The 112,215-nt window shown below is 32.6% G+C and overlaps 12 protein-coding genes and 1 pseudogene across 16 annotated transcripts; 9 read left to right on the forward strand and 4 right to left on the reverse strand.

The window, feature by feature from the left end:
- The first annotated feature begins 3,614 nt into the window (after positions 1-3,614).
- On the forward strand, positions 3,615-44,114 carry LOC110620890 (protein SHOOT GRAVITROPISM 6). 4 transcript variants are annotated; one of them, XM_043958969.1, is made up of 51 exons: positions 3,616-3,861; positions 3,959-4,049; positions 4,123-4,177; positions 4,279-4,410; positions 5,609-5,680; positions 6,450-6,540; positions 6,645-6,740; positions 7,991-8,069; positions 8,149-8,212; positions 8,630-8,733; positions 8,933-9,038; positions 13,321-13,410; positions 13,514-13,591; positions 13,787-13,854; positions 13,934-14,033; positions 14,130-14,252; positions 15,138-15,227; positions 15,364-15,429; positions 15,642-15,740; positions 15,838-15,912; positions 16,332-16,391; positions 16,802-16,891; positions 17,074-17,195; positions 18,431-18,560; positions 18,661-18,740; positions 19,399-19,534; positions 29,335-29,416; positions 31,113-31,258; positions 31,367-31,447; positions 31,535-31,635; positions 33,569-33,807; positions 33,889-33,998; positions 34,161-34,289; positions 34,391-34,465; positions 34,553-34,686; positions 35,239-35,311; positions 35,427-35,558; positions 35,734-35,915; positions 35,991-36,113; positions 36,231-36,291; positions 36,471-36,566; positions 37,254-37,354; positions 38,578-38,683; positions 39,111-39,224; positions 39,339-39,413; positions 41,668-41,766; positions 42,366-42,437; positions 42,520-42,605; positions 42,712-42,805; positions 43,132-43,239; positions 43,314-44,114. In XM_043958969.1, exons 1-51 carry the CDS (start codon positions 3,822-3,824, stop codon positions 43,488-43,490), a joined length of 5,133 nt encoding a protein of 1,710 aa, XP_043814904.1. In that variant the 5' UTR covers positions 3,616-3,821; the 3' UTR covers positions 43,491-44,114. The 4 variants fall into 4 exon arrangements, 3 of the variants coding, with proteins under 3 accessions (XP_043814905.1, XP_043814904.1, XP_043814906.1); XM_043958970.1 differs by lacking the exon at positions 41,668-41,766 and having other exon boundaries at positions 3,615-3,861; XM_043958971.1 differs by lacking the exons at positions 3,616-3,861; positions 3,959-4,049; positions 4,123-4,177; positions 4,279-4,410; positions 5,609-5,680 and having other exon boundaries at positions 8,011-8,069.
- Positions 44,115-45,148: 1,034 nt separating this feature from the next.
- On the forward strand, positions 45,149-47,542 carry LOC110620165 (UDP-glycosyltransferase 73C3). Its single transcript, XM_021763784.2, has one exon. It carries the CDS (start codon positions 45,459-45,461, stop codon positions 46,929-46,931), a length of 1,473 nt encoding a protein of 490 aa, XP_021619476.1. The 5' UTR covers positions 45,149-45,458; the 3' UTR covers positions 46,932-47,542.
- A 580-nt stretch (positions 47,543-48,122) lies between these two features.
- LOC122721213 lies at positions 48,123-50,733 on the forward strand (annotated as a pseudogene).
- Positions 50,734-52,483: 1,750 nt separating this feature from the next.
- Positions 52,484-52,969, reverse strand: LOC122724379. Its single transcript, XM_043959111.1, has 2 exons — positions 52,835-52,969; positions 52,484-52,672 (listed from the first exon to the last, which is right to left on the reverse strand). Exons 1-2 carry the CDS (start codon positions 52,967-52,969, stop codon positions 52,484-52,486), a joined length of 324 nt encoding a protein of 107 aa, XP_043815046.1.
- A 957-nt stretch (positions 52,970-53,926) lies between these two features.
- On the reverse strand, positions 53,927-58,758 carry LOC110620891 (protein POLAR-like 1). The gene is made up of 4 exons (XM_043959112.1): positions 58,272-58,758; positions 55,142-55,572; positions 54,177-54,438; positions 53,927-54,003 (listed from the first exon to the last, which is right to left on the reverse strand). The coding sequence occupies exons 1-4, from the start codon at positions 58,684-58,686 to the stop codon at positions 53,927-53,929; spliced, it is 1,185 nt and encodes a 394-aa protein (XP_043815047.1). The 5' UTR covers positions 58,687-58,758.
- Positions 58,759-64,100: 5,342 nt separating this feature from the next.
- Positions 64,101-65,791, forward strand: LOC110620617 (UDP-glycosyltransferase 73C1). Its single transcript, XM_021764419.2, has one exon. It carries the CDS (start codon positions 64,198-64,200, stop codon positions 65,665-65,667), a length of 1,470 nt encoding a protein of 489 aa, XP_021620111.1. The 5' UTR covers positions 64,101-64,197; the 3' UTR covers positions 65,668-65,791.
- A 1,088-nt stretch (positions 65,792-66,879) lies between these two features.
- LOC110621117 (DEAD-box ATP-dependent RNA helicase 38) lies at positions 66,880-71,305 on the forward strand. Its single transcript, XM_021765194.2, has 8 exons — positions 66,880-67,272; positions 67,733-68,026; positions 68,425-68,652; positions 69,035-69,100; positions 69,307-69,711; positions 69,807-69,918; positions 70,264-70,349; positions 70,906-71,305. Exons 1-8 carry the CDS (start codon positions 67,021-67,023, stop codon positions 70,966-70,968), a joined length of 1,506 nt encoding a protein of 501 aa, XP_021620886.1. The 5' UTR covers positions 66,880-67,020; the 3' UTR covers positions 70,969-71,305.
- Positions 71,306-73,477: 2,172 nt separating this feature from the next.
- On the forward strand, positions 73,478-75,565 carry LOC110620306 (dnaJ homolog subfamily C member 28). Its single transcript, XM_021763993.2, has 3 exons — positions 73,478-73,791; positions 74,660-74,990; positions 75,307-75,565. The coding sequence occupies exons 1-3, from the start codon at positions 73,547-73,549 to the stop codon at positions 75,391-75,393; spliced, it is 663 nt and encodes a 220-aa protein (XP_021619685.1). The 5' UTR covers positions 73,478-73,546; the 3' UTR covers positions 75,394-75,565.
- Positions 75,566-76,367: 802 nt separating this feature from the next.
- On the reverse strand, positions 76,368-80,129 carry LOC110620105 (vacuolar protein-sorting-associated protein 37 homolog 1). Its single transcript, XM_021763686.2, has 7 exons — positions 79,985-80,129; positions 78,928-79,155; positions 78,002-78,089; positions 77,166-77,205; positions 77,000-77,046; positions 76,779-76,899; positions 76,368-76,659 (listed from the first exon to the last, which is right to left on the reverse strand). Exons 1-7 carry the CDS (start codon positions 79,996-79,998, stop codon positions 76,499-76,501), a joined length of 699 nt encoding a protein of 232 aa, XP_021619378.1. The 5' UTR covers positions 79,999-80,129; the 3' UTR covers positions 76,368-76,498.
- Positions 80,130-86,668: 6,539 nt separating this feature from the next.
- Positions 86,669-88,474, forward strand: LOC110620106 (protein RGF1 INDUCIBLE TRANSCRIPTION FACTOR 1). The gene is made up of 4 exons (XM_021763687.2): positions 86,669-86,882; positions 86,989-87,168; positions 87,293-87,508; positions 87,818-88,474. The coding sequence occupies exons 1-4, from the start codon at positions 86,880-86,882 to the stop codon at positions 88,016-88,018; spliced, it is 600 nt and encodes a 199-aa protein (XP_021619379.1). The 5' UTR covers positions 86,669-86,879; the 3' UTR covers positions 88,019-88,474.
- A 5,131-nt stretch (positions 88,475-93,605) lies between these two features.
- Positions 93,606-95,086, reverse strand: LOC110621660 (RING-H2 finger protein ATL1). The gene has a single exon (XM_021765929.2). It carries the CDS (start codon positions 94,748-94,750, stop codon positions 93,824-93,826), a length of 927 nt encoding a protein of 308 aa, XP_021621621.1. The 5' UTR covers positions 94,751-95,086; the 3' UTR covers positions 93,606-93,823.
- Positions 95,087-102,196: 7,110 nt separating this feature from the next.
- On the forward strand, positions 102,197-104,562 carry LOC110621684 (probable 2-oxoglutarate-dependent dioxygenase SLC1). 2 transcript variants are annotated; one of them, XM_021765964.2, is made up of 5 exons: positions 102,197-102,293; positions 102,395-102,679; positions 102,761-103,008; positions 103,227-103,584; positions 104,169-104,562. In XM_021765964.2, the coding sequence occupies exons 2-5, from the start codon at positions 102,401-102,403 to the stop codon at positions 104,418-104,420; spliced, it is 1,137 nt and encodes a 378-aa protein (XP_021621656.1). In that variant the 5' UTR covers positions 102,197-102,293; positions 102,395-102,400; the 3' UTR covers positions 104,421-104,562. The 2 variants fall into 2 exon arrangements, with proteins under 2 accessions (XP_021621656.1, XP_021621655.1); XM_021765963.2 differs by lacking the exon at positions 102,197-102,293 and having other exon boundaries at positions 102,305-102,679.
- A 2,026-nt stretch (positions 104,563-106,588) lies between these two features.
- Positions 106,589-111,533, forward strand: LOC110620012 (carotene epsilon-monooxygenase, chloroplastic). Its single transcript, XM_021763558.2, has 9 exons — positions 106,589-107,241; positions 107,409-107,705; positions 107,787-107,984; positions 108,645-108,746; positions 109,517-109,657; positions 109,851-109,958; positions 110,567-110,649; positions 110,793-110,955; positions 111,323-111,533. The coding sequence occupies exons 1-9, from the start codon at positions 106,753-106,755 to the stop codon at positions 111,386-111,388; spliced, it is 1,647 nt and encodes a 548-aa protein (XP_021619250.1). The 5' UTR covers positions 106,589-106,752; the 3' UTR covers positions 111,389-111,533.
- The last annotated feature ends 682 nt before the right edge of the window (positions 111,534-112,215 follow it).

Below are 112,215 nucleotides of genomic sequence, written 5' to 3' on the forward strand. Positions count from 1 at the left end.
TTCTCGAGGTCGGTGCCTCTTATGATTGTCCCTAATTCTTTGTTTGGTTCTGTATTTTGGTATGCATTTTGCTTAGGACTCGCCTTGCCTTAATTTGGTTTGTCTATTGAATTTACCAGTACTGAGCTCATTTTCTTGAGATCGGCATGGTGCTTTGGCGCTTTGGCGCCATTGTGTGAAATCAAAGTCTCTTTACTTTATGACTCGAGCTCCTTTGGGAGGTCGGAGTTTAGCTTTTCATTTATGGTCCCGTGCCCCCATCTTTTATGTGAGGTCGGAACTATGTTCTTATGAGTTATTTTTGCTTATGTCACCGAGAGATCTTGGGGATCTCGGCCGTTTGATGCCAGGAGATCTTGGGGATCCTGGACTTGTAGCTCCGGGAGATCTTGGGGATCCCGGTCTTCTACCTCCATGAGGTCTCTATGTCTCAGGGAGGTCTTCTGATGCCAGGAGATCTTGGAGATCCTGGTCTTGAATCCGGGAGATCTTGGGGATCCTGGTCTTGAATTCGGGAGATCTTGGGGATCCCAGTCTTCTACCTCCAGGAGGTCTCTATGTCTCAAGGAGGTCTTCTGATGCCAGGAGATCTTGGGGATCCTGGTCTTGAATCCGGAAAATCTTGGGGACTTGGGGATCCTGGTCTTGAATTCGGGAGATCTTGGGGATCCCAGTCTTCTACCTCCAGGAGGTCTCTATGTCTCAAGGAGGTCTTCTGATACCAGGAGATCTTGGGGATCCTGGTCTTGAATCCGGAAAATCTTGGGGATCCCGGTCTTCTACCTCCAGGAGGTCTCTATGTCTCAAGGAGGTCTTCTGATGCCAGGAGATCTTGGGGATCCTGATATTGAATCCGGGAGATCTTGGGAATCCTGGTCTCTACCTCCAGGAGGTCTCTATATCTCAATGAGGTCTTCTGATGCCAGGAGATCTTGGGGATCCTGGTCTTGAATCCGGGAGATCTTGGGGATCCCGGTCTTTTACCTCCAGGAGGTCTTTATGTCTCAAGGAGGTCTTCTGATGGCAGGATTTTTCTGCAAAATAAAAGCTTGCACAGAGCGTATATAACGAGGGTGCTCGTTATTAATGCAATAATATTCATCACTAAATAATATGTCGCACATGCCACTTAGTTTCATATTTCAGATGGGCGAATGCAAGTATTAGCTCTAACAACGTTAACCCATGCAATTTTAGAGATGCAATAAACAATATTTTGTATGTGTAAACCTCTCCAAGATTTTTCAATTTATAAAAGTAGTAGCATCAAGAAAGCAATCAAATGCATTCTCCACATCATTTTGGATACAATTTTCTTAACATTATTTACCATGAGAATGATGAAGAAAGGTAGAGAATGAGAATGATGAAGAAAGGTAGAGAAGCCTCTTTAAGGATTTGCTTATCCAAACTTGTCTTTTGACCTTCTCTTTTCTTTTTTCCCTTGAGCTTTTCCATTATTAAAAATTGCATATAATGTGTTTTCTATTGTTTTTACGGTAAATAAACTTCTTTTATATTCTCATCTAATGAAATAAAGAGGAGTAAATTACAGATCCACACAGACTAAATAATTTAATTTTAATTTAATTTAATTTAATTTCTTTTAATATATATATATATATATTATTTTTAAAAGATATATAATGCTTTGATAAATGGGTAAGTGAATTAGGAGAACTATCAAAACTATGCTTTAATATAAACAAATACCTCCTTCCAAAGTTGGGATAAAGGCTAGAGATGATCATATCTTCATCATTAGAAAAATCTCCATGCTTCGTTGGGTCAAAGATAGTTCTCATGATAAGATAAGGGATAAATATGCAATGAAGCAGTGGGGTCACCAGAAACAGATACTTCTTGAAGTTGAAGAGCGTGCTCAAGATTCCATAAGACATCTTCCATAGACGGTCTGTCAACGCCGAAGTCAGCTAAGCATTTCTCAGCAGTTTCGCCAAACTTCCTAAATGAATCAAGTCTTATTTTTCTGACAAGTGTAGGATCTATTATTTGCTCCAACTGTCCTTTTTTCTGCCACCTCATTGCCCATTCTGCTAAGTTCATCATTTCCCTTGGAAGGGTTGGATCTATAACAGGTCTTGCATAAAGAACTTCAAACAAAACCACCCCAAATGAATATACATCTGATTTTTCTCTCAGTTGTTGCCTTCTGAAATATTCAGGATCAAAGTACCCAAAACTCCCCTTCACTGCTGTACTCACATGGGTCTGATCTATTTCAGGTCGGCATTACGCGAACCACAGTAGAGAGCGGCGACTGGATGCAACGATCATTTTTATCCGACCTGAAATGTGAGCCCGATCTCAAACACGGCTCCGACCTCGATCACATCTAAGCTCGAGCACGGGTCTGACCTCAACGAGCAATTTATCGCCGTGGCCGTCTTCTTCCTCTCTAACTTGTTACCTGGGACTTCATAGCTGATCTGTCCATCTAACCTTTACAACATATATACTGTCGACTTCACAATTTCAACAAATATATACATCATTGATTTTTTTTTTTTATAGAAGAGATTAAAATTCTATACTCATATATAAGTATTTCGATATGAAGTTTCACCTCGTCAGATATAAAAGAAAAAGTTAGTAGTAATAAAATTCAATAAATATTAAAATAAACTATCTAAAAGACTATCAAAATATTCTTGAACCAGCTGGGTCTTTCTTTTCAGCTAGGTTATTCAGCTGGGTTATTGTAAATCTCCAACTTTTTTTTCGCATAAACTTTCATACCTTCATGTGGATCTCAATTGATGGATTTAGAAACTCCGGTGATAAAAAGATCTCCTTCGTTCCCACAGACGGCGCCACTTGATATTTCTTTTTTTTCCTCTGGGCTCCCTGATGGGTATGGTTTTCTTCTTGGTCTATCATATGGGTCCATCAAATGGGTCTCTCAATATTCTATTTGACGAATGGACCTGCAAAATAGGGAAAAATGGTCAGGGGTCTACCGGGGATGCCCCCGGTGGAGACCCTCCGACGTTCAAATCAGATTTTATGAATTAGAGTAGTATATTTAAGCAAGAGTTGTAGGGAGAAGATAAAAATGGAGTCTAGGAAGGAGAGAGAGGAAGAAGAGAGAGCCCTGAAAGAGAAGACCCCCCCATTCTATAGTGCTACCTGTCCATGTCACTCAGGCCCGTACGTACGGACGTGTCAGACCCCTTCTCCACGCCAAGCGGCCATTTAATTCTCCCTGTCACGCATGCGAACAGGGTTGGTGAGTGACTGGGCCTGCTTCCCTATTGGGCTTAGGTTCGTATCTGATTCGAATTGCCCTGGTTTGCTGGTACCGGGCTTGTGAAGTTGGGTAGTCTTTCGAGCGTATGGTCTGACGGGTTTTGGATTTGTGGCCTTCTCTTAGATCCGTCCTTATTCCTGGGTTAGGAAAGCCCTGAGGTTATCATATAGTAATATAAAACTTCATTTATTTTTTTATAAATAATTTATTTTCAAATAAAATATAAATTATAAAGAATTTAATTAATTTTTCTCTAATAAATTGGGCACTTGCTTTAGAATATTAATTTTTATTATTATAAAGCGAATTATTGTCTATTAAAAAAATGGAATTAATGTAGTCCACTATTGTCTGTGCTCTCAACGATGCTGAGACAATAAGAAGAAAGATAAACATGGCGGTCGTCCTAATAATCGGTTGCCAATTTAATTAAAAAATAATATCAATTTAATAATTCACATTTCGATCCGTCAAATTCTAAAACCCTTTTCTCCTCTTCGCTTTCTCCTTCCTCTGATATGCTATTTTGATACCTTGTTCTCGAGTATTCATGGCTTCTTCGAGCTCTGGAACCTCAATTCCTGCTCCAGGTATCGTTAATTTCACCTTTCCATGTTTAATTTGCTTATGGCTTCTCCATCTGACATCTAATTGATCGCTTTGGTATAATTGTTTGTTATGTTGCAGAGGCCATTCAGGTTCTGGTCTCTTCCCTCGCAGATGAATCCCCCATTGTCCGTGAAGCTTCCATGGCTTCTCTTAAGGATATTTCCTCCTTGTATATCTTTCTCTGTCGCTTTGTCTATATGTTTACATTTTTAATTACGAGTCTAATGAATGTGGAATTGTAGGAACCCGCTTCTGGTACTTGATTGTTGCTCGGCGGTTTCTCGAGGTGGACGTCGAGTAATACTACTACTACTACTCATCTCTATTTCGTTCTTTGTTTTTTGAACCCTGATCATGGAATATGAAATATAATTGAAACTGTTTATGATGGGTTACAGCGATTTGGAAACATGGCTGCGGTCTTTCAAGTAATGGCTTTGGGAGTTCGAGCATTGGATAAACGAGATGTTGATCCAGCTTATATGGCAAAGCTTGCAAAGATTGCTACTACCGAAATGATCTCCTCCAAGGTTCATTGCTGTTCTCTCTATTTCTCCATTGCCATTTTTTTGGTCACTGGATCAACCAGTTCGAGCACTAGTTATATTTTTGTTGGAGCAGTGTTTTAATTTGGTTATTTGCTATTAAATGGTCTAAGCTGATTTGGCCCTTCATTACTCCTCTTTATGCTATAAGTCAGCCCTTAGAACAATTTTTGATCTGGGGTATGCATCAATAATGTTGCCTTTATCGATTTATGTCTTCCAAATAATATAAGAAAGTTGTGGTTTGCTGCTTTCTGCAATTAGTTGATGGTTAAGAGGAGATAAGGAAAATTATGAATGGATAATGAACCCTTAATCATCTTTAGCAGCATGTTGCGTTGGAGGAAAAAAAAAATGTTTCTTTTATAAAACACTTTCCAGGATCTTTTTTGTTTTAATTTTTGGGAAAACTATTACTTAGTCCCTATGGTATTGCTCAATAGTTGGTTTCTTGATTTTGAAAAATGCATTAAAGTGTCTCTTATATTTTAAAAAGTCTACTAGTTAGTCCTCTTTTAATTTTAATTTTAGCCGCTAAGTATTACAAAAAAGTCTAAAATGTTCCTGACACGGGAGATTAATTAATAGACTTTTTTTAAATATGAAGGACTAACTAAATAAGTTTTTCAAAACTATAGGGACTAAATAGTAAAATACTTAAGGGTTAAAATTAATAGAAGGACTAACCAGTAGACTTTTTAGAACATCGGAGATGTTTTAATGCATTTTTCAAAACTGACTATAGGGACTAAATAGTAATTTTCCCTTAATTTTTTCATGTTGTAGTTGGATTGATGTTTCTAATGTTCTCTACATCTCTTTGATGTTAATTGTCATTATTGGTTCATGTTTTTATTTTCTCATTCTGACTTTCCGTTCTCCTTACTTCTACCTTTTCCTCATTATTAGGTGGGAATGGCCTTTTAGACTTTTTGTGTCTATAAGATTGCTATTCCTGGACTGTTGATGTTAATTTATCAGTATGTACTTTTATATGGACAACCATTAAGCCTTCACAGAGGCAACCTAATAAGGTTTAGTGAATTGATGATCTCAATTCTCAGCTACTATGTTGGCATTTTCTGGTCGATTGCTTCATTTTTTTACTTGCATGTTTCTTGTTCAATCAGTCAAATATCTTGATATACTCACATAAGTTGATTTTTAATTCCTCCTGGAGCAGGAGCTCAATGCTGACTGGCAAAGAGCTGCAGCAGCCCTACTTGTTTCAATAGGCTCACATTTGCCTGACTTGGTAAGTTTCTATATAACAAATTCGTAGGTTCATGTGAAATTATATAAACATCTCTTTTGCTTTTGAGATTGTTGGAAGACCAACAATCTTCTGCCCATTTTTTCCTTCTCTTTTATAATATGAGGAAATCCGTTTTCCCTTTTATTAAAATTAAATTGCATTGGCAAAATTGTCAAATCCAATGCTATATGTGAATGGATCAGTTTGAACATTAGGCCTAGGGAGTACAATTGTTCCTAATAAACTGTAAAGAGTTACTCTGAGCAGTGAGCAATGATTTTGGACAATGTTATCTAAATTATATTTTTTGTTTGTTCTAATTAGCAACTCAAATATTCTTATTTTCCTTTAATTTTTATTTTCTCATTTTGTTTTATATTTTTTAGGTTGGTCACATGTGTTTTTTCAATTCTTTTCTTGCCCAAGTTCTTTTGTATTTTAGGTTGGTGAATGTGGTGCATGGTGTTTCCCTATTTATGCTACTTACTATCTTAACTCGTCTTGAGTGGTTATATATCACTTGGTTGTGTCTAAAACTTCATACTGAATTCTGCCAGTTGTTGTCTTTAGTTTTATTTTGTTTTATTTATTTATTTATAATTGTTGTATGCAACATTTTGACACCTTTTTTGCCTTTGGCATGCATTCTCATGATGAATCACACATTCTTGTTGACATCAGCTAGATTTTCCTCCTCTCTCGGTCCCTCCTCAACTTTCTTGGCTTACCTGTTGTAATTTGATAATTCTTGTTCTTCTTGATTTGACAGATGATGGAAGAAATATTTCTACATTTGTCTGGACCTAGTTCAGCTTTGCCAGCTATGGTTCAAATACTTGCTGACTTTGCTTCTGCTGATGGTTAATAATTTAACTTCCATTTTGTTTGGTTTTTAAAAAGTGCTTTTGGGCCATTGCATTTGGATCCCCAAACTGAAGTGTTTGTTATACTTTATTCATTGAAGCTTTGCAATTTACTCCAAGACTGAAAGGTGTACTTTCACGAGTTTTACCCATACTTGGAAGTGTACGAGATGCTTATAGGCCGATATTTGCTAATGGTAGGGTGAACATTTTGTTTGCTATTTTATGGTAACATAGTAATTTAATCTATGAAATATGATTTCTGTTAGTTTAATCCTTAGCTTCCATCAAAACATTTAGATTCTGATTCTACAAAATTTCAAATTGATGCAGCGTGAAGCTCACAAAGATAATTTTCACATAAGAGTGAAAATTGTGAGAATTTATCTTTCTAGATTTTTTATTAATAAAAAATCTGAATTCTAAACTGAAATATATGAACTTTAGGCTTATTTATAGAGTTCTAATATCCTAATCCTAATAGAAATAGAAAACTACTTTTTGGGAACTTTGGATAAATAGGATGATCTATCTAATAGAAAAGTAAATCCTAATTAGAACAGAAAATTTAAATAACTAAATCCTAATTGTAGAAGGAAACATAAAACACTCTAATTTGGCAGGTAAACACTCTTCCAAAGCATTTAAAACTCTTCTAAAATAGGTTGGAACATTGTTGAGTCAAACCTGGAGATGTAATTAACATGTTTTTGGCTGTTAAAGTCGACCTGCTTAGCTGACCCAAGAGACATACGTCATAGGGTGTGTAGGGCTTTCTGAAGCATGCCCTAGGGTGTGTTGGACGCAGGACTGGTGCTGCTTGAAGCTCCCTGCCTTGGACGCGCCTTGGGGTGTGTTCTGGGCTTCTTGGACACACCTTGAGGCATGTGGAGGGTTGTTTTGCTGCTGATCTTGCACTTGTTATCCTCCTTTCTTCCTTGAGTTGTTTCCCTTTGTTTTGGTTCCAAAGTGTTTCATGAATGGAAGAATTGTAGATCTAATTTTGGCATAAAGCATTTTAAATATGGTTGAACTAACCTGGCAGCAAATTGTTTCAAATTAACCTCTTCCCATAAGTGAATTTATTTTATGGTTTTCTTCTGATTTTTAATCAAGAGAAGATACTTTGTAGAATGAAGATTTTTTTAATTTTCATGTTTGTTTTTTAACCATATCACCATACGAATTTTTCTGACAAATGTGTAGAGCAATTAGGTTGAAAGTTGAAATGTTAATATGATTGGGTATGCAACAATTATCAATTTATTTCAAGTGTTTGGATGTAGATTTGACTATAAAACTCTGTTGTGTTTCCCTTGGCATACTCTATAATATTCATCTTGTAAACTTTTTGGTGGTTCTCGCTATAGATTGTTTGTTGCATTTTCTTTCTGATTTTCCTCTTCTAATTTCTGAGCCACTTGATACATGCTATTTTTTTTTATAGCATTTAAATGCTGGTGTCAGGCTGCTTGGCAATATAACTTGGACTTCCCTTCACATTCTCCTCTTGATGCTGATGTTATGTAAGATCAATATCTGTTTTCTGCTACTTTACAACATATCATCACGATAATATTTCTGAAAAGATGTCATTTAGTGCAGGTCATTTCTAAATTCTGCTTTTGAGCTTTTATTGAGGGTGTGGGCAATTTCACGAGATCTTAAGGTATGCAATATAGTTCCCCATTTTTCCCATGATATATTTTCCTTTTAGATCTATTTCCCTTCTTAGCTGTAAATCCTTGTTATTTATCTTCTGCTGAATGCACCTTCATAAAAATGGAGCCCAATAGCTTTTGTGCATATCGTATTCTACATGCATTGATCATGTTTCACTCTATGATGTAGGCTGCATATCCATAGGTAGAAACACTTTAGCAGCTGAATTAGCATATTTTCTGTGTCTTAATATTCTTTTTCTTTTGGGTGTGAGTGTATGCCGGGGGTTGGTACTTGGTAGTGGTGGTTGTGTTGTGTTTTCTCTGTGAGCTATGTTTTGATTTGGTGCTTAGCATTGGACATTATTTCCTTTTCTTTTGGATTTTGTTCGTGTGATGACTCACTAGTTTCTTATTTGGAGCAGGTCCGCACTTCTTCTGTCGAAGCATTAGGTCAGATGGTTGGTCTTATCACCCGGACACAACTAAAGGCAGCGTTGCCAAGACTCATCCCTACTGTATTGGAATTGTAAGATCAATATTAATCTATTGCTATTTTAACTAGACATTTCCTTGTCGTGCCATAATTTCTTTTCTGGTTGTAATGCTTTTGTATTGCTGTTATGGAATATACTTGCAAAGATACACACATATATACTTAGATATATCCAGATGGACAGTGATAATGATGATTTTGAGCTTTTCATTTTCTTTGTCTTGCTACTTAGGTATAAAAAGGATCAAGATATTGCCCTTCTTGCGACTTCTAGTCTTCACAATCTTTTAAATGCCTCACTACTGTCTGAAACTGGTCCACCATTGCTTGATTTTGAGGTAATGTACACCTTGTTTTGCTATTGCTGCTTATTAAGTAATATATTACCACCACTCCATTTGTTGAAAATTTTGTTATGCTCAAGTTTTTTCACTTGTCAAGTAACCATCGATTTTAGTGCCTCATTAAAGATAATTTTATACACAGTCACATAAATACTGTATTGTTTAGACCACTAACTACGCGGATGAATTTTTAGGATATTCGAAGATGGAAAGGGGGACAAAAGTACTGGGGCAGTGATGTAGAACCAAAAAGGAAACATAATACATAAATTAAGGAATACTACTCTCAGGTTATTTAATTTCAATTGTTAAATAACAAAAACCATTAGAAAAATACTCAAGTTACAATAGGTATTTGATGAATTTTAGGAGGAATTTTTTATTTTATAATTGATCTTTACAAGGTTTGAGTATTTATACACAAAGAATTAACTTAAATTAGGAATATTTACAATAAGAACAAAATCTCTTAAATCAAGCTTAATTAGGATCCAAAGATTTAATTCCAACTAATTAGGAACTCTATGTTGGTTAACACTCCCCCTCAAGTTAGAGACTTGCAAATCAAGGTATGATAGGTCTTTTGTGCTGATCCCTTTAGTAAACACATTTTCATTGGAGATCACATGATCTAACCTTAAGACATTATTTATTAACTTCTCTTTAACGAAGTGTCGATCAATTTTTATGTGCTTCGTTTGGTTATATTGAACCAGATTGTGAGATATACTGATGGTAGCTTCGTTGTCGCAGTACAAGAGGTATTTGTCCCTCTCCAATAGTTTCAATTCCTCCAACAATCTCTGCAACTATAGAAGTTCACAAACACCTTGTGCCATCGTTCTATATTCCGCCTCAACAATTGATCGATCAACAACATTTTGCTTTTTGCTTCTTCGAGTGATAAGGTTTCCTCCCACAAGTGTACAATAATCGACCTTCTATCATCATCAAGGATCCAACCCAATCTGCATCTGTGAATGAATATATGCGAAGATGACCGTGTTTAGAGAATAGGAGACCTTTTCCGGAAGCAGATTTCAAGTATCGCTAAATGTGAAAAACAGCTTGTATGTGAGACTCACGAGATCATGCATAAACTGACTGACTAAGCTGACTGGATATACTATGTGTATATGTCTTGTCAAGTATGTAAAAGATAAATCAGTCTACCTATCAACCTCTAATATTTGTCCATATCAACTGATTCACCAATTCCTGCTTGTAGCTTGTAGCTTGTGGTTGCTCTCAATGGGAGTTTCTGCTGGTTTGCAATCTAACATACTAATTTCTTCTAAAACATATCAGTTTTTCTAAAAAATCCAGAATGTATTTTCTTGATAAATAAAGATTTCCTTCTTTGACCTGGCAATCTTAATTCCCAGGAAATATTGCAGTTTTTCTAGATATTTAATTTTGAACTCTTGATCCAAAAGCTTTTTCAACCAAGTCATCTACTGTCATTATTATATCATCACTAGAAGAGTAATTTTACCCTTATGATGTTTGTACCATTGTGATATATGATAAATAGAATATAGTCAGCATTGTTCTGTTGATAGCTAAAGAAAATCATAGCTCTACTGAATCGATCAAACTAAACTCTAGGTGACTTGATCAAACCAAACTCTGTTTGACTCCATCAAATCAAACTCTGGGTGACTGCTTCAACTCATACAAAGCCTTCTTTAGTCTGCACACCTTTGCTTGTATTTTTTTATCAGTAAATTCAGGAGGGATTTTCATATACACATCCTCCTCCGAATCTCTGTGGATGAATACATTTTTCACATCAAATTGTTGGAGATCCAGATCCAGTCAAGATTGACAACGCAAGATAGCAATACCTTATTGAGTTCATTTTGGCAACAGGACCAAATGTCTTTTGGTAATACACTCCATAGTTTGAATGCATCCCTTGGCCACTAGTGTAGACTTGAATTTTTTAATTGATCCATTTGCTTTGTGTTTCATAGTGAACACCCATTTGCAGCCAACAAGTTTCTTCCCAGGTGAGAGCTCCCAGGTTTCATTTTTGGCCAGTGCTTTCGTCTCTTCAATTATTGCTTCCTTCCATTTAGGATCTGCAAGAGTTTCCTTCTAATCCTGTGGAATAGACACAGAGGAAATAAATAAAGTAAAGGCTATATAAGATAGAGACAAAGAATCATAAGAGAGAGACAAAGAATCATAAGAGATAGAGAGTTAGAAATAGAGTATTTTGTGCAAGATCTAACTTTTTTTCTTTGAGTAATTGGTTTATTTAGATCATCAAAGGGTTCAAGTTTTAGGGATGACTCATCAGAGAGGAAGATTCATGACACTGAGTAGGCTGCACGATGGTTTTTTCTACTTCTATTTTGTCTCTTCTTGAGTATCTCCTTAAATCTGGTATATCCAAACATTCAATTTGGTCACCAATAGTCTCTCCCTGTGTAATAATCTCCTGATCACCAATAGTCTCTCCTGTATAGTAGTCTTTTTTAGAGTAAAACGTTATAGAGTTATAAGATTAGGAATCATCTCTTCTCTCTTATTATCCTCTCCCTAAAGAGGTGATGGGTAGTACTAAAGGAAGGTTCAGTATATCTAAATGTAACATTATACTGACAAAAGTATTTTTTAGATGAAGGATGGTAACACTTTTAACCCTTCTGTGTGGGAGAGTATCCAACAAACACACATTTAATAGTTCTTAGATCAAGCTTCCCACTTGTTTTAGCATGAATAAAATGTGCATCCAAACATCTTTGGTGGAACAATATAAGCATTTTTTCCTTGTAGGACCTCTAAAGGGTTTTTTAAAGGTAAGAGCTTTGAGAGGCATTCTATTAATAAGATAAATTGCGGCTAAAATTGCATCTCTCCAATAGGTGATCGAGCTACTTTCAACATGTGTATTTTTTCTTTCAGCAATACTATTTTGGGTACTAGTACAAGGACAACTAGTTTGATTTAGTATCCCATTAGATTTTAGATAAGCAGAAAAATAGCCATCCATGTACTCTGTACCATTATCAGTTCTCGAAACTTTTATCTTAGCATTAAATTGAAATTGAATTGAAATTGAGTACAAATCATCTTGTGAAAAGATTGAAAGCAAGAAACCACGTCACTCTTTGCCTTTATCAAATAAACCCAAGTCATGTGAGTCTAACAATCAATAAAAGTAATAAACCAACGATTACTAGATAGTGAGACCGTTTAAGTAAGTCCCCAAACTTCAGAATGGATGGTTATAAAAGGGATCGTATTCCTATTGTTACTGGATGGATAAGAGGTTCTTGCATGCTTAGCATACTCACAAATATCACAAACTAAAGAACCACATTGAACCTTGAAAAGAAAATCAGAATAAAGTTTCTCTAAAACAAAAAAGGATGGGTGTCGATGCCATTGTATGATTTTCTGATTGAAATATTGATTTTTTCCAAAAAGAGTTCAAGGTGAATTCAAACTCAGATTTCTTTCCAACATATATAAGCCATCGTGCAGTCTACTATTGCCAATCATCTTCCCCGTTTGGAGGTTCTGAATAACACAATGGTCAAGAAAAAATTCAATTTTACAGTTAAGTGCTTTGGTGAGAGCACTAACAAATAAAAGATTAACAGGAAAAGGAAAACAAGGAACATGAAGAGCAGAGGATAGCTTGATATTTGGAGTACAAATAATAGAACCGGTTCCAGATATAGGAGTGGAAGAACCATCTGTGATTCTGATAGTGCCTTTTTGTAAACATGAAAGATAATTAAGGAAGCTAGCTCAAGGGGAGGAGTGTCTATGGCCCAGAATTTTACTGGTGCGTGATATATTTATAGGAGGCCCAACATCGGATGGGGAGGCTCTGATACCATATTAAATTTGGGTCAGGCTTAACTCACCCCAAAAGCTAGCTCAAGGGGGAGGAGTGTCTATGGCCCATATAAGGGGCACATTACCCCTTTTCACAACCGATGTGGGATTCAACAATGTGTTTGAGTTAAGTTTTTATTTTGTGTTTTCATTGAAATGAAGTTATCTCCTGAAAATGATGTGCAATTTCAGTTCTTGGATATAGTGTTGAAAAGGTAAGGGTACCCTGTTCCCATATTAAAGCAAATGTGTGCAGATGAAGGAGTTAGTCCATGAGATCATCTGGTGATATCATGCTTTACTTGTTCTGTTTTGATCAATGACAGATTGTTACTGCTCTTTCCATTTGATGAATAATGTATTATTTTGTATATGAGTTGCAAATTCAACATTGAGTTCTCCTTTGTGCAATTTATTGCAGGATCTCACAGTTATTCTGTCAACACTTCTTCCAGTAGTTTGCATAAACAATGATAGAAAAGAGACTTCAGATTTTTCAGTGGGATTGAAGGTATGTATATGTTGAACATACTTTTTCCACACGATGTGAAATTTATTTTTGGCCCTTGGGTTCCATTTTTTTCCTATAACATTCTCATCTCTTTTTTTGGCAGACTTATAATGAAGTTCAGCGTTGTTTCCTAACTGTTGGCTTGGTATACCCTGATGATTTATTCACATTCCTTCTGAATGTGAGTATAATTTTTTCACTCTAAGTAGTTTAGAAAGAATTAATCATCACCCAGTCAAGACTGAAACTTAATTATTGTCTTTTTCCATTTTCAAATTTAGTGGCTTTAATGTATATATTTTTTCTCTAATAGTTCAGAAGTGGTACTAATATTTAGACAAAACGCTTGTTCTGTTTTTGTATTTTCTGCCATCAGAAATGCCGATTAAAGGAAGAGTCTTTGACTTTTGGTGCACTATGTGTTTTGAAGCATCTCTTACCGAGGTTTTTCCTCTCCTGCAATTTGAAATTTTTCCCCTTCACTTTTGCATATGACCTTACCTGTGTATGTTTTCATATGGAGGTCATCTGAAGCTTGGCATAATAAGAGGCCTTTACTAGTTGAAGCAGTAAAATCCTTGCTAGATGAGCAAAATTTAGGTGTCCGAATGGCTTTGTCAGAGGTAAATTGAAATGGATTGCTACTTATAGTTCTTCAACTGTTCATAACCACTGCTAGTTTGTCTTCCTAATTTGCAATTCTGTTGCTTTGTTGGTAGTTGATTGTAGTTATGGCCTCACACTGCTATTTGGTTGGTCCATCTGGGGAATTATTTGTTGAATACCTTGTACGCCACTGTGCTCTATCAGATTTTGAGAGAAATGGTCCAGATAATTATAAGGTAGGCTTTGGTGTAGTGTGCTTCATATGTTCTAAACTTCTAATGTAATAAAAGAATGAACAGAGGTTATAGAAATATGAAGGTGTTTTATGATATTTGGCACTGAGAATCAGCCAAGTGGATAATTTAAAGAGCATTTAACTGTGCCTAAGAGTCTGTGTGACAAGTTTGAGATACATGTCTGATGTTATTTTAGATTATGGGCAAATTGCAGAACTCACCTGGCATTTAGTAAGATAAGGTATACATTTGAGTCCTTAATTTTCTTTGGTGAAGTTTATGGTACTTGACTTTTAAATTTGCTACATTTTAGCAAGTAATTTCTGCTTCAATCCGTAATCTTTTAATCCCTTCTGGAAAAAAACAACATTTTGATCTAATTTTAAAGTTTTAGGGATTAGTTAATTATTCTATTTGAAAAATCTGGCAATTTAGGATTAAAAAACTGGGACTAAGTGTGATATGTTAATGGAAGGTGAAGAATTTTGGGAGGAATTTTCAGATTCTATTCCTATTGTATTGATCTTTACAAGATTTTGGAATTTATACACAAAGCATCAAACCTACCTAGGAATATTTACAATAAAGGCAAAGAATAAAATCTCTATAATTAAGCTTAATTAGGATCCACATAATCTTCCTAAACAATGGCTGTAATCTTCTTAATTAGGGCAGATTCCCATGTTGTTTAACAGAAGGAATGCATCATAATGTAATGAATTTAACAGTCAAGTATCATGTAATTCTCTTAAGAAAGCATGGAATCAAATGTGCATATTTTGTAAAATGTAAAAGGAGATGGGTTTGTAATCTAACCTTATAATCTTTTTAAGTAGCTTATCAATTAACACTACAATACTAGGCTAAATATATTTTCTTCCTCAGGTGAAGTTAGGGAGATTTTGCCCAATAGAATTGCGAACAATTTGTGAGAAAGGCCTTCTTCTGATAACTATTACAATTCCAGAAATGGAGGTATGTGATATTTTCTTTCCTGTATTCACTGGGTACTGTTGCGGATTTCTTTATGTGGTGCTAGAGATTGAGTTGCACTTATACGGGTCCCTTGTGCTAGATATTTATGCTTTATCCATATTTTGATTTTCTGCAGCACATTCTTTGGCCTTTTATGTTGACTATGATTATTCCACAGATTTATACTGGTGCTGTTGCTATGGTAAGTTCCCTTTAACTTTTAAGTTTTTCATCTAAAGTTCTTTTACCGTATTATGCACTGACATGGTATAAGTGCTTAAAGTTTATAATTTATTCTAATCTAATGCATGTTGCATGCCTTCATTTTGCCGCTTCCATTTAGTATTTGAATTTCGAAGTGGCATGGATTTTACAATTTTTACAGCTTTGAATACATTTAAGCTGCCATGACAGGTTTGCAGATGCATCTCAGAATTATGCAGGCATAGAGGCTCTAGCATTAGTAGCATGCTTAGCGAGTGCAAAGCTCGTGCTGATATTCCAAGTCCTGAGGTTGATCTTTGTTATGTCTATGATGTGGTTTTTTCACTTCTATTTCCAGTTATATGAACGTGAAATTGAACTGTCTTCTTGATGTATTTATATTCAGGAGTTGTTGGCCCGCTTGCTGGTGCTTTTGCATGATCCACTGGCGAGGGAGCAGCTGGCTACTCATATTTTGACAGTATGTTTTCCTCATCCTTGATTAGTCTAGATTATTATTTCAAAATTTTGTAGGCTAGGATGAAGCAAAACTGAGCGGTTGTCTATACTACTTGACTGCAATTCTAAAACAATAGATAGCAAGTTCTCTGAAATCAATAAGGTTTAGGATTGGTCCGTTGCTTTACACATCTTTCTAAATCTGTATTAGGGTTTCTGGTTTTCTTTGTAATCTTGACTTACACTGCTTATGTGTTTTTATTATTGCTGCAAAGTTGTTTACTTTTAAAAGATTAAAGGTGCAATGAAGGGGGGCTTTAGAGTTAATCATAAGGGAATTCACATTTGTTCTGTCGTTTAGACTAACAAATTTCAAATTGTTATTTATTTTTGATATTTATGGAAAAAAAACCATTTGTTGCCTTGTTTTGATGCTTGCAGGTCCTTTGTTATTTGGCACCTCTATTTCCAAAGAATATTAATTTGTTTTGGCAAGATGAGGTATGCCATTTGAAGTAATAATTGAGCTTACATTCAAAGTTACTTTTATAAGTCAATGAAATAACCTTGCGAAACAAATGACCATTTTGGATTCAAGAATAGTTTATATCTTTGCACATGAATGCCCATTGGGATTGAAGTGTGAACAGGCACAGGGCTATTTGTTGCATGAGATGGTCAAATGTAGTTACTATAATGTTCCGAAGATTTGTTTGTACATCTTGACATATGTCCTTTCTGGTTCTATAATGTTGGAAATTGGTCATATCACTTTCTGAATAGGCAAATGGTTTGCAAATTGCAACCAAACAATCATTTTCACTTGCTCCTGTATCTGCTATGCATTAAAGCACAAGTAAAAAATGATTTTCCGTAGAATCTAATTGTTTTTTCTACTTGGTAAGCTCTAGATTCCTAAAATGAAGGCATATGTTAGTGACACAGAAGACTTAAAGCAGGATCCTTCATACCAAGATACTTGGGATGACATGATAATCAATGTAAGGTTCTTTAACACAAGGCAACTCTTAAATTCCTTCCTCTCATTTTATCTGGACTGCTTTATTGCATGGAAAAGAACATGTCCTGTTGAGAATTCCTTTTACATGCTGAGAATCAAGTGCAAGACAAAATCAGAGGCTTTCTAATAATCTATTCTGCCTCTGTTCCTTTTGGGTGACAGTTCCTTTCAGAATCCTTGGATGTGATTCAAGACCCTGATTGGGTGATCTCTCTTGGAAATGCTTTTACAAATCAATATGAACTTTATACACCAGACGATGAACATGCTGCACTCCTTCACCGGTATTGATTTCTTAACTATGTTGTCTTGATTCTTTACAAGAGCAATAATGATCCCCCCTCCATGTTCTTCTTATTCTTAAATAAAATTCACTTCTATATCTTCATGGAATTTGTGAATGCTTGTCAATGTCCCTCCAATTTGAAATGCATTTTCAATAACAGTGGCAATTGTTATATTATCTTATTGTCCCTTGAAGTTCATAAATGCCAAAATCATGCTTGGTTTCCTTTGTGTTGATTGTACTTATGTTTTGCTTAGGATAGGATGTTAACCTTATCATCTTTAAAGTCCCGTTTGTTTGGAATAAGGGTAGTATGCCTCTTATTAAAACCTTGGGCACTCCTCCCTCCTCTAACCTTTTGGGGAAGTTAGGCCTAACCTATTTTCTTAAGATGGTATCACCGTATCAGAGCCTCCTATAACTATAAGTATTCTACAGTCTAGGTGTTTGGTTCTGGGCATAAGTGGGTGCATTAAATTCACACATTGGTTTGGGATGAGGGAATGTACCTTCTATAGAGAGTTGGGCAACTCCTCCCCTCTTGAGTAGGGCAGGGGAGGGGGGTGTTTAGGCCTGGCTGGCCAGCTCATTTTCTTAAGATAATCCATTCTTTTTATGTTGCTTGTACCATTTCTATTTTGAACTTGTGTCTTAGTCCAGTTTTAAAAAAAAAGGAAAAGCAATAGAAAAGAAAAAAATTGTGGCTTAGCACTCAAACCCTTATCCTAAATAGCATGGAATATTGAACACGCAAGCCCAATTTATAATGCTGACAATGATTTTAATACTTCGTAACATGCACACAATCCTTCTCAAATTCCAATAACTGAAAATAAAAATTGTTGATGTCATAAGTGCATCAATAATTTTGTTTGATATGTATGACGCAACATTTGAATACAACTCTCTTATTGTATCACGTAAATAAAAAGGCCATTCTTGGGTGGATGGTGTAGGATTAGAGGTGCTTCTCAGAAGGAAGTAATATATAAGAACTACAACATATTTTACAGTTGAAAACAAGGTAGTGTCCTTATGCATATTTCATGCTTGTCTTCTTGGCTAATCCTATTTGATTTGGGACTGTTAGATAATTTTAAAGACTTGATATTTATTGGTTCCTTCATAAATTCTCTAAAGATTGCACATTTGCACCCTTTTGGTAACTTGTTGACATCAAAATCTTGAATTGTATAGGATGTATTTACAGTTGTAACTTCTTTTGTACTGCAGGTGCCTTGGTATGCTTCTACAGAAAGTTGATAACAGGGCATATGTTCGAAATAAGATTGATTGGATGTATAAGCAGGCTAACATCGCTATTCCAACCAATAGGCTTGGTTTAGCAAAAGCCATGGGATTGGTATGTTTGATGTTAGAATTCCTGATGTTCTTCCCCAAGGCAAATAAAAAATGGCAATTTAATTTTCCATTTTAAAATTTGTGGCTTTTGTTTCTTCCAGGTTGCAGCCTCCCACTTGGACACTGTGTTGGACAAGCTTAAAGACATTCTGGCAAATGTTGGACAAAGTATTTTTCAAAGGTGAATGTTAGGCTTTAAGGATAGGCTCCCCAAACAAGATCCACCACCAGTATCAGTTATGTGATGCAGATATTAAAAAGAATCTTATCAATTTATTCTATATCTTTTGAGATGAATCCCTTTTCTTGTTCTTGATGGTTTATGCATTTCCCCTTGCGTGATATCTATGCCTCCTTTTTGATAAATCCTGACACAGTTGGGAGTTGGGACCTCTTGCTTTCTTGAATATTAAAGGTTGTTCTGTGGTTGCCAATATGGTATATAATGGTTCTTCAGAAGTTTTGACCAATAGTATGAACTAAGAAATTATAAGTCTTCAGAAATGGGCCAATTTTTTGATGTAATAATTAAGTTCTCAACTGCAAAGGCACTGGTTTGAGAACTGAGAGCAACCATTTCATGCAGAAGATGAAGGCTGTTCAGACATTTAAATCCTTAGTCCCCTTTTTGTTTTTATGTCTAATGTAATATAGAGAAATTGAATGTGACTCGATTAAATTTCTTATCCCAAATTTGATGCTTTAGATTCTTTCTTTTCCTTCTGGATAAGAGTGACTGTAAAAATTGGGGGATGAGAAACAGTCAAGCACTTGAATCTTGTTTTATCCTGTTACCTATTAGTGATGATGCTGATTGGTTTATAGCATCATTTTTGCAGATTGTTGTCTTTTTTCTCTGATAGCTATAAAACTGAAGAGTCTGATGATATACATGCTGCCTTGGCTCTGATGTATGGATATGCTGCAAGATACGCTCCATCAACAGTTATTGAAGCAAGAATAGATGCTCTTGTTGTACGGTGTTTTCTTTTTCCTTGTTTTAATTCTCTTTTCCTGCTAATATGATAATATTAAAAAATAATACTAGCATTTCAGTAGAAGGCTGGTGCCATATCTGTGCTTGAGCTGTGATTCTAAAGTAAATGTGTATCTGTTTAGCTCATACTTTAATCACATCATAAAAGATTGTTGCTAATAATGTACAAATTTTGTTGTTACTCGTATGGATTTCATCAAGTATGTCTTTCTACAACAGTTTATGTGCATCTCTCAGATACAATATGGAATTCTGTTTACTTGTTTTTTCATGCGATTCCATTTTTTTCATTATACAATAAAAAAAATTTGCAGAAATGTTTACTTGGTTTGGCTCTCCATAGGCAATATTTAATGACTTTGTACTAGATGGATAAAGAAGCCTTGGATACTAAAAAAAATTTTGGATGATGATTGCCTTTTTGTCTTTTATGCATCCTCGTCTGTTTTTATTTTTGCTTGAATATGAAACAAGGATGTATTTTTTGGGAACATTGTATTAGCTCATTGTCAAGTATGCCCTTTCCAAAATGGAATTATTTCAATCAAACATTTTAATAGAGTTTCCTTGTCATCAGAATTTTCCTTCAAATCCTCTTCTTCACTGATTTGAAGTTACGATTATAAGATATTTAGGTACTAAAAACCCTCCAAGGTGTGGTCTATAGATACACACTTGTCCTCTTTCAAATTCACTTCAGTTTTCTTTTGGCTGAAAGAGGTCCAAAATGATGTAGATTTGGCTTGAAATGTTGTAACCACGTGAAGTATCAAAATGATGTGTGTTCTTTGAAAACTTGAGGACCATAGATTGGGTTTTGAAAGGGGTAGGACAAAAGCATATAACCTCAAGGAGTTCCTACAAGAACTAGTTTTTTTGAGCTTAAGGTATATTCCTGTTGACTTATTTGCTGATCCTAACTGATTTTAGAGATATGATTTGATTTGATTAAGATTCTTAATTATCTCTATAATTATTATTTGATTATTTGCTTCCTGTTTAGATATAATTCATTGTGTATAAATAGTCATATAAACCAATTGTAAAGATTAAGAGTGAAATACAAGAATTCTTTAAATTTTTTCAAAATTCTTCATGGTATCAGAGCTTTTTCTTGATTTTAGAGTTCAAATTCAATTTTTTTCTCTTTAGGATTTCAAAACCCTAGATATACCTTTTTTTGTACTAACCCATCTAGGAGCCTTTCCTCTCACCGCCGACACCAGGACTGTCGCCGGCCGATCGCCCAGCTCCGACGCCGAAAAAGCCCGCACATGAGGCTCACGCACCTCCCCTTCCCGGCGCGTGACCAATCGCCTGACGCTGCTTCACGGCTCTAATCACTTCGGCGACAATTCCAACCATCTCTCCGGCCTTCCCGTGCCGCTACCCAGTCTTTTTGGTGAATCGATTGGGCTCTCTTGTGTGTACAACCTTGGGTACGTCCTATTCTTTTACGGTTCATAAATCTTTATCATGACAGAAGGTAAAAGGGTCTCGATTTCTAACTCTGATTACTCATCCTCTAGTGCCACATCTAACTTTGTAAAGTCAGATAATGCTTCCTCTCTTAATAATGTTCTATGAATTATCGATTCTGGTGCGAATAGACACATGACAGGCTCTTCTAAAGGCTTTCTCAATTATTTTGCTTCTCTAATCAAAGATAGTGTCAGAATTGCTGATGGCTCTTTTACTCCCATAACCGGAACAAGTTCTGTTATTTGCACATCCAATATTAAATTATCATCTGTCCTTCATGTTCCTCACTTTCCTGTCAACCTTTTATCTGTCAGTGCTATTACCAATGCCCTTAATTGTAAAATTGAATTCTTTCCTGATCATTGTGTTATTCAGGATCTTCGCACAGGAAAGAGGATTGGCAATGGTAGGCTACATGATGGCTTATATATGTTGGAGGGTGATCTAGGTTCTTCGATATCTCAAGCCTGTTTTGGAGAAAATAAGAATGTCAATAAGAAAATAATACAGTGGCACAGACGGTTAGGGCATCCATGATTTTTTGCCTTAGGAAAACTTTATCCTAATTTGTTTGCTAGAACTCAGTTTGATTCTCTATTTTGTGATGCTTGTGAATATGCTAAACACACTAGAACATCCTATCCTTTAAGTCATAATAAAGTCAAATTCCTTTTGCGATTATTCATTCTGATGTTTGGGGGCCTACTCAAACTGTCTTCTTGTCTGGTAATCGATGGTTTGTCACCTTTATTGATTGTTACACTCGAATGACTTGGGTCTATTTGATTAAAGCTAAAAGTGATGTCTTTTCTTGTTTTCAATCCTTTCATAAGATGGATTGTACTCAATTTGATACTAAGGTGAAAATTTTGAGAACTGACAATGGAAGAGAATATATGGATAGTAGCTTTTCTGCTTATTTGGAGAGTAATGGAATAGTACACCAGACTATTTGTCCTTATACTAGTGCTCAAAATGGCGTTGCTGAGAGGAAAAATAGGCATCTATTGGAGGTAGCTCGATCTCTTATGTTCACCATGAATCTACCCAAAGCATATTGGGGAGATGCGATCCTTGCATCTGCTTATCTTATCAATAGAATGCCTCTCAAGACCCTTGACTTTATGAGTACTTTGGCGGTTCTACAAGGGAAGAATTCATACGTTGTTCCACCAAAAGTATTTGGGTGTGTTTGCTTTGTCCATACTAGGACGGCAGGGAAATTGGATCCCAAGGCCCTTAAATGTGTGTTTGTTGGGTATTCTCCAACACAGAAGGGATACAAGTGTTATCATCCTCCCTCTAGGAAATTCTTAGTCAGTATGGATGTTACCTTCCGAGAAACTGAATCCTACTTCAGTACCACCCACTCACCTCTTCAGGGGGAGATTAATGAGCAAGAAGAGGTGATTTCGAATTCTGTGATTCTGAATGATATGGTTCAACTAGAAAGAACTGAACCCTACTTCAGTACCACCCTTCTCACCTCTTCAGGGGGAGAATAATGAGCAAGAAGAGGTGATTTCGAATTCTGTTATTCTGAATGATATGGTTCAACTAGAAAGTATGAGTTTTAGTAGACAGGGGGAGATGTCCAATCAGGGAGAGAGAATTGGTCGTTTGGACAAGTCAGATTTGAGAAGGTATTTAAGGAGAGACAAGGCAGAAGAAGCCATTATGCAGTCTACTCAGAGTCAATAATCTTCTCCTGGTGAGTTACCTAGTTAAGAATCTTCTTCTGGTGAGTTACCCATAACTCTTGAATACTTCAATGACTTAGATAAACCTATTGCACAAAGAAAAGGGGTCAGATCTGGTACTAAACACCCTATTTCTAACTTTGCTTTTTATGAATTCTTATCTCCTTCCTATAGAGCCTTTGCCTTGTCTATTTTCTCTATGTCTATTCCACAGGATTGGAAGAAAGCTCTTACAGATCCTAAATAGAAGAAAGCAATGATTGAAGAGATGAAAGCATTGGCTAAAAATGAGACCTGTGAGCTTGTCACTCTCCCACCTGGGAAGAAACTCGTTGGCTGTAAATGGGTGTTCACAGTGAAGCACAAAGTTGATGACACAATTGAACTGTTTAAAGCCAGATTGGTTGCTAAAGGATTTACTCAAATCTATGGAGTGGATTACCAAGAGACATTTGCCCCAGTTGCAAAAATGAACTCAATCAGAGTTCTGTTATCCTGCGCAGCCAACTTGGAATGGGACTTGTAACAGTTTGATGTGAAGAATGCTTTTCTCCATGGAGACTTAGAGTGTTATAAGTTATAGAAAGTAAATATGTTAATATAAGAAGTAAATATTGATAGATGGATCAGTTGCTTAATCTTAGGGATTGTATAATTATAGGCTTGATTTTCCTTCCTGTTTAGATACCGTCTCTCATGTATAAATAGGTTGTAATCTCTATTGTGAAATACAACAAATATTATCCTTCTACATGGTATCAGAGCCATTCTCGTAGAGATTTAATTTTTTTTTTCTCTCGTCAAGTTTAAAATTTTTTTTTAGAGACTTAGGCTCTGTTCATTTGGGTTACCCATAAAGGATAACATTTGGATCTCACCATCGCCGGAGTCGCCACACCATTCCCTTGTCAGATCTGAGGTTTGTTTGCCGTTCGGGTGTTGGGTGGAGGTGTTTTAGGTACTATTTATATTTGGGGGTACTGTTCATCGGCACTGTTCACGGTACTGTTCATCGGTATTGTTCACGGGTACTGTTCATCGGCATTGTTCACGCCAGGTACTTTTTTCTGATTCTGTGTTTCTTTTGTTGCTATCGTTTTGGGTTGGTTGTCCTTATGGTTGAAGTTAAAACCACCACCGTAACTGATGTGATTCCTATGATGACTAAAATCACGGAACACAAATTGAATGGATCTTCCGATCAGGGAATTTTGATATCTGCAGATGAGTATGCACAATTCATCCAATACCAGGCATCTTTAAAATCCTCTAATTCCTCCTCTATCACTACAATTGCCGAGTCAGGTAATTCTACTGCATGTCTTGTGTCTTCATCCTCCAAATGGGTTATTGTTTCTGGTGCTACTGATCATATGTCAGGTGCTTCTTATGTTACTCTTGATGATGGCACTAAATTTTCTGACATAGGTTCTGGTCATGTCAACTTAACCCCTTCTCTTTTTGTATCCTCTGTGTTATGTCTCCCTAAGTTCGCGTTTAATTTGCTTTCCGTGAGTAAACTCACTCGTGCATTGAATTGTTGTGTCTCATTCTTTCCTGATCACTGTGTTTTTCAGGATCTTTCGACGAAGCTGATTATTGGTAGAGGGAGTGAGTCAGAGGGTCTTTACGTCTTGGATCAGCAACTACCTTGATCTCCTCGATCTCTGGTATGCTCCACGCGTTTAACACCTTTTGATGTTCATTGTCGTTTGGGGCATCCTTCTCTCTCGGCTTTGAAGAAGTTATATCCACAGTTTCATTCTTTGTTTGTTCTAGATTGTGAGTCTTGTCAATTTGCCAAACATCATCGTTTACCTACACTGTCTCGAGTCAATAAACGGACTTCGTCCCCCCTTTGAGTTAGTCCATTCAGATGTTTGGGGTCCTTGTCCTGTTGTGTCTAAGTCTAGCTTTTAAGTATTTTGTTACTTTTGTTGATGATTTCTCTCGTACTACTTGGTTATTTTTAATGAAGAGTCGTTCAGAATTATTTTCTATTTTTTGTGCATTTTATGCTGAAATCCAAACCCAATTCAATACTTCCATTAAAGAGTATTTCTCTGGGGAATTTCAATCTTATTTGTTACAAAAAGGGATTCTTCATCAGTCCTCTTGTATTGCCACTCCTTCACAAAATGGAGTTGCTGAAAGAAAAAATCGACATCTTCTTGAAGTAGCCAGAGCCCTCTTATTCCAAATGAAGGTGCCTAAATGTTTTTGGGCTGATGCTGTATCCACTGCTTGTTTTTTGATCAATCGCATGCCTTCCTCCATCCTTCATGGTGATATCCCTTATAACATTTTGTTTCCCACTAAATCTTTGTTTCCTATTGAGCCACATATCTTTGGTTGTACTTGTTTTGTTCGTGATGTTCGTCCACAGGTTACTAAATTGTATCCCAAATCACTCAAATGTGTCTTCTTTGGCTACTCTCGACGTCAGAAAGGGTATCGTTGTTTTTCTCCTGATCTGAATCGGTATCTTGTGTCTGCGGATGTAACATTCTTTGAGTTCACTCCGTTTTTTCCGCCATCATCTGTTTATAACACCATCATCTGGATTTGCCTATTGCTCTTTTTCAAAGGTAAATGTACTTGCACTTACCCTATTTCATCTTGTGTCTCTTATGATCAATTATCCTCCTCTTCTCGTTGTTTTGTCACTGCTTTAGATTCTATTTCAATTCCCACAACTGTTATTGAGGCTTTGTCCCATCCTAGTTGGCGTGCTGCAATGGAAGAGGAAATGATGGCCCTTGACACTAATAGCACTTGGGAGTTGATGTCCTTGCCCCTTGGAAAGTGGGCTATTGGGTGCAAATGGGTGTTTGCAGTGAAAGTAAACCCTGATGGATCTATTGCTCGCCTCAAGGCCCGTTTAGTGGCCAAAGGTTATGCACAAACTTATGGAGTCGACTATTCTGATACATTCTCCCCAGTTGCCAAGCTCGCATCTGTCCGATTGTTTATTTCCTTGGCGGCTACTCATGATTGGCCTTTGCATCAACTAGATATTAAAAATACTTTTCTTCATGGTGATCTTCAGGAGGAGGTTTATATTAAGCAACCACCTGATTTTGTTGCTCAGGGGGAGTCAGGTAAGGTTTGTAGACTTCGAAAATCCCTTTATGGCTTGAAACAGAGTCCTCGGGCATGGTTTGGCAGGTTTAGTGAGGTGGTCCAACAGTTTGGAATGAAGATGAGTAAGTGTGATCACTCAGTGTTTTATAGAAATTCTGATAGTGGAGTAATTCTGCTTGTAGTATATGTGGATGATATCGTTATTACAGGAAGTGACATTGCTGGCATCACATCCCTAAAAGAATTTCTTAAAACACAGTTTCATACAAAGGATTTGGCTACCTTGAAATATTTCTTGGGAATCGAAGTCATGCAGTATAAGAAATGCATCTTCTTATCTCAAAGAAAATATGTTCTTGATTTGTTGGCAGAAATAAGAAAATTGAGTGCTAAGCCTTGTAGTGCCCCAATGACCCCTAACCTTCAACTTACCACAGAAAACAGTGAGCCATTTGCAGATCCTGGAAGGTATAGAAGATTAGTTGGCAAGCTAAATTATTTGACGGTGACTCATCCTGATATTGCATATTCAATGAGTGTGGTAAGTCAGTTTATGTTTTCTCCTACTGTTGCCCAGTGAGATGCTCTGGGACAGATTCTTTGTTACCTTAAAAGGGCCCCAGGGCGAGGCCTATTCTATGATAACCATGGACACTCAAATATTGAATGCTTTTTTGATGCTGATTGGGCAGGCTCGAAAGTTGATAGGAGGTCAACTATTGGGTATTGTGTTTTTGTGGGAGGTAACTTGGTCTCATGGGAAAGTAAGAAGCAAAATGTGGTCTCCCGTTCTAGTGCTGAATCTGAATATCGAGCCATGCCACAAGCCGTTTGTGAAATCTTGTGGGTACGTCAACTGTTGGAAGAAGTTGGGTTCACAAATTCGGTGCCTACTAAGTTGTGGTGTGATAATGAAGCAGCTATCCACATTGCCTCCAATCCAGTATTTCACGAGAGGACTAAACACATCGAGATTGATTGTCATTTTGTTCGTGAAAAGGTCCAACAAAAGATAATATCAACAGGACATATCCGAACTGGAGAACAATTAGGAGATATTTTCACTAAAGCTCTAAATGGGACTTGAGTTGATTATATATGTAACAAGTTGGGCATGATTAACATTTATGATCCAACTTGAGGGGGAGTGTTATAAGTTATAGAAAGTAAATATGTTAATATAGGAAGTAAATATTGATAGATGAGTCAGTTGCTTAATCTTAGGGATTGTATAATCATAGGCTTGATTTTCCTTCTTGTTTAGATACCGTCTCTCATGTATAAATAGATTGTAATCTCTATTGTGAAATACAACAAATATTATCCTTCTACATAGAGGAAGAAGTGTTCATAGAACTTCCTCCTGGGTTCGCTGATGAGAAGACACAAGGAAAGGTGTGCAGGTTAAAAAAGGTTTTGTATGAGCTAAAACAATATCCCAAAGCTTGGTTTGACAGGTTTAGCAGAGCCATGATGTCCTTTGGTTACCAACAAAGCAATGCTGATTAAACTTTGTTTATCAAACATCGCAAGGGTAAGATCACCCTTCTTATTGTTTATGTTGATGATATAGTGGTGACAGACAATGACAAAGAGGAAATGGCTCAACTAAAGAGGTTGTTAGCTCAGAAATTTGAAATCCAAGATCTAGGAAAACTGCAATATTTTGTAGGTATCGAGGTGGCTAGATCAGAAAAAGGAATTTTCATCTCTCAAAGAAAGTACATTTTGGATCTGTTGGAAGAAACTGGTATGATGGGGTGTAAACCAGCAGAATCTCCTATTGAAAGTAATCACAAGCTGGAAGCAGGAACTGGTGAGTCCGTGGATATTGGAAGATACTAGAGATTGGTAGGAAGGTTGATTTATCTCTCACATACTCGACCGGATATAGCCTATGCTGTTAGCTTAGTCAGCCAATTCATGCATGACCCTCGCGAGACTCATATGCAGGCTGTACTTCGCATCTTAAGATACCTAAAGGTTGCGCCAGGAAAAGGGCTTCTTTACTCTAAACATAGTCACGTTCAAGGCTTTTACAGATGCAGATTGGGCAGGATCTCTCGATGACAGGAGATCCACCTCTGGCTACTGCACAGTTGTGGGAGGGAACCTTGTCACCTGGAGGAGCAAAAAAACAAAGTGTTGTTGCTCGGTGAAGTGCTGAAGTAGAATACAGAGCAATGGCCCAAGGTGTGTGTGAACTCTTATGGTTACAGAAGTTATTGGAGGAGTTGAGGTTGCTCGAGAGAGACAAGATAATTTTGTATTATGACAATAAAACTGCTATAAGCATAGCACAAAATCCAGTCCAACATGACCGGACGAAGCACATTGAAATTGATCGGCACTTCATTAAAGAAAAATTTACAGACGGTGTCTTGAGCCTTGTTCATGTGACTTCTACTGGGCAACTTGCGGATGTGTTTACTAAAGGGCTCAACAACAAGATTTACCATAATCTAATTTGCAAGTTGGGCATGTGCGACATCTTTGCACCAACTTGAGGGTGAGTGTTGACTTATTTGTTAATCCTAACTGATTCTAGGGATATGATTTGATTTGATTAGGATCCTTAATTATCTCTGTAATTATTATTTGATTATTTGCTTCCTGTTTAGATATAATTCCTTGTGTATAAATAATCATATAAACCAATTGTAACGATTAAGAGTGAAATACAAGATTTCTCTAAATTTTTTCAAAATTCTTTAATTCCAAATCGGCAAATCTACGCATGCCTTCACCAAAGCTAAATCTCAAAGACATGAACTTGAACATGGTACTCGCTTTATCTCACAAAGGTAGAATTGCTTTTCTTTCGTTGTCCCAAATTCTAGTCCACTTTTCTTTTTGAAGAAATTGAAGTAGTTCATTTATTGGTTTTCTAATATGCCCCTATTTAATATACATTGAATATAAAATTTATTAGTTCTAATATTAATTTAATAACATGAGTCATGTAATTTGAAGCAATATGAATGGAGAGTATATTAAGAAAAGATTAAACAAAAGTTATTGATTTAACTATATTAACTACACTTGTTAATTCATGTGAAAATAGGAATACATGTATTTTTGTGGGATGGAGACTGGAGAGAGTATTTACTTGCGTAGTCACACATCATCGTAGGTCAATCTATGCATGGCACCTAGATGAACCCATGCCAATTTTTCAGTTTTTTTTTTTTTTTGGGTGTGAGAAATGGAGTTTTAGATGTTATTGGTAGATGTTTTTCATGCTTTGCTTATGGAGATGCTGACAGACTGAAAAAAGTTCCCTGCCTGATTTGTTCTAAGATACCAACTGTCTTTGTGTAATGGAAGATTCTGATAACTCTGCAATGGCTTAAGAATGGCTAAATATTTGCCAACATTTTACAAAATCTATATCATGATGGTAATGCCATAATGATCTCTAGTTGCTCTTATGATTTGTTGCCTTGGCCATTTTCACTGATTTACCAGTTATATACTAGATAGGCCAATTCTTTAATTTTTCTGTCTTACAGGGGACTAATATGCTCTCACGGCTTCTTCATGTACGCCACCCTACAGCAAAGCAGGCTGTAATTACGGCTATTGACTTGCTAGGTTTGTTCTTTGCAGTTGGTCGTGAACTTTATTTTCCTCTCTTTTAATGCTTGTTGCATTGAAATACTTTGTTGACCAATGTATATATGAATGTTTCCCTGTTCTCTTGAATTCCTAAAATTTGCAATTGTAAACCATCAATGGCAGGCCTTTACTTTCACAAACTAATCTGGATTAGTTTATGGTAAAGATAGTTATACTGTACAAGATTAATGATGCTTAAAGTTCATTTTGGAATCTTTTGAAGATTACTGATGCTCAAAGTCATTTTGTAATCTTTTTCTCTTCCCAGCGCCATCCAGCTTGTTTTTTATATTGGGTTTTCTGGCAGTATTTTGCAACATGTTCTGAAGTCATCATACAAGTACGTATTACCTATAAGGATTTGAAGAAGAGTTGGGATATATTTCACAAGGAATAGTTCACTAATCGGATGTCTGGAATGGAACTCTAATAAAATCAATGAAGATTCTCATCTCTTGGCTTGTTCTAATTTGTAATTTCTTTTTTAATTTTTCATCTCCTTGAGAATGAAATTTCACACCATAGATTCATTTTGTTTGCCCAACACCTCTCTCTCTCTCTCTCTCTCTCTCTGCAGCATTTTTTTTTTGAGAATGTTAAAACAATGATATGAGATGGGCTTTCTGTCCAAACTAGGAATAGATTATGATGAGATGCATGTTGCTTTCTGTTAGTGAGATCCCTTTCTTTCTTTTTTTTTTTTTTTTTTTTTTAATTTTATTTTGAAGGAAGCAAGATCTCTCTCTTCATGCTTTGCCATATTTTATTTAAAACTAATAGACAGTTCAGATCTGGAAGGTTTTTGGTGGGATGCACTTTGCTTTATTTTCACACTTAGGCACCCATCATGTTTCATTCCTATGTTTGTTGCTCAAGGTAGAAAACACGTTGTAGTGATGCAAACAATTAGTTCAAAAGTTCTTTGCTAAGCAGTTAGATTACATGCTGTATTGCTTTTATATCTTATCAAGTAAGAGTTTCAACTCTCTTATGAAAACATTTTAGATTGAATTTATTTGTACCTTCAAGAGTTTAAGAAGTTGGATGAAGAGGAGTTGTTATTTTGAGGAAGTAAAAATCCCTTTGATTATAATAAAAAAGGAAATTGGAAGCCTCTTAATGCTATTTGTTTACCACTGTTGAATCCCACATCGGTTGTGGAAAGGGGTAATGTGCCCTTTATAGCTTTTGGGTGAGTTAGGCCTGACCCAAATTTAACATGGTATCAGAGCCTCTCATCCGATGTTGGGCGCCCCATAAATGTGCCATGCACCAGTAAAAATTCTGGGTGTGAAGGGGGTGTATTGAATCCCACATCGGTTGTGGAAAGGGGTAATGTGCTCCTTATATGAGGCATAGGCAATCCTCCTCCTTGAGCTAGCTTTTGGGGTGAGTTAGGCCTGGCCCAAATTTAACAACCACCATGTATCATCTTTGTTTCATTGATTATTTTTCTGCAGACTATTGAAGTCCAACATGGATTGGTCTAATTTATTGCTTGCCATGCGGAATGCCTGTGGTGTCCTGTCCTGTATAGTATACATTCAATTGTTATTGAAAATGTTTAATTCTGTGTTATGGCACATTATGTCTTAAATTTTATTCCCCTTAGTTATAATGCAATACTAAATCTTGTGGAGATCATAATGTTAGTATATTGGTGCTGGAATAGGTCGTGCTGTCATTAATGCTGCGGAAAACGGTGCATCATTTCCACTGAAAAGAAGAGACATGTTGCTTGACTATATATTAACTTTGATGGGCAGAGATGAAAATGACGGTTTTGCTGATTCCTGTCTTGAACTTCTGCATACCCAGGTTTTTGGAACACCTGTATTCAAGACTTCAAGTAGTGAATTTGCTGTTCATCAAATCATTCTTATTAATTTCATTTGCCTTGGTTGCTTTTAATTGTTGTTGCTACAGGCATTGGCTTTAAGTGCTTGCACTACTTTGGTCTCTGTGGAGCCAAAGTTGACAATTGAAACTAGAAATCATGTTATGAAGGTACATGTTTGGTTAGTGGTTCTGGCATGTCTTGTTTTTGATAATCACTTGTATTAGCTTGATGAATTATCTGATATTTTTCTACAGGCAACCTTAGGTTTCTTTGCTTTGCCAAATGAACCAGAGGATGTGGTGAATCCCCTTATAGACAACCTTATTACTCTCTTATGTGCAATTCTTCTTACAAGGTATTGTTTGACAATGAGGTCTGAGCTTTTCTATATTAATCAAACAACAACAAAAATAACCTACTCCCAAACAATTCTCAAAAAAAAACCTACACCCAAACAAGTTGGGGTTGGCTGCTATATGGATCCCTTTCTGTCATTAAGCTATGTTTGAGATCTTTTCTCTATCAATACCCTATTTTTTTTTTCTTTTTCTTTTTTTAAATAATGTGATTCAGCTGCATCATTTAAGTTATGGAGTATTGTCAATTTCATAGTCCACAGTAAACCTGTTATCCATAACAGATAGACCAAATCTATTAGACTCCAAATATAGGAAGTCTTTTCAAAATAATTCAATCAGTCTTTAATATTTTTCAGATTAGGATAGACTTTTTCATTTTTATCAATCTTTATTATTATTCAGATTAAGATAAACTTACTAGTTATTATCGAGTAGAGTAGAACTTTTAATTTATTAGGAATTCCTATGCTATTTTAAATCCTTCATTATATATATGGGGTTATTTACGAGCAATGAAATAAGTAGATTAATTACAAACACATTGAGATTTAAGACTCTCATTAACGAGTAGTGTTAAGAGCTTCCTCTAATGGGCTCCTTTCTGTCCATCATCCCGTGATGTGATCCGTGACTTTGGATCGTAACAAATTAGTATCAGAGCCAATCATCATAGGAGATCCGACAAACTTTAGCGAGAAACTGAAATCCTTCGCGAATTGCAAGCACAAAATGAGGCTAGATTGGTAAAGCTAGAAGCAAGGATGGACGTTATGATTGCTCAATTCGACAGTTTCAAAAATTTCCAAGTAATTCCAATGACAGTTGCAACAAAGACTCGGATGCAGGTACAAGTAACAGTAGTAGTATTCTGAATAAAGGTCTTCTAATTGAAGATAGAAGTGATACTCAAACAAAAGCAAAGAAGATGACTGCAATGAATCTAGTACGAGCATCTGATCGCAAGCAACAATCAAAGAGTAGTGGATGGAAGATAATTTCCTAGTCCACTGCACAATCGACAATAGTTCATTCTGAGATTACAAAGGAACCACCTGGCACTAATGTGGGTAATATGTCAAGTTCAAAATTAAGAAGTCTATCAATGCAAGAAATTGTTTTGGCTGGGGTAGAGGAACAGGGGATCAAATTTTGACAATAGAAGATGATGCCCAAGAAGGAACCTGCTATATCACTTTAGCCAAGCTTATCTAGAATTTGAGCTCGAGGACAAGCACTTTATCCAAGAGAAGATTAACGTCATGGATAATGGGTAGACCAAATCCATTAAACTCCAGATATTGAGGAAGTCTTTTCAAAATAAACCAATCAGTCTTAAATATTGTTTAGGTTAGGATAGACTTTTTGATTATTATCAATCTTTATTATTATTTTGATTAAGATAAACTTTCTAGTTATTATCAATCCTTGTTATTGTTTAGATTAGGATAAACTTTTTAGTTATTATCAAGTAGGGCAGGAGTTTTGATTTATTGGGTTTTTTTATGCTATTGTATACCATCGTTATATATATGGGGTTAATTTATGAGCAATGAAATAAGCAGATTAATTACAAACACACTAATAGTTAAGACTCTCTCTCATTAACAAGTCTGAGGTGTTAAGAATTCTTTCTGATGAGCTCCTTCCTATTCATCATCCCGTGAAGCGATCCGTGACCCAGGATCATAACAAAACCATCTTGATTCTGGGTGTAAGTGATGAATTACTTTTTGTTTTGGAATCAAACTGTTGCTGCATAAATTTTGAGAGGGAAAGAAATGTATTGACTGCATAGTCCTGATATATCTATGTTTGTGTTTTTTACTCATCTGTTTCTGGATCTGTAATGGTTTGTGTTGCACAAAGATTCATTGGATTAGATCTCGTGTATTGTCCTATTAAATTAGCATTCTTTTTTGTGAAAATTAGTGGAGAGGATGGAAGAAGTCGAGCAGAGCAGCTGTTGCATATTTTGAGACAAATAGATCAATATGTTTCTTCGCCAGTGGAATATCAAAGGAGAAGAGGTTGTCTTGCAGTGCATGAGATGCTTCTCAAGTTTCGGATGCTTTGTGTCAGTGGATATTGCGCACTTGGGTGCCATGGAAGTTGCGCGCATAGCAAGCAAATTGATCGCACTCTGCACGGCAACTTTTCTAACTTACCCTGTAATACTATTTCCTATGAGATATTCAAACGTCTACTTTTGTTAAACTCAAATCATGCCATTTCTTTTGTATGACTGCCAGCGGCATTTGTATTGCCAAGTCGTGAAGCCCTATGTTTGGGAGAGAGGGTTATTATGTATCTTCCGCGTTGTGCAGACACTAATTCTGAAGTTAGAAAAGTTTCTGCCCAGGTATGAAATAATTAAGGACCCAGTTGTTGCAACCTTGGTTAATACAATCTAGTGAAATACTGAGAACATAATGGTTTTTGAGGTTGTACTGTAGACTTGAAACTATCATATTCAATATTCTCTTTATAATGGAATTAAGACCCCATGATTTTTCCTTGGTAGATTCTGGATCAACTCTTCAGCATCTCTCTTTCACTTCCAAAGCCTGTAGGTTCTAGTTCTGGTGTGGATATAGAATTGTCATACGGTGCTTTGTCATCCCTTGAGGATGTCATAGCCATCTTGAGAAGTGTAAGTTCTACCATTCACTTCATTTCTATGTCTACCTATTTTTGCATGGTCTTTTGTTTGTACCAATTAGTTATTTATTTGGTTTTTTGTTTTATCTTCAGGATGCTTCCATTGATCCATCTGAGGTTTTCAACAGAATAGTTTCGTCCATCTGTATTTTATTGACTAAGAATGAGGTATCCTTTATTTTTCTAAGAGTTGAGGTATTGCAATAATTTTGTAGCTCATTGGAGCATCATGTTACCTTTAAAGATTTCTTGCAGCTTGTAGCCACTCTGCATGGTTGCACAGCAGCTATATGTGATAAGATCAAGCAGTCAGCTGAAGGAGCCATCCAAGCGGTTATTGAGTTCGTTTCAAAGAGGGGGAATGAGCTGAGTGAAACTGACATTTCGAGGTCTTTCAAATAATAAAGGAATTTTGATTTGGTTCAACTTCCACATCTGAGCTTTTACCTTGTTCTCTTAATCCTATTTGACTTCTTTTCAGTGCTCAAACCTGTTCCCTCACCCCCCCCCCCCCTCCCCGGATCAATGAATAAATATATAATGTAAATTTGCCAAACTATCACCCAGTGATCTTTTTTTTCTTTTTTTCAGAGTGCAGAACCCACTTGATATTATTAGTAGCAAACCTACCTTTGAAGGGTGACATGCAACTATTATGTTCATGTGCATTGTAGAATATATTTCCTTTTTCTTTTTTTCTGAATAAAACCCCACTTATGTGCTTTGTTTATAACATCTAACTATAAATTTGAAAAGTATGAAATAGGACTGCAGAAACACATTTTGAGTGGATAATAGATGAACTGGTTGCTTGTGACAGTAAATTTTATCTATGGAAAATTGAGTTTTTGTTTTATTTTTTATTTGAGTTTCGTTTTCATTGTTAAGATCTGAAATTGTTATCGTCCTTAATGTACTCCCATTGTTATGCATGTGTACAGAACAACACAATCATTGCTCTCTGCTGTGGTGCATGCAACTGAGAAGCATTTGCGTCTGGAGACTCTTGGAGCTGTATCTTCTTTTATTTAATTTTTTAGCCTGTTGGAGCCTTAGAGGTGTTAACTTCTATAGTTTACTTCTCCCCTTCTTTGTTTTTGATGTATGTCTTATCCTTAACTACTATAAGATTTCTTCTTTAGCTGAAAATACTAGTTCAAAAATTGTCTTCGATGAATTGTTGGCCTCTGCTGCAAGAGATATAGTCACTAAGGATATTTCTAGACTACGAGGTGGCTGGCCGATGCAGGAAGCATTTTATGTGAGTATATGATGCTCTGCTAGTTTCCTGCTTTCTCATTAAGGATATTTTATTTTTTTGTATTTCTATTTTATTTGAAAGTTCCACACCCGACAACTTTTTTCGTTCTTTTATATCAATTGTTGAACTAATTAATTGTTCTTGTACTATATTCCTTTTCTGCTATCTTTTGTAGGCCTTCTCTCAACATGCATTGCTTTCTTTTCAATTCCTGGAGCATCTGGTATCTGTACTTAACCAGACCCCAGTTGATAAGGGTGATTTGGAGAAAGGAGACAGCTCTAGCCACTTTGCTGAGGGTCAGATAGAGGATGACATTCTTCAAGCAGCTATGCTTGCTCTCACTGCCTTTTTCAGGTTTATATATAGTTGCATTTGTTAGACCATGCTTCTTTTTACAGTCAACTTATGCAAACTTTTATTGAAGTGCAGAGGTGGTGGTAAAGTTGGAAAGAGAGCTGTTGAGCAAAGCTATGCCTCTGTTCTTGCTGCACTAACCCTTCAATTTGGAAGTTGTCATGGTCTAGCTAGTTCTGGTCAGCAAGAGCCACTACGGTCAGTGTCTAATAGATGTCTTTATATCCCCTGAAAAATGCATCTTCCCTATATTTCTCAAGTCCCAGGTTAAGTGCATATGCATGCAAAAAAAATCCTTCTTCCCTTTCTGTGCAGAGCTCTTTTAGCTGCATTTCAGGCCTTCTGTGAATGTGTGGGAGACCTTGAAATGGGAAAGGTATGCAATGTGTAAACACTTATGTCCTTTGAGATGATGGAGATTTCAAATGTTGATTATGTAGAAGTTGGCTAAAGATAGAGGGCAAAATGAAAAGAAGTGGATCAATCTTATTGCTAATGTGGAATTCTATTAGATTTTCATGTGTGATAATAGGTATTTTATATGATTGGTTTTAGATTTTGGCTAGAGATGGAGAGCAGAATGAAAAGGAGAAGTGGATCAATCTTATTGGAGATTTAGCTGGCAGCGTTTCTATAAAGAGACCAAAAGAGGTAACCATATGCTTTTGAAAATTTCCTCTTAACAGTTAGAATTTCCATTTGTTTCTTTTCCATTCTTTTTTTCTTTCCTTGGCTAGTCTACTGTGTTTTTCTGAATATGAGAAATAGTACTATAGTAGAGTTCTTAACAGGTGAAAAGATAAAATGTATGGGAACACAGAGACCAGTTACAAGCATCCAAAAATGTTAAGGGAAAAGATTGTTCTTTTTTTTTTTAAAAAAAATATGTTTGAAGCAAATTATATGTGGAATGTGGAACTTGGCTGCAAACATATGTGTGATCGAATGTTAATGTGGGACTTCAGGAAACTGAATACAAGCACAACTTAAAAGTTGCATTTTGAACAAGGATGTAAATAAGAGGGGAAATTGAAATATGAAATAGCCTGTGTTTGACCTTTCATGAGGTAGCTTCTATTATAATTTAAGTTAAAACTTAAAAAAATAAAGCTTCAAGCTTAAGTGTGCCGTGGAGCAGCAAAATTAAAATGGTTGTTTAAACAATATAAGGGGCACATTATTAATTGAAATAATCATGTCAAGTGTTGTTTAACTACTGGAATCTGGATAGTCATGCTTGTGGTTCTGATGTGATGTCGTTGCCACACTACTATTTTACTGCTGTTCCAAGAATATTTAAAATCATTGAAGTATATACTATTTTGTTGACATGTTCAGGTTCAAACTATTTCTCTAATTTTAACTAAATCCTTAAACCGGCACCAAATATTTCAAAGAGAAGCCGCAGCTGCAGCATTGTCAGAGTTTGTTCGTTATAGGTAATTAAAGAGTGTTGTTGCTTATGGTGTATCTTGGGCTTGTGGTACATTCTTTATGTTGTCCCTCTTTGAACAGGTATGAAGCAAATTTTGCTTCATAGAAGAGTTGGGCAATCCTCCACTTACAAGTTTGTTTGTTTTTTTTTTGTTTTTTTTTTTTTGGGCGTGGGGTGGGGTGTTGTGGGGGGGGGGGGGGTGGAGTGGAGGGAATTGTTAAGGTTGGTCCTTTATCAGCATGTTATCAGAGTTAATGTTTGTTTCGATGTTGGGCCAACTGCAGATGTCAGTCCTGCAATCTTCATCTAGATGTCCAATTCTAGGCGATTTGTTGTCCCATATCAATCGGGTATAACGAAAATACGCTTCATTTAAGACATGAAAATTCTCCCCCTACTAGGTGCCTTTTTGGGGATGGTTTGGCCCGATCCATTTTTTTACTATCTGTATTTGTCGAGTTAATTAAATTTATGACCACTATGATTCTTCAATAAAATTACTGATTCACTTGTTTAAAGGCCTCTAGTAGAGAAAAACTTTTTTCCCCTAGTACTCTTAACTAAACATTTCAAATTTCCAGTTTTCAGAAGAATGTTCAGTTTTCTGTAACATTAAAACATAAAATATTAGTTTAAAATGGGAAGGGTTTGGAGGTGGAGAAGATGTCAATATTTTGTCTCTGTTTTCTTTGGAAATATATATATATTGATACTTTAGTCTTGGGATGCAGTATAATGCATTCATTTTCAACAACCTGAATTTTTCCTTTAATTAATTGTCAGCAGAGGAGGCACTTTTTGGCTTCTACATGGGCCTTTGGTCCATAAAAATTTTAGGAGGTTTTCTTTGGATGTCGTTCCAATTTGATTGGAGCTATGAATTTTTAGTTTGTTCTTCGTTTTTTTTGTTTTTGTAGTTGAATACTCTAGATTGTGTTCCCAGGTCACTCAAAAGCCCCTCCCCCAACCCACACAAAGAAAAAAGGAAAAAGATTTTTTGCTTTTTTAGTCCCTTTTCTTGTGGAGCATGTAATTTATTTTGCTTGAAGCAGATACGTTCTAATGTTCTATTAAATGCCAATTTAAGCTCTGTAAGTTCTTGGTTCTTTGGTCAACAAAAATCCAAGTTATGTTATGATCATTTAACAATGGTCATTTTAATTTGTCTTTAAGGGTTTGTAATCTTACCATTAAAGGCTAAGTTCTCATAGTTTTTTGATTATGCAGTGGTGGATTTAGTTCCCTATTGGAGCAGATGGTTGAAGCTTTGTGTCGACATGTATCAGATGAGTCTCCTACTGTTAGATGCCTTTGTTTAAGAGGGCTAGTGCAGGTGAAATGACATTGATTAGTTATACAAAGTCTAATTGTATCCTTTTTAATTATGGTTTTCTGATGTGGACAACGGCGGATAAAGAAAAGGGAACTTTAAATATTTGAGGAATTTATAATCATATATCTATTGCATGGGATTTCCAGACCTAGTAGTTGAATTGTTCTTGAATCAATATTCTTGCTTTCTTTCAACTTTCCAAGTGTTTTGATTGAAAAAGAAAAGTTGAAATACTTTGTTTGAAGTCATCTTGCATAAATGTTATAATAAACATGGAGAGAATCTTATGTGAGTTTAGTGTTACAAAAGTCATCTGGAAGTAATTTCTTTTTCCCTATTGAGAATTAAATGTGCATATGGTGTTGCTTATCTTTACTTTCTAATAATGATTACTTCTCTTCGGTAAATTTTTATTTTGATTCCGCAGATACCATCTATTCATATTTATCAGTACACAACTCAAATCCTGGGTGTGATAGTAGCATTGCTTGATGATTTAGATGAATCAGTGCAATTAACTGCTGTTTCATGCTTGCTGACGGTGATTCACACATTATCCCTGGCCATACTGGTCTATGTTTCTTGTATTATAGATACTGGATATTGTTTTATCTTACTACATATTTCAAAATTTTCCTTTTTCTTGATGTCTTAGGTGCTTGATTCATCACCCAGTGATGCAGTAGAGCCCATTTTGCTTAATCTTTCTCTCCGGCTTCGCAATCTTCAAGTAAGTTGCTTTGCTTCTGTATGTAACTTCTTAAAGATACTCCATTTTGCAATCTTCCAGTGGTACAAAATTATTTGCTATTTTTGATTTTGAATATCAATACGGAACTGGTTTCAAACAGAGCTGAATGGAAAAAAAAAAGATAGCTGTTTCCAAGTAGTTGGAATTAAGGCTTAATTGTTATTGTGGTTGCCATTTTTGTATTCCATTTTTTTCTCTTATTTAACTCAAACTGTTGCTATATTGAAATTCATTGAATCAGACACTCCTAAATGCTTGTGGTTGAATGAAAATAAGTGGTATACACATGTCAGCAAGATGATAACTTTTAGTATCACAGACTTGCTCATCTGCTTTGTTTTTCATTTGCTTTTATGTCATTAAGATTCACCATGTTGCGTCCTTTGTGATCATCTCTTGGTTTGCTTGACAGACTGTAAGTATGATGGGGAATTATCTTTGATTCTTTTCTCACTTCAATTCTGTGATCCATAAACTTGTGTGTTCATGCTGCTGTTGATCTCTCTTTATTTTTATATGCTTTTTTCCTGTGTTCTTCATTTCAATTGAAAAGGCAAGGACAAGAAGTGATTTAAGAAGTGTTAAAAGATTGGTTTATTTAAGGCTATTTTAGGAAGAACATAATTCAATATGCAACTTAATTTAGCTAATCTATCTAATATTAGCAAACTAAAGTTTATGATATTCACTTGAGTTGTAATTCTTGAAGCAAGTTGATATTTATGTTGAGATCTTCCTCAAATCTAGTGATAAGAGTGAAAATTGGGACAATGCATGAAACATTGAATGTGCATGTAAGGGAGTGGTTTTTGGCCTGAACTACTGAACTGGACGTGAGAAAGTGGTTGCTGATATGAGAAAAAAGGGCATCCAGCGGCTTTTACACCCAAATGGCATTGGTTGTAATGTTCCTTTTGTGATGAAATCACAGAATTGTTTCATTTGATAACATAACAAGAGACTTAGGTCTTGTAATGAAAACAGTCGTTACATTACTTATTATTTAGAGTAAACTACAATTTAGTCCCTCTAATTTAGTGAAATATAACCTGTCGTCCCTCTATTTTAAAAAATCGTCAATTTAGTCACTGTGATTTTTAAAAATTATGCCATTGGTCTCTCCCGTTAGATTTTCAGTTAAGTCACTGTTAATCTTAGTTAAAAGACTAAAATACCCATAACAGCTTCTTCTCTAATACTTTCGACGACTTTGTATATTTTTTTCTTTTTTCATCTCTTTCTCTCTTTTGTCATGCAAACATTTGGGGCAGAAGAAGAGTAGAAAGAGAAAGCAGCAGAAGAAGCTCGTGAGCATCTCGAGACTCTGGAGAGTGGTCTTCAGAGGAAGCATTTCTCTGGAAGTGAAGATAAATTTTGTGGACATTGCAACAGGCTAGATTGGAATATAGGCTCGTATTGTTGAGAAAATAATAGGTGTGAACCTGATTAATGCAGAGCCATGCCTTTGGTTGATGCTTGGTTTGCAAAGTTCTTGGAACTCTCGGCTATTAAAGAAAGTGTGCCTCCACGGGAAAAATTGCTAGAGCACTATAGGGGCATCCGCAGGATATTGACGTCTGCAACAACTTGAAACCTTTATCAGCAGTTGAAGCTGCACTAGCCTTGGTTGGCTGTCTGCATATTATGATAATTAAGAATGTGGAATGCTGATTCATGCTGATTCCGAGTGTATTAAATAATGGAATCTAACCACTAGCACTCCTCATGTCTAACATGTTTGTCAGGGAACTAGTACAACCAACACATCATAATGAGTGGGAAATGTATTAGCATAATGGGTTTGGCATATAAGAGGTGACCCTTTCAATTATGTATCACGAGTTTCTTCTGCCCCAAATGTTTACATGACAAGAGAGAGAAAGAGATGGAAAAAGAAAGAAAATATATAGAGTCGTCGAAAGTATTAGAGAAGAAGCTGTTATGGGTATTTTAGTCTTTTAACTAAGATTAACGGTGACTTAACTGAAAATCTAACGGGAGGGACCAATGGCATAGTTTTTAAAAATCACAGTGACTAAATTGACGATTTTTTAAAACAGAGGGACGAAAGTTTATATTTCACTAAACTAGAGGGACTAAATTATAGTTTACCCTATTATTTATAACCCTGTTCTTTTTGGCTTATGTTATTTCTGTTGCTAGTATTATGCTGCATCGTGCTACTTCTTAATATGATGGTATTTAGACTCACATGCTTTTTCACTTCAAACAGATATGCTTGAATACAAAGATGCGAGCCACCGCATTTGCTGCATTTGGAGCACTAAGCAGCTATGGAGTTGGGGCACATCTTGAGATATTTCTTGAACAGGTCGCCTGCTGACAATGACCTTGTAATTGGGGAATTATTTGTGGAACAAGATTTCTCAGTACTATAATATCTTGTTTAGACTTGCTATGATTGCTTGTGGGCTTTTGGGTGAAACAACAATATATGTTCATTATTTATTTGTTTATTTCACTTCTTTTTACTCTTTCTTCCCCTTTCACTATGTCCTACATGCAAAGAGTTGAATTTTATGGAATGGCTTCATTGCTTCTTCCTTCCTGAACTTTTAAGCAAACTAACTATTTAAAAATGTCTTATATACTCTTGGTAGATTTGAGACCATTGAGTTTGCGTCTTCTGCACATTATATTTGTATAAAACTGTATTGCCATCATTAGTAGAAATAATTCTTCAACTTTCGTTCTTGTGCTACTAAATAAAAAAGGCAGCCTGAGCTTTTTGCTTAATTTTTCTTTTATTTATTTATTATTAATTTTTTTACATCTTCTACTACTTACATGTGCCTTTTCTTTTTCTATGTATTTAACATTTGGTATCATTATTACCTCTTTTATTTCTTTCTCTACTTTTTCTTCTTCAAGATCTCTGCACACTGATTTATTGTGAATAATCTTTCACAGATACATGCTGCTATCCCTCGCTTGGTTCTACACCTTCATGATGAAGATACCAGCGTACGGCAAGCTTGCAGAGTAAGTGATTATAATCTACTGTATTTCTTCTCTGGATAAAGCCTTTGCCTTAACTTTTGACCTATTTAATGTTTATAAATAGAACACTCTCAAGCGTATTACCCCCTTGATGGAGATGGAAGGATTGTCTACGCTTGTGAACTTGCAATATTTCACTTCTGATCATCGGTATGCATGAATAACTCTTGAATGATAAAGTTTCTGAAATAGTGCTGGGATGATATTCATGCTTCATTACAATTTAAGGAACTCCTTTCCCCCCTCGTTCTTTCAGAAGTGACTATGAGGACTTCCTAAGAGACTTCGCCAGGCAAGTTGCTCAGCATCTTCCTTCCAGAGTTGACACTTACTTGGCATCAACAATACAGGTATCCATTTTGCTGAAAAGCTCTCATTTTGTAGTTGGTGACTATATGTGTAATAAACTAGAAAGGCTTCAATAATTTTTTTGCTGTTGCTTTATTATATTGTATTGTCTGTTGGTATCAGTCACCAGCTTGTCCTGATTATTTACTTGTTAATATTTGAGATCATGGAGTATCATATGATTTTGCATCTTCAAATTTGGGCATTGCATGGGTTTATTAGTATACTTCCTGATCACGTTAAGGTCCTTGTCTTTTGTTTTTTCCTTCGTTAAAAGTGTAATCAACATGAATTTTGAAATCTGTTGCTTTCTTTCTCGATGAAACAGGCTTTGGACGCACCATGGCCAATAATACAGGCAAATGCTATCTATTTAGCAAGCAGCATGCTATCACTTTCAGATGATCAGCGCATTTTAATTCTATACTATGCACAGGTTTTTCTCGAAACTCTCTGTCAATCACTTGCTTTCAGCTGGAAAACATATTTACAGAATTTTAATCCATTTAGGTGTTTGGAATGCTAGTGGGGAAGATGAGTCGGTCAGCAGATGCAGTTGTTAGGGCAACATGCTCTTCAGCTCTGGGCTTGTTGCTTAAATCAACTAATTCTCTCTCATGGAGAACTGTTCGACTTGATCGAGTGGAATCTTCTCGAAGGGTCCATGATTCTGAATCTAAAAGGTAGCTGTAGAAACAGGATAAATGAAAATGATGGCGTTGGCAACCTTTATGCTGATTGCCATCCATATGAATGACATCTGATTATTCCACAATTAGTTTTGAGTGTGCAAGACATCATTGGCTGCAACGTATAGAGTTCACGAGTGATGACAATGCAAAAGGTGGGAAATTAGACACGTACAGTGGATCTCATTTGTGGAGTAATCATAAAATGTACAGCTTTGGCAAATGTGACTTGCAAAATGCCAAGTTGTTTGGTATAAAGCTTGTCTTCAGCCACTTTTGGAAGCCCATCACTGTTTTCCTGTTAAGGTTGTTGGTGGTTGTAAAAATCTGTAAAAGAACTGTTTGAAGCGGCAGATTGAATTTCTTTCTTTTTCAATGCATGCTGAGCTTTCAGTAGCATTTGGAATTGCAGATTTTCAGGTCATCTGCTGCAGAATTTGTATAATACACTTCGTGTATAGTTTATAGTATAGATTGATTTGTTTCAAATAAGAAAAATGTGATTGATTGAATGTATTATTCCCATTAATTTGAGTGTGCGATTGTTGTGTCCAATTGTACAACAATATTTTCTATTGTTATTCTGAAGGTGAAATGAAAGATTTAAGATCTTTGTGGTGTATCCTCGTTACGATAAATATGCATATTTCTCTTTTTGTGTGTTTTAGAAGTATGGGCTAGTATTTATTTATTTGCAAAGGTAAGGGATAAGAGGATTTGGTTGTTTGAACTTGAGGCCTCTCAAATTTTAACTGAATATATTCACCGTTGGGTAAGCCGTGTATGCGCTAGTATTGTATTGCGACCACAGTACTAAAGCATTTCTATTCCTAATTCTCTGGCAATTGGCATTGATTTCGGGGAAATTGGGTTGGCCTTGGTTAGCAGCACCTCCCGAGACCGTATTCCCTGAAAACTAATTTTGTTTCATAAATGTTAGAACACACTTGTTTTCAACAATTAGTTTATGGCAACAGAATATAAATTGCTTGCTTGAATGATAATACCGAAGTGATAAACATTAGAAAAGAGCTGGGGATCATGGTCTTGTCCTTTTCTTTAACCCAAATAATATTTTATTTCATTATAATAAATGAGGTAGTCGATTATATTAGTAGCGTCGGCTATTAGATCTGAATAACCACCGCATCCTTGCACAAGTAGAGTGGGGACATGATGTCCAGCTTGAATAAAATATTAAACTTCTTATTTGTCCTCAATAGAAGGGTGCAGCAGCCTGAAGTATTCTTGGAAAGAGACATTAAACATAGAACGTGGTTGGTTTGTAAGACCCCACAAGGTTCAGTTGCATGCATCCTCCTTTGCATATGAATTAATTTACTGCCGTTGCATTAGGATACTAGTGGATCAATGAAAGTGCTTCTAGTCTTATTCATTAATTGCAAAGTTTGACATCAGAGAACTTGGACATTATTACAAGCATCCCCTTGGACACTTCTAATTAATTTGAAGCATTCCGTACCACGTCACCACATGGCTTGCTTTGTTGGCCGATTCACTTGGCTTTCAAGGCCCTGTTTAATAGTATTAGCTGTTATAACACCTGTTGTAATAGTGGATAAATTTTCATAATTCAGTTTTTTAAATACTAAATACTCATGTTTTAACTGGGTCAAAACAGAGGCTAAGAGAGAAAATTATTATATTATTACAATGGGGAATTACCATAAGCCCACATAAGTATGTAATACTCGCTACTCCCTACTTTTTCTTGGGGAAGCTGTCCTCTTATGTTCACATGTATCATGCATCATTATAATAACAACGACATGCACAGATGGCATATGTTCGAAGGATAACGCAATAAACGCCTTAAATATTCCTTAAAGGAATCTTATTGAAAGCTTACCCTCACAAGAGATCCCTGTCGCAGGTCGCAAAACTTTCTTTGTTATCTTAATCAGTGATAACAGCTGATCGTTATTCCTTAACCTACTCAATTTCCATGGCTTCACAACTCACTCAACTTCACTTTGTTTTGATACCCTTAATGTCTCCTGGCCACCTTATACCCATGATAGATATGGCCAAACTTTTGGCTAACCATGGCTTGATTGTAACTGTTGTAACTACGCCTCTCAATACCCTCAAGTTCTCCTCGACAATTGAACGTTCAATTGAATCTGGTCTTAAGATTCAGCTTCTTCAACTCCAGTTTCCTGCAATCCAAGCTGGTTTGCCAGAACGCTGCGAGAGTATGGACAAGCTTCCTTCCAGGAACTTGATCAGAAACTTCTTCAATGCTTCCAGGATGCTTCAGCAGCAATTTGAAGAGGCGTTTGAAACTTTACAGCCCCGTCCAAGTTGCTTAATATCCGGCAAGAACCTCCCATGGACGGTGGAAACCGCCAGGAAGTTTGGGATTCCGAGGATCTTTTTCGATGGAATGGGGTGTTTTTCTTACTGCTGTACTCACAAACTGGAAGTTTCCAAGGTACATGAAGGTGTCTCCAAGTTTGAGCCCTTTGTGGTACCTGGCCTGCCTCATCGAATCGAATTGAGCAGAGCTAAGCTACCTGAATCACTCAATCCTGGCTCCAACGACTTAACAGATGTTCGAGACAACATCAGAGCAGCTGAATTCATAGCAGATGGGATTGTGGTTAATACTTTTGAAGAGTTGGAAGGTGAATATGTGAAAGAGTATAGAAGGATTAAAGGAGACAACATTTGGTGTATTGGTCCAGTTTCAGCTTGTAACAAGCTGAAGCTGGACAAAGCTGAGAGAGGTGACAAGGCCTCAGTAGATAACACTGAGCTCTTGAAGTGGCTTGACTTGTGGGAACCTGGTTCAGTAATCTATGCTTGTCTCGGTAGCATCAGTGGCCTCACATCCTGGCAACTTGCCGAACTTGGTTTAGGTCTGGAATCAACAAATCAGCCGTTCATTTGGGTCATAAGAGAAGGTGAAAAATCAGAAGGGCTGGAGAAATGGATTTTAGAGGAAGGGTATGAAGAGAGGATCAAAGAGAGAGGACTTCTGATTAGAGGTTGGTCTCCTCAAGTGTTAATACTGTCTCATCCTGCTATAGGAGCTTTTTTTACACACTGTGGTTGGAATTCAACCCTTGAAGGCATCTCCGCCGGCGTACCAATAGTTGCTTGCCCATTGTTCGCCGAGCAATTCTACAATGAAAAGTTGGTGGTGGAAGTGCTGGGAATTGGGGTGAGTGTAGGAGTTGAGGCTGCAGTTACATGGGGATTAGAAGACAAGTGTGGAGCAGTGATGAAGAAAGAGCAAGTAAAAAAGGCTATTGAGATAGTAATGGATAAAGGGAAAGAGGGAGAAGAGAGAAGGAGAAGAGCAAGAGAGATTGGAGAAATGGCTAAAAGGACAATTGAAGAAGGTGGATCTTCTTACCTTGATATGGAAATGTTGATCCAATATGTATCAGAAAGAAGTCCCTCCAGAGCTTAGTGCCATTGTTCTTCTTTGTTAGCTTGTTGTAGCATGTAGCATTGCACACGTAGTAGATCGTTGTATTGTATAATTACGCTTTCGCTAGAGAGAATTTCTTCTGTAATTTTCACTTCTAGGATTCAACACCCTTATTTGCTACCATCCGTCGGCCTCCTCTGCCTCACTAGGTAAGGAAGGTCTCTCTCTCTTGATCATGGATTTTCCTCTTTATATGGTGGTGAATTCGTTTTTGGGCCTTGTACACACTGCCCTGTCACTCTATGAGAGCTGGTCATGCCCGAAGTCCTTACCTTAACCATAAGGAGAAAGATGAGCTAGTGATTGATTGGAGTGAAGCAGTAACAAGATAGCCATAATGGAAAGTGGAGAAAAAAGCAGAGCGAACGAAGCATGTCCAAAAGAGTTAGGTTATGAATACTTTTGCTTGTTTTAGTTTTGATGCTTGTACTTAATCTGTGAGGATTTGTAGGACTTAGGAGGCTACCTCTCTAGATTCCATGCTTGGATTGTTTCTTTTTTTAGGTTTGAAGTCCTCCAACGAGGAGAGAGGTTGCATGGGTTTCTGTACGAGCTCTGTTTTTGAATTCAAAATACCATATTTTCCAGAATTGTGTCTTTATTAAATAAGAGTTGTTAAGGTTAGGTTTGACTGGTGTAAAAATTCTGCATAAAAACTTTCTTTTATATCTTTTACGGTAGATATTACTGGACCAATGGACAGAAGTGTCTTCCTCATTTTCTTCCTTATTTTTGTTTATTTTTTCATCTCTTCCCTTACTATGCAATTGTTAACATACACTCCTACTACAAGAGAGTCCACCTCCATATAAGTGTGAATTTTAATAGGAAATTTTTATTTTTTTGAGTGCATGTTCTAATACTAATGGTTTCACCTTTGCACGATAAGGTGGTATACCTGAAGCACTCTCATTCCAGTTTTTATTGCACTCCGATAACCTGAGGCTTGCAGGGTACCAAGTGCCACAACTGTGACAATATCCTAATCCACTGACCACCAGTGGCCTAAAACTTCTATACAAAAACTGTAAAGGGTTACAAAAGGCTTATATTTTCTTGCTCATTACTGTCCAATTTGAACTTTTTTTTTCTTTTTTTTTTTTAGTTTATGAAAAAGATATTAATTCTCAGTATAGCGTTACGTAATGAAATTTTTCTTACTGCTGCAATAATAAGGTTTCAAAACATTCAAAAACAGGGGTCTGATAGTGAGGAAGACAGGTTGTATAAAAAAGCTTTGGAGTTTGTTTCAGAGATGCTGTCAAGATGATGACCCCACAGTATCCATTTCAGTCATCTTTGTCCTCCTATATACTATCTGCCGACAACAAATGCTGAACTGTTACGCACCAAACTCCAGGCTTATTTGGTAAAAGTTTTGCGTATGGAATCAGAACACGAAACAGTACAGACAACCTTATTTATCAAATCCAAACATATACTACAAATATACATTGGCCGCAAGCTTTTGGCTCTCCCATAAGTTCTTCCATCACCAACTTGTCAAAAGAATCTCTCTCAATCTAAATAAGCATGTCTATTAATTGTATATGTTGTCTTGAAATCTATCTAGCCAGTCATCTTGCCTTGATTTTCATGGCTTCGAAATCCCACCAACTCCATTTTATCTTATTTCCTTATATGGCTCAAGGTCACATGATTCCTATGGTTGACATAGCCAGATTGTTACCTCAGCATGGTGTGATCATTACTATAATTACCTCACCACTTAATTCAAAGCGCTTGGCTTCAACTCTTGCTCGCACTGTTGAATCTGGGCTCCAAATTCACCATGTTAAAATCCCATTTCCATCGGAAGAAGCAGGATTGCCAAAAGGGTGTGAGAATCTTGACATGCTTCCCACACTGGGCTTAGGCATTGATTTCGTCTCTGCAACCAACTTGCTGAAAGATTGCTTGAAGAAATCCAACCAAGGCCTAATTGCATAATCTCTGATATGTGTTTACCTTACACGAGTCGTGTCGCTAGCAAGTTTCAGATTCCAATAATTGTTTTCAATGGAGTCTGTTGCTTTACTGTGTTGTGCTTGCACATACACTTCCCAGATTGCTGATACTGTAACCTGTAAATCAGAATACTTCCAGGTGCCTGGTTTGCCTGATCATATTGAAGTAACCAAAGAACAGCTCCCAGAAGCCATGCATCAAAATTTGCAAATAATGAATGAGCAATTGATGGCTGCTGAAAGTGTGACTTATGGGATTATTTATAATTCTTTTGAAGAGTTGGAGCCAGCTTACGTCCAAGAATTCAAAAAGGCAAGAGGGGATAAGGTATGGTGTATTGGTCCAGTTTCACTAGCAACAAAGATGACTTGGATAAGCTCCAAAGAGGCGATAAGTCCTCAGTTGATGGACACAAATGCTTCAAGTGGCTTAATTCTCAAAAACCAGACTCTGTATTATATGTTTGTTTTGGTAGCCTTTGCAATCTGATAACTTCACAGTTGATAGAACTTGGCTTAGCATTAGAAGCATCAAATAAACCTTTCATTTGGGTGCTAAGGGGAGGGGGGGGAAATCAACCCAAATAGAAAAATGGATTGAAGAAGATGGTTTTGAAGAAAGGATTAAAGAAAGAGGCTTTTTAATTCGTGGCTGGGCTCCCCAAGTAGCTATATTGTCACATGCAGCAGTTGGAGGATTCTTGACGCATTGTGGGTGGAATTGAATACTAGAAGGAATATGTGCAGGCAAACCAATGGTTTGAGACCAGTTCTTGAATGAGAGGCTAGTTGTTGATGTGTTAAAGATCGGTGTAAGGGCTGGGACAGAGGTGCCTGTGCCGTGGGGGGGGGGGGGGGGAAGAAGACAAGATAGGAGTGCTGGTAAAAAGGAAAGATGTGAAGAGGGCCATAGAGAGGTTAATGGATGGAGGAGAGGAAGGTGATGAAATGAGAGAAAGAGCCATAGAGCTTAGCAGGTTGGCAAATGGAGCAATGGAACCTGAGGGCTCTTCTTATGTCAACATGGAAATGCTAATACAAGATATCATGCAGCAAACATTTGTTAGGGAATCAGCACAATGTGACGCTGTAAATCAGCAAAAATTTGCAGGACCCCATGACTTCAGTCTGCAAATTAATAGCAATTTCCATTCTTCATTTCACCTCCTTGGTATTGCAATGGCTTCTGATTAGAGATGGTCTGCTCAAGTGTTAATACTGTCATCCTGCTACAGGAGCTTTCTTTACACACTCTGGTTGGAATTCAACCCTTGAAGGCATCTCCGCCGGCGTACCAGTAGTTGCCTTCCCGTTGTTCGTCGAGCAATTCTACAATGAAAAGTTGGTGGTGAGCGCTAGGAATTGGGGGGAGTGTAGGAGTTGAGGCTGCAGTTACATGAGGATTAGAAGACAAATGTGGAGTAGTGATGAAGAGAGAGCAAGTAAAGAAGGCCATTGAGATAGTAATGGATAAAGAGAAAGAGGGAGAAGAGAGAAGGAAGAGAGCAAGAGAGCTTGGAGAAATGGCTAAAAGGACAATTGATGAAGGTGGATCTTCTTACCTTGATATGGAAATGATGATCCACTATGTACCAGGAAAAGGTCCCTCTAGAGCTTAGGGCCATATTTTGATAGATTTTACACCTTTTTAATTATAGTGTTTATGAAAATATTGTAAATAAACTTTTACTTTATGGGTTTAAATTCATTGGCATTAGAGTTATTTTTAGATCTGAAAGATTTCGAAATTTTTCCAGTTCAATTCAAGTTAATTATATCAAAAAATGAACCTTTTAACTTAGAAGTGCAAATACCATTTAAGCTTTTTTATCCAAAACAAAATTGAAAATTTCTATTTAAGCTCACTTAAATTCTATCTCTAATTGAAAGAAGCCATGTGAAACACTTTCTGTTTTTTTATAACTGCAGATTTCATTGCATGAAAGCTCAAAAGAACAATATAAGACCCAAACAAATAGGCCCATTCTGCCGAAGCCTTCCAATATCACAGAGCCCTAAGCCATTTGTGGTGGAGATGACAGATGGAGGTCCAGCAAGAGTGCGAGGAGGTAAGGAGGAGACTGCTTCAAGCCATGCAAGGACTTCTTCACCCAAATAACTCAATTTTCTCGCAAGAAGGATCACGTAATAGAAAACTCTAGAAAAATTTGAAGTTTGAAATTTTTATGGAGGAAAATAAATCAAGTCTCAAGTTATTGATATACAACACTACAAGTTTTTCCACTACATTTCATTTAATAATATTTTAAATTTAACTAATAACTGCACCTTCAAGAAGCCTTTGCATACAAAAGGCAAGATGTGGCCAATGCAACTACTGAAAATGACTTGTTGCAGTTGCATTTTTATGCCTAAAAGATGGGCCAAAGTTTCACTTTGCAGATGCACTGATTTTTTCTTTGTCAACAAGAAAGATATTATATGTCCAAGTTCCAAACTGGATCTTGTTTTTTCCATTCACTAGACAATGAATCTGAACTGCCCAACAGTATAGTCCTTTTCTTTCTTAATTGTCACCCTTTTCTATAACAAAAACAATTCTATCTTAACCCAAACTTTTTGCTGATCAACACAGAATCCAGCTGTTTGGTTTAAGAGAAAATTTTCATGTGTGCAGTGAAAAATGATAAATGATGATGGGTTCGTTGAGTTCAATCAACCAGTGATAAATTCTAATCATGGAAACTTTTGACTTTAACTTCTCTGTTATTATAATGATCAATTGATCTTATCTGCACCAGTAAAAATGAAGTGGGTCTCTTTACCTGATGAAGAAGACATCATAAAACTTTCCACCAAAGAGTATCCAAAGGTGATTTGACTAATCAGAATCACTATGACTCTGAGATGCCCACAAAGCAAAAACATTAAAAATACGAAACTTTCTCCATGAAGAATGTGTTTTTATTCTCCTAAAATTTTGTAAATTAATAGAACTTTACATTTTATGTGATTTTAATAAAAAATTCACTTCTATAAAATTAATTATAACTAAAACCAATTTGTTAATTTGGGGAAACTTACAGAATAATAATTTTAGAGCCATGTAGATTAATACTAACACATAAATAACAACAATTTCATTGTTTCAGCTTTTTATACATAGAGATTCTCTCCTTCAGCTTCACATATATAGTATCTTAAAAACAAAAATAACACTACCTCCAAGTTTCAAAAACTATACTCAGTACAGTTGCCCACAAAATGGAAATAAACAAAGACTAGTTAAATTAATCATGTGAAACCCAACCTTCTATTCTTCCAGAAGCTCAAGAGGACGTACAGTGCCATCATTCTCTGTTCTGAGTTCTACAATTTTTGACATTTTCTCTAATTGAAGTGACTGGACTGGACCTTCAAATTCATTGAAAGAAAAAACTTAACTTTTCTTCAGTTTCTTAATCCAATCTTGATTCTTGATCAGATTTCTCGGCAAAATGACTTTCTTTTGACATGGGGTGAATTCTCTCTGTGTTCTCTTGATCTGCACTCAGTTTTGTTCTGTTTCTTCACTTTCCAGAGGTGAGCCCCAAAATCTGCAAGCTACAGCGCAGACCTGCTTCTCGTCAATAACAACGCATTCTTTGGTGGTGAAATACTGTAGGAAACATACATCTTATTTTCCTCATCTTCCACTTCACTTTCTTGCCCTGCATCTTCACTTATGTTGCCAAATTTTGGTTCAACTTTTGATGAATCCTCCCGGATTTTGCTTTCTCTCCTGACACCGACCTGAAAAAACATTACCCGCTTGCGCCATGAGAGCAAAGTACAGTTTGGCCGGAGCGTCGCCCTGTTTGAATGAAGGAAAAACAGGGTGTTTCGGACCCATTTACAGAAGCATTTGGTTTTACTTGGTTGGGTCTTGGCTTGCTTGGAACGCTTGACTCTAACCTGTCCTATGCAGGTAACTTTTGGGGAGGAAGGCTCTTGGGTTTCATTGGCGCCATTCTTCTTCCTAACGAACATAGGACTTGAACGTGACCTGCCTCTACTTCTGCTACTAACATTGCTCCTCAAAAATCTCATCAATGGTGGAGGATAATTCTCGGTCGGACCCGGGCTGGATATGGGCTTTGTATATATCTTCATCTTCCAAGAATGTCCCTCTCTCCCTCTCCCTCTGTGTCGTGGAGCGCCTCTATACTCCGTTGGGTGAGATAGAGAGAGAAAACAGAGAATTGAGAGTTTGATGAAGCTGGGAAATGAAGAGGAGAGGATATGGCAATATGCCAGGTGGACAGTTTCCTAGTTTTAGATTTTTTTTTTTTTTTTTTCTATATTCGAATAAATTCATGCCTTGGCCATGTTAAGGGATCAGACATGCAATGCAACAGAGAGAGACTCTACGTAGGACAATAATTTAATAATAAATGATAAATAGATATATATATATATATATATGTATGTATGTATATATATTTTAATAAATAGATGTGTGAATTTTTAAAATATGATAATTAATTAATATTTTTTTTATTTTTTATACATATGACTTTATTCTATATGATTGATTGTATTTTATAATTTTGGTAGAGAGATGAGGTTATCTATTTAAGAGAAAATTTAATATTAAAAGGTGATTAACCACCGGTAACAAACTATATTTTACTTTTAGAAAAGGATAATTCATTTATTATTCAAAGAAAAAATGTATTATTATACCTTCATCTAGGACTTTGCTTTTGCTTAAGTTTTCATTAAATAGTCTCTAACCTTCTGATAATTACATTCTTTCAACTAAAACTTCGATTTGCAGTAGGTAATTCCTGCATTTGTTATTAAAAAAAATCTCTGTATGTTTCTTATTCCTATTCCTATGTATTCAGGATTAGGATGGTAATAGGTATGGGGTATGTGAGAATTATTATATCTGAATACAATGTAAAATCATTAAATTTTTTGATCCTACAATTGAAACAATGGATCATTATATCTTCATCTAGCACTTTGCTTTTGCTTAAGTCTTCTGATAATCACATTCCTTCAATCAAACTTTGATTTGCAGTAGGTAATCCCTGGTATCACATACTCTTGCTCAGCAAATGTCACAGCTTCATCATCTGTGAAACAATACTCAGGTTTAGAAAGAGACATTTCACATGACAAGGCTTTTTGTTAGCGTATGGTAATCCCAACTCATACAAACACCAATAGTTGAGTTGTTCCTTTCTTCCAAGAATATTATAACTCATAAACATACAACCTTTAGTGGATGGAGGCAGAAAAAACTTGCCTGATACAGTTGATGGGAAGATTTCGATTTCAGTCAGGAGTTTTACGCAGTCCCTCAGCGCCTGGAGTTCAGCTTCCTTCTCATGGAGTTTGGACTGGGCAGAATGCAATTCAGATTCTAGCTCCTCAATTTGATTTTCCTGCTGTTTGATGAGCAAATGGGACAGTTTCCGATCCAGTTCAGATGGCAATACTCCATGGCATTGGCAAAAAATATTGCTCTGACCCTCCAGTTTGTGAAGCCCACCAGAAAAAATCTCATTCTGCACAATATGTTTCTAGTAAAAACTACGGAATACCCCATCCTTAGAGCCAGTCACAGATGGACAATCCAGTGTTCAAGCCACTAACTTATAACATGCCACTCTTCCAGACTCAAGATTACAATCTACAGTTTACCATGAATCAGGTTTTTGAAGACCCATGTATCAACTGTCATTACAACTGGTAAAGGCACCAACAAACTACTAATCCAAAATACAGATCCTATTTATAAATTTCCCAACAAATGAAGCTAATGACTTCCCTGAATGTTTACAGTGTGATTCAAGTTGCACTATTATTTCAATTATCATTGAGTTCCTAATTGTAGATTTGTAGGTTCCTAGGATAAAGGCAGCCTGAATGCAAAAGAAATCAATTTTCCATTATAGTAATTGTCAAAACTAGCAACAATTACCGGAAGCACACCCAAGCATGACATGCATTTTTCAATATGTAATAGCTTCCTGTTAACCAGGTTGCCATGAAATGAGAGGGATATTAAACTTTTAACGGCTCTAAACACTGAGGTGAAATAAAGAAATAAACCTTCTGCCTATGATTGAAGTAAAAGTTTTATAAAACTGAAAACAAGTTGTTTCATATCTTATATGGGCAGATAAATGCACCAACAGGAAGGGCATGACTTTTACTGGTAAGAAAATTTAGAGAATAAACAACACGCATGTTTTTGAAAAGGCTCACCTTATCCATATTTGGTTCAACTCCTTCATGACCAGAAGCTTCAGGATTGGACCATGGAAGTTTTTGTAGTTCAGATGCAAGCTCTGCTTCCAGTTGATCCATTTCCAGCAGCTGTGGCTCTGGCTCTTCTGTAAGACCACTCCTTGGGCATTCAACATCATCAATCATTGGGATCCCAGAAACTTTGATAACTTTGGGGTCATTATTGTGCCCTATACCTGCTCTATAAAACTCTAGTTCATTATTACTGCTTAAATCTTTTGAGATAGCAGCAACTTTGGCTGACCTTCTTTTATACAATTCAGTTCTTAATTCTTTAACAGTTTTTGCAGTCTCATCCATGGCATTGCTTAGCTCACTGATCTCAGCTTTCTCGGCTGACATCATGTACATGATTCCAATGCTAAGTCCACAACCAAACAAAGAGCTTTCTGCAGAGCACAATATGATGTCAGCTCAATAAATACATGAAATATATTGGAGAACAAACTTGAAAACAAAGAAGTATTTCCTTAGAGTCAAAGAAACCAAGTCATAGTTCTCCATCAACATGTCAGTCAATTTTGACAACTGATAAGATGCCAAGAACAAGGAACATTAAGATTGATTTATGATCAGTTTTTTGGCAAAACAGATAAAATCACTCTTTGATAAATGTCTTTACAAGCAGACCCATTATACAGTCACATTTCTATGTTTAAGGAACCATTTGGTAACATTGCCTAGATCAAGAATTTCTCTATGTTTAAGAAACCATTGGTTAACATTACAAGTTTACAACTGTAACTCCCCGCAAATCTGTTCCTTCCCCTGCTCTCATTGGTTAATGCATTTTGACAAAGTGATTTCTCCAACAACAGAAATACAAGATGTTAAAAATGGGTTCAGAGCTTGATGAGTCAATTTGGATATATTATATAGAATAATATAAATAAATTAGTGTTTAATTTATTTATAATATATTATATAGAATAATTTAATATGTATGAGTTTATTTTATTTTTAATTTGCTAATTAATGTTTAATTAATGTATGTTTATAATCAATATTTAAATAATATTTTTTTATAATTATTATTTAATTAATATATTTTTATAATTAATATGTTTTTTTGTTTATTTATAAAATATATAAATATTTAGAATGAATATATAAAATTATATGAATTTTTTGTGTGAAATATATAAATAAAATTAAAGTAAAATAAATAATATAATATTAAAGAGAGAATAATATAAATAAAATATTTTTTTATGTTAAAATTGATGTAGAATGTTGGAGGTAATATTGCAACGTTTTAGTGCACAGCATTAAAAAATGGTGCATAGAGCAATCAAAGAGGGCTTTTTGTAAATTTAGAGGTGGAAAACTTTTTATTTGTGAATTTAGGGTTAGGATAAAAGTATTTGCGGATTTGGGATTGGGGTGACAGGTGGCAGCCGAAAAGTTTGTTTGGCGCCTATTTGACAGACGCCAGAGCCTGGCGCCACTTTAAGTGGCGCCAGACCATTATTTTATTTTTTTATTTTTTCTAAATGGTCTGGCGCCACTCACAATGACGCCAGACCATTATTTTTTTAATTCTTTTTTTTTTTTAAAATGGCCTGGCGCCACTCAAAGTGGCGCCAGGCCTTAATTTTTTTTTAAATTTTTTTAATTATTAAAATATTATAATTATATTAATTAATATATTATTTTTATATTATATTTTTATTATAATAATATTTTATAATATATTTTATTAATTTTAATATATTTTTATAATAATATTATAATTAAATAATATTAATTATAAATTTATTTATTTGATATTAAATATGTATAAAAATATTAAATTAAATAATTAATAAAAAATAAATTAATAAATTAATATAAATATTTAAAATTATAAAAATTAAATTTATTTTTATTAAGTTGATATTGTGCCGCCGTATATAATTACAAAATAATATTAATTTTATGATAATGTATATAATTACATAATAATATTAATTTTATAATCATAAAATAAAAATATTAAATTATTTAATAGTCTGTGTATTAAAAAATAATTTAAATTAAAAATATTAAATTATTAATTTTATAATCATAATATTAAAAATATTAAATTATTAAAAATATTAAATATTAAATTATTAAATTAAAAATAATATTAATTTTATAATCATAATATTAAAAATATTAAATTATTAATTTTATAATCATAATATTAAAAATATTAAATTATTAAAATATTAAATATTAAATTATTAAATATTAAATATTAATTATTAAATTAAAAATAATATTAATTTTATAATCATAATATTAAAATATTAAATTATTAAATAATTTAAATTAAATTATTTAATAAAAATATTAATTTTATGATATCTGAATATTCCGATTTCCCATATTCAAGAACGCGTTGGAGCTGAAGTTGTTGAATATTTTTATTTTATGATTATAAAATTAATATTATTATGTAATTATATATATTATCATAAAATTAATATTATTTTGTAATTATGTACGGCGGCACAATATCAACTTAATAAAAATAAATTTAATTTTTATACTTTTAAATATTTATACTAATTTATTAATTTATTTTTTTATTAATTATTTAATTTAATATTTTTATACATATTTAATATCAAATAAATAAATTTATAATTAATATTATTTAATTATAATATTATTATAAAAATATATTAAAATTAATAAAATATATTATAAAATATTATTATAATAAAAATATAATATAAAAATAATATATTAATTAATATAATTATAATATTTTAATAATTAAAAAAATTTTAAAAAAAAATTAAGGCCTGGCGCCACTTTGAGTGGCGCCAGGCCATTTTTTTTTAAAAAAAAATTAAAAAAATAATGGTCTGGCGCCATTGTGAGTGGCGTCAGACCATTTAAAAAAAATAAAAAAATAAAATAATGGTCTGGAGCCTGTCAAACAGGCGCCAAACAAACTTTTCGGCTCCCACATGTCACCCAACCCCAAATCCATAAATACTTTTATCCTAACTCTAAATTCACAAATAAAAAATTTTTCACCTCTAAATTTATAAAAAGCCCAATCAAAGACAGTAAAAGGAGATAAAAAAGAAAAGAGAGAAAAAAAAAAACCAACCTTTAAAAGAACGGGATCTATACTTGGAAGGCACACTCTTGGCAGTTCTCTTCTTCTTCGAGCAAACAGCAAATCGCCTTGCACTCTTCTCGGAACCACCATATCTTTTATCAGCCTTATAATTTTCCGCACCAAAATTCAATCGGCGACCCGTGATGCCCGATTTCTTCCTGGAAATCCTAGTTTTCTTACCACTTGACGAAGAAGCAGAAGCAGAACTCGAGAACCCAGAGATCCCATCAGGTGGTTGCTGGAAACTACTGTCGTATCCGCACTGATTACCATGGTTAGGAGCAATCGAATCTTGAAAAGGATTTTCTTCCTCCTTAGGGCGTTCCTGAGCAAGAGCAAGAAAATGCTTAGCAAAGAAAGTAGTAGATCCTGCTACAGCTGCGGCAAGGAGAAATTGCCACATCTTTTTCAAATGGAAAAGAGAGGTTAGTGGTGGTTGGTGCAGGTTGAGAATAGAGTGAAGTGAAGAGTAGGGGAAGGGAGAGGGAAGAGTTAGGTGGCCGGTGGCGGAGCTGCCAAAGTTGGTTTATTTGGGTGTGGTTCAGAGATGAGCTTTTTTTTATATCGTAATTAAGAAAATAATTATGAATTTAGATTCTGAAAATTATTTTTTTAATTGTGCATGATATGAAAAATATTTGTTTCCTTATTTTAATTTTTCAATTTGGAAAGTTTGATCATTTTTCCCAATTTTTGCTCTTAATCTCCTCTCATCAACATGCATAATTAAGATGCATATGAAAAATATGCTCAAATCACGTTGTTTCCTTATTTTAATTTTCCGATTTGGAAATTATTTTATTTTGAAAATTTTGTTTGTCATACCAAAACTGACGACTCCTATTTAAAGGTTGATCAAATGTTAGTTTTTTGAATGAGGGCCTGAGTTAAGCGCTGTATATATAATTATTATTATTTAAAAATTGTATATATTAATTTTAATTTTTAATATTTTAATGTGTTATTTTAGTATTTATATATAATTCGCACTCACATATTTAGTTTGATGATAAGTGTATCTAAATAAATCCGAGAGATTTCGGGTATTAGCTTTCCAATTCTCAATTTCAATTTCAAAAAAAATATATAATTTTTTTATTAATATTAAATTAATTTAAATAATAAAATAATTATCTACTTAATTTATCATTCATTATAAATTTAAATTCAATTATAAAATTATCATCTACTTATAAATTTAAATATATAAATTTTAAATTTTATTAACTTTAAATTAATTTAAATAATAAAATCATTATCTACTTAAATTTTAATTATATACTTAGATAAATATAGATTTTACATATTCTATATTTATCATTAAAATTTATAAATATTAAAATTTATATTAAATTTAATAATTATTTTTTAATATAATGATAAATTGGTTGCTGGAAACTACTGTCGTATCCGCACTGATTACCATGGTTAGGAGCAATCGAATCTTGAAAAGGATTTTCTTCCTCCTTAGGGCGTTCCTGAGCAAGAGCAAGAAAATGCTTAGCAAAGAAAGTAGTAGATCCTGCTACAGCTGCGGCAAGGAGAAATTGCCACATCTTTTTAAAATGGAAAAGAGAGGTTAGTGGTGGTTGGTGCAGGTTGAGAATAGAGTGAAGTGAAGAGTAGGGGAAGGGAGAGGGAAGAGTTAGGTGGCCGGTGGCGGAGCTGCCAAAGTTGGTTTATTTGAGTGTGGTTCAGAGATGAGCTTTTTTTTTATATCGTAATTAAGAAAATAATTATGAATTTAGATTCTGAAAATTATTTTTTTAATTGTGCATGATATGAAAAATATTTGTTTCCTTATTTTAATTTTTCAATTTGGAAAGTTTGATCACTTTTCCCAATTTTTGCTCTTAATCTCCTCTCATCAACATGCATAATTAAGATGCATATGAAAAATATGCTCAAATCACGTTGTTTCCTTGTTTTAATTTTCCGATTTGGAAATTATTTTGTTTTGGAAATTTTGTTTGTCATACCAAAAGTGAACTCCACGAGTACTACCCGTTTGTTGTCGTCTTTAATGCACCAAGCTGACCAAATTTGTGGAAGTGAAAGAAGATACTTTTAGCTATTGTTGAAATTTTTTTTTTTTTCCGATTCTGCTGATAAGATACTGATATAGTTTTCTTGTGGCAGTAAACCTTAAGATATTTATTCTACTTTATAGTGTAAGCATTTCAAATGTTAGTTTTTTGAATGAGGGCCTGAGTTAAGCGCTATATATATAATTATTATTATTTAAAAATTTTATATATTAATTTTAATTTTTAATATTTTAATGTGTTATTTTAGTATTTATATATAATTCGCACTCACATATTTAGTTTGATGATAAGTGTATCTAAATAAATCCGAGAGATCTCGGGTATTATCTTTCCAATTCTCAATTTCAATTTCAAAAAAAATATATAATTTTTTATTAATATTAAATTAATTTAAATAATAAAATAATTATCTACTTAATTTATCATTCATTATAAATTTAAATTCAATTATAAAATTATCATCTACTTATAAATTTAAATATATAAATTTTAAATTTTATTAACTTTAAATTAATTTAACTAATAAAATTATTATCTACTTAAATTTTAATTATATACTTAGATAAATATAGATTTTACATATTCTATATTTATCATTAAAATTTATAAATATTAAAATTTATATTAAATTTAATAAATTATTTTTATTATAATGAGTAAATTAATTCTCTTAAATTTAAATTAATAACATTAGAAATTAATTTCATTTAGTAGATTTATAATAAGTATTACTTATAGCTATATTAATATTTATATTATTTTAATTTATTTATAAAAATATTTATTAATTTTTATTATATTATAACCGATAAATCATTACAATATATATAAAAAATTAACGACAACAATAAAAAAAAATAATTATTGTCATAAAATCTTAATTATAAGAGATTATCTCAATTTTTCTTGAGTTGACTTCTCATTATGTATTTTTGTTGTTCTTCCAAACAACGGCAGGAATTCAAATTTATCTATCGTGTAATGACATATTTAATTTTTTTAAAAAAATTTAATTCACACAATCCAGTAATTTTAAATTTAATATTATCAAATATATTTATAATATATTTTTCAATTGTAATATAACTATATTACAAAATAAACTTAATCTTCCTTTTTATTTCCTTTTATTTTTGAATATTAGTTTTATTTAGATACTTCTTATTTTAAAATTTCATTTTATTAATAAAATTAATTTAAATAATAAAATTATTATTTATTTTAAAATTTAAATTTTAAATAATAATATTATTAACTATAAATTAATTAAATACTATTATAAATAAATAAAAGATCTAAAGGTATTCTTTTTACTTTTATATATAATATAGAATAAATATATATAAATACATGAATAATTATTATATTAAAAGAGATTATTTAATTAATATAATTTTCTTTTACAATAAAATAAAATGTATACTTACACTATTACAATTAATAATTTTTTTAAAACTGTATTTCAATAAAATTTAATTAATTACATATATAATGATTAGTTTAACTTAAATTAATTTAAAAAATAAATATTACTTAATAATAGAATTTGAATTTAAAAAGGACATTAATTTAATCAATCCAAAATTTAATTATTATTATTTTTAATTGTTACCCAATCAAAATAAAAATAAATATATTATGATCATATTCAACTAAGGATAGTTTAAAAAATCTCTTATTTCCCTCTTAAATTATGATGTGTATTTTATAATTTCATTCCATAATAATATATTAAAATTATAATATTATATATAAATAAAAATAAATATAAAATTAATTCAATTAATTTTTAATTAATATTTATTATTTATTATTTATTATTTATACATAATAAATTAATATATAACAATGAAATTTATAAAAATATAAAAATAATCTAAAAAATAACTAATAAAAATATAGTACTACATATTAGTATGATTTTAGAAAGTATTTTTTTTTTATTTTGTAGTGATACTTAATATTTTTCTTCTTACTCTTTTTATATAAAATTTTCTATTTGTAATTCAAGATATTAATATATAAGAGTGGTACATATTTTACTATTAAATTCAAATAAAAATCAATTAAATTAAAATATTGAATAATAGTGATTTATTTTTAAATTTTTGCTAATTAATTTTAATTTCTACTTAAAAAATATGAATTTATTATTTTAATAATTATCTAATATTTAAACATGTTATTTTAATAATTTTAATTTTAAAATTAATTTAATTATATTTTTATTAATTAAATATTTTTTTTAATTTTTTAACAAACTACAAAATCAATTTAAATAATAAAATTATCATCTAATTTACATCTTCATTTAAAAAATTTAATATCAATATATTTTATATATATCTTTTAAAATTTTCTTAATTAATTATAAAATTAATTTAAATAATAAAATTATTATTTATTTTAGATAATAAAATTATCAGTCATAAAATAATAAAATAATTAAAAATTATTGTAAATAAATAAAAAAAATAAATTAAGAGTATTATTGAAAAACTCAATATTTCCCTCCTTCCTTCCCACTATTATATTATATATAGTATAGATATAAAACTTGAGGTACGCAGTACCAAATTCTCACAAAATTGAAAAAATTGATCGAACCGAATTAATTTAAAAATTTAATTTAATTTTTTATATATTTTGATTCGGTTTAGTTTTTAATTTCAAAAATTTCAATTATTTCGATTTAATTTGGTTTTAATAAAAAAAATTGAAAAACTCAAATCAAATCGATTAGTGATAATAATATATTTTTTCAATAATATAGAGAAATTAAATCATATTAAAATTAAAATATTTTAATTAAATTTTAAAATATTAAAAATAAAATATAAAAAATAAAAAAATTATTAAAATTTGAAACCCATCAAACCGAAATGCTCACTCTACTGACACCAGTGGCCTAAAACTTCCATACACAAAAGTATTAACAGTAACTAAACATATTTTTTTTTGTTTCGTTATTGTCCAATTTGAATTTTTTTTAATTCAAGATAAAGATGTTAATTCTCAATTGAATTTTTTGTACTGAAATTAAATTCTCTTTTCTATATTTAAAAAAATATTCTTTTCCATATCAGCCTGATTAGTATATATTGGAGTTAAGTTGTTTTTGTAAGAACACTTTTGAACTCTCATATTTGTTTTCTTACTGCAACAATAATAAGATTCAAAACATTGTAAAGCTGTGGTCTGCAATGAGGAAGACAGGTTGTATAAAACAATTTGAGTTTGTTTCAGAGATGCTGTCAAGATGATGACCCCACAGTATCCATTTCAGTCATCTTTGTCCTCCTATATATTCTGGGGACAACAATTGCTGAACAGTTACGCACCCAACGCCTGGCTTATTTGCTAAAATTCTTGCGTTTGGAATCAGAACACGAAACAATACAGACAACCTTCTTTATCAAATCCAAACATATACCTCAAAAATACGTTGGCCGCTAGCTTTTGGCTCTCCCATAATAAATTTCATTAAAAAAATATAGATTCTTCCATCGCCGACTTGTAAAAAAATCTTATAATCTAAGCAAACAGGTCTGATAACGTATAAAATTTTTTAAATTAAATAATGGATTCCATTAAAATAACATTATAAAATATACCCTTTAAGTTTTCAATACAAAAATTTTAATTTTTAAAATTTAATTTAAGTTTTTGTCAGAGTTTTTTCGCTGAGACATGACGATGAAAACCTGTCTGATTTTCTTTATTTTATATGTCTTTTCTAAGATCACATATTATGAAACTCGGCAAAGGAAGAGAAAATTACATCATCAATGTCTATTATATATAATGTCTAGAAATCTATCTAGCAAGTCCATACTAGCTCATCTAATCATCTTTGCTTGATTTCCATGGCTTTCAAATCCCAACTCCATTTTATCTTATTTCCTTATATGGCTCAAGGCCACATGATTCCTATGATTGACATAGCCAGATTGTTAGCTCAGCATGGCGTGATCATTACTATAATCACCACACCACTTAATTCAAAGCGTTTTGCTTCAACTCTTGCTCGTGCTGTTGAATCTGGGCTCCAAATTCACCTTCTTGAAGTCCCATTTCCATCTGAAGAATCCGGATTGCCAAAAGGGTGTGAGAATCTCGACATGCTTCCCACACTGGGCTTAGGCATTGATTTCGTCTCTGCAACCAACTTTTTACAAGAACCAGTAGAAAGATTGCTTGAAAAAATCCAACCAAGGCCTAATTGCATAATCTCTGATATGTGTTTACCTTATACGAGTCGTGTCGCTAGCAAGTTTCAGACTCCAAGGATTGCTTTCAATGGATTCTGTTGCTTTACTATGTTGTGCATACTTAGATTATATACTTCCCAGATTCTCGAAAGTGTAACCTCGAAATCGGAATACTTCCAGCTGCCTAATTTGCCTGATCATATTGAAGTAACCAAAGAACAGCTCCCAGATGCCACGCATCAAAATATGCAAATATTCAATGATCAAGTGATGGCTGCTGAAACTGTGAGTTATGGGATTATTTATAATTCTTTTGAAGAATTGGAGCCAGCTTATGTCCAAGAATTCAAAAAGGCAAGAGGGGATAAGGTCTGGTGTATTGGTCCAGTTTCACTATGCAACAAAGATGACTTGGATAAGCTACAAAGAGGCGACAAGGCCTCAGTTGATGAACATAAATGCTTCAAGTGGCTTAATTCACAAACACAAGAATCTGTATTATATGTTTGTTTTGGTAGCCTTTGTAATCTGATAACTTCACAGTTGATAGAGCTTGGTTTAGCATTAGAAGAATCAAAAAAACCATTTATTTGGGTGCTAAGAGGAGGAGGGAAATCAACCCAAATAGAGAAATGGATTGAAGAAGATGGTTTTGAAGAAAGGATAAAAGGAAGAGGCCTCTTAATTAGAGGTTGGGCTCCCCAAGTAGCTATATTGTCACATGCAGCAGTTGGAGGATTCTTAACTCACTGTGGATGGAATTCAAGTCTAGAAGGAATTTGTGCAGGCAAGCCAATGGTTACATGGCCACTTTTTGCGGACCAGTTCTTAAATGAGAGGCTAGTTGTGGATGTGTTAAAGATTGGCGTAAGGGCTGGGACCGAGGTTACTGTGCCGTGGGGGGAAGAAGACAAGATTGGAGTAGTGCTGAAAAGGAAAGATATCAAGAGGGCTATAGACAGGTTAATGGATGGAGGAGAGGAAAGTGAAGAAATGAAGAAAAGAGCCAATGAGCTTAGCCGGATGGCGAAGGAAGCAATAGAACCTGGGGGCTCTTCTCATGTCAACATGGAAATGCTAATACAAGATATCATGCGGCAAACATTTGTTATGGAATCAGCATAATGTGACACTGTAAAATTAGATTTTGGTAAATGAAGATTTATTAAGCAAGTTGATCAATATTTGTAGTTTTTTCTCTATCTAGAGGATGTCAAAACTCAAATTAATAGCAATTTCCATTTTTCAATGAGTTTCGAAAACCACTTTCCATGGTAGATATGGCTAGACTATTGCCACAATATATCTAATATAATCTGAAAGACTAGAAAAGCAATCTTAATAACTATTACATTAAAAATTTTATCAAAATTTATCTTGAATTTATTATAAATTTAAATATAAAAATTTAATATAATGTTGTGATATTGAATTTTTTTATAATTTCACGCGTTTAAAAAATCACATTAACATATAAACGCTTATAATATTTTTTTTCGAATTTATAAGATAATTTTGTATAAAAATAAATTTAATAATTATTAAATTTCATATTATTATCCAATGCTAAATTTACATTTACACATTTCAATTACTTTTGTGTAATTTTCAGTGTACTTGTATTTGAAACTTGAGTAAACTTATTCTTGTACAAATTCGTGCAACCTAATACTTTTATTTGGATTCATCAGGTAGCTGTAAAGTTGTAGTTCCAACAAAGCTTGTGTTTATGGGACTAGAAGATGTGAAAAAGGGTTATTATTCAAGTAAACTACGTGCCGTTTCACTCTATAATTTTACGTGCTTGATATGGTAAACGTCATGTCGTATTTCGTGTCCTTTTCCGCTAACTCTGGACTGACCGACTATGAAAACACATATATATAGGAATGTAAACTGGTAGGTATCATAAAAATTAAATTATATGTGAAAATTAAATTTATATTAATAATATTTAAATTTATTTTAAATTTAATTAAAAATTAATTTAAATTATTTAAATTCATACCAAACTTAATTATTATTATTTGAATAAAATTTAAATTCATTTAATTTTATATATTTTAATTAATAATTTATATAAAAAATATTTTTCATTAATAATTTTTATTTAAAAAATTTAATATTTTTAAAAAATATTTAAATTTAAATTTTTAAATAAAAATATATAAAAAAATTTATAAATATTATTATAAAATATATTTTTTATATTAAACGATTTCGGATAGTAAAATCAAATTTGATCTGAATCCGCATATCATTTTTAAATCCGCATATCATTTTTAAAATTCCAACTCATTCCAAATCAGATTATAAATACTCTTATATCTTTTATTATGGTCGGTTCGGATGCCATCCCTACATATATATCACACCGTACGGAATTAAAATCCGTTTTGACTCCCTGGTTCTTTACAAGACGCTTGTTCTGATACTGCAGCTTCAGCTTCATCGATCTGTCCCTTTGTAAACTGCTCCATGGCGGATGCAGCTGCTGCCATCGCGAGTGCGGAGACATCCGTCGGGAGTGTAGCGCCAGAAAGCAAGCCACAAACGGCTGAAATAAAGCGATGGGGTGATATGGTAGATGATGAGGAACAACCGGGCGACACTGCGTCCTCATCTGAGGATAAAGTTGTTGGGGAACTAGAAGTCGATAAGTTAACTATTGAAGACAGCAAAAAAGTCAACAAATTCCTCGATGATCCTGAAGATTCCAGCATCCAAGCTGTAAGATCTCCCTCCCTCTTTTAGCTGTAGGTGCTGTTAGGTTTTTGTAGAATAGAAAATTTTGGTAATAGTTGTTTGAATGGTTGTTTTTGGGATCTGTATTTTTTCAATCACTTCACTGGGTGCAATGAGATCCGATAAATAGTTTTTATTCTACTGCTTTCGGCGACGGAGATTTGCTGGTACAAATGCAGCTTCAGAGATCAAAACTTGTTTGAATTTATGCAAAATTTAAAAATATCATTATTTATTTTTAATACACTATTAATATATTGAGAATAAGGAAAAATATGTGGCGTAATTTTTATTGTATAGCGGAATCCTGAGAGACGAGTTTCAATGGACTATAGTCTTGTCTTCTTTAGTTTTTATCCCCATTACTGAGTTTGGTATTGAAGTTGAAACTGGGCGTCTACTTTTGTTGAGGTTGTTTGTTAATTTGTGGTTTAATTTGATGTAGGTTACATCTGGTGATACCCCATATACATCAGCAGCCACATTTGAAGATTTAAACCTGTCACCAGAGCTATTGAAGGGATTGTATGTGGAAATGAAATTCCAGAAACCTAGCAAAATTCAAGCTATAAGTCTCCCGATGATCTTGACTTCTCCATACAAGGATTTGATAGCTCAGGCACATAATGGTTCTGGTAAGACCACTTGTTTTGTGCTTGGCATGTTGAGTCGCGTTGATCCAAATGTGAAAAGACCTCAGGCACTTTGCATTTGTCCTACAAGAGAGTTGTCTATTCAGGTTAAACTCCTGCTTTTAAGCTCTTGTTGTTCTTGATTTTCTTTTCGCTTTTTCTTGTTTGTTCAATTCCTGATTTGGTAATCAACAAATATAGGGAAACAACCATTTGAAACATTTTGGCAGCATGATTTAAAAGCAGAAATATATATTTGATTTCATAATATCATAAAAGTTATCTAGGTTTTTAAACATTATTTTGATAACTTTGATCTTCTCTATACAAATTTTAGTAGACTGATTCTTATAAATTTTTTGAGGTTCTATTTTAAGAGATTATGATTAGGTGATAGTTAGGAGAAGAAGCAATGTGCATGATCTCCTTACCTCCTTTAAAGAATATAGCAGTAATAGAAAAATATGCATCAAGTGGGGATTAAGTATGAAAATTTTTCTTGTAGAATTTGGAGGTTCTTCAAAAGATGGGAAAGTACACTGGAATCAGTTCAGAATGTGCTGTGCCAATGGACAGTGGAAACAATGATAGATCTAGAAGCCGGCCTCCAATATTTGCACAAGTGGTTATTGGCACCCCTGGTACAATAAAGAGGTTGATGTCGCAGAAGAAATTAAGTGTTGTCGATATGAAAGTTCTTGTTTTTGATGAGGCTGATCACATGCTGGCCAAGGTACCTATTTTATATTGCCTATGTTCATAAATGTTTGGCTGTAATTATAAAATTATTACCCTTTACCTGCTTTAAATTTTAGTTTGGCTGTTTGCGCTATTTTCATTATTTCTGTAATTCTGTTTTAACATTTTTAGCTTGGTTCCATCTAGCAATTTTTTACTAATGTAAGAGCGCATTGAACCTCTAAATAATTTCATTGACATGATTCCTTCTCAAAACTAGTCAGCATGCTTCTTTCCAATTCCAATCTATTTTTTCTTCTTTAGCATCTAAATGATACAACGAAGATGCGTTTTTCTTGTGTAGATGCAACTTATGAGCTGTTCTTTTGTGATAACCGTTGATCCTCAGTTATTAATAAGAATATCAAACTGTGTAGGATGGATTTCAAGACGATTCCTTGAGGATAATGAAGGATATTGAAAGAGTCAATGGTCATTGCCAGGTTTGTCAGATTGCTTGCATATGTCTTTTACTGAAGCTGAGGTGCAGAACTAAGATTAAACTGATACTGTTAACTTTCTTAAATAAAATTTTCCTTTTGTCAATTCTCCTCACAGCATACTCCCTCTCAATAAAGGGGAAAATAGAGTTGCTTGTTTGATGTACCAAACAATAGTTCACCTAAATCTATTTCCAATTTGTTTTCAGGTTCTTTTGTTTTCTGCCACATTTGATGAGACTGTAAAAAATTTTGTATCAAGGATTGTGAGGAAAGATTACAATCAACTGTTCGTGAAGAAAGAAGAACTGTCATTGGATTCTGTAAAGCAGTACAAGGTATACTGTCCTGATGAGATGACCAAAATTCTAGCTATTAAGGACAGAATTCTTGAACTAGGGGAGAATCTGGGACAGACTATTATATTTGTGAACACAAAACGCAGTGCAAGTATGTTGCATAAGGCACTCGTTGACTTGGGTTATGAAGTGACCACAATACATGGTGCACTCACTCATGAAGATCGAGACAAGATAGTCAAAGAGTTCAAAGATGGTTTGACTCAAGTTCTGATATCAACCGATGTTCTTGCCCGAGGTTTTGATCAACAGCAGGTGTTGCCTCCTATCTATTCAAAATAGTACCCTTATTGAATGTCTATTAGTTTTTAGCGGCTAAAAATCCTAACTCTATTCCTTCTCACTTTCAGGTTAATTTGGTTATCAATTATGATCTTCCTGTGAAGTACGAGACTCCATCAGAGCCTCATTATGAGGTGTACTTGCATAGGATTGGTAGAGCAGGACGTTTTGGCCGCAAAGGTAAGTGTCTTTATTTTGTTTTGATTTTGGTGATCGGTTGTGCTTCTAAGAAATATTTTGGATCTTATTTTGTGAAATATCACTTGATAATCTTACTGCCTTGATAATATTCGAGCTATTCAACTGACTGATCCAATTTCCCAAGTTCATTTATGTACTAGATTTTGCTTGTATCTCATAATTGTGGTGTTGTTTGAACTCCATAGGAGCATGATTGATTTCTTTATATATGTATATTTGGTTGTGAATTGGTTTTCTCTCTTCCTACCATGTGTTATTTTTGTGTATCATATTAATTGCGATTATAGTAATTTTTTTATTCTAAATGTGCCCTTGATGATGCAGGAGCGGTCTTCAATTTTGTGATGACTGACAGGGATGTTATGATCATGGAAAAAATTGATAAGTACTTTGGCACCCGAGTAAAAGAGGTAAATCATTGAAGTCTTTATCTCTGCTTATATGAACATTTAATCATAGAATTCATGCCCTGGTATATCCTGGAGAAATAAGCAAGTTTTGGGGCTTGTGAGCAGGAATGCCATGGCGTGGAGCCAGAAATATTTATTTTGGAGGGGGCCAATGTGGTATATAAAATTGAGTCCAAAGTTGGTTAACTATACTTGTGGTTACATATAAAATTTGATTTAAAAGCTGGTTAACTATGCTCATTTTTTCTATATTTTGAGAGTTAGAAGTAAGCAGTTGTAGTATTTCACATTATCTATATCACATGATGAGATGATATAAAATTATTTGGGGGAACGACTAACATGATTAACAGAACTTTAGAAGGGTTGGGGTGGCCAAGGCTCCCTCCCCTCTGGGGCCGCCCTCTGTCCCAAAGTTTGAAAAGAAAGAGATGGAATATTAATCTGGGGATGTGGGTCAATATGGCCATCTTGTGAGAAAGCTTCCATTGGTAGTATTTCTTGTATATTTGCCATAATCTAACTGCTTTCATGCCTTAATTCCTGATACATACAGGTCGCATCCTGGAACAGCGAGGAGGATTTTAAGGTTGCTTTGAAAGAAGCTGGGTTGCTGTAATTTCAGCCACATGTTGTGGCGCTCATCTTCTGTCACTGAGCTTGGCCAATATCAGAGCTTGTGTTTGGAGAAGCTCATCTGGTCTCTTAGAATTGCGGAGTTTGTCATGGATAGCTGCTATTTGTGCCCAAGTTATCCATTCTATGACGATGCCCATTTTGTATTGGAAATAGTTTGTGATATTTATTATAATTTTCAATAGATCTTGTAGCTAGTAATATATTTGATCTCCTTAAACTGTGGATTATAAGGTGTTGAGATGTGAGGCTGGTCCACGAACATTTTACCGTGATTTTGACTTCAACTTTTCATACATAAATGGTGATATTCTAGTGTATAGTGGATTTGCAGTCTTCGTTTAAGGCCACCCTCTTCGACTTGGGGCATTGACTATGGACTTGGCCATCGGGCTAAAGGCCTGAATTTAAACTGGCTCGTATAAATCTCAAAAGGATTTATTGGTTTGCTTGGTCTTGCTGAGTTATTTATACTGCTCCTATTCTGTTTGGAACCTAGCTGTTTGCTTTTACTTGGTTTTGGTTTCTGTTTTGCACAGCTTTTCTCGTGGGTTTAGTTTTGCATTGTCATGCTAAAATTTTTCTACATATATTCATAAAATTCTAAGAATTCTGTTTACATTTTGATTTCAGTTTACTTTGATTATCTTTAATGGTATGGAAAAGAATTTTACTTGGCTTGAGGCTAGAGGCTAGATCTAAAGGTTTTTCATTTGAACTTGTATGAATACTGAAGGAGGTATTCTTGAATTTTCCTACTTAAATTTTATTCAATTGCTTGCAGTTGCACCACCTAATTTGCATATAACATACAGCATGCCTTGTGTATCGGTATGGTAACATTCTCCCCGAAGTCTGAGATCAACATTGCTTGGGAACAATAATATAATGGATCTGTAGAGCGAGATTACTGATTCTTTTGTATATAACTCCCAACTCTTCTTCCTTTGCTCAGATTTTGGGTTTTACTCTTTGGTTTATGTGGAAGAATAGCAATGGTATCACTTTCAATACTTCATCTAAGTCTTGCCATGAGGTAGCTGGTTTGGCAGTTAGATATTCTTTGGTTGGAATGCCTCACCTTCCAATTTCATCAAACTTTAACTTTGATGCTGAAGTTGATGTCCATAGTAAAAGAGGTGTCATGATTGTTATTCTTAGAGATATTAATGGGTCAATGGTTGATTGGAGCTATTGTTTGTGGGACTATTTCTCAGACCCTTTACTTCTTGAAGGCTTGGCTTGTTGAGAAGCACTTCTTCTGGCTCAGAGTAGGCGTTTTCTAGAATTATCATGGAGTGAGATTCTTCCACAATTATTCAAGCTTGTAAAGGTAAGGCAGCTTTGCTTATGATTCAAAACATTATTAGAGATTCATTTCTCTCTAGTTTGTTTTCTGAGGTGTAGTTTTCTTGTATTAAGAAGCTCATTTTCTTGGTAAGAAGTTTATCTAGGATGATTCCTTTCAATATAACTATTTTATAGATGAACTTTGTACTTAATTTACCTTGTTAAAGGTTTTTTAATCTATTTTTTTAAAATAAAAATATGAATAGTACTTTACATGATTCATAATGATTATGGGCAGATTTATGTAGTGCTTTCATGTATGAGTTAAGGTTCAATACCAATGCATCAACTAGAGTTTTTTTTTTTTTTTTTTTTTTTTTTTTTTCAAAGGAATGTCATACTGGAGTTGGAAGAGAAGAATTATATTAAAATATTTATATTCATATTTATGAGAGAGTATTTAAAAAGTGTCTATATACAAATATAAATATAAAATATTTAACTTTAAATTATTATACTTATTTTAAAATACAATTAAACTTATAATAATAGGCCTGGATTGAAAAATATTGATAAAACCTTTTTTTTTTCTATGCCAACAAATTAATTAAAAGAAAATTACTACTTAATCTTTGTGGTCCACTCACATATTGAATCATAGTCAAAGAGAGACTGCCGGTGGGAGTTTTAGATCATAAAAGAATTTCCAATGTCCCAAAGGAATGTCATTTTTGTGGGGGGAATCAGAAACTCCTCAACACCTCTTTTTTCTTTGCCTGAGAGTTATGATATTCTGGTTGAACTCTCCCCTAAGAATTCGATCAACCTTGTTGATGAGTCAATCGATGGTAGATTATTGGCAGGAGCTCCTTTCTATGATGCTTCAACAACAGTCCCATGAGTATTGGATTCATTCCTTGCTTTTTTACCCTGGTACATTTGGAAAAGTCGGAACAACATGGTATTTAATAAGATAACAACGCCTGCTGAAGATGTTATTGATAGAGCCATATCAGAAATACTCCCATAATTTAGTAAAATTAACTATTAATTTTCAAAAATATATTATATAATTTTTTCAATCCTATAAATATTTAGTCTCTTATATTAATGGTTCGAAATTATTAAAATACCTCAATTTTGGAATATTATTTCTTAACTCTAAATTAAAAAAAAAAAAAAATACTAAAAAGCTGTTTTAAAAAGAAAAGGGCAAATCAATTTGTATACGGAGGAGGCCCGGAACCCTGTAGAGTGTTCTCCGGTCAGCCATGGCCGCTCGCATCCCAAGAACATTGCTTTCATCCTCATCATCGCTAATCACCCTGGTAAAAAAATCAACGGCTGATAATTCTGTTACCTACGCCCATTGCGTTTCCCGACCCCGGTGGAACTCCTCTTCTTCTTCTTCGTCAAAGCCTGACAAGAAGATAACGAATCGCCTGTCCACTGTTATAGACGCAGTCAATGATCGCAAGCTTCCTCCCGAACTCCGTGGCCAACGCAATTCAGTCAGGTATCTATCTCTTTCATATAGATGAATGATTTTTCAGTTAGTATACCGAGGGTATTGTTCGGTTCCTAGCTATGGCGTCTAGTTGTTGCTCTTGTAATATTGGATTCATTTATGGTTACTTGAGCTATGAGAGAGTGATATTCAACCTTAGAGCTTTCTGTTTTAGGACCCAATAATTGAAATTCAGCTTTTCTTAAGGTAAGGTAAAGTTTCAGAACTTCCTGGATAGAGCTCAAGGAAGGTGCTGTAAAATTGGCCTGCAAGCCAAATGTTGTCTCACTTTCTATAAGAAAATGCAACGGAAAGTCTATCCAACATCCTATTCTTTGATCAATCTCTATTAATGATCCACCAGATTGTTGCTTTTATATACAATGCTTGCTTTTATAATAATAATAACGTTATTGTAATGAAAATTGAATCATAATCCGTTCTGATTGAGATTCTTTATTTATTTATTTTATATTGTTGAGGTAAGATTTCCTGAGGTGTCAGAAGATTAGAGGAGTCCTTGGTTTTAAAGGTGACAAATTTTGTTCCATTAATCTGTTCTTGTTGATGGTTAGCGTGTTAATTGTTCTTCTGGGAGACGAGTTAATCCAATTGTTATAGTTCTCTCTAATGTAGTTTTATAATCCCTGGACTTTTTTTGGAGATATTGGATTTGATTTGCCAGTTGCTCAAATTGACTGTTCTCAGATTTATAAGTCACGTCCTTATGTTCTAGCATCCTGATTGTCACTTAATTCTAGTAATATGTGTCTGAAGTAATCAAAATGGTAGTTAAATTTGCACCAAAACATTTTGGGATCAGAAATTGATGGTTGTTTATGTTCTTAATGTTCTCTGGTTTTCATTTGGTGGTCAGGTCAGAAACTGATATTATAAATGTTGTTGAGCAAAGAATATGGCATTCCATGGAAGAAGGTCAATTCGAGAACTTACCAGGAAAAGGCAAACCCCTGAACCTTAACACTAATCCTCATGCTGATCCAGCTGAAGACACTTTATACAGAATCCTCTCAAAAAATGGATGTGCGCCAGAGTGGGTTGAACTCAACAAAGAGATAAGGACGAAAGTGTCTGAATGGCGTGTTTCTTTGAAGAAAGCATGGACAAATAAATGCAGTGGGGATCACTCCAAATGGACTGAAAAAACTGAGGTTTTAAAAATGCAGATGGCTGATATAAATGACAAGGTGAGCCTTTTTGCTATAGTTTATAATTGTCTGTTGCATTCTCTTTTAAGTTCAAGTTTCTAATTGCCGATATCAGATCTTCCCAAGTGAAGGGCTTAATTGTTTAAGCTGTGATGCCTTAAAAACTCTTAAAATACTTAATGCCTAAAACTTTAGATTTTGTTGTGCTTCTGTGCTGTGATTCTGAGAAATGTTGAAAAGTTTAGCTGCAGTGTTGTTGTCTATATATAATATATGCTGTTGTTCATATGTGATCTATCTAACCATGTAATTCTTTTTGTTTGATTTAAACATGAACTGAATGCGGGGATCACAGATTTTCCGCTACAATCTCATTGTTCCTTTCGGCCGGCAGATGTTTGGATTGAAGTGGGAAAAGGAGCTGGATCGTTTAAACGAATGATTCTCCCTCTCTTTTTCCCCCCCCCCTAGAACTGTAATATGTATTTGGTCAGTGTTACTACATAATATAATCCAGCGGCTGCTTTCGAAATGCAGTTGAAGTATTATTTGGCACTTTGTGCTCACTTTGGCTAGATTAATACATATTATTAATGATTTGATGTTGGTGTTCCTGAGGGGAGTTCTTGCACACAAGATTGAACTGTCTAACAGACTTGTATCTAGTTGAAATTTTCAAATTTAGAGTGGTTTCTCAAACGGTGAATCAGTGTTGTTAAATGCGATAAAAAGCAAGAGGCGTGGTGAAGCGCCTGCACAGAGGCGACGCTTCAGTCCACAAAGGCGTCAGGAAAGAGGCGCCAGAGGCGATACTTCACCGAAGCAAATCTTTTTCTTTTTCTTTTTAAATAATGCTTTTAAACAACAAAGAAAAATTCTAGTCTCTCTCCATGTCTTTCAGAACAGCAGTTAACACTTGGGCAGCAACTAAAATATAAATTTCTTTTTTTTTTTCTTCAAATACCAGCAATTAAGTATATCTCTCCTCCTTTCTCTCTTCTTCTTCTCCTCTCTTCTCGCCCTACTGTATCTTCTCTTTTCCTTTTTTTTATTTCCTTCTCTTTCTCATCCTCTCTTCTCTCTTCTGGCACAGTAGAAGTAGATCCTCTTCTTCCTTTCTTTTTTTTTCTTTTTTCTTTAAAAATTCTCTTACAAATAATATATTTATTTTATTTGAACATATAATTTTTCCTTTAAATATGAATATTCATTGAAGTATAGATATATATATTTATGGTTCATCCTACACACAGTAAGTCTACTTCCTAATAGCTCAAAAAAATTGATAAGGTTTTATGGTAATACACCGACTGTTAGTAAAATGCAGTGGATTATTTTACATTCATTGCGGTAGTATTATTAAGATTCAATGGTTATGGTTCGTTCGTGCATTTATCTTTCGACAAAAGAAAAAAATAAAAAAAGAAAGAAAATATATGATTAATGATACACAAATATCTCATAAAGTGTAGTGTCTTGCAAGAATATAGATACACAAGCAAGCAACATCTTCTCTGAGCATTCGCGTCCTGCACCCAAACTCTTAGTCACCCGGTTGTTGTTTTAGCCGCAAGATGGATAAGCGATCTTCTGTAGTGTGTTGTGCGGAGTTTTTTGTACTTTTGCACAAAAGATGCAAGTTCTATCTCCCTGTCAAGAAGTTGTCTGTGCAGTGTTTCAGATTCCTCTTCTGTCTTATTAATTCCTTCTGCAATTGAGAGGCACAATATTCAGATAACCTTTCAAAATGATACGTTTCCTATATCATCTTATCATATCATAACTCATAAGCCTGAACCTTGAAGATAGATAGATTTTATTATTTACCTTGAAGCCTTTGGAGAAGGGATGCAGGGGAGCGGGAGCACAATATCTCTTCTTTCTGTCTTTCCAGTTCATTTAATTTCTCCTGGGCAGCAGCCAACTCAGTAGTCCGTATTATTCTGCACTGTGGGTATAAAAAGAGAAGGGGAAATTTTGAATTTTAAATTCTGTTCAAGACATGGCCAAATAAAAGAGAAAAGGAGACATAAAAATGGAGATCTCACCTGGTTCCTAAGTTCCAATATGCGCGGCTCCTTGTCCAAGTTCTCCCCTATTCATCACAAGCAACAGTTCAACACTTTTCTCTCTATTTCTAGCTCAAAAAACTAAAATAAAAAAAGGAACATCATAAGTGATAAATGCATATATATTAATATAAAAAGGACCTACTAGCCAGTTGAAGAGTTTCTTTGTGAAGCTCGTCTCTTATCTGATAAAAGAAGCAACAGGAGACGTCACAAATTTGCAAAACCAAATTTCAGAATCAACAGTCAAATGATTTTTTTTAATAAAAAAAAAAGAAAAGAAGAAGAAGTCGAAGAAGAAAACTTCTGCTTCCCCCACAGTGCAATTAAAATTGAAAACAAAGTTTTTTTTTATATTGCGCAACTAACATTGCACTTACTTTCTGCATATCACAGTCGCACAGCACAGGAAAATGCAATTGCAAGAAAAATCATACAAAGAAACAGAAATCAAAAGGTTTATATATGTGTATGCATGCAGGCATGAGTATGTACGCCGCATTTGCGCAAGGGGCATGTCAGAATATATAATCTTTATTTTTCCTCTTTCTACCAACTGCTGAAGACTTTTACTGAAGAGAATGCAAATCTCATGGGAAAAGTGGGTTAGTAAATATCAACCCCGCATTTAACAACTGCAATCCAATCTTCACTTGCTGAATCCTATTCAGCCCAAAGAAAAGAAAGCATGATTTGAAGTTCCAAGTCCCTGCTTTTAGACACAATCTTTTTGATTGATCATGGAAAAATCAGGATGGTACAACCTAATTTCATAACAAAGATTTCATAACAAAGGAAAACATCCTAGAATATCAGAATTTGCAATTTCAATGCAATTCAGATGTATTTTTTTAATTATCACAAAGGCATAGCTGAAGAGAAATTCTTTGAACTAAACCTTCCAAATGACAAGAACATGCAACAAAAACGTTTCTTGATTTGCAAAGGTGAAAAAGGAAAAGGAGGAAAATTGCAACTTACATTGATTTGAATTTTAACCTGATCAACTGAAAGTAAAAATTGATGGTATGCATTCTTGTCTGACAACAGCTTCCGAAGCTCATCAATACTAGAAATATATTAAAGAAAACAAGCAATTAGAAAAAGACATAAAAACACATTATCTTAAAAGTGCCTAGTGCCTTTTTGTTTTAGAAAAAAAAACGATTCCCTTCTCATAGAAACTATAAAGATAAATTATCTATTTTGAACAACAGGATTTGGACCTAAGACCCAAAAATTGATGATGCGGAACAACCTGCCTTGGTATAAAACCCAGAACATAGATCACAAAGTTAAAACTAGAATTGGATAAAAGAACCAGTATCCTGATTGCAATTGTAGATAAGTTAATAAAGATCTTTGCTTTAGATAAAAAAAAAAAAAAAAAAAAAAAAAAAAAAAAAAATCAAAGCCAATTTTAACACATACCTCCCTAATATTACTTAAACACACATCCAAAGTTTACATGGTAACAAAAAACACCACATGCAATGAAGAAACAGCTCAATTGCATCTCAGACCTTAGGTCCATGTATGATATCACAATGTAATTGACTTCACTCCCTCATTCTTCAAAACCTCAAAATTATTAATTATCTTCTGCCAATATTGGGTATCTTCATAGTCGCAGTCAGCAAGAATATTTACAATGTAATTACAGGCACATTGGACGCTAAGATCAGAATTACAAAATGGCACATAGTGCCTATCTCTTGACACATGTCTTCCTGCTTTCTTCATGTCAATTTCCATGCATGTCTGAGTTTTTCACACCCAAGAAGCTAGTAAAAGATTTAAATAGAATGCCAAAATATTGCACTTTCTCAAGTTACTACCAGATATCAAGTATGGATAAATAATGAACAATACAATAACAATATCAGTCTGTGCATCACGCAACTCACCTTTTATCCTTCAAAAGGGTAATAACACTAGTTGCTTCAGCAGGTGACACGTGTGAAGGAGACAGTGGATGATATGTAGGTTGTTGCATACCATAGCTACTACCAGAAGAGCTGCTACTTGGTGTCCCAGGGCGGGAGGAATTAGGGGAGCTCACTACAGATGGAGGGTACCAAGATTGTGAAGGAGCATCTTGTGGATGTGGCTGGGCTTGTTGCTCCTGAGAACCCCTATATACAAATACAGTCTAAACATAGGTGCCAAAACATACAACTTACACAAAAAGAGGAGGACTAAAAACAGAAGGGATTGAAATGAAAAGAAATTGCAATGATTATGCACACAGATTTACGTCTCAACCTCAATACTTCTCTTTTTAAACATAACAATTTTATGTTTTGGGGGGAGGAAAAAACAAAAGAAAAGAAAAACAACAACTGAATACAATTGCATATGGGCATTTGGACATAAGAGGTTGTACAAGAAATCTAGGATAAAGGAGAAACAAAACCACCATTATAGGAAGCATGAAATACCTGGTTAAATAGATTTTCAATATATAGGAAACAGAATAAAGTATAAGAATCTATATATGTCTGACCAGTTACATTATAATTCAGCACAAACCATTTTTCACCATGCTAGAAAGGTACAATCTTACAGCATGTAATATTAAAATCAGACAATACAATCTGAGCTAAGACTTGCAATACTCAGTGCTGTAACACATGCTAATTATGTCAAACTTCATCATTTTTTGCCTTCGAAGTGTATATTGAAAGAGCAATGCATTAGCATCCCAATATTTTTCCTATAATGACACACTCCACAAACCATCTTCAAATTCTACATTAAAAGGACGCAAAAAATAAGCCAATTGAAACCATCCAAAGGTATGTTAAAATCATCGATCAATCCAATCCATCAAAGAAATTCACAATTCAGCAAATAAATTGATTTTAAAAAAAAGCATCTCATCAGCTAAACAACCAATTAATCAAAATAAAAATCCGACAGAAATAATTAAAGTAAAGCGCAAGAAGAACAGAAAGCAAATACCAGAAGTTGAACATTAGATTGAAAGGAGTTGTCGATCGGTCGATTAACCAATCAATACAAGTAATCTAACCTTTCATGTTCAAAGGAAACGAGAGTCATAAAAAATTTAAAAAAAAAAAAAAAACACTAAGCAAATGAAATGAAGGTTGAAGCAGAAAAAGGAGAGGCTCCCGCTGCGCTGCGTTTTGGCGCGGTTGTTCTTGTGGGCTTTTGAAGTTAATTGGGCGTTTCTCAATCTAGCCCAATAGCTCTACTTGCTTTTAGTGAGGGTGGAACACCGGCAGATTTTGGATTAAAATTGATGGTTTCATTTGAGATTTAGAGTATTAAAATAAACTTGCAATTTCTTTTAATTTAGGTTTTGATTTTAATTTACTTTCAGTTCTAATTAAATCTAATAGTTAAAATTATTTATATATACATATATATTTTTTTTAAAAAATGTAATTTTGACTTGAAATCAAATAAACTAAATGCATTTAGTTTAGTTTCAAATCAAAATAATGTTAATCAATTTTATTTTAACGGATTAATTCAATTTTATATTAAATTAAATTAGTTTGAAAAATGACAATTTATAAATGCAAAAGTAAGGTTTAAAAAATTGTTATTATAAAAAATATTATCTCAAATTTATTGATTACAAATTATTAGAAGTATAAACCCTAAAATACTTAAATAATTTCTTTAAACTTATTTTTCTAACAACCATTAAAAGTGTATTTTACCTATTTACATTATTTAATTCATCTTTATTATAAACGATATTGAAAATTTTCCTTTCAATAAAAAAATAAATAATTTATTAAATTCTTATGATATGTTACTAATAGACTTTAAATTATTGATGTTCGAGTATTTTACAAAATTATAAAATTTTAGGTTCGACTCTAATGATTGTTGGATTTTTCACACTTGGAGCAAGGTTAGACCTTAATGAGAAATACAGGTCTAAAACACATTAGGCCTTTCTTGAAGTAAACCAACTCACATTGCGCGTCTCAGACCAGTCGGAAAAATCAGACTGGATAAATCTCACACACGGGTCCTTTCGAAGGAAGTCCAACTTGGTGATATGACCAGAGGAAGAAAAGCATGTCCGGTCACTTCATAGTCCTGCTCGCATGTACTCCGAGAGAATTAAATGGCCGCCTAGCATGAAGAAGGGCTTTGACACATCCATACATACGAACCTGAGTAACAGAGATTAGTAGCGCTGTAGCAGAAAGGCGAACCTGAGTAACAGAGATTAGTAGCGCTGTAGCAGAAAGGCGGTTAGACATGACTAGCGTAGGAAAGAAAAAGAAATAAAGAAGAATAACGTCTTACTCTCTATCTAAACTTACACAATTACTATAAACCACATATCAGAATATTATACCCCTAAATATAATTAATCATATATAAAAATTATCATGTTATGTTATTTTTAGAAATAATAAAACTTTTGGGGAAAAATAACATTAATATGTAACCTCCCATTTGATCTCTTACTCACTTGCAACTTGATCACTTCTAAGATCTTACTTGTGCAAATTTCAAATGGAAGGCATTGGCCCTTCTTCATCCTTTTTGCAATCACTGTCACTATTACTAGTTGTTTAGTTTATAAATTAATCTTAATTATGTGTATAATTAACCATTTTGATATCTTAAGTATTTCATACAACTGGTGGGGCATTAACATATTAAATTAAGAAATATCTCATATCAATATGTCTCAAAGAATAATGAAACAGCCCTTGGAGAAGGTTAAGTTGGTTGAGGCTAATGTTGACATTATTGGCTACCTATGTAAGGTAGCCTATTGATGCAAGCATCTCAACCACTCTAAAAACTTTGTAGTTTCCAATATATGATATTCATTTTCCTTAGCTAATTACTAATCTTACTTAACCACAAATTTAATTTAAAGGGCCTACTAGCTTTTGATTGCTAAGAAAATGTAAACAAATTAAGTAAATAAAAAAAATTATAATAATGGGTGTTGAAGCAATTGCTAGATACCCACTTTTCTAAATTTTATTTTTAAATTGAAAACCCTAATTAACAATGAAATAACAAGTCATTTTGTAATGCTATTGTTTTGGGCATTGGCTTAATTGTGGACAGATAAGCATGTTTAGGGATTAGGGAGCTTTCGGATTCCTTATCATGTGAGCTGCTTGCTAGACACTATTTGTTAATAAGAGACTTTGCTTAACAAGTGTCAATATATTGACATTTCTGACTTTCATAACTAGTAGATTTTAATTAACTCATTAATATTAAAATCCTTCAGAAAATTAAAAAATTTTACGTTGAAACTCAAATCATAATCCATGGAAATTCAAAAAAAAGAATTGGAGGAGATAAGTTCTACTTCATGAGGGAATCCTCATGGATTTAAATAAGGTCAAATTGCATTTTGGAGCTCATATATTATAAAATAATTACTGATTATTGAATTATTAATTAAAATTTGAAATTTGAACTTTTTTATGCACAATCTATGAGGACCTCTAATTGCTCCTGTACCTATACTCCCCGCCTAAATATAGATTTTGGCTTTGCCAATTGCTGTAGAGAAATGAAGGGGTCCCTTCATTTGAGCATTTAGTGTTGTCATACATAATAAGAAAAAAAAAGAATGCTAATGGATTAATAAAATCTAACTCTTTTCTTCAATGAATAATAATAATATCTTTTAAAATATAAATTTAAATTGATCGAATTAATAAATTTTAAATATTGAATTTTGAAAAAATATCAACTCGAACAGCAAATTTGTATTACCCTCATTCAAGGTAGGGCTGGCTTTCAATAAGACCACATGCCCCTTTCTTTCACAAACAGACACAGTGATGCAGATCGCTACGACCTTTGCGATTGCATTTGGACAAGGAAATTTAGTTTAGGATTAATCATGATGCAAAAGGACCACATCACCCCATTTTAATCACTTGCAAAGAAATTAATAATTTACAGTATAATTTGTTCTCAGCTTATAAACTTCTTACACTTATTGTAGGCAATCAATTCCCCAAATCTGGGATGAGGCTTGCCCATATGGGTTGTATCCAAGAAAAGGTAAAGGGCTAAGCTTATGTGAAAAGTTACAAGATTTTTTGTTGTTTCAGTACAGAGCTTTTGCTATGTGAAACTCTTTCCACGTACAAATCAAGGGTTTTTTTTTTTTTTTTTCCTTTTTTGAGGAGCCCATATTATTTACAAAATTAATTTAAAATTTACTATTTACACTTATTGTCTATATATTTTGAGAGATTAATGTCTTATATTTTAAAAATATGATAATATTATACAATTAATCGATTAAATATCTAAATTATAGTGTTTAATTAGTAATTTTTAAAATACATGAATAAAATTACAAACTTTTGTAAAGTATAATCAAAGAATAGTGTCCTCTTTTTGGGGACATCTCATTCTGAATAAGATAATTAAGGACAAAATTGAAGAGTTATAGTGTTGCATCAAACTGATGGGTGAACCACCCTTAATCAATAGCACCTTATTTTTTTAATTTTAATTTTTTTTTAATAATTCTTAATACAGAGAAAGTGGTCCATAGCGAGAGAGAGCACCGACAATTAATTCTTAGCTAGAGAATTAATTTTCTATTTTATCAGAAAAATATTAAATTTTTTGTTGATTAATTTTTATGAGTATTTTAAATATAAAAAATTTTTAAAAAATAATTTTTATAAAGATATTTTCCGTTAAATAAATTAAGAGACTCTAACAAAAAATTTAATTACAGATTTATAATGAAGAAGTTACATACTTTCCCTTGCAGTTTCCACCACTCCAAGAATATTCACAGGAAGCACACCACATTCTATATGCAGCAGAAGAAACCTAAATTGAACAGAATATGGGTTGGCATCAATGCGTTTTCCATCCAACCAAACACGTATTATAAATCTCCAGAAAAGGTACTTGATATTCCATGAGAATGCCTGAATGATTTCCCTCTTTTTCTCTCCTTTTTTTCTTTTTCTTTTGAAGAAAAAAAATTCCATCAGTTTCAAATTATCGGCCGTTCAGTCCATACCTGTTTCTTTTTTTTTTTTCTTTTTTTGGGCTGATTTGGTTTCTTTATTTCACGGGAAAAATGCATTTTCTGAAACCCATAAAAATCTATAAACAATTAGGTATTCTTTTGTCTCACATGTCTCAAAGCCTTTCTCTTTGTCTGCAATATGTTGTTCCATAACTTCGTTTTAAAAAAGTAGCCCTATCTTTAACAGTCCTTCCATTCCATATCTTTTGGGATCTCTATCTATTATGTCTCTATTTCAAATATTTTTATATAGGTTTAATAAAATAAAAATTACCAAATAAAAACAATAACCACTGGTATTTTTTAAAATAAATATTTAATTTAATAATTTATTTATTATTTTGCTATTGATTTGTTATCTCATGTCTGATATGGAATGTATTGTTTAACTTTTCTAAACGAAGAGTAACCCTTTTCAATAATGTGGGAAATTGGCCTTCTCTTGGACTAATAATTTCGTATATTTATTTTTAAAGAGTTATGAAAATGAAAAAGAAATAATAAATTTTTAGACTATTCCTATTGTGTCCGTCGTTTATAAAATCATAATATTATTTAATTTATTTGGTTATTAAAAAATAAAAAATATTAATATAATCATTATGTTGATTTTAGAGTTTAAATTCTTAAATTTTTCATTATTACATTACTCAATTTCTTTTACATTCATTAATATTAAATTTTTCATTTTTAGTGAGTAATGAACATTATTGCGTTAATTAATTTATAGATGGTGTGATTTGAAATTGAAAGATGAAGATAGTGAAAGTTTATGTATAGGACCAATGTCGTCCCTTTCTTTTGTTATATGGAAAGGGAGGTGATAACTGATCACTTTCCAGGAAAATGCTGGAACCCACCAAACAGAATATGATGCCGCCAACACTTTATAATTTTATTTTATTAACTTAAACACAGCTAGACTCTGCCTTTTTCTTTTTGCTTAATGTTAATTAATTTAGAGTCACTTAATTACTTCATCTTTTGTTTAATTCTAATTAAGTTTAATTTTTAAGTTTCGAAGAGAAAATTAATATTCACAGGAAGGTTAATCTAATTTTAGACATTCACTTAAAAATTAAAATTAATTTTTTATGAACATTAATTAGTACTTTTTTTAAAAGGAAAGTACATGTCCATTTTATTTTCTATGGAAAATTTTAATTAATAAATAAAAAAAATTCAATTTCGAACTATGAACTCTAGACAATTTATGTTGCTTAACATAAGAACTTAAGTTTATTGGTGAAAACATCAAAACGATTTTATTTAACAATATTGATAGCTAGAAAATTTAGGGTTAGAATCATAAAATTTTTTATTTTTAATATAAATTAAATTTCAGAATGAAATTGTGTGGACATGAGTTGTCTAAAATTTCAAGTTTAATGGTTTTCATACGACATGTTTAAAAAATTTAAACTTATAGATATTTAAATTTTTATATTGAGAAAATTTTCAAATTATCAATTTAATATTTTTACAATTTTTTTTTCAGTGTGCTCTCGGTTATTGATTCTACAAAATTCCCATATTTAGCGTATATTTTAAAGATAAATTATAAGGGGAATTTCATATATGAGTTTTAAAATTATAATATTATTAAATATAAAATAAATTATTTATTAATTAAATATATTATTATATAATAAAATTAAATTCACTTTATAATAATTTTTATTATTAAATAATTATTTTAATAATATTAAGATAATAATTTTATAATTATTATTATAATATCATTACATAAATACTAAAATACAGTACAGCATACACTAATTTAATTATATTTATATAATAAGCATGCTACACAATATACGGGCTGCCAATTTTAATAGGAAATTTATTCTACTTTATTATGTGTGAAAAAATATTAATTATTAAATCAATTAACATTTCAGTCTCTTGTTATTATTTATGAATAAATTTAAAAAAATTTAAGTCTAAACTTTATTATGCATGCATGGAAAGAGATTTGTAATGTTAAAATTAAAAGGAAAGTATACTCAATTTAAAGGAAAGATTACATCTTTATATGCCAAAATTTTAATTGGATATCCTTTAGCTAAAATTATTACAATGATTTAATATTTAAGAAAAAAAAAAGGCATATTTATTTAATTTGAGAATAAATTTGAAAAATAATTGTAATATTAAATTTTTATTATTATTTTTCCATGGATTTACACATACTGGATATAAAAATGTATTTCTCTAATTAATAAAAAAATAACATTATTATAAAAAAAAAAAGAAATAATCATATTCAATTTCTATCCTTCAATTATTAAAAAAAAAGTCTACCTCAGCAATAGCCAGAATAAGGATAAGGGGCCCAATAGCAAATGGCCACTGGAGATCATGCCACGTGTTCGAAAACACACGTGGCAGGAGAATATAATTTGGATCTTTGGTGTGAACAGCTAATCAAAGTCCATGCGTAGCCAAGTGGCCGACCTTGTGCCTACGTAGAGACGCAAAGAAGCTCCAAAGTAGCGTAAGCGCCAAACTCACCCATCCCTGTCTAATCATCCAACGGTGTAAAAAATTCCTCAGCCACCACGTTCAATCTCAGCCGTTAACTTTCCAAGTATTACCTCATTTGTTTATACCCCTTGTTCCTCACTCTAGGCGTTGTTTTGTTGTTCATTTCTAAGTTGCCGGACGATTAGACCTCTCTCTCTCTCTCTCTCTCTCCGCCATTTTTTTTTTTATCTCCAAGTCTTCTCCTTCTTCTCCATTCTTCATCACCGGCTGCCGGAGTCCGCCGCTTGTTTGGCTAAAGAATCACATTATTTCAGAAAACCAATCCTTGCACATTCTGCTCTGAAAATGGTAACGTATTTTAATCATTTTCTCTTTCTCTTAAAGTGATGGGATAAATTTTCACCTATTGTTCCTGTCTTTTTCTTTAATCCATTTTCTGGATTTTTCTTGATAGGACACATTGCTGGTTCCTCGATGGCTAGAGTCATTACTAAGCACAGCTTTCTTCTCCATCTGCCGAACACATGGAGATGCAGCCAGAAGTGAATGTAATATGTATTGCTTAGATTGTAGAGGTGATGCATTTTGCTTCTATTGCCGTTCTTCAAAGCACAAAGATCATCAAGTAATCCAGGTGATTTTTCAATCATTCACATTTTCAATTTCTTCTACAATGGCAGCTCTGAGGTTGTGTATATTCTTGTTAATGGCTTCCTCTTCTTCTTCTTTGTTTGTTTCTATGTTTTTTTGGTATATAGATAAGGAGATCTTCATATCATGACGTAGTGAGAGTTTCAGAGATTCAAAAGATATTGGATATAAGTGGAGTTCAAACCTACGTGATAAACAGTGCCAGAGTCTTGTTTCTGAATGAGAGGCCACAGCCAAAATCAGGGAAAGGAGTTGCTCATACTTGTGAAATTTGTGGGAGAAGTCTTTTGGACCCATTTCGTTTTTGTTCATTGGGATGTAAGGTAATTAAAATTAATCGCTTAATCTGCAGCAGCAGCACTCGCATTGATCATCTTCTTGATCATGATCATGATCATGATCATCATCATCATCTTAAGGTCACTATTTGTTCATGAATCTTGCCAACTACAATGACCCACATTTCACATACTATCACCATCATAACAACCCTCCATTAATTAGAGCATCTACTATTAAGCCCATCATCATTTGCACATTCCCATGATGGTTTTGTTTTAGTCATTTTGGGAAAGATGAGCAGTTTCTTTAACAATTAATGGTATATGTATATATATATATATATACATTAGCTTGTAGGAATAAAGAGAAATGGAGATGCAAGCTTTACCTTAGAGCCTAAGAATGAAGAATTAATGGAAAGAAGAGAAGATGAAGAATTGCGTGAAGCTTCTTCACAACAAGACATTTATCCACCTACGCCTCCTCCACCTCCTGCTTCAAGTGCAAGAAGAAGAAAAGGTATCCCTCATAGGGCTCCATTTGGGTCTTAAAATTTTTTTAGCATATATATATATATATATATAAATTTCTTGCACAAATTACTCCTCCAAATTCCAAATTCCCTCCTCTCATGGGGTCACTTGTCTTAACTAAAGAAAGTGTAGGGTACCCTTTTGGTTTAGGGTGTCCAAAAAACCAAAAGGCTTAGTAAGTTACCCTTTTGTGTTTTGGGTCCCACACAAGAAAAAGAAAATATATTATATATATATATTATATATGTTGTGAAGAAGCAATAATGCAGAATTGTTATTGAGAGTTGCAAGGTGTACATGTCATTAAGAAATTAAAAAGCAAGTGATTGTTGTGGTGGTGGAGTCCTTCGTTTTATAGTTATCATGGGCCCACCAACCACATGGGCATTTTACATAAAGAAAACATCTTTTTATTTGTTTATTTTCATTATTATTACTATTATTTATTTAATTTTAATTCAATTTTGTTGTACCAAATGCAAAGGGCGATATCCACTTTCTATGCCCAAAATTGAAAGATCTAATGGGATTGCATTACTTATTATTCTTTCTTTTTTTTCTCTCTTTGTTTTGTAAAAAAATTTCCCATGAAAATGACACCAATTAAATATTATTCTCACCGGTGGTGGCTCCTCTTACTATTTAACCAAATCAGCCAAACAATTAGGTAGACTCGAACTGCTTTGATGGCTACTTTGATTTTGAGCTCATTTCCCTACACTTTCCACGTGTCTCCATCAAATTGAGTATGATTCTACACATAATAACTTTAATTTATATATCCAATCTGATGATCTGAGATCCAGAAAATAGGGTTTTTACAATGGACTCTGTAAAATTTAGAAAAAACTTAAACCTAGAGACGAGTATTTCTCTTTTTATAGGTTTCCTTTTATAGGTTTCCTTTTATCTGCTAGTGACGTGTCAATAGAACGAGTATCATTAGACCACCTATCCCTGCTACGCTGATACGGACGTACGAGGGAATCAGATCTCTGTCTCATGCGCAACAGTCTCTGATTCTCTCTGTGCGCGGGTAGGCGGGTCTGCAAGGCGGATAGATGAATCCTCCTTCAGGTTCCGGGCTGGACTGGAGAATAGGAACAAAGCAGGGCCCAAATGGGATCGGCCCGAGGTGTAATGAAGACGAGGCCGGCCTGGTGGAGAAAGCCAGATAAAGCCTGGTCGTGAGGCTGAGCGGACTGGACCCAATTGGCGTGAGTGGCTTGAGGATCTCTAAGTAATGAGCTATTTTCTTGGGTTTGGCCTAGACTGGAGTGAGGTTAATTCAGAAGTCATCACAATCGATTAAAATTCATTCAATAAATCATGATTTACAATGACTATGTCATATGTGTATATACATTAATGCAGGTATTTTTTTTTTTTAATAGCAATTTATACATAATATAATGAATATTATACTAAAATTTATAATCAACGGAGTATCGAAAGGAGTGATTTAATACTATTTTTATTTGCTAGGAATAATTTATTTCTTAATAAATTGAATCCATACAAATAAAATAATATTAAAAAAATTTTATAATTAATAAATTGAATCCATACAAATAAAATAATATAAAAAAAATTTATAATTAACATGTAAGTATAAATATTTTTTTTAAATAAATCTATCCTTAATTTGAACTTTTGTAGACAAATGAATTAAGTATATCATACTCTACGAGGCACAGTTCAATTAAAACAAGAAACTAAATAATTACATATAGCATATGATATTCAATGAAATGGTGAGACGTATTCATGAATCTATGATTAGGAGCTTATATAATTATATTCATAATTAAATATAGGATAAATATAATTTAATTTTTAAATTTTAGCTATTATAGATTATTCCCTTTATATTTTGAATTAAATATTTAAATTCATCTATTTTTATTCTTTTAAAATTGAAAGTCCTTCAATACCAAAAGAGGGAAATATTTTAAATTTCAAAAGTATTCTTTAAGGAAACCTCACTCTCTACCTCTTTCTCCATTTACTTTCCTCTACATTATCCCTCTCTCTACATAGAAAAATCGATGGAATCAGAGTAGGCTGTGGTGGAGGTGTTGGTAGTGGCAAAGTGAAAGGGATGGTGGTGGCTGCGGTGGTGACGATGGGATAGCAGAGGTGATGGTGATGGCAGTTGCAGTAGTAGAAAGAGAAGCAGCAGGTGGGGGCTAAGGGGTGGTGATGGGTCCATTGGAAGAATTGAGGAACGAGAGAGAAAGAAAAGGAAAGGAAAGGGGGAATGGTGCAGTGAAGAAGATGATGCATGGAGACACCATAGATGAGAGGAGAGAGAGGGTGAAATTTTTTTAAAGTGTGTTTTTGAAATTTAAAATATTTTTCATCCTTTTACCAGATTTTAAAATCGAAGAAAATAAAGATACAAGAGTTTAAGTGCTTTATTCTAAAAATAAAAAAACTAATTTACCAATTGTACTAAAATTTTAAAGATTAAAATATAATTTATCTTTAAAAATATAATATTTTTTTATTTGTACTAATTTTTTTTAATTTCAAATTGAGAGACGTGGTTTATGTTCATATTAATATATATTTAAAAAAAATACTTAGGTTACAAAATAATTAAATAATTAATAAAATGAGTAGAGATATCTTGGGACAGATAAAATGAAATTTATCACTCCATTTCAAAAAAATAAAATAAAATTATCACTATAATTATATTAACAGCAGTTCTTAATTTTATACAAAAGTAATTACAAATCTATATAAATGAATGAATGGACCAGTTAATAATCATTTATATAAATCTTTATATTATGATTTATTAAATATTAAATCGCCCATCAGAATCGCTAAATTCAAATTCAAGCATCTTTCATAAAAGGTTAATAACAGTAATGAATTTTATAAAAAAAAAAAATTAAAAAGTATATTCTTTTTTATAAACTATATTAATAAAATAAAATTAATTTAATTTATAATAATCTAATAAAATAACTTATTTTCTATTATTTATTTTTAATTTAAAAAATAAAGTATATTAATAAATTTATATAAAAAATTATTAATTTTTTTAATTAAAAAATTATTTTCGATTAATTAAATTTTTAAGTATTTCAAAATGTAAAAATATTTTTTCTAAAATATTTTTGCGTCATTTTGCACAAACAAACCATATTTTTAATAATATTGAATTTTGTTAAATACAAAGTGAAATTACATTATTGAAAAACAAACGTATAATCACTCGTTTATTATAGTAGCCTAAGGGAACAAGTTACTCAACACAAAATAAAATTATTTTATTTGGTTTATTAAAACAACACATTCTATTGTATCTTTCATAATATCCATTACTAATTATTATTGAAATTAATAAATTTTACTTTTTTAAATATATATTATAATATTAAGTTAATAAATAAACTATTATTTTTTTAAAAAAGTGACATATAATAATAAAATATAAAAATAAATTTAATAATTAATATTTTAAATGATCAATAAATAGAGAGTAATTTATTTTATTAATAGATTTTTTATAATTTAATTAATAAATTCTATTGTTATTTTTAAATTTTTTATAATTATATTAATTTTTATTAATTTGTGGATTTTGACGTTATTATTATTTTGTCTATCAATATTTAAAATATGCATAAATAATTTTCTATAAAAGTTTTTTTATAAGAATTAACCGTTAAATGAATAGAGTGAAAAAAAATAATAGAAAATGAGATGAAAACCTATGAACATTTTATTGAGCTAAATATCCGAATTGTAAAATAAAAATCAATAATTTAAATCTTTATTCTTCTTTAATTACAAAATTTTAATATATTTAAAATAGAGATTGATGATTAAAATTTTTTTGAATTATTTGCATTTTAATATATATATATTTTAAATTATAAAAATTAATTAATATATTATAAATTAACCAGTTAAATTTATTTATATTCTAATAATCATCTTAGTAAGCATTAAATTTAATATTTTAATATAATTGGTAATTATTAAAAAAATTAAATTTTATTAATTTAAAAATTATACTTTAATTTTTTAATAAATATATTTCAAATTAATTTTTTAATTTAATTTAATTTAGTTTAATTTTTAATTTTAATTCAATTTATTTATAATTTGGGATGAAATAGTTTTAAGAAATGATAATTCATTTTTCAATATAAATTATAAGTATTATAATAATATTAATTATAATAAATCAAAAAATATAATTTTTCTACTTCAAAAATTAATTATATTTATTATATTTATAACTAGTTAAATTAAAAATTAATAATATTTTAATAAATTTAAAATAATTAAATTTACTAAATAATATATATAAAGCATAATCATAAATTAAATTAAATTTAATAATTTTTAATTAATTAGACCGATCGTTAACTAAAAATAAATATAATAAATCATTAATTTTTTGACAATCATCATTCTTAATTCATGAATAGTATTCTTATTACAATATTTATAACCAATAACTATACAATACTTATAATTAATAACTATATAAAAAATTATACTTATTAATAAAAAATATAAAAAAATAAATTATTAGCTCTTAAAAATATATCATATAAGATTATAAGTAAATTAAATTAAATTAAAATTAAAAATTAAATAAATTAAAAAATTTAATTTGATATATTTGATAAAAATAAATTAAGAATATAATCATTTAAATTAGTAAAATTTAGGAATTCCATTTTCATTAAATTTAACAATGAAACTTAAAATTGTTAGTTTAGTATATGTTAATTAATTTTTATAATTTAAAATAAATCTGTTAAAATATAAATAATTTATATTTTTATTATCCTTTAAAATATAGTTTAATATTTTACATTTATATAAGTAATTTTATATCGCCTTAGAAAAATTCCATTTTGAAGGGGAGCGATCGATGTATTATTTTCATGACGTGGGTTCATACGGTAACCGCTAAGCCATGTGAAACAGTCCTATCATTAATAGACAAGTGTTAGTTACAAGCCCATTTATAGGCCCCGTTTAAGGACATATCACATCATCTGTAAATTTTATCAACTCACCCATTTTTAATATTTACAAGTTTTTCCGTATAAATTGGTGATGAATAGAACATTATGGGCCCCAACTTGTCTGAAAGAACAGTAAATATTCGAGTCTGATGCGGTTTTACTCGTTGTATTTATTATTTTATTATACTATACATTATTAATTTTTCATATTACTTTCAGATTTTATTCAAATATATCTATTATTACATTAAATTTATAAGTACAACAACTCAATTTTTTAATTTTTAAAATTATTTGAGATATAATTTTTATGTAATTTAATAGTTCGAATAAATTAAATTTACATATTTTACGTTTTCTCTACAATTTTTAATAAATTTAAATTTATTAAAAATTTTTCAAAAATAATCGTAGCCTTACTCCATTAAGTCAAAATTAAGACGTACAGGTACGTTTTGCTTGTGTTTCCTTCCAACAAATCATACTTTCATTATTGCTAATCCCTGAGGCTTTTTCTTCACATAACAACAATGGCAATTTGCTCTTCTTGAACCTTCCATTGGCTTTCAAATATAATTCAAAGTATTAATATTAAAAATGTAAATACATATTGAAAAATGGGAAATTCTCTTCATTTTTTTTTTCTTCTTTTTTATGTTACAATACAAGTACAATGATTACGAACATGTAATAATACAAATTGTTTATGTTAATAAATGAAATTGGGTTATTCTAAATCAACATCTTATTGTCAACTAGTTACTAATTAAGACAAATTACAAGAAAATAAATCCTAATCTAGAGAGAAATTGAAAAGATCCTAACAAGGAAGAGGTTCAGTTGGCAGACCACTTTGGCTGAATCGCATTTGAGATAGAGATCTCAGCCACCTTGAAGACACGAGATCTAGCTGCCTCATTGATCTTCCTGATCTATTTTCCATTATCAAATGCTTCAAATAAGAAGAAGAAGAAGATGATGGAGAAGAAGCCTTTTCTCTCTCTCCTTGTATATCTATAATCACAAAACGTTGATCCATTGATAAAGATCTCTTCAACGCCATGAAATGCTGCGGTTTAGCATCCATAGGCAACACAAGCGACAAGCTATGGCGAATAAATCCATTTGACGATTGTCCTGAAGTAGAAGCATTATTGTTATCATCACCATTACCTCCTCCGCCATCGCCACCGCCACCGCCACCTCCATCATCTTCCTCTCCTTGTTCAAGAAACTGAGCTAGGTTTTGTGTCCTAATCTCTCTCCTATCATTAATGGAGTCTTCTAAAACACAAGCAATATCAATAGAAGCAACAATTGGTGCTCTGCAAATTGGACAGTTTGTGTGAGCCAAGAACCAATCATCAATGCAAGGGACATGAAATACATGTCCACAATTTGGCAATGAACGAACCTTGTCACCGTCCTCTAATTCACCTAAGCAGATTACACACTCGCTTTGATCAATCTTAGCCAATTGGATGTTGTTTTGCGAGTAGAGAAGAATTGGGATTGCGTTAAGAACCTGTTCTTCAACCCCAGTTCCTATTTCAACCCCCTGAACTGGTGTAGAAATAGAACTGGCCGCCATGGCCATTCTTGTTCGTCTACTGATGCAATATTTAACGAAGAAGAAGTGGTAAGCCAGAAGAGCGAGAGATGCGCCAACTACGCCAGCTAAAGAGAAGAGAAGAGGAGTGAAAAATGAGCCTGTAGAGCGGGTTGGGGGTGCTGGAGAATCATCCATGGAAGATCAAAGCTCCGAAGACGCAAAAGAAGAAAAGAAGGAGAAGGTGTTCGTGAAAATACTGAGAGAACAAGGTTATGGTTAATAACAATAAATAAGGAGACCAAGGAGTGTCCGAGGGGAGTGATTGGTCTGCTCGAAGGATGTTCCATTTAAGGCGGGGGGTTCTGTTGAATTGATTACTTGAGAGATTCAAGACAAGTGTGCAGGTGGCGTTCTGGGCTGTGGAAGCTGAGAGAGGAGGGTACGTGTGTGGTGAACAATTTGACAAGTGAAAGCTTGGAGATTGTATAGAGACACAGAGATTGATGGGTACGGGGCCTAATCTTAATTTTTAAAATTACAGATAAAGGGGTGAAAGAATTGCACATGCCTATTTTTACATTCTTTATTTATAGCTTTGATCACGTTTACAATTCTTTCTTGTTTTAGGTCAGCTATTCAGCTCGGGGGGGATATTTTTGTTTTTTTTTTTTTAAATTCTGTTTTAATTTCTTTCTAATAATCAATAATATTTTAACTTATGAATAATTATTAGAAAATTGGTTTATTTAAAAAAAAATATTAGAGAATTGATGCTCTCGATTAGGAAATGAATGTGGATTTGGATATATGTGTTTTTCATATTTCTTTTCAGATTAAATTTAGTGCAAATTGACATGCTATTTGCTTTTTTTTTTGGGTGTGTGTTTGCTCTTCTTCCATAGAATTCTATATTATTTGTATTACTTATGATAAACTAATTAAAAATAAATACATGATTAAGGGATAAGGGGATCTCATAAAGTAGCAAGAAATGGAAATTAAGGTGGCCATATACATAACTTAGGTCAGCTGCAAAATTTCGTAGTTGGTGGACGGTGGATTCTGACGGTATTTGCAACTTTTATTATTATTATTATCTGTATTATCTTATGATCACCTTAAAAGAAATTTTTTATAAAAAAAAAAAAAAGCGATTTGATGATATAGAGAGGACTTTCATTTATTGGGTTGGATTGAGTTACACACTAGGATACCACTTCCATCCAATTACAGTCTAATGAATTTTTTTTTTCATTATCTATGAATTAAAATTATCATAATCGTATAATTAATCGAATTTGATGTGCTTTCACAATCACCTTTTTTATATAAAAAAAAATATATGTTATTAATAGATTTTAATTTTCTTTTAAAGAAAATTATTATAAATATGCTGGGGACATGGTCATTTTCCGTTGCAAAGATGAGGCCCATCCTTTTTCAGAATGTACAAGATCTCCAAGTGGGCAACGAAACTGGTCCAGTATTGTAACTGAGCTAGGAAATTCTCGTGAGGACTTTTCATACAAAAATTATTACCAAACAACAACCCTTTTCCAAACATAATTTTTAATTTTATTTTATTTTTTTAAAAAAATAATATGATAAAAAAATTTAACATATTAAATTCATTCTATTTCAGACTAGTAGATCTCCTAAAAAAATTCAACTTAAAATTCAAGATGTTAAATAAAAAAATCTGTAATACCATCAGAATTTAAAATATTATATAAAATGTTTTTGAATTTTCTATGAACGCTTTGCAGTACTCGAGCCCTCTTCATTCTACACTTTCTCTTTTCACGCGCCTCCCATTCCTACCACCAGAGTCGTTATTGCTGCCCTTAAAGCTATTTTTAAGCCTTCTAGTGAGAGTGGTAGCTCTAAATCTTCCTTTTTTTTCTTGAGCTCCATTGCACCAAGTTTTTTTCTGTCTCCAAAAATGATAATTTTTCTAGAGTATTTGAGTCTTAGAGAAAATTTTAGATATTAAGGTTTGTAGCACTCTCTAGTCACTCATTTATCAGGATGAGGATCGAAATCCTTCCAAAATAGACTTTTTCAAAAGTTTGAAATCAAGTTTGAGTCCTAAATTTCTTCCTCCAGAGTTTTGAGGTCCCATATTTGAGTCTAAAGAAGAGGACGAAATCAAAACCAACACCAATAGTGAAGGTGCAGTTTTAGACAAACTCATTTTAGCTACAAGAAACTCTAATGTCAATCCAATTGAAGAGATTATACAGGAAGAAGAGCTATTATTATAGAGCCAGAGTTATAAATGAGACACTTTAAGAAAAAGTTACGAGAGAATAAAAAAAAATTGAGTTACAAATAACATATTTGAAATTTTCTATGTAAAGGTTTAAAACTTTTGATGTGATAAAATAATTTAATTTTAATATAATTTAATTTTAAATTTTTTAAATCATTTAGAATATATGTGTGTTTTATCAAAAAATTAATTAAAAAATCGTTTCAGATAATTATTTAAATATTAATAATTTTTTTAAAATAAATTGATATTTAATAACTACAATGAAATAATAATTTAAATACAGTGATTATAGGTAAAAATTATATAATTTAAAAATGATTGTCTTTAAATTTTTCTAGAATTTTCGAGTATATATGCGTGTATATAAATAGATTACGTTAACAAAAAAAGAAATTTCTATAACATCCAAAAATTATTAAGAGTTTGGGAGATATGAACAAACCGAGTCCCCATCTACTTTTTGAAAGTTCATTTGTTTTTATTTCCAATGCCAAATCCAACACCCTTCTTTCTTTACCTAACTCTCTTTACATATGCAACTTATGTGGAAAGACTTTCTACATGAGGTGACGCTGCCAACCGCTACTCTGATATAATTCACTTTACATATAATTTATTTTTTTAAAAAAAATAATTATTATATACAATGATATAAAATTTCAATTTTCTTTAAAATTAGAAATTGAAAATTTTATTTTAAATAAGAAAATTACAAAAAAAATTAATTAAATTAAATTTTTATGAAAAATTTTTATTTCAATTGGAGGTTTTATGGTATTTGCAATCTACAAAAAAAAAATAATTATTATATACAATGATATAAAATTTCAATTTTCTATAAAATAAGAAATTGAAAATTTTATTTTAAATAAGAAAATTACAAAAAAAAATTAATTAAATTAAATTTTTATGAAAATTTTTTATTTCAATTGGAGGTTTTATGGTATTTGCAATCTACAACTACCGATCAACATCTTTTTAGCTTTCTAATAATTTTTTGAGCAGCGGTGGGCTTAACCTAACAGTCAGTTATTTTTCGTTAAAAAAAATTATTATTTTATTTTTGAATATCATTATTATTAATAAATTAATTTTTAAAAATTTATTAAAATATTTTTATATTTTATCTCTATTAATAAAATAATCATTTAATCTTTTTTTATTAAAAATAAATAAAAAATAAAAAAAATTTAAAATTTAATTTTACTATCAATAAACATTCTTATTTAGTTTATAGATATTTTCTTATATTTTCAGAAACCTATTAAAACATTCTTATATTTTATTTTCGTCAATAAAATAATTTTTCTGTTTTTCTTCTCTTTCTGTTCTTTTTTCTTCTTAATCAATAAAAATAAAAAAAAATATTAAGAATAAAGAAGAAAAAAAAATTTAATCTTTTACTATATTTTTTTACTGTAGAACGGAATAGAATTAAATAAAAAAATTATTTTATTGATGGAAATAAAAAATAAAAATATTTAATAAATTTATTAACATCAAGAGACTTATTTATTGATAATGAAAATACTCATAAATTAAATAGTAAATTTTTTTTTTTAAAATATTTTTTATTTAAAATTATGAATTTTATAAAAATTTAATTCAATTAATTTAATTTTAATAATATTTTTATTTGAAACGAAAGAGTTCAATTATTTTTAATTTAAAAATGTTCATTTTAAAAAATAAAAATTTTATAATAATTTATTTAAATATTTTTTTCTCAAAATGAACCAGGTTAAACAAGAGTTATATGATTGAAGATGAGTGGTTTGCCTATATATATACATACATATTTTAACCATTAAATATTTAAATTAAAATCAAAATCTATTAAAACATGAACTTAATTATAAAAATATAATAATTAAATATAAAATAATCGTGTTATTAATTATTTATTAAAAAGTTAAAAATAATAAATAAACACATTTATTATTGGTCATATTCTAAATTGTCCACTTTACTTTGAATTTATGAAATGAAAAAGGTTATTCTTAATCTCTGTTAATTTAGAAAATTTTAAAACACATTTCAATTTATCAATAAGCGAGACAACTTATTATTATTATTATTATTATTATTATTATTATTATTTACAATATCATGTATATTTTATATTTAATTATTATGATTTTTTATAAATTTATAATAAATTTTGATTCCAAACGGAAACTCATTAATAATCTATTTAATAAATTATTAAGTGATTGAAATTCATCAGTAAAAATTACCGATAAAGTTCATAGGTAGAAATAATTAATATAATTCTTTTTATAAAAATAATAGATTAATATATATAATTTGAATCTGACAATAATTAAAATATTTTTTAGCTATTAAAATCATGTTAATAATTGCATTGACCTCCTGCAGTATATATATATCTAGTCAGCTAGCTATGTCGATCTCTCCTAAAAGGAGGGTGAGTGAGTGATGGCCTTTAAGATGTGAACTACAGAAATAAATTTTAAAATAATTGTATCTATTACACGTATAAATTATAGAATATTATGGAGCTGACGTGGAGAAAAACCATGCAACGAATAGAGAAGAAAAGACAAAAAATAAAATTTAAAAATTAATAAATGACACATAAGGGGCAGAAAATATATAGATAATTAAACTATAGACCAGCTTGGCAACGCCCTCAACCACACGCAAAATACCCCATTTTTAAATTGATCGATATTCGAATTTTTTATTTTTGCCAAAGTATTCGAAATTCATTTGACCTTGTAGGGAGGGTTGTAGGGCACTCGTGCCCTACAGGAATTATTATTTAACCCTAAAATAACCAATGGCCCAAAGGGTATTTTAATATTTTAGACAATCTGCTAGGGAACAAAGACCCTTTAGACCAGAAGTTACAACTGTGTCCAATAATTTCAATAGTCTTCGGAAAAAAAGAAAAAAAAATCAATAGTCAATCTATATTACTTTTTTTTTTCTTTACTAATTATATATATTAATTACTATAGGGTACTTGAAACTGCAAGTAGCCCTTCCAATTTAAAATTAATAGGACGCGCGTGCTACTATCTATAGTTTCATGATTATTAATTAAGTATTTAATTAAATTTAAAGTTATATATTCATTATTTATAATATAAATATTTAATACAAATTCTAGCTATAAATTAGTGTTTGTATTTTTAAAAATAAATTATTTAATATTTTTAAGAATAAATTATTTAATTATTTTTAAGGTCAGCAGCTGTAATCCATACATTATGATGAATTATTATACCATAATCACATGTAAATAGTGTCATTATCAGTTAATTAATAAATAGTATTTAATCAAGGAGTTAGCTGGCTTGGATCCACTTTGTAGTAGCTAAAATTTTACATAAAACGTGACTACTGCGTGGATCCAGCCAATCTAATTCTATCAACAATTTTAATTAATTAATTAAGAATATACCTAAAATATGAACAGCCAAGATCGTAAACCCTTTTTCTTTAAAAAAAATTGGAGGAAGTGGTCAGAATTGTCAACTCACATTCCTCACTTTAAATTATTCTTAATTTTAGATTAATTACTATGTCAAATCCCATATACCATTTTAAATAATTCCTTAAATATTCTACCTATCGTCGTTATTCACAGACTTAATTTAAATTTGATGGTAAATATATTTTAATAAATAGGAGAGATCTCCAATTTTATTTTTTTAATTTTTAATTCTCATTTAAAAAAAATTAATCAATTAAAATTACATTTTTAATTTCCACATAATTTAATTTGGACTTATAAATATATATTAATGTGTTTACAGTTTCACATTATTAGCATTAAAAATTTTGATATTATTTTAATTTCACTTTTAAAAAATTTAAATGTGTTATGGACGTGTTGAAAGTTTAAAATGTTACAGAATTTTTTTTTTTAATAAACTTTAGAAATACAAATATGTATCTTGACTTTCTAATTTTTATGCAAAGAATCTCGTACGTCCTAATACATGAGAAATGTGCTTTGTGAATTGAATCTAAATCATTAAATTGTCAACGAAAACATAATTAATGTTAATTATGTAGATTTAGCCTTAATTAATTTAATCTTTATGTTCTAATCTCTTCATTATCAGAAAATAATTTTGTTTTTAGATACAAATTCTAATAAATTTTCTTAATAATCTAGTGTTAAAATTAATGATGATTTATAATATTTTTATTATCATAATAAATTTGATAAAATATCTGATTCAGATTATATTGTAAAATGTTTCAAATCCAATCATAATCTGGCAGATCATATCCGAATGCAAAGCCATTGTTAGCATTTTTTTTCTTTTTGCAAAAGTCTACGTGTAAAGAAAGGAGACAATTGGTTGGTCGGCTGATATTACGTAGTCACAAGTGCAAAAGTCATCATCTATATAAAAAAAAAAACCAAGATATATATGTATTTCAACCAATTAAACTCTTAATTACTGTGATTTAAGATAATTAAGTAATATTATAAAATAATTAATATAAAAATGGAAACACACAGAGCTATCTCCAAGAAAAATAATGCAAGTTGGAGACAGTATACGTGATAGGGATTGAGGATGAGCTTCTCTTATAAATTCACAAGAAAAATTAATAGCTTTAATATTTGTCATAATTGAATTGGATTATTCGAAAATGGCATATTTCTTGAGAATAAATAAGAACCCAATATTGGATATAGCTGTTTTTTGTCCTAGTTAATCTGTTGTTTTTTAATTTATACATAATTAAATAATTACCACAAATATATTAATGATTATCTTTTAAAATGGATGCCACTTAATAGCATTATTATTAAAAAGAAAAAGAGAAGGTAATTATTTAAATATATAATTGATATGAACTTTTAATTTCTATACAAATCAAAGTATTTATATATTTTCTTGATAAATAATTAGTTTAAATGAATATTTTTTTCACCTGACATTAAACTTATATAAAATCCACCTTAAATATTTTTTCATACATAAATTATTAATTAATGACCCTACTTAATGGGATGCAAGCACAAAGTCAGCCATGGTATCCCACCATAAATTATATATACAAATAGAGAGAGAGAGAGAGAGAGAGAGAGAAAGAGAGGGGTGGCTTCAACATCAAGGGTAGGAAGGAGCCTAGAAAAGAAGACAAAGCATTAGAGTTGAAGGTCTTTGAAGAGTAATGGAGGTTTGGCTGTCCCTACCAATACCATGCACTCGTGCCTCTTGACTCTATTTTTGTCAACGCTTTTGCTCATAAACAAGTTCATACCAATTTCCATCCATAAAGAAACCTGGTTTCTTCAAAACCACTTACTGTTTCTATACATGTAAATTTCCCTATATAAACTCCTTTTCCTTCTCAAATTTTCTCATTACACTTTCCCTCTCTTCCTCTTCATTTCCTTCACTTTCCCAGCATAGAAAGTCTCTCTCTCTCTCTCTCTCTCTCTCTATATATATATATATATATAAACAGGTACGTGCACATATACACTAGATGCATGGTTGATATTCTCTCAAGTTAATTATAGGTTAGCCTGCATGATTGATATTTTCTTGTACATGTTTCGTTCACAGGTACATATGTGTCCTTCAATGGCAATGGCAAAACAAAATGATGAAGCCCTAGAAACCCAATACCAAAAAGGAGTGAAGCAGCTGTATGAGAAAGGCATTGAGAGAATTCCTAACAAATACATATTGCCTGTTCAAGAACGACCCAGTAGTACTACTCAAGTAGAAGCAGCCACCAGGGAAAATATCAAGTTGCCCATAATTGATTTTGCTGAATTGCAAAGCAAAAATCGTCCCCATGTCCTCAAATCCCTCGCCGATGCTTGCAAGCAGTATGGCGCTTTTCAGGTAGAGATGGATCTGTTTCTTCAATCTCGTTCAATTTAAGGGTAGAAAATTTACAGTGAATCTTTGATGGGATTAATGCAGCTGGTAAATCATGGCATTTCAAAAGATGTTATTAGTGGAATGGTCGATGCAGCTGAGAGATTTTTTCGTCTTCCCTACGAGGAAAGATCAAAATACATGTCATCAGACATGGAAGCTCTAGTTCGATATGGAACTAGCTTTAATCAAAACAAGGACAATGTTTTCTGCTGGAGAGATTTCTTGAAGCTAATGTGTAAACCTTTGTCTGATGTTCTTCCTCATTGGCCTTCTTCTCCTACAGATTTCAGGTGATGAAAGTTTCGGTTTTTGAATAATTTTAAGCCATTATTTTTCCTTTGTTGCCTTTAATGGCTTATGCAATCCAGAAGTTTAATGGTGGTTGAGTGTTTGTCTCTATATCCTTTGTCTTATCATCGAATTGTCTTATCATCGTATTAACCAACAAAAAAAAAAAAACCATACGCATGTACTAGAAAAGATAGAATAATACTTTATGGTTAAGCAGGAAACTGGCGGCTACCTACGCAAAAGAAACCAGTGACTTGTTTCTAATGATAATGGAGGCAATCTTAGAGAGCTTGCTGTTGGGAACCAAGAAGAACAAGAAGGCGGAAGAAGAAGAAGATGATGTTGTAACAATGAAGGATTTGAGAGATGGTAGCCAGCTAATGATTGTTAATTTCTACCCGCCATGCCCAGAACCTGATCTCACTTTAGGAATGCCACCACATTCTGATTATGGATTCCTCACACTTCTTCTTCAAGACGAAGTTGAAGGTCTGCAGATTCAATATAAAGACAAATGGGTCACTGTTGAATCTATCCCCAATGCTTTTGTTGTCAATGTTGGCGATCATCTTGAGGTTTGAATTTTACTAAATTAACATCTTTCTCTTAGATTATTGGGAAATGTGCTTATGGTTGGAATCCATAATTCATTATGAGCCCAAGAAATTAAAAAGGAAACCTATTGATTTTAAATAGAATACTACGTAGTTTGTATGTTAAAAATCACATGTCAATTTCTGTATTTTAGTAAAAATTGCTATTTAGTCCATCTACTTTCAAAAATATACTAAGTTATTCTTGTCTTGTTAGACAGTTAACTTTTTAATTCATTTTATTAATTCCATGATTAAATAGTTTCTCTTTTAAAAGTATATAAATTAAATAGTTACTACTTTCGTCCTATGATAACTATTATTTTAGAGAATTTTTTGTTCTAAATTATTTGTCACTTTAAAAATTTTTAAATAGTATTAGTTGATATTTTTCACATATAATATTGGTATTTTTAGAAAGAAAAAAAATTAAATAATTAGTTTTACTAAATGAAAGACAGTAAGTAGTAAATTTGTCTATTTTAAAATATTTTTGAGATAATTATTTATAATAGTTTACATATTTTAATTAGTACTAGCTAATAATATTGGTATTAATAATGCAGATATTTAGCAATGGGAAGTACAAAAGTGTATTACATAGAGCGAAAGTGAACTCAGCAAAGACAAGAATTTCGGTGGCATCTCTACACACAGTTCCATTCAAATGCATGGTAAAGCCATGCCCAAAACTCATAGATGAAGCCAATCCAAGGCGATATCAAGACACAGATTTTGCTACTTTTCTTCAATACATCTCATCTCGTGAGCCCAAGAATAAACAATTCTTGGACTCTAGGAAATTAATTCACCTTTAAATGGCTCATGGTGATCCCACAAGAAAGGAGAAGTAGAAAATTACTGACTTTTTGTAGCCTCAATTATATAGCAATCATTTTGCTTGGATTGTATTTTCATTTTTGTTTTTTTTTCCAATAAATATATTTTTATTTAAACTCATATATGACATGTCACTCACAAATTTAATCCGATGATAAGTAAATTTAAATAAATTTAAAGAATCTCAGATTTTACTCTCCAACTTTCAATTCTCAGTTTCCTTTCAAAAAACAAAAAACTCATATACAAGAGAAAATGATTGACATGATGCAGAAAAATCCACGTCATTTTCCTTAATCTCTATAGTATTGCCAAATAAACTAGTTAATTACAGCGTTACATTTTGAAAACTCAATTAAAAAAATATTTTAAAAATTATATTTTTTGTCAGTTTTTATTATAATAATATTAAAATATATGAGAATATTTTTTTAATTAAGTTTGTTAAACTATAAGAATTATTTAATATATTTTTAAAAATATAGAGATTACATAATTAATTTCAACATAGCATGTAAATTAAATAATAGTTTTCCTAAAAAAATTTAAAATTTTCAAATTTAGAATAGTATGTAAGGAGGCCCTTGACTAGGTATTGTTTGTTGATGGGAAAATTTCTATTACCACCTGCACATTAAGAAATTTATGCTTTAAATATTAAGAGTCAAAAGTTAAATTTCTTTTGACATTTCTTTGGAGGTGTTGTCTACTTTAGAAATTAAGCTGAAAGTTAGGTCAAGTCAAGTCAAGTTCAAGTTTTAGTTTGGGATGCATGCATGATATTTGTTAGGTCCAACACTTTCAAGCCCATCCCTAAGTTTATTAATGTTGAGCTGAATTTTTCTATTCTTTTATTCAGAAAACGAGAGAGTGAAATTTTAAATTTAAATTTATTAATATTGTTAGTCTCATCTTTCCGGCGCATATAATTGTTAGGTATGAATTTATAAGTCAATAATAAATATTAAAATTTTTTATATTAATATAAAAAAAATCGATAACATATTTAAATTTCTCTTTTATAATAGGAGTTAATTGATTTTTTTTAAAATTAAGATTTTATTAGGAGTTTATTTTAATTTTAGATTTATCTTAATATTTTACTTAAATAAAATTATGGGAAAAATGAAAAATAAAGAAGATAATTTTATTTTTTCTTCATTTATTTGGATAAGTGAAAAATAAGTTTATTTTTCATTGTCTAGAAGTAGAAGGAATTAAAGGAAAGTAAATGAAAGGACCAAAATGCCCAGATAAATTACATTTTTGCTATTTGACAAAACTCTGCCAATATTAATAGTATCAAATAGTAAAATTTACGCCAATCATTAAACCATATTTTTTATAAGAATGGAATAAATAAAAAATATATATTTTTAACAAATAAATGTTATTATAATTTTTTTTAACATCAATTTATTTTATAAAAAAATTATGGATTGTATTCAATATTATTATATGTGAAATTCAATCATTATTATATTTTTAAACTTTCAATATTATCGCATAATTGAACACAAATGAAAATTATGTTATAAATGTACAACCTTAAAATAAACCACCCATACCACCTATATTAGCTAATTATAGGAAAATAACTGAAAATAGATAATAGGGGCATATAAGTAATTTCATAGTCAACCGTGAACTTTATCCATTTTCACTCTAAAATGAAGAAAAAAAATAATCATATAAAAATATGGTCATATTTGATTAAATGTGTAATTTTTTCGAAAATTATTTAAATTAAATTAAATTAAATAAATAAATTATTTTTTTACTAAAAATAACTATTAATTTCTCAACAAATTAAAAAATATCAATTAAATAAAAATAATTGTCGCACTTACTTTATATTTAAAATTTTCTAATTGAATTATACTCAATTAAACAAAACTTATGTATTCCTTCTCCATCTTATTTTCTCTTGCATATCTAAGCAATTGGGAATTCCATTTTATTTAGATCGCTTCATCTGGTTGGATCGGAAAGACTTAATAAAATTAAATTAAAATTAATTTTTTTACTGATAAAATTGAAAGATCGGAATAGATAGTGAAAACTAAATTGAAATAGAAACTATATTCCCGATGAATATAAATTTTTGGGATTGAAGGACTACAACGAGAAAACGGTGCGTTTTATCTTCGCCAACGTAGAGACTGCATTCTGCTCTACTCCACACATCACACACACTATCACCATAGATCACCAGCTATGGCGATTGGGGAAAGCGAGCCCCATATAATTGAAGTGGAGACAGCAGAGTGACATTGCCAACGTCGCCGTTTTGGTTAATTTCTAACAGTCATGGTGCTACTCTCGTGTTCCCTCTCTCCGCTCTCTATCTCTCTTTCAAAGTCCATTGCTAGCTCTCATACTTCAAAACCTCAATTTCTCTCCATTAGATCCTCTATAGACAACAAAACACCGAAACCCACTTCAAATGCCACTAAATCCAGTTCGTGGGTTAGCCCAGACTGGCTCACTTCCCTCACTCGGACCCTCACTTTAGGCCAAAACGACGACTCGGGCATTCCCATAGCCAGTGCTAAGCTTGACGATGTGTCTGAGCTTCTGGGTGGCGCTCTTTTTCTTCCTCTGTTTAAATGGATGAACGAGTACGGTCCCATTTACAGGCTTGCTGCTGGCCCCAGAAATTTCGTGGTGGTTAGCGACCCCGCTATTGCTAAGCATGTGCTGAGGAATTACGGCAAGTACGCTAAGGGTCTTGTCTCTGAGGTCTCAGAGTTCCTCTTTGGCTCGGGTTTTGCAATTGCCGAGGGACCCCTTTGGACGGTAATGTAGTGTCTCTCTTGCTTTGTTTTTGTTAAAGTTTCAGTAGCTAATGAACCAGCGTGAATTCTTTCAACTTTATGGGTATATATACTTGAAACTGGCAATCAGGTAATGGGTTATGTTGTTTAATGCCTGTTGTTTGACAATGAAATTCTGGGTTTCCATAGGCAAGGCGCAGGGCTGTGGTTCCATCTCTTCACAAGAAGTATTTGTCTATTATAGTTGATAGAGTATTTTGCAAGTGTGCTCAGAGATTGGTGGAGAAGCTCCAACCTGATGCTCTAAGTGGCACTGCAGTAAACATGGAGGAAAAATTCTCTCAATTAACTCTAGATGTTATTGGCCTCTCAGTCTTCAATTACAATTTTGATTCACTCACCACTGATAGCCCTGTTATTGATGCTGTTTACACTGCATTGAAAGAGGCAGAGGCTCGTTCCACGGATCTTTTGCCATATTGGAAGGCATGTCCTTTCTTGTTTGTTTCCATTTTGTTTTTATTTGTTATGGTAGCTATAGAATCATCTCTGTTGTTTATACTGTAGGTTAAAGCTTTATGTAAGATAATTCCCAGACAAATAAAAGCTGAAAAAGCAGTTACAGTAATCAGGCAAACAGTTGAAGAACTTATTGCAAAATGCAAAGAGATTGTGGAGTCTGAGGGTGAAAGAATAGACAATGAGGAATATGTAAATGACACTGATCCAAGCATCCTTCGCTTCTTGCTTGCCAGCAGGGAAGAGGTCTGCCCATTTTATGATTTATTCATCTTATGCTTCTGATTATCTTGTTTTACACCAATAATGTTTAGATAATTAGGATCATTATTGCATGAGTTTAGATGGAAAAAGGATGTCCATTTGTGTAATATGATCTCTTACATTTGTAGTTACTTAAGAAATAATAAAAATAAATCTGTATAAAGGGAAATACTTATAGTGGTTTACACTTGTGTATAATCACGTACAACAATAGACTTCTACAAAATGTTTGGCAAAGAATCATCGGTGGGTAAAATCGTATATCTCTTGTGCTGATACAAATAAACAGATTTTTTATGTTCAGTCTGGAGGCCTTGTGATAGAATTGGATAAAGTTAGTCCACAATATTATATATTAGCATGACCTACCTATTTGGAAGCTTGTACTCCCTCTTCCCTCTTTTCCAAGAAGTTCTAAAACTTTTTTTTTGTTAAGTTTGCAATTAATTATCAAGTGCAACCTGTTTTCTTGATGTGATTATTCATAATTGCTTATGTCTACACTTTTTATAAATAAATAGGTGTATGAAAAATTATATCTAAATTTGCTGAGAAGTTATATCTCTTTGTATCTCTGCTAGTTGATTTCATATATTCTTCACTTTGCTTTTAGTTCTGATATGACGGCCATTTATCTTGTAGGTTTCGAGTGTACAATTACGTGATGACTTGTTATCAATGTTAGTTGCAGGACATGAGACAACTGGTTCGGTATTGACTTGGACATTGTACCTTCTGAGTAAGGTAGTCTATCTGTTTACAATGGAAATGTTCGTTGACATTCAAATGAAAACTTGCATTTGGACTTCATAATTGACTCTTTGAGTTATATATGCTATCATGCTAAGTATTTTATGAACATGAAAATCTTGCTGGACATTACCTGTGCAAATTTGCTGTTACTTCCCCTCCAACGAAATTTGTTGGGCATCTGTGTCTGAATAAGCATTATTTTGAATGGGAACTGCCAGATTGGCCGAAGTGAAGACTGAAAGAGGAGTACCTTGTTTAGTCCTGGTTAAATGAGTAGATTTGCATCTTAATTACAATGTAATAATCTAATATAAAAGAGATTGATTGATGCTATGCCTTGTGCTATTATGGAGTAAATATCACCAGATATGGGTCTTGTGTTTGTTTTTCTTGATTGGGGATTAATTTCAGTTATAAGATCTTAGTAAACTCAACCTGATGGAGCAATCAGTCTTGGTTGTACCATTTGTATATGAGGTTCTTTTGCATTTTTTAGTGCAGTATTTAATTGAGGGTCCAATGTATTAAGCTTCATAAATTGGCTGATAGATACACAAAGAAGGTTGAATTCAGTTATCCAATGTAAGTTTGATAGTGGTCTTGAGTATCTGTTTCTGTTTTCAAAGTCATATACTGTGATTCATAAGTCGATTATATTCTATTTCTACCTGTTCTGCTCAAGTTGTTAGTTCCTTTATCATGATCACCTGTTCTTAATTTTTAGTAATTAAGAATTGCTGATTTTGTTTTATCTTTTGCAGGATTCTTCCTCACTAGCGAAAGCACAAGAAGAGGTTGACCAAGTATTACAAGGAAGAGCTCCTACCTATGAAGATATAAAGGATCTAAAGTTTTTGACTCGCTGCATAAATGAGTCATTACGTCTCTATCCACATCCTCCTGTAGGTTTGCTATTGATTTTCCTTATTGCGTGATGAATTTTATCTGGTTAGCAAAACAAGAGGGTGGAGATGTGTAGCATACTAGTTTTTCTATTGATAACATTAGTCAATGATTTCTGCTGATGGAGTTAGCTGATGATGTCTATTGATGGAATGGAATTAGTTGATGATTTCCCTTTCCAAAACTTTCTAGGTCTTGTTAAGAAGAGCTCAGGTTGCTGATGTGCTCCCAGGAAATTACAAGGTTAATGCTGGTCAAGATGTAATGATTTCAGTGTACAATATCCATCACTCCTCAAAGGTATTGCTCTATTGTTGTTTTTGAAGGGCTTTTTCCATGAACAAGACTCCTATGATTTAGGCTAATTATTAAGCAACTATTGCTCTTTCGTAAAGATCTGTGTTGTAACTGAGAATCAATATTGCCTCATTTGTTGAGGTATGAATTTGAAAGTTTCAAGTGCTTGCAAGCTTGTGAGCAGTAATAAGCTTGCTTAATTGGACTCTTCTAGAAGGGTGAGGTTTTAATTGAGGATAACACCCTTTCCTTCCTATTACCACTGGAGCCAAGGCCCAAGGCTGACATCTTCAAATGAATTCCCTTCCTAGGTTTCAATTCCACTATGACTATATACTCAATAAATGAAACTATCTTAAGTCCTGAATTGTAACTGCAATTCAGATGCAACCATTATGGTTTGGTTTCCAGACCAAATCAAAGGGACGTGCTACTGAAATTTCATACTCTTTATAATTGATTTTTCTTTGAGTGAGCCAATATTTTGTGAAACTCCCACAGGGCGTATACTCATTTCAAGGTACTTAGGAGTGTTAATTGCCTTTCCTCCATTGTCATGAAACCAAGGGTGAGCTTGCTGACTTAATTGTCTTGTGGTATAATTTTACAAGGTCTGGGAGAGAGCAGAAGAGTTTGTGCCTGAAAGATTTGACTTGGATGGCCCAATACCTAATGAAACAAATACAGATTTTAGGTACACATCTTGGTTCTTTTTCTTTTTGCTTCTCTCTCTCTCTTCTCTGAAACATTCACTCTTCTTTGAACTTGAAGTCCAATTACATTAATCAGCACAACTCAACATCAGCTATATTCTGAAGTGGCTATTATTACTCACAGGTTCATTCCTTTTAGTGGAGGGCCTCGTAAATGTGTCGGCGATCAGTTTGCTTTACTAGAAGCTATTGTTGCCCTTGCAATTTTTCTGCAGAAGATGAACTTCGAGCTGGTTCCTGATCAAAAAATCAGCATGACTACTGGAGCAACAATACATACAACAAATGTAATTATTGCATATCTAATTAGAAGTGAACACATATCTAATCATTCACCAAACAGATTGACAAAGATTTTGGGACTAAAATTGACAAGTGTTGCATGTTGCATTGTCATTGACATTCAGCTAAAATGATCGTTATATTTCATCAGGGAACTTGTTTGTATGCCTGCTTTAGGAAGTGCTTATCCATGAATTGAATATGACTTAAATCTAATTCTGTAGAGAACCATTATTAGGTAGTTTGTGGTTTATGATTTTGTTTGATGATACTTTAGTTTCTTAGATTCAGAGGAAAATAATGAAAAGTTTCTTACTGGGAAATGAATATGCAGCTGTCTCTTAGTACTAATAGGATATATTGCTGTTGCAGGGCTTGTACATGAAACTCAGTCAAAGGGAAAAAATTGAAGCATTTGTTTCATCTCCTGCAAGGTAAGCATTAGAACTGTAAATATATACATCTATGAACATGAATCTTCCGTTTTAAGTCCAATTTTGTACAACGCTGCTGGTTTTGCCCGCATTTTGCGCAGGTTATTTATTATTTTATATAATAATATGATATAATATTTATTTTTATATATAAATTTTTTAATTTTCAAAGTGATGCAATAAACCAAACCAAGTGACTGGTTGGCATTCTTATATGAATCAAACTGCTAATAAAAGCAATGCTTGGTATTTAGGAAAGACAAATTGGCTAAAAAAGCACAACGTTTGCTTCAATTTACTTTTAATCTAAACATTTAAATCTTGGTTTAACTGGCTTAATTTTTGCATTTGGGTGATATTTTAGTAGACTTTAAAAAATTTGCAAGACCAAACCCATTTTCATCTGCTATATTGAAAGACTACTGGCCCAAGTATCAACAAAATGCACGCAAATGTCTAAAGTTGTGTGATGCCCAGTAGAAAGTGTCGATTAGTAGAATAGATTTGAACCTATAACTGCTGTTATCTGGAGACACTCTTCTTGCTGCAGATTGAAAACTACACTGAGAAGATAGAGTTGTGAGAATGTTTATTACGCTTGGGTTTTCTGCATATTGAGAAAAACAGAACTTGAAATGAGTGTACCTGAAATTTAGGCCTGTGATGGGTAGTGAGTGTAGTTAACTTGGATTAGATTCATATGTGATATTATGTTAAATTAAAAAAGTGATTAAAAATTATACAGGAAATGCCACATGGACAAATTAAACTCTAATTTTGAAAATATCATTGAAATGCTCGGAGATTTGAACGTTTGGCTTAAAAAATAAG

The sequence above is a fragment of the Manihot esculenta genome, chromosome 8, assembly GCF_001659605.2.
Source record: "Manihot esculenta cultivar AM560-2 chromosome 8, M.esculenta_v8, whole genome shotgun sequence".
Lineage (NCBI taxonomy): Eukaryota > Viridiplantae > Streptophyta > Magnoliopsida > Malpighiales > Euphorbiaceae > Manihot > Manihot esculenta.

Bases quoted from the DNA above. Each gene is read 5' to 3' on its own strand.
- LOC110620890 (XM_043958969.1), top strand. From the start codon at position 3,822: ATGGCTTCTTCGAGCTCTGGAACCTCAATTCCTGCTCCAG. The intron at 13,592-13,786 runs GTGAGTATAATT...TTCTGCCATCAG, and splicing joins TATTCACATTCCTTCTGAAT to AAATGCCGATTAAAGGAAGA. The intron at 33,999-34,160 runs GTATGAAATAAT...TTTCCTTGGTAG, and splicing joins TTAGAAAAGTTTCTGCCCAG to ATTCTGGATCAACTCTTCAG.
- LOC110620165 (XM_021763784.2), top strand. From the start codon at position 45,459: ATGGCTTCACAACTCACTCAACTTCACTTTGTTTTGATACCCTTAATG.
- LOC122724379 (XM_043959111.1), bottom strand. From the start codon at position 52,969: ATGAGATTTTTGAGGAGCAATGTTAGTAGCAGAAGTAGAGGCAGGTCA. The intron at 52,673-52,834 runs GTTAGAGTCAAG...ATGTTTTTTCAG, and splicing joins AAGTTACCTGCATAGGACAG to GTCGGTGTCAGGAGAGAAAG.
- LOC110620891 (XM_043959112.1), bottom strand. From the start codon at position 58,686: ATGTGGCAATTTCTCCTTGCCGCAGCTGTAGCAGGATCTACTACTTTC. The intron at 55,573-58,271 runs GTTGGTTTTTTT...TGTGCTCTGCAG, and splicing joins TAGATCCCGTTCTTTTAAAG to AAAGCTCTTTGTTTGGTTGT. The intron at 54,439-55,141 runs GTGAGCCTTTTC...CATATTGTGCAG, and splicing joins TTGAACCAAATATGGATAAG to AATGAGATTTTTTCTGGTGG.
- LOC110620617 (XM_021764419.2), top strand. From the start codon at position 64,198: ATGGCTTTCAAATCCCAACTCCATTTTATCTTATTTCCTTATATGGCT.
- LOC110621117 (XM_021765194.2), top strand. From the start codon at position 67,021: ATGGCGGATGCAGCTGCTGCCATCGCGAGTGCGGAGACATCCGTCGGG. The intron at 68,027-68,424 runs GTTAAACTCCTG...TTTTTCTTGTAG, and splicing joins CAAGAGAGTTGTCTATTCAG to AATTTGGAGGTTCTTCAAAA. The intron at 69,101-69,306 runs GTTTGTCAGATT...ATTTGTTTTCAG, and splicing joins GAGTCAATGGTCATTGCCAG to GTTCTTTTGTTTTCTGCCAC.
- LOC110620306 (XM_021763993.2), top strand. From the start codon at position 73,547: ATGGCCGCTCGCATCCCAAGAACATTGCTTTCATCCTCATCATCGCTA. The intron at 73,792-74,659 runs GTATCTATCTCT...TTTGGTGGTCAG, and splicing joins GGCCAACGCAATTCAGTCAG to GTCAGAAACTGATATTATAA. The intron at 74,991-75,306 runs GTGAGCCTTTTT...CGGGGATCACAG, and splicing joins TGGCTGATATAAATGACAAG to ATTTTCCGCTACAATCTCAT.
- LOC110620105 (XM_021763686.2), bottom strand. The intron at 77,206-78,001 runs GTAAGTTGCAAT...TTCTTTTATCAG, and splicing joins AGGTTAAAATTCAAATCAAT to ATAAGAGACGAGCTTCACAA. The intron at 76,660-76,778 runs GTAAATAATAAA...TCTCAATTGCAG, and splicing joins CCTTCTCCAAAGGCTTCAAG to AAGGAATTAATAAGACAGAA.
- LOC110620106 (XM_021763687.2), top strand. The intron at 87,169-87,292 runs GTGATTTTTCAA...TTTGGTATATAG, and splicing joins AAGATCATCAAGTAATCCAG to ATAAGGAGATCTTCATATCA. The intron at 87,509-87,817 runs GTAATTAAAATT...TATATACATTAG, and splicing joins TTTGTTCATTGGGATGTAAG to CTTGTAGGAATAAAGAGAAA.
- LOC110621660 (XM_021765929.2), bottom strand. From the start codon at position 94,750: ATGGATGATTCTCCAGCACCCCCAACCCGCTCTACAGGCTCATTTTTC.
- LOC110621684 (XM_021765963.2), top strand. From the start codon at position 102,359: ATGATTGATATTTTCTTGTACATGTTTCGTTCACAGGTACATATGTGT. The intron at 102,680-102,760 runs GTAGAGATGGAT...GGATTAATGCAG, and splicing joins AGCAGTATGGCGCTTTTCAG to CTGGTAAATCATGGCATTTC. The intron at 103,009-103,226 runs GTGATGAAAGTT...ATGGTTAAGCAG, and splicing joins TCTTCTCCTACAGATTTCAG to GAAACTGGCGGCTACCTACG.
- LOC110620012 (XM_021763558.2), top strand. From the start codon at position 106,753: ATGGTGCTACTCTCGTGTTCCCTCTCTCCGCTCTCTATCTCTCTTTCA. The intron at 109,658-109,850 runs GTAGGTTTGCTA...AAAACTTTCTAG, and splicing joins GTCTCTATCCACATCCTCCT to GTCTTGTTAAGAAGAGCTCA. The intron at 110,956-111,322 runs GTAATTATTGCA...TTGCTGTTGCAG, and splicing joins CAACAATACATACAACAAAT to GGCTTGTACATGAAACTCAG.